The sequence below is a fragment of the Oncorhynchus nerka genome, linkage group LG13, assembly GCF_034236695.1.
Source record: "Oncorhynchus nerka isolate Pitt River linkage group LG13, Oner_Uvic_2.0, whole genome shotgun sequence".
NCBI classification, from domain to species: domain Eukaryota; kingdom Metazoa; phylum Chordata; class Actinopteri; order Salmoniformes; family Salmonidae; genus Oncorhynchus; species Oncorhynchus nerka.
In genome coordinates this window covers 70,940,229-71,084,407 of record NC_088408.1, presented here as the reverse complement: position 1 = coordinate 71,084,407, position 144,179 = coordinate 70,940,229, and the positions used below count along the sequence as shown (strand labels likewise).

The 144,179-nt window shown below is 43.4% G+C and overlaps 2 protein-coding genes across 11 annotated transcripts; both read left to right on the top strand.

Annotated features, from left to right (window-relative positions):
• The first annotated feature begins 75,010 nt into the window (after nt 1-75,010).
• LOC115140032 (AP2-associated protein kinase 1-like) lies at nt 75,011-127,881 on the top strand. 10 transcript variants are annotated; one of them, XM_029678040.2, is made up of 20 exons: nt 75,011-75,748; nt 94,171-94,289; nt 95,872-95,980; nt 96,108-96,250; nt 96,461-96,582; nt 96,749-96,830; nt 96,983-97,115; nt 98,769-98,872; nt 99,451-99,530; nt 99,627-99,781; nt 100,177-100,349; nt 101,897-102,090; nt 102,383-102,570; nt 102,687-102,782; nt 103,215-103,310; nt 115,155-115,259; nt 115,460-115,525; nt 117,848-118,024; nt 118,534-118,644; nt 125,028-127,881. In XM_029678040.2, the coding sequence occupies exons 1-20, from the start codon at nt 75,586-75,588 to the stop codon at nt 125,855-125,857; spliced, it is 3,246 nt and encodes a 1,081-aa protein (XP_029533900.1). In that variant the 5' UTR covers nt 75,011-75,585; the 3' UTR covers nt 125,858-127,881. The 10 variants fall into 10 exon arrangements, with proteins under 10 accessions (XP_029533900.1, XP_029533899.1, XP_029533909.1 ...); XM_029678039.2 differs by having other exon boundaries at nt 115,457-115,525; XM_029678049.2 differs by lacking the exon at nt 125,028-127,881 and adding an exon at nt 119,403-123,182 and having other exon boundaries at nt 115,457-115,525.
• Nucleotides 127,882-129,783: 1,902 nt separating this feature from the next.
• nfu1 (NFU1 iron-sulfur cluster scaffold homolog (S. cerevisiae)) lies at nt 129,784-138,074 on the top strand. Its single transcript, XM_029678050.2, has 8 exons — nt 129,784-129,889; nt 130,480-130,580; nt 130,692-130,827; nt 130,970-131,036; nt 131,135-131,252; nt 136,917-136,980; nt 137,102-137,276; nt 137,380-138,074. Exons 1-8 carry the CDS (start codon nt 129,831-129,833, stop codon nt 137,413-137,415), a joined length of 756 nt encoding a protein of 251 aa, XP_029533910.1. The 5' UTR covers nt 129,784-129,830; the 3' UTR covers nt 137,416-138,074.
• Nucleotides 138,075-144,179: the final 6,105 nt, after the last annotated feature.

Sequence of the window (144,179 nt, the reverse complement as noted above, 5' to 3'; positions counted from 1 at the left end):
CTGCTCTCGAGACGTTACTGAGTCTAACACTTTGACATTCTCCTCTATAACAGGCAATGAAAGAGAGATTTAGACAATACATTTTCCAGTCCAATGTCATTCCTTAATATCGTGGAAGCCTACCTTAAAGTCTGACATCACAATCATTCACTGCTGCCTACTGAGACTGGCCCCACCTTTACAACCATCACCACCCCTTTCTCTGACTGTTTCAATGACCCCCCTTTACTTTCAGCTCAGTTAATATGTGGGAAGCCCATAGATATAAACATTTTGTACAACAGCAACATAAAAAGTATCTTTATTCTGGTTTACAGAGCTCATTTTGACTGGCCTGGGTCCTGATTGATCATCCTCGCCACAGCTGTAAACGAATGTTTCCACTGACTTGGCTGGATCTTGTGTTTGTCTGCTGCACAGTGTACAGGCTACAGCAGGTTAAGGTCAGTGTGTGTGTGTGTGTGTGTGTGTGTGTGTGTGTGTGTGTGTGTGTGTGTGTGTGTGTGTGTGTGTGTGTGTGTGAGAGAGTGTGTGAGAGAGAGTGTCACAGGGGCTAACCCAACCAGGTCTCAGAGCATTTCGTATTATTCTTTACTTAAATCCGAGGACACTCCGTTAACTTTGATATGTTACATTTTGTATGGTATGTATTCATATCTGGATGTCCATCATCCATTTCGAGTAATATGCTACATACTACAATTCATATATGTATTTAATTAGCAAAATTTACAATATGTTACGAATTTGCCCAAATGTAAAATATGTTACAAATTCCAATTTGTTGTATCTAACGCTAGCTAGGTGGCTTGGGTTAAGGTTAGGAGTTAGGTTAAAGGTTTAAGGTTGGGGAAGGGTTAGCTAAAAAGGTTAAGGTTAGGGTTAAGGGAAGGGTTAGCTAGCATGCTAAGTAAACTCAGCAAAAAAAGAAACGTCCTCTCACTGTCAACCGCATTTATTTTCAGCAAACTTAACATGTGTAAATATTTGTATGAACATAACAAGATTAAAAAATTGAGACATAAACTGAACAAGTTTCACAGACATGGGACTAACAGAAATGGAATAATGTGTCCCTGAACAAAGGGAGGGTCAAAATCAAAAGTAACAGTCAGTATCTCGTGTGGCCACCAGCTGCATTAAGTACTGCAGTGCATCTCCTCCTCATGGACTGCACCATATTTGCCAGTTCTTGCTGTGAGATGTTACCCTACTCTTCCACCAAGGCACCTGCAAGTTCCCGGACATTTCTGAGGGGAATGGCCCTAGCCCTCACCCTCAGATCCAACAGGTTCCAGACGTGCTCAATGGGATTGAGATCTGGGCTCTTCTCTGGCAATGGCAGAACACTGACATTCCTGTCTTGCAGGAAATCACAGAACGTGCAGTACGGCTGGGTCATTGCCAGAGAAGAGCCCAGATCATGCTGCAGGGTCATGTCAGGATGAGCCTGCAGGAAGGGTACCATATGAGGGAGGAGAAAGTCTTCCCTGTAATGCACAGCTTTGAGATTGCCTGCAATGACAACAAGCTCAGTCCGATGATGCTGTGACACACCACCCCAGACCATAACGGACCCTCCACCTCCAAATGTATCCATCTCCAGAGTACAGGCATCTGTGTAACGCTCATTCCTTCAACGATAAACACGAATCCGACCATCACCCCTGGTGAGACAAAACGACGACTCGTCAGTGAAGAGCACTTTTTGCCAGTCATGTCTGGTCCAGTGACGGTGGGTTTGTGCCCATAGGCAACGTTGTTGCCGGTGATGTCTGGTGAGGACATGCCTTACAACAGGCCTACAAGCCCCCAGTCTGAGCCTAGTTTCTGAGCCTATTGCGGACAGTCTGAGCACTGATGGAGGGATTGTGCGTTCCTGGTGTAACTCAGGCAGTTGTTTTTGCCATCCAGTACCTGTCCCGCAGGTGTGATGTTTGAATGTACCGATCCTGTGCAGGTGTTGTTACATGTGGTCTGCCACTGCGAGGACGATGAGCTGTCCGTCCTGTCTCCCTGTAGGGCTGTCTCAGTACGGACATTGCAATTTATTGCCGTGGCCACATCTTCAATCCTCATGCCTCCTTGCAGCATGCCTAAGGCACGTTCACGCAGATGAGCAGGGACCCTGGGCATCTTTCTTTTGGTGTTTTTCAGAGTCAGTAGAAAGGCCTCTTTAGTGTCCTAAGTTTTCACAACTGTGACCTTAATTGCCTATCGTCTGTAAGATGTTCGTGTCTTAACGACCGTTCCACAGGTGCATGTTCATTAATTGTTTATGGTTCATTGAACAAGCATGGGAAACAGTGTTTAAACCCTGTAAAATGAAGATCTGTGAAGTTTCTTGGATTTTTACGAATTATCTTTGAAAGACAGGGTCCTGAAAAAGGGACGTTTCTTTTTTTGCTGAGTTTAGTTGCAAAGTAGCTAAAAAGTAGTGAGTAGTTGAAAAGTTGCTATAATGCTAAAGTAATCTGTGATTAGATTCGAACACGCAAACTTTGGGATGCCAGACATTCGTGTCATATGCCCTCCTATCCACCTCGACCAACCACCTTTCTTTTGTTTTGGCTTTAAGTAACCTTCTGCCTTAATAAAGTAACCATACCAAACTTAGAATATCATACCAATTTGAGTGTCCTGGATTTACATTTACTCTGTTACGTCTAGTCTATGAGACCAGTCTGGCTAACCCGAGTGGGGCATTGTAGTTGCCTTTCCCAGCAAAGTACCCCAACTCCCCCAGTAAGTGGCCCAGCAATTACTGGCCAGTTTATTTATAATGATTGTATTTAAAGAGGCCAATGCAGAGTAACTCTACAATAACCACCTCAGGTGGGATGCCTGGTATAACCTTAAACCTTATAATGCAATGTCAAATGAAGGGGCAGATCGTGTGTGGTTGACGCAGTGACTCTCATGGTTCTGTGTATAGATATAGATATAGTGGGGGAGATAAGCATCTAGTATATTTTATCACCACTGTATACCTAATCTGGGCACCATTCTTAACCTCCTGTAACCCAGTCTTGCCATCAGTCTGTCCAGCCAGTGGCACATGTTTCTCCTCAATCATCTTCCTCCACTCACCCGTTCCTATCTACCTCTCCATCTTCACACCAAAGCCTTCCTGGATGCCCTGTCTCTGTCTGACCCCTTGGGCTCATACCACTCCAGCGATGGGCAATTCACAGGGCGCCTTCTCACAAAAACTACCTCAGATAGTCAATAGTGTATGTTTACAACATAGTTTCTGTGTTTCTTTGAGAGTGTAGGTAATGTGTGGGTACCAGTCAAAAGTTTACCTACTCATTTAAGGGTTTTTCTTTATTTTTACTATTTTCTACATTGTAGAATAATGGTGAAGACATCAAAACTACGTAATAACACATGGAATCATGTAGTAACCTAAAAAAGTGTTAAACAAATAGATTCTTCAAAGTAGCCACTCTGCCTTGATGGCAGCTTTGCACACTCTTGGCATTCTCTCAACAAACTTCATGAGGAATGCTTTTCAAACAGTCTTGAAGTAGTTCCCACATATGCTGAGCACTTTTTGGCCGCTTTCCCTTTACTCTGTGGTCCAACTCATTCCAAACCATCTCAATTGATTGTGGAGGCCAGGTCATCTGATGCAAGACTCCATCACTCTCTTTGTTCAAATAGACCTTACACAGCCTGGAGGTGTGTTTTGGGTCATTGTCCTGTTGAAAAACAAATGATAGTCCCATTAAGCGCAAACCAGATGGGATGCTGGGGTTGCCATGCTGGTTAAGTGTGCCTTGAATTCTAAATAAATCACTGACAGTGTCATCAGCAAAGCACCCCCACACCATCACACCTCCCCCTCCATGCTTCATGGTGGGATCCTCACATGCGGAGATCATCCGTTCATCTACTCGGCGTCTCACAAAGACACGGCGGTTGGAACCAACAATCTCAAATTTGGAATCATCAGACCAAAGGACAGATTTCCACCGGTCTAATGTCCATTGGTCGTGTTTCTTGGACAAAGCAAGTCTCTTCTTATTATTTGTGTCCTTTAGTAGTGGTTTCTTTTCAGCAATTTGACCATGAAGGCCTGATTCACTGAACAGTTGATGTTGAGATGTGTCTGTTACTTGAACTCTGTGAAGCATTTATTTGGGCTGCAATCTGAGGTGCAGTTAACTCTAATGAACATACCCTCTGCAGCAGAGGAAACTCTGGGTCTTCCTTTCCTGTGACGGTTCTCACGAGAGCCAGTTTCATCATAGCGCTTGATGGTTTTTGCTACTGCAGTTGAAGAAACTTTCAAGGTTCTTGAAATGTTCCGTGTTGACTGACCTTCATGTCTTAAAGTAATGATAGACTGTTGTTTCTCTTTGCTTGTTTGAGCTGTTCTTGACTAAATATGGTCTTGGTCTTTTACCAAATAGGGATATCGTCTGTATACCACCCCTACCTTGTCACAACACAACTGATTGGCTCAAATGTATTAAGAAGGAAAGAAATTCCACAAAGGCACACCTGTTAATTGAAATGCATTCCGGGTGACTACCTCATGAAGCTGGTTGAAAGAATGCCAAGAGTGTGCAAAGCTGTCATCAAGGCAAAGAGTGGCTACTTTGAAGAAAATCAAATCTAAAATATATTTAGATTTGTTTTAACACTTTTTTGGTTAGTTTGAATGACTTCACTATTATTATACAATGTAAAGAATAGTACAAATAAAGAAAACCCCTTGAATGAGTAGGTGTGTCCAAACTTTTGACTGGTACTGTATGTTTAAGGTGGGTATATAGTTTGTGAACTGCTTAGTAGTTATGTGTATCAGAAATGGAGATATACTGGATATATTGCCTTTCTCGGTCCTCTAGTGAAATACTTTTCACAGGCTCTCTTTGTTAGGAGTCTACATGCTGTATGTTTACATAATACTACTACAGGTAGCAGTTGGTTTGTTGTTGTTCAAAATGTCCTTTACTGATGCTGTGTGTTCCTGCAGTACTAGAACTTGATGCCCTGTTGCTTGGCAGGGGCTCGGAGGGAGACTTATCTCTCCACACTGTGTACAAGCTGATTACCAGGCAGTCTGAGACACTGTCAGACCTCTTCTCTCACAGCAACAACACCTTTGGTGACTTAGTCACCATAATCATCAACTTTAGGACTGCATGTGAATCCATATGGTGGGAAGAAGGGCATTGTATTTCTCACATTAAAGTGAAATGCTTACTTACAAGCTCTTTCTCAACTATGCAGAGTTAAATAAGAAAAATTAAAAACAAGGAATAAAACACGGAAGTGCCATCATAAAGTATTCACACACCTTGACTTATTCCACATTTTGTTGTGTTAGAGAGTTAATTTAAAATGGATTCAATTGAGATTTTGTGTCACTGGCCTACACACAATACCCCATAATGTCAAAGTGGATTTTTTTTTTTACAAAATTATTTAAAATGAAAAGCTGAGTCCAAAGCAGAAAAACCCCTTTGTTATGGCATTCAACCCCTTTGTTATGGAAAACCTAAATAAGTTCCGGAGTAAAAATGTTCTTAAGAAGTCACATAAAAAAGATACAAAGACTCTGTGTTGAATATCTAATCTCTAAGGTCCCTCAGTCGAGCAATGAATTTCAAACACAGATTCAACAACAAAGACCAGGGAGGTTTTCCAATGCCTCGCAAAGAAGTGCACCTATTGATAGTTGGATAAAAATAAAATAAAAAGCAGGCATTGAATATCCCTTTATGCATGGTGAAGTTATTAATTACACTTTGGATGATGTATCAATACACTCGGTTATTACAAAGATTCAGTCATCCTTCCTAACTCTGTTGCCGGAAAGGAAGGAAACCGCTCAATGATTTTACCATGAGGCCAATGGTGACTTGAAAACAGTTACAGTTTAGTGGCTGTAATAGGAGAAAACTTAGAATGGCTCAACAACATTAATTACTCTACAATACTAACCTAAATGACAGAGTGAAAAGAAGGAACCCTGTACAGAATACAAATATTTCAAAACATGCATCCTGTTTGCAATACAGCACTAAAGTAAAACTGCAAAACATGTGGCAAAGAAATAAACTTTTTGTCCTGAATAGAAATGTTATGTTTGGGGCAAATCCAACACAACACATCACTGAGTACCACACATCATGTTATGGGTATGCTTGTCATCGACAAGGACTAGGGAGTTGCAAATGCAAATATACACTGGAGTTACTTACCAAGACGACGTTGAATGTTCCTGAGCAGCCTAGTTACAGTTTTGACATAAATCGGCTTTCTAGCAATGATCAACAACCAACGTGACAGAGCTTGAATTTTTTTTAAAGAATAATGGGCAAATATGGTACAATCCACATTTGCAAAGCTCTTAGAGACTCAGAAAGACTACCAACTGTAATTTGAATTTGTATCTAATCAAAATAATTAAAAAAGTCTTCCACTTTGGCATTACAGAGTATTTTGTGTATATCGTTTACAAAAAAAAGACAATTAAACCACTTTGTAACAGAACAAAATGTGGAGAAAGTCAAGGGGTGTGAATACTTTCTGAAGGCACTGTAGGTATAGTTTCCATATTTACTGCATACAACACCACCAACATGATGAAGTGAAAAACCTGTTTTCTAGCAATCCTTTTCATTCACCCTCTCTCTGCTTTATTTGTTGTTACTCGTGAAAATGCCCTTTTATAGCCTACAGCTCTAATTGCCCCTACCCATTCCCTATCATGCCCCATCAAAAACATTAGCCCTACTCTGATTCTATTGCAAGCCCCCATTGTCACCAGCACTGCCTAATTCACTGAGGTTGAGGTCTATTACCGGTGCTCTCACTACATTTTCAAATGTCAGGCTATTTACCAAATACACTGAGGGCACATCCAGAAAAAACAGGATTTCTAGTCCAGTGCAACTACTGCTTAAACTTCTTAGTTCCTTTACTAGCTCTCTCACAATTTTTAAACACATGATTAATGTGTGATGCTATTGCATTTTCACCGAGATAGACATTTGAAAAGAAATGAGGGCAATTTCAGATTGTGTCATGTTGCTCTCTCTATTTATGTCAACTAAGCTCCTCAAAAGTTGATGTTGAGACTAGCATGTATTCCAATGGCAACATTGTGGGCTTTAAAGAGCGACTTCCTTTAAAAAGCAACAAATTCCTTTTAGAAAATGGCCTTTATGACATTGATAAGAGTCAGAAACATTTATTCTATTGTCAAAATTGACTACAGGATCATTTTGGATAATTTTGGTTATAAAGTCTGTCTCGTCTTAAACAGAGTTTGGAACATCTGTGCGTCACAACGGGTGAATGGAGGTTGGGTTTCGATTTGAAAATGTCCATTTGCCCACTGACATGGGGTGAACAGTTACGGTGTTTGCTGTCTATCCAAAGCATAGAAAGTGGGCAGCTCTGGCATTTTTCTACTTGAGAAATACTGCACTAAACACCTTAGTTACAGTTGAAGTTGGAAGTTTACATACACCTTAGCCAAATACATTTAAACTCAGTTTTTCACAATTCCTGAGATTTAATCCTAGTACAAATTCTCTGTTTTAGGTCAGTTAGGATCACCACTTTAATTTAAGAATGTGAAATGTCAGAATACTAGTAGAGAGAATGATTTAATTCAGCTTTTATTTCTTTCATCATATTCCTAGTGGGTCAGAAGTTTACATACACTCAATTAGTATTTGGTAGCATTGCCTTTAAATTGTTTAACTTGGGTCAAACGTTTCGGGTATCCTTCCACAAGCTTCCCACAATAAGTTGGGTGAATTTAGGCCCATTCCTCCTGACAGAGCTGGTGTAACTGAGTCAGGTTTGTAGGCCTCCTTGCTCGCACACGCTTTTTCAGTTCTGCCAACAAATTTTCTCTGAGATTGAGGTCAGGGCTTTGTGATGGCCACTCCAATACCTTGACTTTGTTGTCCTTAAGCCATTTTGAGACAACTGGAAGTATGCTTGGGGTCATTGTCCATTTGGAAGACCCATTTGCGACCAAGCTTTAACTTCCTGACCGATGTCTTGAGATGTTGCTTCAATATATCCACATCATTTTCCACCCTCATGATGCCATCTATTTTGTGAAGTACACCAGTCCCTTCTGCAGCAAAGCACCCCCACAACATGATGCTGCCACCCAGTGCTTCACGGTTGGGATGGTGTTCTTCAGCTTGCAAGCCTCCCCCTTTTTCCTCCAAACATAATGATGGTCATTATGGCCAAACAGTTCTATTTTTGTTTCATCAGACCTGAGGACATTTCGCCAAAAAGTACGATCTTTGTCAAAATGTGCAGTTGCAAACCGCAGTCTGCCTTTTTTATGGTGGTTTTTGAGCAGTGGCTTCTTCCTTGCTGAGCGGCCTTTCAGGTTATGTCGATATAGGACTCGTTTTACTGTGGATATAGATACTTTTGTACCTGTTTCCTCCAGCATCTTCACAAGGTCCTTTGCTGTTGTTCTGGGATTGATTTGTACTTTTTGCACCAAAGTACGTTCATGTCTAGGAGACAGAACGCGTCTCCTTCCTGAGCAGTATTACGGCTGCATGGTCCCATGGTGTTTATACTTGTGTACTATTGTTTGTACAGCTGAACGTGGTACCTTCAGGTGTTTGGAAATTGCTCCCAAGGATGAACCAGACTTGTGTAGGTCTACAAATGTTTTTCTGAGCTCTTGGCTGATTTTCCCATGATGTCAAGCAAAGAGGCACTGAGTTTGAAGGTAGGCCTTGAAATACATCCACTGGTACACCTCCAAAGGACTCAAATGAGGTCAATTAGCCTGTCAGAAGCTTCTAAAGCCATGACATAATTTTCTGGAATTTTCCAAGCCCGTTTAAAGGCACAGTCAACTTAGTGTATGTAAACTTCTGACCCACTGGAATTGTGATACAGTGAATTATTAACTATAGTTTGTTAACAAGAAATGTGTGGAGTGGTTGAAAAACGAGTTTTAATGACTCCAACCTAAGTGTATGTAAACTTCCGACTTCAACTGTAGATGTAAAATTGGGGAACTAAAACACCCTCAACAAAAAACTTAAAAAATAATTACATATTTCTTGGGTTATTTTAGATTCATTCTGGGGACTTGGATGTGAAATCGGCTTCCGCTTCTACAGTGTGTCATGGGGACAAACGTCATTAACCAACTGCAGAATCAGTCAGGAAACACACCTCCAAGACTGAAATCAAGTTTTTCTAATTAGCAACAGAAAAACAAGCGCCAATCGGCAGGGTCAGTGGCTCTTTAATCAAAGATCAATGCCCCCAACTTCTTTGGGCATTAATCACAGAGGTATGTCTACCGAGCATCTACTCTTTCTATGTCTTTAGGGATTCCACAATGATGGTTTCAGCATTTGTGGCTCTGAGCAGCATGTGATGGTTCTGCCCCTGGCGCCAGGCTACACATATTGTAATAAGGCTTAGCTGTGCTGATTGCAGATAAAGCTACACGAGGAAAATAGGAAAGGGGATTGAATTATATTAAAAGAACCAGTGAAAAATCTCTCACTTTAAATCAACACCCTGTAATCTGTAATGAGCCTTTACAACCTTACATTATACATGCATTTTATGATAGTATATGTTTTCCTTCTCTCCTGTGGCTCTGGGAAAGCATTGTTTTGGTCTTTCTCAGTACTCTTGATGATCCCAGGGGGCTTAGAGATAACGCGAGAGGAGAGAGGCTGGAAGACTTTGAGGCATCTGCCTTCTTTTGTTGTTGAATTCTTTCGCTGCACGCAAGTCCCTAAACATACTCACCTCCTTAACATGGGTCAGACTACTAAGGAGCAAAAGACATACCTCAACACTCCTTTGTGATACAACTTGTTGTTTTTCACCTGCATGCACTGAAGAATCTGGCCTGGCCAGTTAATGCTTGAGTTGATCTGAGGAGACAGAGAGAGCAAAATGGAGACTGAGAGGAGAGAGGAGGGTGTCGTAAGATTGGGTTGTCTGGGGGTGGGGAGTCGACAGGCATGGCAGAGGAGGGAGAGACAGCCAAGTTTATAACCTACTGTAGGTTGAGACAGGAGGGGGTGAGAGAGAGGGGAGAGAAAACATGAGATCCTGGCCTGTGATAGCATTTCTGAAGCCCGCTTCCCTTTCCTTTGGAACATTACTCACATTGCTAATGGTATATGAAGGCTGGCGGCGAGCACAGACCTGTTCCTCTGAATTCTGAAATAGAACAGCTAGGGCTCTATTCAACCCTTAACGCGGAAGTTCAGCGTTAAAGCCCAACTGAAATCTAACGGCAATGTTCCCGCGGTGGCAGAGTATTTCTTTCAAAATACATATATAGAGAAACAGTGGCCTGACATGAGCCTGTACACTCTGCAGATCAAGTCCAAATACCAGTGGGATTTCATCCCAAGGTTGAATTGCCAGTAATCACATTTCAGGATGAGTTATTTGATTGAATCCCTGACATCACTGTTCTTTGTCATTCTGCAAACTATATGTAATTTGTCCAGCTAAACAATTTTCCTTCCCATCCCGTCGGGGTGACGCAAGTGATGCCATTGGGGCCAGGCACAAAGTAGTGCATTGGGATTTGGATCTGGCTTCATGGAACAATCTAGGATTACCCAATGTTCATTAAGGGTAAGAACACCAACGGTTGCAAAGTAGTAATTCAATTATATGTCACTGAGACTTTCATTACTGTGTCTAATCAAGCTCTTATCAGCTGCAGACTAATTACAATGTAGACAGGTGTGCATAACACAGGTCATCTGGTAGCCTAGGGTATTGAATGAACCAGAGATGGAAATGTGAGCGCTCATAATTTGCACCAAGGTGATCTATTGTTTCATGTAAATGACTACCCATAGCAATTTGATACAGGTTCCATCCTTTGATGCGTCTAGATGACATTGAGGTGAAAATAACTCTGTTACGGGTCTTACCATATGTCCTCTCAGTACCAAGTGAGAAGAAACATTCATACAGAGCTCATAATTGTAATGTTGTCTGTCTACATTACCCTTCATCTTAGTTATACTATCTGTGGCATAAAGTCAGAGAGAGAGAGTAGAACACTTTAGCAGACTGTTTGTTCTCATGGCTCAATCCTCTGTGGGCTTGATGCCCAGTCAGTCTCTCTCTCTGTCCACTGCAGCCAGACACACATCCCCGGATGTTTCCCATTGCTGCACCAGTTGTGTGATGACAGATTACACAGGGGGTGACCAGAAAACTTGTCCCTCTAAATGCATATGGTAATGATGCCAAATAGCACACAGCCAAATTCAATGAGTTCATTGGAGCCAAGGGGAAGTTGTTCATTGAGATACGAGAGCAATTGCTTTTACTGTTGCTTGTCTGATGACTCCCGCTGTGTTCCTTGTACTTATCAGTTTGAAGTACAAGTTTTACTGTAAAAATGTCTCCCGCTTTGACTCTACAAAAATAGAAGTGTTGTAATAATTGGGTCGTCTAAGTGATATGTTTATGCCATTGGAAATGTCCCATTCCAGTGATGTGGCCCTTTTGCCTGATTTAAAGTTGTTTTCGTTGCATTCCATGAGCAAATCGTTTTGGTTCCACGGTTGGTCTTGAAAGAGACCGAACAGGCTGTTCAGTACATGCACTCAATTAGATTTATTCAGGCAATGTGAAAAGAGCTGGAATGACTCACTAGAATGCAGCTAAGTTGCTACCTGAAACTTTAGATTGAGTTTGGTGCTTTCCAATGTCCATCTCACTCACCTTGTTCTGGTCTCTCTGAGCTCTACCAGGGAAGAGTGGTAGGAAGTTCAACATGTGGAATATAAATCTGGGTTCTGGCCAGTTGAGATCGGACATTCAGACAGTTTCCTCCCACACTTGTCATATACAGTAGGCTTGAACAGCTCATTTATGTTCATCTATCATTCTGCATTCTGGTCAAGGCTTAAGCTCATCAGCAGACCTTTCTGGCCGGACGTAAGAGTGCACCCATGCATGTGGGTCTGTACTTGTGTGTACGTGTGTATGTACAGTATGTGTGTGTGTGTATGTGTATGTGTAGGTGTGTGCGCAAAAAGCCACTTTTCCGGGAATGGTTTTGTAATGAGGGCTTATGCAGTGTTTTCATATGTGTGGGGGTGGAAAAAGTGAATGATACAAGCAGACAAAGTGAAAACAAATATTTGTCCACTGGCCGGTTTTCCATCATCAGTTGAGACAGCCGCCAGTTGCCTAGCCAGGAATTGGAGAACTTGAGACGTGCATGGAGATGAGGAGGGAATGAGGGAGTGATGGAAGGATCTATCTGAGGGACTGATCTCCAGGTTTAGTCTGCCATTGTGCGAGTGTCCAAGCCAATACCCCCTACCCAGGAACAGAGGCACTGAATTCAAATAATAAATCATTTGATTATGCTGCACTTATGTTGTAGACCACTTAGCCTCAATGGGGTGATGAGGCCAGTGCACCAACCATTACAGTTTACAGATGGAGTGCCATAATTTGTCTTAGGAGTGGTGTAAAGGTACGATTAAACTGGAATCATGGTGGCTCAGGAGACAAACCGTTATTGTTGTTCAAGGCAAATAAGTCAAAACCAGATCTAAAATACCTACCAGGCGAACAGAAAAATAACTAGGTGAAAATCCGCTCATTGATAGAATATCAATATCACAGCATCTGGTGGTTTAAAGTCAATCTTTGCATGTTTACGGTATTGGTTCCTAATTCGCTGTACCAGACAGTTACATAATGTCATCCTCTATTCATTATATGTAGTAAAACGCCAAATCTCTTCAAAACACTTCATCTCGCTGCAGCTGCATGTAATTATCGCTACATTGTTTCCAAAATGATGATCCTCTTTTAACCTAGAGTAGTGAGGAACACTTCACCCTATGAATTCCTCAACATGAAAAGAACATTCTCCTTATGTTAGGAAAGAGGACTTGCCAACAACATTCATACTGAAGTCTCAGTTCAGTGTTGTGAGATCTGTTGGAGTGCCAACGCTAGCCATACATTATGCACTCTCTCACGCAGGGCACCCTCATATGTAATTATGTAAGTAATTTTCTCTGAAATTGATCACTTTTCCCTGCAGGGCCTTGTCTTCAGTCTAGTCTGGGAGAAAGTGGTGGTAATGTATGACCATAGAGTCAGATCTGTGGTCTTTTAACACAGCTTAGTGTTTATTGTGGGTTTCTTTTGGCAGGCGGTCATGTTTTCTTTTTGTCTCTTGTCAAATGATCGTGTTGCTCTTTGCTATTTTGGTGCTATGCTGGGCTGGTTGTGTTATCAGTCTCTGTCGGTTTCCCTCGCACTGTCCATTCATTTGATTCCTCTTTTATCTGAAGACAGAATCACACTTCCTGCTCCTGCTACCGGGGGCTCCTGGGAACCTCAGTGTTTGGCCTGCTCCAGCATTCCCCTATCCTGCATGGCCCAATCACAGCCCCCTCTCCTCTGTCAGGTACAATGGGTCCAGACTTGGGCTGTAGCCATGAGTTGGTGGAAATAGGGTTCAATGTTATTCCGCATTCAGTCATAGAGGACTAGAGTGGTTTCCCACTATCTGAGCGCTAACAATAGTGGGTGTATGATCCAATGTCTGTCAGAAAGAGCTCTACACTCGTTGAAGAACCCTTGTTGGTTCTGGGTAGAACCCGTTTGGTTCCAAGTAGAACCCATTTGGGTTCCATGTAAAACCCTTTCCACAGAGGGCTCTACATGGGACCCAAAAGGGTTCTACGTGGAACCAAAAAGGGTTCTACCTGGAACCGAAAAGGTTTCTCCTATGGGGACATTCGAAGAACCTTTTTGGAACCCTTTTTTTCTAAAAGTGTAGAGATACTGTTGAATGGGCTGGCCATGGGTGCTAAGAGATGAGCATATTGCTCATCAGCAGGTCTAGAGCTCCAGGTCTATCTATCAGTCATGTGAGGAATCTGAGCCATCAGGACACAGCTCAAACACCACGTATCCCTGCACATTGATATTGTAATGGTAATGGCTTTGTGTACAGTGCATTTGGAAAGTATTCAGGCCCCTTCACTTTGCACACCTGGGTTGTACAATATTTGCCCATTATGTTTTTTTTATGATTCAAGCTTTGTCAAATTGGTTGTTGATCATCGGTAGATAGCCATTTTAAAGTCTTGCCATAGACTTTACAGGGTGATTTTTAAAAATGTATTTATCCTTTATTTAACTAGGCAAGTCAGTTAAGAACAAATTCTTATTTACAATGACAGCCTACCGGGGAACAGTGGGTTAACTACCTTGTTCAGGGGCAAAATGATATAGTTTTACCTTGTCAGCTCGGGGATTTGATCCAGCAGCCTTTCGGTTACTGGCCCAACACTCTAACCACTAGGCTTCCTGCCACACTGAATTTGTCTCCCAGTATCTGTTGGAAAGCAAGTTTTCCTCTAGGATTTTGCCTGTGCTTAGCTCCATTCCTTTTCTTTTTATTCCTAAAAAACTCTCTAGCCCTTGCCAATGACATGCAAACCCATTACATGATGAAGCCACCACAACGTTCAAAATATGAAGAGTGGTACTCAGTGATGTGTTCTGTTAGATTTTCCCCAAACATAACACATTGTATTAAGCTTAACAAAAATGTTGAATACTTATTGACTTAAGATATTTTAGCTTTTAATTTTTAATGAATTTGTGAAGATTTCTAAAAACATAATTCCACTTTGACATTATGGGATATTTTGTTTAGCTCAATGATACAAAATCTCAATTGAATCCATTTTCAATTCAGACTGCAACACAACAAAATGTGGAAAAAGGCAAGGCATGTGAATGCTTTCTGAAGGCTCTGTAGCTTCATTATTGTGTTTCATTTCTTATGTTTTTTCTTTTTCTTATTTCACTCTACACATTTGGGAAAGAGTTTGTAAGTAAGCATTTCACTGTAAGGTGAATGTGAGAATTACAATTTGATTTGAGGCTGCTGCTGACTCCACCTTGACCTTCAGTCTGTCTGTCAGTCTGCTGACTCCACCTTGACCTTCAGTCTGTCTGTCAGTCTGCTGACTCCACCTTGACCTTCAGTCTGTCTGTCAGTCTGCTGACTCCACCTTGACCTTCAGTCTGTCTGTCAGTCTGCTGACTCCAGCATGTTTCACATTCTTCTACAGGTGCGTTTGTGACACAGTCGATCCCATCATAGATTGTTTGTCGTCTCCTTTCCACATACTTCTCACATTGCTAAATAGTTTCAGGGTTGGTCATTTTGTGCACTGTACCTGGCGGCTTTTTAGAGAGCAAGCATTTTCTAGGTGAGTAACTAAACTGATCACTGCTAAAATCTGAGGCAATTGAACAGGACACATTAACAGCCACTTATTGTAGTTGCGCAAAGATAAACAGTCTAATTTGGCTTTGAAACAGTTTGAAATGATCACATATACTATATTTCTATATTGAGGAAATGGACCAGTACTGTAGTTGAATCTGTTTTCTACCTCTACATACTCAGTGAATCAACAGTGGTGTACACATCTCAGCACTTTATTGATCTTATCACCCCAACAGTCCCTCACTAATACTACAGTATATCAATACCACTTAACAAGTTGTGTTAATTCATAAATTATATATCTTAAGCTTGTAATTGAGAGATTCCAGCCCGCAGTGAATCAGGTTTCCACACAGGGATTTTTAACCCCGCAATGCTATCATAGTACAAAGGAAATGTCCAGTCGTCCACAGCGGCCTGTTTAATGAATGGTGTGGCATATGTTTGTTCTGTGTAAACTTTGCTTGTTCTGTGGGCCCCAGACCACAGGTAGAGTCCAGATGGCAGCTGCACAACTGACCAGGCTTTGACCTCCCTCATGTCTGTCTGGGTGTGTGTGGTCCAGTGATTAAGCTAGGTGTGTCTTTTCTTTGTTTGAGCTTGCTAGGAGAGCGAGGCTGGGAAGAGAGTAGGTAGTATACAGTAAATGGTTGTGGGGCATGGAGACTGGCACAGTGGGAATGGGCTAAACTAAACTGCCCAGGAACAGGCCTACTTTTTCCACAGTCCTTGAACAAACAACCAGAGGTTGTCTTCTCCACAACAGGAACACCACACCCTATCTTCAACAATGGACAACCCTCAAACCCACCCGCACAATACAGTAATTAATATTATGAAATAATTTAGTGCGCGTAACTTACCGGGGGACAGGAAAGGGGGGGGACATGAACCCAACCCCAATAGTAGAAACAGGTCAATTTGACCCTCTCACCATATTATACCATGATGAATTTGATGTATTGGAAATCATTTTTCCCACTGTAGCTTCTGGCTTTCTGTGGCTTTACACTACTACTCAATTCTTTATTTTATGATTGAATCCCCCCGCCACCAATTATGCTTGGTTTGGCCCGGTCTTCAGAGGCCTTGATTTGTGAAGGGCGTACTATGAGAACGAGCAATATAAGCTACATAGCCAAAAGTATGTGGACACCCTTCAAATTACAGTCACACCTGTTGCTGACAGGTTTATAAAATCGAGCACACAGCCATGCGATCTCCATAGACAAACGTTGGCTTTAGAGTGGCCCGTACTGAAGAGCTCAGTGACTTTCAACGTGGCACCATCATAGGATGTCATCTTTCCAACAAATCAGTTCATCAAATTTCTGCCCTGCTAGAGTTGTCCCAGTCAACTGTAAGTGTTGTTATTGTGAAGTGGAAACGTCTAGGAGCAACAGTTCAGCAACGGAGTGGTAGGCTACACAAGCTCACAGAACGGGGCCACTGAGTCCTGAAGCACGTAAAAATAGTCTGTCGTTGGTTGCAACATTCACTACCGAGTTCCAAACTGCCCCTGGAAGCAACGTTAGCACAATAACTATTTGTCGGGAGCTTCATGAAATGGGTTTCCATGGCCGAACTGACACACACAAGCCTTAGATCACCATACACAATGCCAAGCGTCGGCTGGAGTAGTGTAAAGCTTGCTGCCATTGGACTCGAGCAGTGAATCACGCTTTACCATCTGGCAGTCCGACAGACAAACCTGGGTTTGGCAGACGCCAGGAGAACGTTACCTGCCCGAATGCATAGTGCCAACTGTAAATTTCGGTGGAGGAGGAATAATGGTCTGGGGCTGTTTTTCATGGTTCGGGCTAGGCCCCTTCATTTTAATGAAGGGAAATCTTAACACTACAGCATACAATGACATTCTAGATGATACTGTGCTTCCAACTTTGTGGCAACAGTTTGGGGAAGGCCCTTTCCTGTTTCAGTATGACAATGTTCGCGTGCACAAAGCAAGGTCCATACAGAAATGGTTTGACGAGATCAGTGTGGAAGAACTTCATTGGCCTTCACAGAACCCTGACCTCAAGGTCATCAAATACCTTTGTGATGAAATGGAACGCCGACTGCAAGCCAGGTCTAATCGCCCAAAATCAGCGTCCGACTTCACTAATCCTCTTGTGGCTGAATAAAAGCATTTCCCACAGCCATGTTCCAATATCTAGTGGAAAGCCTTCCCAGAAGACTGGAGGCTGTTATAGCAGCAAAGGGGGGGACTCACTCTATACTCATGATTTTGGAGTCAGATGTTCGACAGGCAGGGGTCCACATACTTTTGGCCATGTAGTGTAGTTCCTTTTTTTCCTCGCTCTCTCCTTAATTCTTTGAGCTAACTTGTAACAAATAAAGTACAGTCACATTTAACATGGTAAATTCATGAGCGTGAATAAGAATTATAAAGAAAAGGATAGCTTATTTTTCAAATGGAGAAGGTTTCTATTGCAAAGAGACAGATACGCATCTCGTGAGTGAGTGATAATTGATTACTGTCATATTTGCCAAAATGTTGTGAGTTCAAACACAACTTTGGTAGTACGGTATTATAAACTTTGGAACAACTGGTTTCTAGTAGGCTGCAGAATTAGAGAAGGGCTGTTTTTCTGAACCTCAGGCAGGCAGTAGGCTCAAGCAATCTTGTTTCTCTCCCCAGTCAGAGGCCTGTCTCACAGACTCTCACCAGCAGCAGCCACCTATCCATTTTAGTAACTTAGACGCCCTTATCCAGGGCGAGTTACAGTTAGTGCATTCATCTTAAGATAGCTAGGTGGGACAACCACATTTCAGTCATTTTTGCCAGCCCTGAGAGGGTGGAGAGGAGGATCTGATGGTTAACAGTGTCAAATGCAGCAGATAGATCTATGAGGATGAGAACAGAGGAGAGAGTCAGCTTTGGCAGTGCAGAGAGACGCAGTGACACCCATCTTAAAGCCTGATTGGTTAGGGTCAAGAAGAGAAAACTGAGCGAGTTGATCAGAGAGATCTAGGAGGATGAGAACAGAGGAGAGAGTCAGCTTAGGCAGTGCCTCTAGTAAAGATGAGGTCAAGCGCATTGCCTGCCTTGTGAGTGGGAGGAGAGTGGCAAAGGGTGAGGTCAAGAGGCAAGGAGGGGAAAGAGAGTTGGAAAGAAATTAATCAAATGCATACATCAGTAGGTTGAAGTCGCCAACTGAGAAGAACGGTGAGCCATCAGGAACTGAGCTTATGAAGGTGTCAAGCTCATTGAAGAACTCTAAGGGCAATGGTTGGTGATTAGATGACAACAATGTTAAGCTTGAGTGGAAAAGTGACAGCATGGAATTCAAAGGAGGAGATGGACAGGTGAGAGATGGAGAAAATGTAGTCAGATGAAGAGAGCAGCAGTAATCTCTGGAGTGATCCATGTCTCCGTCAGGGCCAAAAAGTCAAGGGACTGAAGAGCAACTTAAGCTGAGCTAGACTCAACGTTCTTGACTGCAGATCGGCAGTTCCAAACGCTGCCAGAGACCAGGAATTCCATATGGGTTGGGCAGGGTACACGAAATTAGAAGGGTTGCAGCCAAGGGGTGGGGAACGTCTGTAAAGCCTATAGGGAGAGGAGTGAACAGGTATAGAAAACACACACATGTGTCAACGGTACAAAAGAGCTATATGAGATCATCTGAAAATAACTAGGTAAGATACTCAAGTGAGAGAGTGGTGTGGAGCCTTCCTCTCTTTCCTTCCTGGGGCAACTCGGCAGAACCTTCCTAGTTTCCTGACACTGCTTAAGACTGAAGTACTAATACTAATTACTAATTGCCTTGCAAAGGTCAAGAACACACCTTTCGGCACTAATTTCTGGTTGCCTAGGAGAGAAGAAACCACTCCCCCTCCAAAACAGCCACTGATTATCAAAACAACAACAGTCAGATTGCCCTGCCCCTTGATCCAGGTTGATGTGTCAACAATCATCTGCAAGTTAATAGCAGTCAGCAATTCACACACAAAGTAGGCTCCTGGGAAGACAGGCAGTACTTAAAGTAGATGTCCCTAGGTAGCAAATAACTGTACTAGGCAATCACAGATAAAGACAATAATGATACATGTCACTCCTGTAGATATCAGGAGTCCTTTAGCTATAGAATGAATGTTTAGAAAACAAATATGAAGGCCAAACTTGTGGGGTGAAAGCACTCCTAATGTTCATGCAACCTAATCAACACCCTAATACCTCCAAAACCACCATTATATTTAATTTCATTTGAGAAAATCTACAAAAGGAATTGGCCCTCCCTAATCTTTATTGATAGAGATGCATGTGACATTGTACAGCGATAAACTGGTTTATTTCTCCTTTATATATTTTTTTCTTCTTGATTTCAATGTGGAAGGGAAACCAGGTATTGGTGTTTGTACGTACTGTTTCTGTTTCTTGAGTAAAATGTATTGTTATACCATATTTTTGTGTAACATAGTAGCAGTTCAATCAATTGGGGGAGGTGGGGGGGAGCATAGGATGTTCCCCCATGATGAAAGGGGCATGAGTTAAACGTTTTGGGAAACACTGATATACTGTAGCTAATCAAATCAAACCAAATGATAAAACTTTATTGGATAGTTCATCTGTAGATGCTCTACAGACTATTGACAGATCAGTAACATTTCAACTAACCAGCGTTGGGGAGTAGTGAACTACATTTTAATAATTAATAATTTTACTACATTTTGCAGGAGCTTGGTGGTAGCTGTACTGTATTCAAATGAAGTAGTGTTTTCAGTACTTCATTTGTTTTTTTGCCATGTAGCGATGTAGCTAACTACTGGAGGTACACACACATTTTTGGCAAATAGAAAATAATATATGGGTGAAGTAGGCAAGAATTTCCTTTCTTTTCAGCATCACCCCTTTGTAATTAATTTTTGTATTTAATATGCTAAATTACACATACTGTTAAAATCTTTCTCCAGAGCAATCTGTTCACACAATTTCCAGTCTCTGACAAGGTGTCTAAAGCGTGCCACAGGGATGCTGGCCCATGTTGACCCCCAGGCTTCCCACAGTTGTCCTTTGTGTGGTGGAACATTCTTGATACACAGGGGGAACTCTTTAGTCGTGAAGAGGGCATGACAACACCTTTTCCCCCTCAGGAGACTGAAAAGATTTGGCATGGGTCCCTAGGTCCTCAAAAAGTTCTACAGCTGCACCATCAGAGAATGGTTGCATCACTGCCTTGTATCGCAACTGCTCGGCATCTAAACTGTAAGGAGCTACAGCGGGTGTGCTATATAATAGAGGAAAGTCCCAAAAATTGTCAGAAACTCCAGTCACCCAAGTCATAGACTGTTATCTCTGCTACCGCACGGCAAGTGGTACCAGAGCGCCAAGTCTAGGACCAAAAGACTCCTTAACAGCTTCTACCCCCAAGCCATAAGACTGCTGAACAAGACTACCCCCCTCCATTTGTTTTGTACACTGCTGCTACTCACTTTATTATCTATGCATGGTCACTTCACCCCTACCTACATGTACAAATGACCTCGACTAACCTGTACCCCCGCACATTGACTCGGTACCGGAACCCCCTGTATGTAGCCTCATTATTGTTATTTTATTGTGTTACTTTTTATTTTTTACTTTAGTTTATTTGGTAAATATTTTTGACTCTTCTTGAACTGCACTGTTGGTTAAGGGCTTGTAAGCAAGCATTTCATGGTAAGGTCTACACTTGTGGTATTCGGCACATGTGTCAAATAAAGTTTGATTTGATTTTAAACTCTTGAGCGTGAAAAACTCAACAATGTTGCAGTTCTTGACACAAACCTGGCACTTACTACCATATCCCATTCCAAGGCACTTAAATATTTTGTCTTGCCCATTCACCTCCTAAACACATACACACATACACAATCCATATTGAAAATCCAAGATGGCGTAGCAGTCAGGCGTCTTTGTCTTCGTCTTGTCGTGTCCCGTGTATATATCTTTTTATATCTTTTAAAACTTGTTAAGGATGTTGCGAATTTTCTTAGCTTTTTGTTAAAAATCGCGCAACATTTCAGCGCCCTGCTATTCATGCCAGGAATATAGTACATTCATATGGTTAGTGTGTGTGGATAGGAAACACTCAGACGTTTACAAAACTGTTTAAATCACGCCTGTGGCATTTACAGAACGGGCGTTTCATCGAAAAGTGCATGAAAATCTGTTCTCTGAAAATGGAAAAATATATCCTTCCGCCACTTCAGGCAATTGTTCAAAGTGAATCGAATTAAATAGAGCCGAGTTTACACTGCCTCCAGCTGCCACAGGTTGTCTAGAGTCATGTGATTTGATTCGCAATTGATTCTTGGTATAGCCCAAACAAGGGAACATCTTCCCTGATGACTCCGCCCGGATTTTTGGTCGACCTCTGGTCAGACATGTTTTTCTACAACGACAAGATAAAGATTTTAACATCGTTTCCTGATCCATTTATCGCTTATTAACGTGTACTAATACCTAAAGTTGCATTAGAAAAGTATTTCGAAGTGTTTTGTGAAAGTTTATCGTCGACTTTTTGATTTTTAAAAAACGACGTTACGTTATGAAATGCTAATTTTTCTCTCTTTACTCGCAGTATTCCGACTTCGATATCTAGGCTATATATGGACCGATTTAATCGAAAAAAGACCCTAAATGATGTTTATGGGACAGCTAGGAGTGCCAAGAAAGAAGCTCGTCAAAGGTAATGAATGCTTTATATTTTATTTCAGCCTTTTCGTTTGCGACACTAACGCAAAATCTGTCGTTGGGTGACGTTGCAGTATTTTTGTAGGGTGCATGGTATCAGATAATAGCTTCTCATGAATTCCCCGAAAAGCATTTTACAAATCTGACTTGGTGAATAGATTCACAACGAGTGTAGCTTTAATTCAGTATATTGTATGTCAATTTTAATTAAAGTTTGAGTTTTATCAAAAACCATACGTGGTGCACTTGAAATTACCACTGATTTGATCCCCAAAGCGGGACCACTTCTCTTAACTTCGGCAATATAAAAATAAAAAAAATCTTAACCTCAACTTCAACATACTCTCCTGCAAACCGCCTCACCCAATGTGGTATGGATCTGCTATTTTCTTTACTTTAGAACCAGAACCCCGGTTAGCCAGCTAACTAACTACTAGTAGTCAGCTAGCCACTGCTAGCGGTCATCAGCTAACCTTTAAGCAAGCAAGCATAGAATAGAACTCAACAACCCGGTCGCATTCCGCCTCGCTCCACAGGTAGTATCACATTTTCAGTTCATTTCATTACAGTACAACGGTTTGATTTGTTTGATCGTAGCTAGCTACATAGCTAGCTACATAGCCGTCTCTGTATCAAAGATAATTGTGTAGTCTAGAGCGATTTTCTAGGTTACCTAGCCAGCTATTGTCGTTCTTTTAACGCAACGTAACGTAATCAACACTGCTAGCTAGCCAGCTAGCCCCCGAATCAACAACGCAGCCACTGCCAGCTAGCCTACAAAGTCAACAACGCAGCCACTGCCAGCTAGCCTACTTCAGCAGTACTGTATCATTTTTAATCATTTTAGTCAATAAGATTCTTGCTACGTAAGCTCAACTTTCTGAACATTCGAGACGTGTAGTCCACTTGTCATTCCAATCTCCTTTGCATTAGCGTAACCTCTTCTGTAGCCTGTCAACTATGTGTCTGTCTATCCCTGTTCTCTCCTCTCTGCACAGACCATACAAACGCTCACACCGCGTGGCGCGGCCACCTAATCTGGTGGTCCCAGCGCGCACGACCCACGTGGAGTTCCAGGTCTCCGGTAGCCTCTGGAACTGCCGATCTGCGGCCAACAAGGCAGAGTTCATCTCAGCCTATGCCTCCCTCCAGTCCCTCGACTTCTTGGCACTGACGGAAACATGGATCACCACAGATAACACTGCTACTCCTACTGCTCTCTCTTCGTCCGCCCACGTGTTCTCGCACACCCCGAGAGCTTCTGGTCAGCGGGGTGGTGGCACCGGGATCCTCATCTCTCCCAAGTGGTCATTCTCTCTTTCTCCCCTTACCCATCTGTCTATCGCCTCCTTTGAATTCCATGCTGTCACAGTTACCAGCCCTTTCAAGCTTAACATCCTTATCATTTATCGCCCTCCAGGTTCCCTCGGAGAGTTCATCAATGAGCTTGATGCCTTGATAAGCTCCTTTCCTGAGGACGGCTCACCTCTCACAGTTCTGGGCGTCTTTAACCTCCCCACGCCTACCTTTGACTCATTCCTCTCTGCCTCCTTCTTTCCACTCCTCTCCTCTTTTGACCTCTCCCTCTCACCTTCCCCCCCTACTCACAAGGCAGGCAATACGCTCGACCTCATCTTTACTAGATGCTGTTCTTCCACTAACCTCATTGCAACTCCCCTCCAAGTCTCCGACCACTACCTTGTATCCTTTTCCCTCTCGCTCTCATCCAACACTTCCCACACTGCCCCTACTTGGATGGTATCGCGCCGTCCCAACCTTCGCTCTCTCTCCCCCGCTACTCTCTCCTCTTCCATCCTATCATCTCTTCCCTCTGCTCAAACCTTCTCCAACCTATCTCCTGATTCTGCCTCCTCAACCCTCCTCTCCTCCCTTTCTGCATTCTTTGACTCTCTATGTCCCCTATCCTCCAGGCCGGCTCGGTCCTCCCCTCCCGCTCCGTGGCTCGACGACTCATCGCGAGCTCACAGAACAGGGCTCCGGGCAGCCGAGCGGAAATGGAGGAAAACTCGCCTCCCTGCGGACCTGGCATCCTTTCACTCCCTCCTCTCTACATTTTCCTCTTCTGTCGCTGCTGCTAAAGCCACTTTCTACCACTCTAAATTCCAAGCATCTGCCTCTAACCCTAGGAAGCTCTTTGCCACCTTCTCCTCCCTCCTGAATCCTCCTCCCCCTCCCCCCTCCTCCCTCTCTGCAGATGACTTCGTCAACCATTTTGAAAAAGAAGGTCGACGACATCCGATCCTCGTTTGCTAAGTCAAACGACACCGCTGGTTCTGCTCACACTGCCCTACCCTGTGCTCTGACCTCTTTCTCCCCTCTCTCTCCAGATGAAATCTCGCGTCTTGTGACGGCCGGCCGCCCAACAACCTGCCCGCTTGACCCTATCCCCTCCTCTCTTCTCCAGACCATTTCCGGAGACCTTCTCCCTTACCTCACCTCGCTCATCAACTCATCCCTGACCGCTGGCTACATCCCTTCCGTCTTCAAGAGAGCGAGAGTTGCACCCCTTCTGAAAAAACCTACACTCGATCCCTCCGATGTCAACAACTACAGACCAGTATCCCTTCTTTCTTTTCTCTCCAAAACCCTTGAACGTGCCGTCCTTGGCCAGCTCTCCCGCTATCTCTCTCAGAATGACCTTCTTGATCCAAATCAGTCAGGTTTCAAGACTAGACATTCAACTGAGACTGCTCTTCTCTGTATCACGGAGGCGCTCCGCACTGCTAAAGCTAACTCTCTCTCCTCTGCTCTCATCCTTCTAGACCTATCGGCTGCCTTCGATACTGTGAACCATCAGATCCTCCTCTCCACCCTCTCCGAGTTGGGCATCTCCGGCGCGGCCCACGCTTGGATTGCGTCCTACCTGACAGGTCGCTCCTACCAGGTGGCGTGGCGAGAATCCGTCTCCTCACCACGTGCTCTCACCACTGGTGTCCCCCAGGGCTCTGTTCTAGGCCCTCTCCTATTCTCGCTATACACCAAGTCACTTGGCTCTGTCATAACCTCACATGGTCTCTCCTATCATTGCTATGCAGACGACACACAATTAATCTTCTCCTTTCCCCCTTCTGATGACCAGGTGGCGAATCGCATCTCTGCATGTCTGGCAGACATATCAGTGTGGATGACGGATCACCACCTCAAGCTGAACCTCGGCAAGACGGAGCTGCTCTTCCTCCCGGGAAGGACTGCCCGTTCCATGATCTCGCCATCACGGTTGACAACTCCACTGTGTCCTCCTCCCAGAGCGCTAAGAACCTTGGCGTGATCCTGGACAACACCCTGTCGTTCTCAACTAACATCAAGGCGGTGGCCCGTTCCTGTAGGTTCATGCTATACAACATCCGCAGAGTACGACCCTGCCTCACACAGGAAGCGGCACAGGTCCTAATCCAGGCACTTGTCATCTCCCGTCTGGATTACTGCAACTCGCTGTTGGCTGGGCTCCCTGCCTGTGCCATTAAACCCCTACAACTCATCCAGAACGCCGCAGCCCGTCTGGTGTTCAACCTTCCCAAGTTCTCTCACGTCACCCCGCTCCTCCGCTCTCTCCACTGGCTTCCAGTTGAAGCTCGCATCCGCTACAAGACCATGGTGCTTGCCTACGGAGCTGTGAGGGGAACGGCACCTCAGTACCTCCAGGCTCTGATCAGGCCCTACACCCAAACAAGGGCACTGCGTTCATCCACCTCTGGCCTGCTCGCCTCCCTACCACTGAGGAAGTACAGTTCCCGCTCAGCCCAGTCAAAACTGTTCGCTGCTCTGGCCCCCAATGGGGGAACAAACTCCCTCACGACGCCAGGACCGCGGAGTCAATCACCACCTTCCGGAGACACCTGAAACCCCACCTCTTTAAGGAATACCTAGGATAGGATAAAGTAATCCTTCTCACCCCCCTTAAAAGATTTAGATGCACTATTGTAAAGTGGCTGCTCCACTGGATGTCATAAGGTGAATGCACCAATTTGTAAGTCGCTCTGGATAAGAGCGTCTGCTAAATGACTTAAATGTAAAATGTAAATGTCTTTAGCCTGGACCACTCCTGCCAGTCTGCACAGGACGATTCAACCCAGAGCATATCGGACTTCTTCATCTCCGTATCTCCGGATTCTTACCACAAGCTCTGAACCTTTTCATCTGGATCATCGCAGCTAGCTAGCTGCTATCCGAGTGGCTACTCCTGGCTAATGTCTCTGTCCCAAAGCAAGCACCAATTAGCCTGGAGCTAGCCTATGCTAGGCCCATCTCCCAGCTAGCTGAAGAGGTCCGTCAGCCACTCCTTGGGATACAATACCTATATTGGCCTGGACCCTTTTTACTGTCGATATGGAGCCCCGCCGATTCATCACGACTGGACTACCGACGTAATCCGCCCGAGGGTGTTTTTCAACAGGCTCATCCGTCTAGACGTCCCCTGAATGCCCATCTGTTAACCTGCTTCCCGCGGCCCGTTAGCTGTCTAGAGCATATCAGACTGTTAGCTGAAGAGGTCTATCAGCCAATTTCTTGAGCTAATATACCTATTTTGCCAATTGGCCTGGAACCTTTTACTACACGGACCACTGCTGATCCATCATGACTGGTCTGCCGACATAACCGCACAAGGGGGCTACAACAGACTTATTCCGTCGTAACGTCCCTCTAAAGCCCTTCTGCTAGCCTGCTAGCCCCATGTCTCCAGTCCGCCTAGCTACTCACCCGACCTCTATGATCACTCGGCTACGCATACCTCTCCCTAATGTCAATATGCCTTGTCCATTGCTGTTTTGATTAGTGATTATTGTCTTATTTCACTGTAGAGCCTCCAGCCCTCCTCAATATGCCTTAGCTATCACTTTGTGACCTCACCTGGTTTAAATGGTGTCTCTAGAGACAATACCTCTCTCATCGTCACTCAATGCCTAGGTTTACCTCCACTGTATTCACATCCTGCCATACCTTTGTCTGTAAATTATGCCTTGAATCTATTCTACCACACCCAGAAACCTGCTCCTTTTACTCTCTGTTCCGAACGTACTAGACGACCAGTTCTTAGAGCCTTTAGCCGTACCCTTATCCTACTCCTCCCATGTTCCTCTGGTGATGTAGAGGTTAATCCAAGCCCTGCAGTGCCTAGCTCCCCTCCCATTCCCCAGGCACTCTCATTGTTGACTTCTGTAACCATAAAAGCCTTGGTTTCATGCATGTTAACATTAGTTTGTTTTATTCATTGCTTTAGCATACTCTGCCAACCCGTATGCCCAAGCCGTGTCTGAATCCTGGCTTAAGAAGGCCACCAAAAACCCTGTAATTTCCATCCCTAAGTATAACATTTTCTGACAAGATAAAACTACCAAAGGGGGCGGAGTTGCAATCTACTGCAGAGATAGCGTGCAGAGTTCTGTCTTACTATCCAGGTCTGTGCCCAAACAATTTGAGCTTCTACTTTTAAAAATCCACCTTTCCAGTAACAAGTCTCTCACAGTTGCCGCTTGCTATAGACCACCTTCTGCCCCCAGCTGTGCCCTGGACACTATATGTGAATTGATTGCCCCCCATTTATCTTCAGAGCTCGTGCTGTTAGGTGACCAAAACTGGGAAATGCTTAACACCCCGGCCATCCTACAATGCCCTCAATCTCACACAAATGATCAATGAAGCACAGTATATGGAAGAAGGTACACTGGTCAGATGAGACTAAAATTGAGCTTTTTGGCCATCAAGGAAAACACTATGTCTGGCACAAACCCTACTCCTCTCATCACCCAAGAATACCATCCCCACGGTGAAGCATGGTGGAGGCAGCATCATGCTGTGCGGATGTTTTTCATCGGCAGGGACTGGGAAACTGGTCAGAATTTAAGGAATGATGGATGGCTCTAAATACAGGTAAATTATTGAGTGGAACCTGTTTCAGTTTTCCAGAGATTTGAGACTGGGACGGAGGTTCACCTTCCAGCAGGACAATGACCCTAAGCATACTGCTAAAGCAACACTCGAGTGGTTTAACCTCTCTGGGATAGGGGGACGCAAATGTCCCACTTGGCCAAATTGCCAGGGAAAATGCAGAGCGCCAGATTCAAATCAAATACTATAAAATTCTAACTTTCATTAAATCACACATGCAAGATAGCAAATTAAAGCTACACTCGTTGTGAATCCAGACAACGTGTCAAATTTCAAAAGGGCTTTTCGGCGAAAGCATAAGAAGCTATTATCTGATGATAGCACAGCAGTAAACAAAGAGAGTAGAATATTTCAACCCTGCAGGCGCTACACAAAACATAGAATTAAAATATAAAACATGCCTTACCTTTGACGAGCTTCTTTTGTTGGCACACCAATATGTCCCATAAACATCACAAATGGTCCTTTTATTCGATTAATTCCGTCCATATATATCCAAAATGTCAATTTATTTGGCGCGTTTGATCCAGAAAAAAACAGCTTCCAATTTGCGCAAAGTCACTACAAAATATTTCAAAAGTTACCTGTAAACTTTGCCAAAACATTTCAAAATACTTTTGTAAAACAACTTTGGGTATTTTTAAACGTTAATAATCAATCAAATTGAAGACGGGTCTATCAGTTTTCAATAGAGGACGAGAGGAAACTAACGCTACTTTTCAAGTCTTGGCCAACTCTCAACAAAAGACCTAAAAACAAAAGAATTCTGAACGGTTAGTCCTCAGGGTTTTGCCTGCTACATAAGTTCTGTTATACTCACAGACATGATTCAAACAGTTTTAGAAACTTCAGAGTGTTTTCTATCCAAATCTACTAATAATATGCATATCTTATATTCTTGGCATGAGTGGCAGGAAGTTGACATTGGGCACGCTATTTATCCAAAAGTGAAAATGCTGCCCCCTATACCTTACGATGGAAACATCTTGGAATTGTCTATTAAAGTCCACACCTCAATCCAATTGAGAATCTGTGGTATGGCTTAAAGATTGCTGTACACCAGCGGAACCCATCCAACGTGAAGGAGAATAGGCAAAATTCCCAGTGGCTACATGTGCCAAGCTTATAGAGACATACCCCTAGAGACTTGCAGCTGTAATTGCTGCAAAAGGTGGCTCTACAAATGATTGACTTTGGGGATAGTTATGCACACTCAAGTTTTTTGTTTTTTTGTCTTATTTCTTGTTTGTTTCAGAAAAAAAATATTTAGCATCTTCAAAGTGGTAAGCATGTTGTGTAAATCAAATGATACAAACCCCCCCAAAAAATCTATTTTAATTCCAGGTTGTAAGGCAACAAAATAGGAAAAACAGCAAGGGGGGTGAATACTATATTGTTAGGCAAATTTTTGTAGGGGAAAATTATATTTCAATGGTGTCACCATAATTATATTTTTATTCATTTTGGAGTCGAAAAGTCACCAGGGCTGCGTTCACAGTACAAAATAACGTAATGCAACGTTCAATTAAATGGAAACGGTGCTGTTCTGAACGACCAGTTGAAAAAAGAGGAACGGGTTTGGTTATGTGTTCAAAGTCTGTTTAAGAAAGTTGAAGAACGTTTTGGGGAAAGGTGTCGTTCAGTACAAGCCGTTACGCAATGTAGCAAATGTTCAATCAAACTGAACACACCCCAGAACTGACTTTCTCACAGTTATTCTACAAATAAGATGCCAAGCGTGGTTACTTTCTGAATTGTTAGAGTTAGACCAACAGTTTAAACTATTAAAGTAATACAGAAAAGATTGGTATTGTATTTCATTTGTTGTTGGGATATATTGACCAAATTATCAGTAACGTTTTGGATGTATTTTCTCTTCAATATGCCACAGAAATAACAATTTCACAACATGCCCCTGGATGCCCCTGGACACCCAGGGTGTTGAGCCCGGAACCCATTGACCCAGACCCCCCCTCCTCCTCCCCCCAATATGCAATACAAAGTTACACCCTTGCTGTTAACAGGGACTTCACGATATGAGTGGCATGTATCCATGGATGCCAAGTGAGGCCAGGCTTCCCGAAATACTGTATTTGACCATTACAAAATTAGAATGATAAAATAGTGTCTCTTTCATCTCTCCGTGTTTTCGTAATTTTCTGTCTATTCGCAAGTGGCTGAATCTCACAGGAGAAATCATCCTAAATCATTTAAAATCATCCATGATTTGCTGGTGTTTTTATAGTCTTATGTCCAACAATTTATGTTCAGCAGTGCATAGCCTACTCCATTTGGCTTGTATCCATCCCCATTTCCAAAGAGTGCCTCTTGTCCGGTGCCTCTTGACAAAGACGCACCGAGTAATACTGTTGCTATTACTCGTTACTGTGCTATTTATTCAACTGTATTAATCCACAATGAACTAGGAAGAGAATATTCCATGCCCCCAGCTGAATTGGAGTTGATGCCAATGCAAAGACTGCCAATAACCTACGGCATGCAGTATTAAGCCATGAAGTGTGTTGATTGGCCATTGAGTAGCGAAGCCTTCATCACAACTATAATTACTTTTTTCATCAAAACCCAACCCTTTTCGCACCCCTGCCAGCTATTGTGCTCATAATTCACGCAGTGAAAATAGCTCAAATATATCTGACATGCAATATATAGACCTACCGCCAGTGCTAAGATTTACCACTGCATTAGGTTTGTTAAAATAGACCCCAGAATGCTAAAATTAGGTTTAATTCACCACGTTATACTACTCAAAGGGCACTTAAATGGTGGAACAACTCGACCAGAGGTGTTCATAAGTGTTCTCTTGAGGTGAGAGATGATGCTTGTCACCTGTAGTGTACAGCTGTCTGGATTGGGCAGCTCAAGCCATTGCTGTGGTGTCCCCCCTAAGCTCTGGGGAGTGACCATGTCACGCCCTGACCTTAGTTATCTTTGTTTTCTTTATTATTTTGGTTAGGTCAGGGTGTGACAAGGGTGGTTGGTTTAGTTTTTGTATCGTCTAGGTGTTTTTGTCTTGTCTAGGGTTTTTGTATATCTATGGGGTTTTAGAATGCCTAGGTATATGTAGGTCTATGGTGGCCTGAATTGGTTCCCAATCAGATACAGCTGTTTATCGTTGTCTCTGATTGGGGATCCTATTTAGGTTGCCATTTTTCCATTTTGGTTTTGTGGGTTATTGTCTATATATAGTGGCACGGTCATTTTGGTGTTTTGTATAGTTTATTCAGTGTTGTCTTTCATTAAAGAGGAATGTATTCATATCACGCTGCGCCTTCATCTCCTCGTTATGACAAACGTGACAGACCGTTGTTTGTCTACTAGGATTAGGTGATGGTATGCTGTCAGCATCAGATGCCTCCTCTGAATCCAGTCGGACTCCATTAGATCATCTGATCCCCTGCTGGGCTTTCATTCCAAACCAGATTAACCTGTGCCTCATCCCCATGACCCTTACCCACCAACCCATCCACCAACTCCCTGTCTGACTGCAGGCATGGTTAATGGACACAATGCACATGCCTTACATATTTAACATAAAGACATTCATAGGTAAAGGATTAGAGCCAGTGATACTGTTGAAAAACTGATACAAAACCTACGGTCTGTTGAAAAACTTATACATGACTACACATGCATGGTTGGCTCACCATGTGTTAGCATTAGGCAGCAGTAGTATGTTTAAATTCCCAAATCATGTGCTGTATGAGGACTGTGATTGATACAATAAGGGTATGGGATGGCTTGGCTTGACTATGCAAAATGTTCTGTTTCCAGACTGGAGTAACGAGGCTCAGTGAGATAATGTCTGAGCAGGGGCTTTTCTGGTGAAATGAGTCCATAATGGCTGGAAAAACAACTGTGCACTTATTCCTCCAGCATTATCAGCAATTCAAGAGATATCACTGGCTGTTTCTACTGGAAGAGACAATGGGAAGTGTGTGTGGGGGGGGGGGGGGGGCATTGTGACTTTGGAGAAGTCTGTGTGTCGTTATGCCAACATGATTAATAACAGGCAGTCACCCATGTGCGGCCGTGGTCAATGGCAGCCTGTGGGAACCTGGCCCTAGCCAATAGGAGACGTCTGTATTAATGTACGCTTCAAGTTAAAAGGCCCCATTCCCTTGAGAAAAAAAAAAGAAGAGATATTTGCCTTAAATCTATACATTTATTTACAATGCCTGTGCTGATATATTTTGGGCTCAGCTGTACTGTATACATCACTTGTAAAATGGTATTGGGTGGGACATTCCAGTCTTTTTCTCAGGCCCTGGATCGAGTCCCCCCCCACTGTGTCCCCATGGGTATGTTCCTGCCACAGAACAAGCCACAGTTGAATCCAGTTCAAATACACTGTGAGTTGAACCAACTTAAAGGAATTGGAACCAGTTGTTGGAGATATTGAGAGATCCCTTGTCACACAAATGAGGAAAAGATGCAAGCAGAGGCACGGTGTAGATCAGAGATGATAGATAGAACTATCTCCCCAGGTCAGAGGGCATGCTGTGAGAATGAGCAGGTGGTAACTCTTGTTACAGGTATAATTGGACATGCAGGTGTTACTCTCTGTGTGATGTTACACATCAAGTTAACATTGTGGAAAACTAACTGTTTAGTTTGAAGTTGTGTTTTATGGTGTAAAATTATGTAATTTATATGTTCAATCAAAGGAGCTACTTTTGGAAAATATGTAATCCTGACCTGCGGTGCATAATAAATGTCCCCTTTTCAGGACCCTTTTTCAGGACCCTGTCTTTTGAAGATAATTCGTAAAAATCCAAATAACTTCACAGATCTTCATTGTAAAAGGGTTTAAACACTGTTTCACATGCTTGTTCAATGAGCCATAAACAATTGATGAACATACACCTGTGGAACGGTCGTCAAGACACTAACAGCTTACAGACGGTAGGCAATTAAGGTCACAGTTATGAAAACTTAGGACACTAAAGAGGCCTTTCTACTGCCTTTCTAAAACACCAAAAGAAAGATGCTCAGGGTCCCTGCTCATCTGCTTGAACGTGCCTTAGGCATGCTGCAAGGAGGCATGAAGACTGTAAATGTGGCCAGGGCAATAAATTGCAATGTCCGTACTGTGAGACGCCTAAGACAGCGCTACAGGGAGACAGGACAGACAGCTGACCATCCTCGCTGGCGGCAGACCACATGTAACAACACCTGCACAGGATTGGTACATCCAAACATCACACCTGCGGGACAGGTACAGGATGGCAACAACAACACCTTGAGTTATACCAGGAACGCACAATCCCTCCATCAGTGCGCAGACTGTCCACAATAGGCTGAGAGAGGCTGGACTGAGGGCTTGTATGCCTGTTGTAAGGCAGGTCCTCACCAGACATCACCGGCAACCATGTCGCCTAAGGGCACAAACCCACCCTCGCTGGACCAGACAGGACTGGCAAAACGTGCTCTTTACTGACGAGCTGTGGTTTTGTCTCACCAGGGGTGATGGTTGGATTCTCGTTTATCGTTGAAAAAATGAGCGTTACACAGAAGCCAGTACTCTGGAGTGGGATCGATTTGGAGGTGGAGGGTCTGTTATGGTCTGGGGCGGTGTGTCACAGCATCATCGGACTGAGTTTTCTGTCATTTCAGGCAATCTCAACGCTGTGCGTTACAGGGAAGACATCCTCCTCCCTCATGTGGTACCCTTCCTGCAGGCTCATCCTGACATGACCCTCCAGAATGACAATGCCACTAGCCATACTGCTTGTTCTGTCTGTGATTTCCTGCAAGACAGGAATGTCAGTGTTCTGCCATTGCCAGAGAAGAGCCCAGATCTCAATCCCATTGAGCACGTCTGAGACCTGTTGGATCGGAGGGTGAGGGCTAGGGCCATTCCCCTCAGAAATGTCCAGGAACTTGCAGGTGCCTTGGTGGAAGAGTGGGGTAACATCTCACAGCAAGAACTGACAAATCTGGTGCAGCCTGTACTGCAGTACTTAATGCAGCTGGTGGCCACACCACATACTGACTGTTACTTTTGTTCAGGGACACCTTACTCCATTTCTGTTAGTCACATGTCTGTAGAACATGTTCAGTTTATGTCTGTTGTTGAATCTTGTTATGTTCATACACATATTTACACGTTAAATTTGCTGAAAATAAACGCAGTTGACAGTGAGAGGAGGTTTCTTTTTTGCTGAGTTTGTTTTATCTTTATACAGAGCATTCGAAAAGGTTTGGATCCACCTTGGACCAATTGGCTGCTTGGCCTTTTTGGCTTCTGATTCATGGAGTGTTTAGTGCAGCAAAAATACCAGCATACCTAAAAGCCTCAAAATAGAGCTTTCCAGTTTTTTACAGGTCAGAAAGAGAGAGAGAGCTCTGGAGCTGTGGGATTTATTGTGTTGTCTTAAATAATCTTCTCTCCTCTTTAACAAATTAGTATTGATTGTTAAAGCAAAACAACAGATTAGACTTCTGTGTTTGTGTTCAGGCACACTGCTTTGAAGTCTCTGCCTGGCTTACTATGGACATAGTGCCAAGCTCACTCTCTCTCTTTCTCTCAATCTGTCTCTCTCTCTCACTCAACTCCATTGGACTGATTATCTCTCTCTTCCCAGTTCTTTTTTTTCTGTCGCTTGGTTACAGTACACAAACATATGATTCCATGTGATTGCTAAGTCTATATGGGTTGTTTTATCGATTTATATAAAAAATATATATTTAATGTACTGTAATGACGGTTTCTTTACCACAGACTACAAATACTCCATGCAGGTCAAATGAAAGGTAACACAGCACATGACCAGCTGCTGTCAACTTAATCTTGCAATAACAGGCAACTGTCAAACACTCCGCACCAAAACCACCAAAGTGGTTCTCTCTGATCAGATAAGTGCAGATATTTGAGAAAAATCTTGTCTTTGACAAATTATACTGAACAGTGCAAGTATAATTTTACAACATACTGTAGCAATACTCATTACAATATTTTCTTGTGCAATCTTATGGGCCACGCAGAACACTCGCTGGGATTACATAATGCTCTGTACCATTATCACCAAGAACAATATAAACACCTGCTTTTTCCTTGACATACACTGACCAGGTGAATCCAGGTGAAAGCTATGATCCCTTATTGATGTACCTTCTTAAATCCACTTCCATTAGTGTAGATGAAGGGGAGGAGACAGGTTAAAGAAGGATTTTTAAGCCTTGAGACAATTGAGACATGGATTGTGTATGCGTGCCGTTCAGAGGGTGTATGGGCAAAAAATATTTAAGTACCTTTGAATGGGATTTGGTAGTAAGTGCCAGGCACACCGGTTTGTGTCCAGAACTGCAATGCTGCTGTGTTTTTCACGCCCAACAGTTTCCCGTTTGTGTCAATAATGTTCTACCACCCAAAGGACATCCAGCCACGACACCTTGTAGAGGGAGAGGTTCGACTGGGGTGACAGATAACCTAGCGGTTAAGAGCGTTGGGCTGAAAGGTCGCTGGTTTTAATCCCCAAGACAACTAGGTGAAAAGAAATCTGTCAATGGGTAATTACCTAAATTACTATGGGGGAAGTGCTAGCCCATGGGAGCAGAGAGCAGAGAGGTACTATGCCCAAGATACACTTAGTGTACAAAACATTAAGAACACCTTCCCAATATTACATTTGAGTCATTTAGCAGAGGAGTAATTAGGGTTAATCAAGGGCAGGTACTTGATTAACCCTAATTACTCCTCTGCTAAATGACTCAAATGTAATATTAGGGAGGTGTTCTTAATGTTTTGTACACTAAGTATATCTTGGGCATAGTACCTCTCTGCTCTCTGCTCCCATGGGCTAGCACTTCCCCCATAGTAATTTAGGTAATTACTAGACATTTAGACGTTCTGTACTTGGTTGGGAAATGGCAGTCGCTTATTTGAGGCATTTTAAAAATGCTCTGTGATATCACTCTCATGCCGTGCCATTAGGGTTCCTAAATGTAGTGAACAATACGTCAACTTTTTGTATTGGTTAAAGGTCTAGTTCCGCTGTTTTTATCTCAATATCAAATCATTTCTGGATAACAATTAAGTACCTTATTGTTTTCAATTAAAATAATCAAAAATAGCTTCTAAGCAAAGAGCAATTTCTCAAGCTAGAATTTAGTTAGGTCTGTCTGGTAGTGGTCTAAGTGTGGAGGGGAAAACTGATTGGCAGAGAGGTTTGGAACTTTCTTTCGTATTCGTCTATTAACTCATTTGATGGCAGGCAGGCCAAAACTCCATCCCAACAAAACAGGCTGAAATTGAAGTTTTTTTTTTCAAACAAGGCCTTCAAACAATTAGAAGGGCATTGATGATAATTTCACCAAAAAAAAATTTTTTTATTTTTATTTTACCCCGTTTTCCCAATTTCGTGGCATCCAATTGTTTAGTAGCTACTATCTTGTCTCATCGCTACAGCTCCCGTACGGGCTCGGGAGAGACAAAGGTTGAAAGTCATGCGTCCTCCGATACACAACCCAACCAAGCCGCACTGCTTCTTAACACACCGCGCATCCAACCCGGAAGCCAGCCGCACCAATGTGTCGGAGGAAACACCGTGCACCTGGCAACCTTGGTTAGCACGCACTGCGCCCAGCCCACCACAGGAGTCGCGCAATGAGACAAGGATATCCCTACCGGCCAACCCCTCCCTAACCCGGACGACGCTAGGCCAATTGCCCGTCGCCCCACAGACCTCCCGGTCGCGGTTACGACAGAGCCTGGGCGCGAACCCAGAGTCTCTGGTGGAACAGCTGGCGCTGCAGTACAGCGCCCTTAACCACTGCGCCACCCAGGAGGCCCATAATTTTCACAATTTGACAATATTATTCCAATCTTTTGTGTGGAAAATCATGTTTTTGACTGCACTGGGCCTTTAAAGCATCATGAAGGCTTTATGATTCTATAGTGACATTTAATAGTGACTGTTGCTGATCCTGTTGCTGACCTTTTGTCAGCAAGACAAGGGAGCTGATGGTGGACTTTAGGAAACGGAGGGCCGAGCACGCCATTAACATCGACGGGGCTGTAGTGGAGTGGTTCGAGAGCTTAAAGTTCCTCGGTGTCCACATCACTAAGGATGTATCATGGTCCAAACACACCAACACAATAATGAAAAGGCCACAACAACGCCTCTTCCCCCTCAGGAGGCTGAAATGATTTGTTATGGGCCCTCAGATCCTTTAAACGTTCTACAGCTGCAGAGAGAGCATCTTGACTGGCTGCATCACTGATTGGTATGGCAACTGCTTGGCATCCGACCGCAAGGCATACGACCCAGTACATCATTGGGGCCGAGCTCCCTGCCATCCAGGACCTTTATACCAGGTGGTGTCAGGGGAAGGCCCTAAAAATTGTCAAAGACTCCAGCCATCCAAGTCATAGACTGTTCTTTCTGCTACCACATGGCAAGACATACTGGAGTGCCAAGTCTGGGACCAAAATACTCCTGAATAGCTTTTACTCCCAAGTCATAAGACTGCTGAACAGTTCATCAAATGGCCACCCAGACTATTTGCATTCACCCCCTATTATTTATTATTATTGTTTTGTATTATTGTTTGTTGCAGTGACTCTCTTGCACTGCCTATAAACTCACTGGACTCTACCCACACACTCAAACAAACTACACTGACACTCCAACACACACACACAATGTTATTTACACACACACACACACACACACACAAAACACACACATGCATATTGACACCACACACACACACACACTCACACATAGGTATAAGATGGTGTCGGAGACAAAGGCAGACGTTTTACGTGCCCTCAACCGATTGTGTTTTTTTTCTTTTCATTTATTTGCGTTGTTTGTAACTTATTTTTTTACTTGTTTTGTACATAATGTTGCCGCTACCATCTCTTATGACCGAAAATACCTTCTGGATATCAGGACTGCGATTACTTACCACGGACTGGCAAAATTCTTTGTTTCCTTTAACGAGTCTGATGAGGCCGACGCAAAAAATATATACCGCTTTCTCGGGAACAGGCCCAGATCCCCGTGATTTGCGTGAAGAGGAATTCGTAGGCTATCAAATAAACCCCCACTTCCTTCCAATCTGCTAGCAAAGGTGCAATCTTTGGACAATAAAATAGATGACTAACGCGGAAGATTAAACTACCATCGGGACATTCAAAACTGTAATATCTTATGATTCACGGAGACGTGGCTGAATGACAACACTATCAACATACAGCTGGCTGGTTATACGCTTCACCTGCAGGATAGAACAGAGGACTCTGGTAAGACAAGGGGCGGCGTACTATGTATTTTTGTAAATAACAGCTGGTGCACGATATCTAAGGAAGGCTCGAGCTATTGCTCGCCTGAAGTAGAGTATCTCATGATAAACTGTAGACCACACTACCTACTGAGAGTTTTCATTTGTATTTTTCATAGATGTTTACATACCACCACCGTCAAGAGGCTGGCACAAAGACAACATTGAATGAGCTGTATTCCGACATGTTTAGCCAGAGGCGGCGCTCCATGGAGCTGGGGACTTTAATGCAGGGAAACTTAACCTCTTCAGTCGACCCTCTACTTTTTTGAACATTCTGTTAAAAATCGCGCAACATTTCAGCGCCCTGCTACTCATGCCAGGAATATAGTATATGCATTTGCTTAGTCTGTGTGGATAGAAAACACTCAGACGTTTAAAAAACTGGTTAAATCACTGCTGTGGCTTTACCAGAACGGCATTTACATCGAAAAGCACAGGAAAAACTGATCACTGAAAATGGGGAAAATATATCCATGCGCTACTTGAACCCATTGATAAACGTGAACCACAATTAATTGACTGAGGTTGCAGTACCTACAGCTTCCACAGGGTGTCTAGAGTCTTGTCATTTCCCTTCGAGTTTTTTCTTGGTCAAACACATACAGGACACCGTATCTAATCCGGTCTAGGACCGGATATTTTCGTTGAGTTTCTAGCCGGACATTTTTCCAGACGGACAGCTAATGATCTTTACATCGCCTCCTGATGAATTTTATCGCTTATTAACGTTTACTAATACCTAAAGTTGCATTACAAACGTATTTCGAAGTGTTTTGTGAAAGTTTATCGTCGACTTTTTGAATTTTAAAAAATGACGTTACGTTTTGAAACGATGTTTTTTTCGTTTATCACACAGTCTACATATAACGATATCTAGGCTTTATATGGACCGATTTAATCGAAATAAAGACCCAAATAGTGTTTATGGGACATCTAGGAGTGCCAACAAAGAAGATGGTGAACGGTAATGAATGTTTTCTATTTTATTGTGCGGTTTGTGTAACGCCGAAATGCTAATTATTTTGTTTACGTCCCCTTTGGGTCTTTTGGGGTGTTGCATGCTATCAGATAATAGCTTCTCATGCTTTCGCCGAAAAGCATTTTAAAAATCTGACTTGTTGCCTGGATTCACAACGAGTGTAGCTTTAATTCGATACCCTGCATGTGTATTTTAATGAACTTTTGAGTTTTAACTAATACTATTAGCATTTAGCGTAGCGCATTTGCATTTCCAGAGCTCTAGTTGGGACGCAAGCGTCCCGAGTAGAAGCAACAGGTTAAATCCGTTTTACCAAATTTCTATCAGCATGTTAAATGTGCAACCAGAGGCTTTACTCCACACACAGATACGCTTACTTCACCCTCTATTTGGCAAATCTGACCATAATTCTATCCTGATTCCTGCTTACAAGAAAAATTAAAGCAGGAAGCACCAATGATTAGATCAATAAAAAAGTGGTCAGATGAAGCAGATGCTAAGCTACAGGACTGTTTTGCTAGCAAAGACTGGAATATGTCCCGCGATTCTTCCGATGGCATTGACGAGTACACCACATCAGTCATTGGCTTCATCAATAAGTGCATTGATGATGTCGTCCACACAGTGACAGTACGTACATACCCCAACAAGAAGCCATGGATTACAGGCAACATCCGCACTGAGCTAAAGGCTAGAGCTGCCGCTTTCAAGGAGCGGGACTCTAACCCGGAAGCTTATAAGAAATCCCGATATGCCCTCCGACGAACCATCAAACAGGCAATCGTCAAAACAGGACTAAGATCAAATCGTACTACACTAGCTCTGACGCTCAGCGGATGTGGCGTGGCTTGCAAACCATTACAGACTACAAAGGGAAGCACAGCCGAGAGCTGCCCAGTGACGCAAGCCTACCAGATGAGTTAAACTACTTCTATGCTCGCTTCGAGGCAAATAACACTGAAACATGCATTAGAGCACTGGCTGTTCTGGAAGACTGTGTAATCACGTTCTCCACGGCCGATGTGAGTAAGACCTTTAAAGAGGTCAACATTCACAAGGCTGCAGGGCCAGACGGATTACCAGGACGTGTACTGTGAGCATGTGCTGACTAACTGATCAAGTGTCTTCTCTGAAATTTTCAACCTCTCCCTGTCCGAATCTGTAATATCAACATGTTATAAGCAGACCACCATAGTCCCAGTGCCCAAGAACACTAAGGTAACCTGCCTAAACGACTACCGACCCGTAGCACTCACGTCTGTAGCCATGAAGTGCTTCGAAAGGCTGGTCATGGCTCACATCAACACCATCATTCCAGAATCCCTAGACCCACTCCAATTTGCATACCGCCCCAACAGATCCACAGATGATGCAATCTCTATTGCACTAAACACTACCCTTTCCCACCTGGACAAAAGGAACACCTATGTGAGAATGCTATTCATTGAATACAGCTCAGCGTTCAACACCATCGTGCCCTCGAAGCTCATCAATAAGCTAAGGACCCTGGGACTAAACACCTCCCTCTGCAACTGGATCCTGGACTTCAGGTAACAACATATCCGCCACACTGATCTTCAACACAGGGGCCCCTCAGGGGTGCGTGCTCAGTCCCCTCCTGTGCTCCCTGTTCACTCATGACTGCACAGCCTGGCACGGCCTGGCACGACTCCAAAACCATCATTAAGTTTGCAGATGACACAACAGTGGTAGGCCTAATCACTGACAACAACGAGACAGCCTATAGGGAGGAGGTCAGAGACCTGGCCGTGTGGTGCCAGGACAACAACCTCTCCCTCAACGTGATCAAGACAAAGGATATTATTGTGGACGACAGGAAAAAGAGGACCAAGCATTCCCCCATTCTCATCAGCAGGGCTGCAGTGGAGCAGGTTGAGAGCTTCAATTAATTTTGTGTCCACATAACCAACAAACGTACATTGTCCAAGCACACCAAGAAGAGGGCAGGTGAAGAGGGCACGACAAAACCTGCTCCCCCTCAGGAGACTGAAAATATTTTTTCCATGGGTTCTCAGATCCTCAAAAGGTTCTACAGCTACACCATCGAGAGCAGGACTGGTTGCATCACTGCCTGGTTGCAACTGCTTGGCCTCCGACTGAAAGGCACTACAGAGTGTAGTGCTAATGGCCCAGTACGTCACTGGGGCCAAGCTTCCTGCCATCCAGGACCTCTATACAAGGTGGTGTCAGATGAAGGCCCTAAAAATGTTCAAAGACTCCAGCCACCGTAGTCATAGACTGTTCTCTCTGCTACCGAATGGCAAGCGGTACCGGAGCGCCAAGTCTAGGTCCAAGAGGCTTCTAAACAGCTTCTAGCCCCAACCCATAAGACTCCTGAACATCTAATCAAATGGCTACCCAGACTATTTGCCTTGCCCAGCCCCCGTTTTACACCGCTTCTACTCTCTGTTGTTATCATCTATGCATAGTCACTTTAATAACTCTACCTACATGTACTTATTTCCTCAATTACACTACCGTTCAAATGTTTGGGGTCACTTAGAAATGTCCTTATTTTTTAAAGAAAATTACATTTTTTTGTCCATTAAAATAACATAAAATCGATCAGAAATACAGAGTAAACATTGTTAATGTTGTAAATGACTATTGTAGCTGGAAACGGCAGATTTTTTTGAGAAATATCTACATAAGCTACTGAGGCCCATTATCAGCAACCATAACTTCTGTGTTCCAATGGAATGTTGTGTTACCTAATCCAAGTTTATCACTTTAAAAGGCTAATTGATCATTAGAAAACCCTTTTGCAAGTATGTTAGCACAGCTGAAAACTGTTGTTCTGATTAAATAAGAAATAAAACTGTCCTTCTTTAGAAGCATCTGGAGCATCAGCATTTGTGGGTTTGATTACAGGCTCAACATGGCCAGAAACAAATAACTTTCTTCTGAAACTTGTCAGTCTATTCTTGTTCTGAGAAATGAAGACTATTCCATGTGAGAAATTGGCAAGAAACTGAAGATCTCGTACAACGACGCTGTGTACTACTCCCTTCACAAAACAGTGTAAACTGGCTCTAACCAGAATAGAAAGAGGAGTGGGAGGCCCCTGTGCACAACTGAGCAAGAGGACCAGTACATTAGAGTGTCTAGTTTGAGAAACAGACCCCTCACAAGTCCTCAACTGGCAGCTTCATTAAATAGTCACAGGTGAAGAGTCGACTCCGGGATGCTCTGTTCCTCTGTCCAGTGTCTGTGCTCTTTGCCCATCTTAGTCTTTTCTTTTTATTGGCCAGTCTGAGATATGGCTTTTTCTTTGCAAGCATTGTACGAGATCTTTAAAAATCTTAAATTTCCAGCTACAATAATAATTTACAACATTAACAATGTCTACACTGTATTTCTGATCAATTTGATGTTATTTTAATGGACAAAAAATGTTGCTTTTCTTTCAAAAACAAGGACATTTCTAAGTGACCCCAAACTTTTGAACGGTAGTGTTCCTCAACTTCCTCGTACTCCTGCACATTGACTCTGTACCGGTACTTGGTACTGAGTCAAAGTCGCTCACACAGGACTAATAAAGGCCCAGTGTGTAACGGCTGTTGGTGGAAGAAGGTGAGGACCAAGGTGCAGCGTGGTACATGTTCATCATTATTTAATAGAACAGAACACTGAATGACAAAACAACAAAGAGAACAACCGAAACAGTTCTCTCTGGTGCAGACACAAAAACAGAAAGCAACTACCCACAAATCATAGTGGGAACACAGGCTACCTAAGTATGGTTCTCAATCAGAGACAACGATTGACAGCTGCCTCTGATTGGGAACCATACCAGGCCAAAAGCAGAAATACAAAACATAGAACAAAAACATTGAATGCCCACCCCAACTCACGCCCTGACCAAACTAAAACAGAGACATAAAAAAGGAACTAAGGTAAGGACGTGACACAGTGCACTACTTTTGTGAAAGAAAATTCTGATTTATCAGGGAGTGCTGCAGCACCCTCAACACCCCTTTTCCCGCGGCTATGAGTACGGGGTCAGACTCGGACCTCCCTTTGCCTCCAGAACAGCCATAATTTTCCGGCCATGGATTCTGCAAGTCGGAAACTATCCACAGGGATGTTGGTCCATGCTGACAAGATGGCATCGCGCAGTTGCTGCAGATTGGATGCCGGTACGCTACCGCCACTAGTCTGTACCGTTGACAACAGTCGAGACTCATGTTTCTTCCGCCAAATCCTGACTCTGCCATCAGCATGACACAACAGGAACTATGATTCGTCGGACCAGGTCATTTTTTTCCACTCCTCAGATGTCCAGTGTTTGGTTTTTAGCTGATAGGAGTGGAATCCAGTGTGGTCGTCTGCTGCAGTAGCCCATCAATGACAAGGACCGATGAGTTGTGTGTTTCGAGATGCCGTTCTGCACACCACTGTTGTACTGCGTCGTTATTTGTATGTTTGTGGCCCTCCTGTTAGCATGAACGATTCTTGCCATCCTCTTTCGACCTCTCGCGTCAACGAGCTGTTTTCACCCACAGAACTACCGCTGACCGACACCTAGACACTGTCATGCGTGAAAAGCCCAGGAAGGGCCTGTTTCTGAGATGGTGGATCTGGCGTGCCAGGGACCAATGATCATCCCACGCTCAAAGTCGCTTAGGTAACTCATTTGAACCATTCTAACATTCAATCGAACAGTAAGTGAATGCCTCGATGCCTGTCTGCCTGCTTTATATATAAAACCACAGCCATGTGACCATTTTCGTAAAAGTGGTGGTGTACCTAATAAGTGTATAGCCTTGTAATTGTTATTTTTTATCTAAGCATTTCACTGTATATTCTACGCATGTTGTATTTGGCGCATGTGACAAATACAATTTGGTTTTATTTGATCAGATAATCTTTTAATGAACTATGCCAAGTTTAAGGCACAGAGGCTTATGTTTGACTACATTATGACTCTCTGTCTCCCAATGAGATTAGAGACTGGACCATGGAGTGAGGCAGAGAGAGATGTTCCACTGGAGTCTCCTTGGTGTCTTGACCACTGCAGGGCTGTTAAAGGGAGCCGGAGGCTATAGTCTTGGGCCCACTGCCCAATCTCAAACCTCATTAATCCTTTCCCAGCCTGACGCTGCCTGGACCCATGATGTATTGGGAGGGTCATTTGAAATAGTCACCACTTCACCCACTCATCTGAGCGGGATTGTGATTAATACGACCCAAGAACCATGGAAAAACACAGGGAAATTGATTCTGTGCGGTTAAGTTTGGAGAACCTTATTGACATATTAAGGCGCAACTCACAACCTCATCCACCCACAATGTGTTCATAGTTAGATTCAGTGTTACAATTACTTTCCCACCTGTAGGAATTTCAGAAAGCACATGTATCAGATTATCAGACGCAATGCTTGTATTCCATATCTCTTCTGAATAATCCCCATCTCCCCTGAAAAGGGAGAAGGGATCATTGGCAAACATCTTCACCTAAACTTGGAGCCTCAGGTTAGCTATAGCTGACAAAACCATATATCACCCCTATGAATAAGTGTCACATAGGAGCCAGTAGCGTGGAAATAGATAATAGCTTCTCCAGCGCTAACCACAATGACATAAGTAATTGTGATTATGAGGACACAATCATTTGTTTCTTTTCTCTTTAGTAACCAATCCGTCAGTAGTCCCATGAACCCTGCAGAAAAGTAACTTCCTTTCTGAAACGTCTGTGAAACATCTGATTAATGTAACTATCTACGCCGACTCTGCCGAGTCAGACTTTGTCACCATGACAAGGCACTATGATCTCCCCAGGTGTGAGTCTACAGAAGCAGCTATGGACTATTCTCCTAAAAAGCACATGGCCTGAGATTAAATTGAATTTATACTAGTCAGGGCACAGAGCTCTATCACAGACTTTTCAAGACATGCCTCCCACTTCCTTACAATTTGATCAGCTTTTTATGTGGAAGGAAACAAACAAGACAGTCTGAGTGAAATAATCCATCTCCAATGCAGCATGAAGATTACCCTTTCCTGACTGGGGCGCGTGCACACCAGGTTTAGCCTATGAATGAGGTCATCCAGTAGGCTTTCAGAGGCTGGCTCTGCAGAGCGGGACTCGCTGCCAGTGAGTGAATCTAAGGCTCATTACTCATCTCTGGGCAGCTCAGAGGAATCCTCTGGTCTAGAGGTCAGATCCAGGGTCAGTAGACCAGACTCCTATCTGAAGGACACAACTGGTAGGTGACTGACTGTCCCTAAAATACTATGATTGCAAGACAATAATTATAATGTAATATATCAGAAATCAGCTCCCCTGGTCCAGGTATGCCTAACAGGATTGGTACTGGGATTGATGGTCAACGTCTTGCCTTGCTCTTGAAGTACACTGCAAATACTGACACAGAGTGCACACATGCTGAAGAGGAAAGTATTCAGAATGTCATAAACACTCACAGCCTGACGTTGGTATTGCACTCGTCCTCAGTTTAAGGAAAACAAAGAAAAATTATGAAAAAGACAGAAGAAATGCATCAAAAATAAGCAACAGAAGACATATTTCCTTGTCAAATTGTATTTCAGTCAGAACAAGCAATATGTATGAGAGAGAGAGAAGAAATGGCAATCACACCACATCACTGTTAATGCAGGACAAATAAAAATAGAATATTCAAATCTGAATTAGTTTTATGCACAATATTAAGTGTAAAGAATGGTGGTAAAAAGGTTTTTAATTAATAGGCTATTAATGCACATAACGTGAACGTGAAGAAGCATTTCTATTATACCCTTCAATGAGTTTCATTGTTTATAAGGTGCGTGGGACTGACATTATGAGACAGCTGGGAAGAACAGGAAAACATGTTGTCAATTCAATTTATTTTTAGCTTTACAGGAAAACAGGTAAGTAAATACAGGAAGATTTTAGCACTTCTTCCTTTTTGGGGTCACACTGGTTGAGATTGATAGATACTTTCTTGAAAATAGATACTGTCATTTGTTTTCTTGACTGTACATTTGTTTATTCCATGTGTAACTCTGTGTTGTTGTTTGCGTCGCAGTGCTTTGCTTTATCTTGGCCAGGTCGCAGTTGTAAATGAGAACTTGACTGGCCTACCTGGTTAAATAAAGGTGAAAGGAAAAAGAAAAGCCTCAAACTTGAAATGTGTGGTGCACAATGTGAAGTGGAAAGTTATAGCAATTCTATGTAATGACTAATGATCTAGGGAAAGAAGGGAAAGTCTCTGAAGTGGAATCGGAGTGAGAAAGCACATCCTCCAACAGCTTGTTATTTCAAGTTGGAGCTCTGTTTTGTCTGCCAGTATCTTTTGTGTTATTTTTGTGAGCACAATGATTAATATTCTAACGTGCCAGGATTGTAGTAGCATCTGCGTCATGAGTTCACAATCCACGGCTCATTTTACAGTAGTTGGACATTTGTCTCGTGTTTGTCAACATATGGTCCTCAGATAGGCACACAGTGCGTTCCTGCATGCAGCAAGCCTCCCCTGTGATCCCCTTCCCTGTCTGCATGTGCACCTCCAAAGTGCCTTGTGCAGTTGAACGTCTCCCATGACGCTCTTAGCCTCGTCTCTTGTAATGAGAGAAGTTTTGTCTGTGACCTCTAGAGGTGGGGTCTCTCATGAAAGACCTGCTGCCCACACTGTTAACAGCCTGTTAGAGCATTAAGTTACTTTCTGTGCATCTACATTGTATTATAGCTGGGGATTACAGGTGTGTTTAATTATTTCATTCAAGAGGCTCGTTAACAGAATATGTTGCCCCTCCGAGCATTGCTTAGACACCCATAGGATTAGGATACAATCACATTATAACTGTTGATAAAACTACACAGATGAGTATCAACAATGCTGGTTTCCACTGTGTTTTATTATGGTTGATTGCTTGGGACAAGCTGCTATCCAGCCCTGAGGGAGCCACTACTCAGATCCATCCGGGGTCTTCCCCTCCCCACTCAATACTGTGGTATTAGGGTCTACTGAGGTCGGTGTATATTTGGTAAATGCAGTGTGACATGCCAAAGGATGGGATGAAAGTAGCAGGGATATCTGTATCAGTCACACATGGGAACAGGCAGCTTTATTCTGGTCTATGAGATTTCTAAGTAGAGTGGGAACTTTCCGCTTAAAATGAATTCCATTTGATCACTAAGATCCCATGGTTCTACTAGGCCTACCTCCTGACTACTTCTGTGCCTTGTGACCTTGACATGACCTTATGGTGTCATTTTCATTGTATTCAGATTTCCTGTTCTCAGACAAGTTTACACAAGTTTCAAGGAGTACACTAAAAAGGACACTGAATTATGAGTAGGGCTGTTGTGGTGACTGTATGACCTCTAATCACTCTTACATCAATGCAAATGTGTTCAAAATTGAAGCAAACACTTGAGCTCATGTTGTGCAACATTTCAATAGCCTATGTAATTGCACAAGAAAACAGAGTGATGGCCTCTACTAACAACAGGATCAGCATTCTATAGACTAGGCCTACTATATTTATTTCTCAACTTTCCTAATATTAAGCACATTGCTTATATTTACAACAGGAGTATAGCATACCTGGTTGGAATTAACATAAACCATGATGAAAAATGTCCTCCATTCGCTATTTAAGTGCATAGATTACATATTTTTTCCGCCGACCCTGTTTCAGTACAGGTGCATGATAATGGTCCATTCTAAAGCAAATCAAATTTCACAAATATATTATTTAGTATATGTAAAGACAAGATTAAATCAAGAATAGTCTGATGGGTGACAATATTAGCCTATCACTTGTGAATGATATACAGTTGAAGTTGGAAGTTTACATACACCTTAGCCAAATACATTTAAACTCAGTTTTTCACAATTCCTTACATTTAATCCTAGTAAAAATTTCCTGTCTTAGGTCAGTTAGGATCACCACTTTATTTTAAGAATGTGAAATGTCAGAATAATAGTAGAGAGATTTATTTCAGCTTTTATTTCTTTCATCACGTTCCCAGTGGGTCAGAAGTTTACATACACTCAATTAGTATTTGGTAGCATTGCCTTTAAATTGTTTAACTTGGGTCAAACGTTTCGGGAAGGTTTCCACAAGCTTCTCACAATAAGTTGGGTGAATTTTGGCCCACTCCTCCTGACCGAGCTGGTGTAACTGAGTCAGGTTTGTAGGATCCTTGCTCGCACACACTTTTTCAGTTCTGCCCACAAATGTTCTATATGATTGAGGTCAGGGCTTTGTGATGGCCACTCCAATACCTTGACTTTGTTGTCCTTAAGCCATTTTGCCACAACTTTGAAAGTATGCTTGCGGTCATTGTCCATTTGGAAGACCTATTTGCAACCAAGCTTTAACTTCCTGTATGATGTCTTGAGATTTTGCTTCAATATATCCACATAATTTTCCACCCTCATGACGCCATCTATTTTGTGAAGTTCACCAGCCCTCCTGCAGCAAAGCACCCCCACAACATGATGCTGCCACCCCCGTGCTTCACGGTTGGGATGGTATTCTTCGGCTTGTGAGCACCCCCCTTTTTCCTTCCAATATCTTCGATCTACACTTCGGAATTGCACGCACAGTTGCGTCCCGGATGTCTGTCTTCATGTAGCCTGTGAGAAAGGCACGATCACGTGATGGAGCACGCAGCACTCAGGGGGAAGCGCACAACCGCCACTGGCTGCAAAAGGCATGGATTATTTTAGGGTGCGTTATGGCCACACTAAGGGGATGCCGCTGTGAAATTCAAGGCATCATCAATTGCTGGTGTAGTGTGTACAGCCTGCCCAAGAAACAAAGCAGAGCTCATACCTTTCAAGCAACATCGCATCATGCAGCCTTACAATTATTAAAAATCAAAACATATAGCCCAACGTTTGTAAAACAACTAAAGTGACATTAATTACTCTAAATTAATCATTTAGGAAGATAAATGTATTTGTTAACATGTGTGGAATCCAGGAGATGCTACATGTGTTTATGTGAATTAATCAATTGTCATGAGGCCGACAGTTATTTGCTTGACATACACAGGCTGACGAAATGTCGTGACCGCCACAACCCTAATTTATAATTATTAATTTGGGGGATCATAAAATGGAAAACAAAGTGTCATTATGAATATATATGAAGGCACTGTCAGAGGAAACAATTGACTCCCATGAGCAAAGCTAATCCACCATTAATGACCACTGAGTAGTGACATGGAGGACTCTTGTTAGTTGTCTTGCATCACAGCATACCATCTGTTTTCACTTGATTTAACACAAATAGATGTTATTCTGTCCTTTAGAACATAAACATATGACAAAATGTCCAATGAGGAGCACATTCTAGATGTCACCCCCACACTTTTCCTGAAGCAGGGGGCACAACCTTAAGTTAATCACATTACAGTTTAATTATTGTGGAAGGACCACCAGAGGGCAGGCTGGGCTCACGAATAGTAGCCTAACAAGGCATGGGAGACAAGGTAACCGGAGGCAATTAAGCACAGCTGACGGTACTAATGACATATTCTCCTTCCCCTATAAGAGAGAGAATGGAACCAGCAGAGAAGGGGGAAAAACTATCTCTGGAAGATGGCCACTGAGACAGAGGAGCTATCGATGAAGAACCACTAAGATGGTGACAATCCCGTGACTTTTGTTGTAGTTTAAAGATAATCGTATGGTGTTCCTGTTTCATCTGGAGATTTTCATTGATTATGTTGGAGTGTTTGTGTTGACCAAATGCCCTCAATAGAGAACTGTGTTCAATCAAGAAAACCTACTCCTGACTCGTTTATTCCACCTTTCCGCTTTAGAGAGACGCCCAATTACTTGGTCCGCTCACATTGGTGGAGGATGCGGGCATTAGGTGGACGAGTGACACAAGAATAAGTGAGTAAATCAAGATTATTCCAGTGGACCCGGAGGAACCATGAAGAACAGAATATCCAGAACGATGGATAACGCCCTGCTACAACAATTGATCACGGCACAGCAGACAACCATAGAACTCCTACAACAACAGCTGAGCCGGTGAGAAGAATCTAGAGTTAAGCCAAGAGCGGCTGCTCACCCCATCTTACCTCGTCTCTCCAAGGAGGATGATATTGAGGCCTTCCTCATGACTTTTGAAAGGACGGCCACCTTGGAAGAGAGGCCGCCCACAGAATGGGCGAGTGCATTAGCCCCTCTTTTGACCGGGGTGGCTCAGGAAGCCTATTTTGACCTGGCTTCCCGTGAAGCTGCAGACTATGGGCGACTAAAAACCGAGATCCTGTCCCGGTACCAGCTGACTGCCATAGATAGGGCCGTAAAGTTCCATCAATGGACCTATACAGCTGATGAGTATCAACAATGCTGCTGACCAACCCGTCCGTGCACAGATCTTCGCATTAATACGACTGATGAAACAGTGGCTAGAACCTGGAAAGGGACTAGGACATGTGATAGAGACCCTCATAGTGGACAAGATATTGAGGGAATTACCCAGTGACTTAAAAAGGGTCGTGGGGCAAGCCAACCCGTTGTCAGCCGACGACATAGCCCAGGCGGTGGAAACATATTTTATTGTTAAAAAGTGACAAGGAGGAACTGAAGGATTCTTCCAATCCCGTACCACGACTCACCCCGGCGTGTCCGCCCCGAAACGTCCAAACCCCTTCCGGAGGTGGGAGAAGTCAGCCACCACACAGCAGGGTCGGTGTTATAAATGTCAGTCTCCCGACCATTATGCCCCACAATGTCCTAGCAAGGACGAGCCCATGGTCACGGAGTCATCACTGCCCACCCCCACACATCCCGGTTTGAGGGGGCAGGATCAGCACTGTTGGTTAGCAGAAATAGCCCCAGCCCCAGAGATTCTGGTTCGAGTCGAAGGACAAGATATGGTAGCCATTCTCGACTCGGGAAGTATGGTTATTCCAGGAAACCACAGATGAAAACACCTGCGAAGGGTTATACACAATGCAGGAAGGAAGGAGCAACCAGGCGCTAAGGGATATATTTGAAGCTCCATCCGAGGAGGGAACCTGGAAGGGATTCTCCTCGGTCACCCCTGATGGGGATGGGGAACAACCTCCACATCCCTCTACCGAGGTCGACCTGCCCCAGGAATTAAAGGGACAGTTCGGCACCTCGCAGCATAGAGACCCAGACCTAAGGGAGGCCATGGTGAAGGTGATCGACGGGAGGAACGTCGACAGATCAGGTGAGCCCCCTCTTCCTTACTATGCAATCAGGCGGGGTCTCTTATACTGGGTCGTAAGACGAAGGGGGGTAAACCAGGAATTACTAATGGTGCCTAGACCATACAGGGATAGAGTTCTACAGTTAGCCCATTCCCACGTCCTAGGAGGACACCTGGCACGAGACAAGACTATTGACAGAATCATGCAGAGATTCTATTGGCCCCGGGTCACCCGGGATGTGGCCAGGTATTGTAGGACGTGTGATCAATGTCAACGTACAGCTCCACAGCCACACCTACGTAACCCTTTGATTCCTTTCCCCATCATAGAGACTCCCTTTGAACGCATAGCTATGGACCTCGTAGGACCCCTCCCAAAATCGGCCAGAGGACACGAGTACATCCTAGTGGTCATAGATTATGTTACCAAGTTCCCAGAGGCCATACCCCTGCGGAACATGTCGTCAAAGGGAATTGCCAAGGAGTTATTTTCATGATGTTCTCTCGGGTGGGCCTCCCCAATACAATCTTAACCGATCAGGGAACCCCGTTCATGTCCTGGTTGATGAAGGACTTGTGTCGGTTATATCAGGTTCAACAGATACGTACAAGCATATTCCACCCTGAAACAGACGGGTTGTGTGAACGCTTGAACAAAACGATTAAAAGCATGTTGAGAAGAGTGGTGTCCCGAGATGGGAAAAACTGGGACATGCTTCTCCCACACTTCTCTGAGAGAAGTACCCCAGGCATCCACTGGATTCTCTCCATTTGAATTGCTCTATGGCAGACCCTGTCGAGGGATCCTTGACTTAGCCAAGGAGACCTGGGAGACCCAACCATGCCCCTTTCGATCTACAATAGAACATATTACCCTGATGAGAGACCGCCTGTCAGCAGTGTGGCCCATAGTCAAGGAGCATATGGAGAAGGCACAAAGGACCCAAGGCCGGGCCTATGATAAGTCCGTGATCCCCGTGAGTTCACCGTGGGAGAGAAAGTGATGGTGCTCGTGCCCACGGCCGAACACCGCTTGCTGGCGCAGTGGAGGGGTCCCTACGAGGTAATGAAAAGGGTCTCACCGGTCAATTACCTCATCAAGCAACCTGACAGGAGGAAGAAGGTCCAACTCTATCACATAAACCTGTTGAAGAAGTACCATGGAAGAGAGGAGGAGGTGGTTTTGATGGCCCTGGAGGGCAAAGGAAAAGAGGAGGCTCTACCACAGGTGCGCCATGGCCAAACTCTCCTGCCGGAGCAGTCAAGACAGCTAGACAAGCTGATTATGAACTTCGGTCGAATATTCTCTCCATTCCCAGGACAAACAGATGTCCTGTTCCACCATATCCACACTGAATCCTGTAAGGTTCCGTCTCTACAGGATTCCTGAGGCTCGCCGAGTCATCGCTAAGAACGAGGTAAGGGAGATGTTGAGGATGGGTGTGATCGAGCCATCGACGAGTGAGTGGTCCAGTCCCATAGTCCTGGTACCCAAATCCTATGGTAGTATGAGACTCTGCCACGACTTTAGAGGTGTGAATGCAATCTCTACATTCGATGCGTATCCCATGCCCCGCGTGGATGAACTCTTGGAGCGCTTAGGAAAGGCCAAGTTCATCACCACCTTGGATTTGACGAAGGGATATTGGCAAGTGCCGGTGGCTCCGGAGGATCACCCAAAGACTGCATTCGCCACACCAGAGGGGCTTTTCCAGTATGTGAGAATGCCCTTCGGACTGCATGGTGCCGCTGCAACTTTCCAACGCCTCATGGATGCCATTATACGGCCCCATCAAGAGTATGCAGCGGCATACATAGACGATGTGGTCATCCACAGCGAGGACTGGGATAGTCAATTCCTGTGATTATGGGCGGTGCTCGTGAGTTTGGAAGCCACAGGGTTGACAGCCAATCCAAATAAATGCTGCCTGGGCCTGTCCGAAGTGGAATACCTGGGGTACATCGTGGGGAATGGGAAAATACGCCCACAGGCAGAGAAGACCAGAGAAATTCGGGACTGGCCTCGACCCCGGACCAAGCGGGACGTTCGGGCCTTCTTAGGGATAACGGGATATTTTCGCCGTTTTATCCCGGGATATGCAACCATTGCCAACCCCCTCACAAACCTCATCAAGAAAAACTTGCCAAACCAGGTAGAGTGGAAAGACGAGATGGAAGAGGCCTTTCAATTGCTAAAAGATGTCCTGTGTTCTGATCCCGTTCTACAGGCTCCGGACTTCTCACAAGAGTTCATTGTGCAGGTCGACGGCTCGGATACAGGGCTCAAGGCCGTACTAGCTCAGGGTAAAGGCGAAGCAGAGAAGCCGATTCTCTTCATAAGTAGGAAGCTCAGCGATCGGGAACAGAGATATGCTACCGTAGAGAAAGAGGCCTTAGCCATTAAGTGGACCCTCGATTATCTCCGGTACTACCTACTGGGGCGGAGGTTTGCATTAGTTACTGACCATGCGCCCCTCACGTGGATGGCTGGTAAGAGAAACAATAACAACAGAATAGCCAGATGGTTTTTGTCTTTACAACCGTTCTCTTTCCATGTCATCCACAGGGCCGGATCGAGGAACGGGAATGCAGACACGCTGTCCTGACGCGACCAAGACTGTGTGTCTGGCGCCCGACCCTCCAGTTCGGTCCTGAGGGGGTAGGTATGTGGAAGGACCACCAGAGGGCAGGCTGGGCTCACGGATAGTAGCCCAACAAGGCATGGGAGACAAGGTAACCAGAGGCAATTAAGCACAGCTGACGGTACTAATGACATATTCTCCTTCCCCTATAAGAGAGAGTATGGAACCAGCAGAGAAGGGGGAAAAACTATCTCTGGAAGATGGCCACCGAGACAGAGGAGCTAACCATGAAGAACCACTAAGATGGTGACAATCCTGTGACTTTTGTTGTAGTTTAAAGACAATCATATGGTGTTCCTGTTTGATCTGGAGAAGAAGATGTATGTTTTTTTCCTTGGGAGATTTTCATTGATTATGTTGGAGTATTTGTGTTGACCAAATGCCCTCAATAGAGAACTGTGTTCAATCAAGAAAACCTACTCCTGACTCGTTTATTCCACCTTTCCACTTTAGAGAGATGCCCAATGACTTGGTCCGCTCACATTATACTCCTCAAAACATCAATGATATAGTTTAGTCCTGAGAATTTTATATCTTTAATACGTTTTATCCGTTTTTACATTATTTCACTACTTTGTCAATTAAAGCTTGTGTGGTTAGCTATAATGGAGGAATTCAAGATTGTGATAAACATTCCCACAGACAGAGTCCATTGATCTCTCTGTATTGTTTTCACTACAAGAACCGTAGCAACTCAGAAACCTACATGGCTCTACCTGTCTACCCCCTTTTCTGTGCTATCAAGCCCTTTAAAGGAACTTGCAGTCAGGTGCTTGCGAAGTTAAATCTTAAACCACCTCTCAAATCCTTGCCTTCAATTATGTAGGGTTTTCACCAAACATAGACATTTTCTAAAGAGACTGCTCTCGAAGATCTGACCCTCACGATGCTGGCTCAGAATAAAAAGCCTCCATTATCTGTGATTGCAACCTAACAAGGACTAAAAGGGCTTTGTTTTGTGAGCCAGGGCTGATATTGATCTGCAGCTAGGTAGGCAGCTGTGATTGTGGAGTGGAGCTGGACTGACCTGAACAAATCAGGAATCAAGGTAAGACCCAAATGCAGACTGTGTGAAGTAACAATGTTTATTGTAACAGGGGCAGGCAAACGACAGGTCAAGGCATGCAGGGATCGATAATCCAGAGTAGAGGCCAAGGTACAGGATGGCAGGCAGGCTCAGGGTCAGGTCAGGCAGAGGTGGAGCAAAGGTACATTACGGCAGGCAGGCTCAGGGACAGGCAGAGTGGTCAGGTACAGGGTCAGGACAGGCAAAGGTCAAAAACCAGGAGGATGAGAAAAAGAGACAAGAAAAGAAACAGGAGCAGAGACAAATGCTGGTTGACTTGAACAAACAAGACAAACTGGCACTGACAGACAGACAGAAAACACAGGTATAAATACCGAAAGGATAAGTGGGGAAGATGGGCGACACCTGGATGGGGTGGAGACAAGGACAAGTGAAACAGATCAGAGCTTGACAGAGCAAAGCAAAGAGTGCTCAGTATATGGCCAGGGGTAGCCTTAGTTATAATCACTAACAGGACCTGTGGCTGCAGATGGAGAACTAGGGCACCTGCTCTTTCTGTGCATGGCCAATGATAATCGAAAACAGATGGTCTTGGCATTAGCTGATTTAAGAGCTCCTCACTCACTGTCTTGAAGAAGGATGTATGTTGGTGTCTATTTCCAACCTGATTGAAGGCTGTATGCTGGTGTCTATATCCAAAGTGGCTGAAGTCTGTATGCTGGTGTCTATATCCAAAGTGTCTGAAGGCTGTATGCTGGTGTCTATTTCCAAACTGTCTGAAGGCTGTATGCTGGTGTCTATATCCAAAGTGTCTGAATGCTCAGGTGGAGACATGGGGATATAGTATGAGCTAAATAGTCCTGCAGAGAAGAGGGCCTTATTTGACACACACTTGCCTCTCCTTCGCTGGGCAGTCTGTTAGGAGTGCCCCACCCTGTGCTATAGGAAAGAGGCACATTCCACAGGAAGTTTACTCTTCCCCTCTTCCCTCTCTCTTCCTGTCCACTCTCTGATTTGTGATGATTGTTGTGAACTGGGTGGGCTGATAAGAGAATGAGTTGGGGAGACCCCTGGCCTGCATACATACAGTAATGGTGTGGACCAACTTTATATTGTTCTGAAGAAAGCCACAATGACTCAATGCACCAAGATAATCAGTGTCTGTATTATAAAGCAAATGAGAGGTTATTGCATCAGCGGTGATAATGAAATTGAATACAGTTTTATCAGCGATATCCAATCAATTCTATCAGAAAGGAGCAACTAAATCAAAATTGATGTGATAGCAGCACCTGCCAGGCTGCTATAAGTGCTTACAATAGATATAATCGCTGTTCCTGTTACCTGTGCTGGCTTTGTCACGGAGTCCATCAACACCTTCACCTTCCTAGTTAATGCAGCTGCCACTGCTATCAGCAGAAGCAGTCCACCAGCTGAGGCTGCATTGTGTGGGGCTAACAGCTTGCCTCCAGCTTTTATTGGACCTCTGTGACAGAGAGCACGTCCCTGAGCTAGATCAATAAACATGCACTGACATATTTCATTCACATACAAAATTCTTAGTGTACAAAACAGTATTAGTGTACAAAACATGTACAAAACATGCTCTTTCCATGACATATACTGACCAGGTGAATACGGGTGAAAGCTATGATCCTTTATTCACTTGTTAAATCCACTTCAATCAGTGTAGATGAAGGGGAGGAGACAGGCTTGTTTTCGAGTTGCTGTGCGTTTTGTTGCCAACCTATTTTGCTACCTGACAACTTTACGGTTTTCACTTTTTAATTACCGTTCATACATTTATTTATTTTTTCCTCAACTTTTTTACTCCGGACGCTTTATCTGGACACGATTCGTCAAGACCTCCAACAGCCGAAGCTAAGTAGTAACATTAACATGATGCCTTCTAATTTCAGCCGCTGTACTCGCCTTACGGCGAGGATAGCTGTGCTGCAAGCCCAGCTTCAGACGCAATCGTTAGGCAAGGGTAATTTCAGTGTAGGAAAGGATGAAACAGCGTCTGTGCCACCAGTAAGTACAGATAGTAGTATAAATCCCCTGCTCAACCGGTGTCGCTCATTCAGCCGACAGAAACTTTCAACCGGTTTTCCCCATTAGGCTGCGGGTCGGAGTCAGAGGCCGAGTCTTCTCTGGTCTCTACTCCTCCCGTTACGGGGTCTGAGACGCCGAAGCTTCCCACCATTAGCTCTGACAAATTGAAAACTCTAGTCATTGGCGACTCCATTACCCGCAGTATTAGACTTAAAACGAATCATCCAGCGATCATACACTGTTTACCCGGGGGCAGGGCTACCGACGTTAAGGCTAATCTGAAGATGGTGCTGGCTAAAGCTAAAACTGACGAGTGTAGAGAGTATAGAGATATTGTTATCCACGTCGGCACCAACGATGTTAGGATGAAACAGTCAGTTTGTTATATCTGGAGTACTTCTCCTGTCCTATTCGGTGTCCTGTGTGAATCTAAGTGTGCGTTCTCTAATTCTCTCCTTCTCTCTTTCTTTCTCTCTCTCGGAGGACCTGAGCCCTAGGACCATGCCCCAGGACTACCTGACATGATGACTCCTTGCTGTCCCCAGTCCACCTGGCCATGCTGCTGTTCCAGTTTCAACTGACCTGAGCCCTAGGACCATGCCCCAGGACTACCTGACATGATGACTCCTTGCTGTCCCCAGTCCACCTGACTGTGCTGCTGCTCCAGTTTCAACTTCCACCTGACTGTGCTGCTGCTCCAGTTTCAACTGTTCTGCCTTATTATTATTCGACCATGCTGGTCATTTATGAACATTTGAACATCTTGGCCATGTTCTGTTATAATCTCCACCCGGCACAGCCAGAAGAGGACTGGCCACCCCACATAGCCTGGTTCCTCTCTAGGTTTCTTCCTAGGTTTTGGCCTTTCTAGGGAGTTTTTCCTAGCCACCGTGCTTCTACACCTGCATTGCTTGCTGTTTGGGGTTTTAGGCTGGGTTTCTGTACAGCACTTTGAGATATCAGCTGATGTACGAAGGGCTATATAAATACATTTGATTTGATTTGAGGTTAAGAAATATATTTTTAAGCCTTGAGACAATTGAGACACCACCCAAAGGAGTCAACATGAGCACGCATCCCTGTGGAACGCTTTCGACACTGTCCATGCCCCGATGAATTAAGGCTGTACACAACTCAAAGCTTATAAATGTTTGTGCAAGCGCAGAGCTGTACGTTTATTTTTGGATGCCAAGTATTCCCTTATGCAGCTTGCTGTGTTTTTGTATTAGGCCAGAAAACTGAAGACATAGGCCTACTCTGCTGCAAAGGAAAACAGCTGGAATAATGTGTCAATTCCCTAATGTGCTCACTTGTCATTTCTGTGGGATTAGCACTCAGATGGTTAGACAGAGGAATGACCTTGTGTTGGCTAGTGAGGATTCTTTATAGTAGGCAGAACAGAACACTTAAACATCATGGTCTTTCTTGGATAGTAGCCTATGCAGCAGAGAAATCTGCATTAGATTTTCTGCTCTGTTGCTTTCTCTGTTTGCTTTTTTTGAGGTGTGTGTTCACAGTTTTGGAAGAGAAGAGACTGAAATTTGTTGAAGACAGCTGTAATAGCATGAGGTTTTTCGAAGGGCACTTGTAAGAGGAATATTGTATGATCTTATCAACTGGGGGAATGTAATCACACCATTAAAGCTTGTCAAATGTTCTTCTTTAACCTCAAACACAATGTAACCATTCACCATACCATTTAAAAGGCACCTTTATTGCAAAGTATCTGTCACAATGTCAGGAACCAGCTGTGATTAGCCATGCCGTTTACCCTCTTCCCTAGATTTCAGAATTTCTAGATTCTAGAGGAATGTCAGATTTTTGGCTGTGTCTGTGGAAGTCATTAGCTTCTGACAAATGGCTTCAGTAATTATAGCTTGAACCTCTTGTAGGAGAAGCCCAACAAGTCAAGTGGGGCTGCTCAAGTACATGCTGATTGACCCTGTCTTAGAGTGGGATGAGATCCAGATGTGGCAGAGTGACTGCTATTGGAGGGAAGGACACTACATACTCTTGATTTGGTACACCATGTCTACTCCTTCTCCCAAAAGTCGAACCATCATGTAAAATAGAGCGGCACCAACTAGTGATGGACTCTGAAAGTAAAGTGTCAGTTAAGGTACGATCGCTGCGGTTAGAGGCACAAAGATGAATCGCACGAGACTCGAGTTTAACAATTTATGGTGGATAAATTAATAGGATTTCATCTTCAACGCATTCATACACACCAGTGATGGTTCAGAGTTTATAATCCAGTTATTGGAAAGAAGGTCCAGTTCTTTGTTGGTAATCCCTTCTCTGGAAAGTGAGAATGACTTCTGACGTCAGCCTGGGTGAGATCACCTCTTATGTACTGGGCCTGGCCCAACCTTGTAATTGGCCAAGGTTTGGCAGAGTTAGGGGTGATTATTGGCTTGTCAAAGGTCCCATGAGAGGTCAGAGTTGTGACCTGTAACTGGATACTTGGCACACTCTGAGGAGGAGGATGAGGTTCTCCCCCACTACAGCAGATTTGCCTTAAACAAGATCTAGCTGAGAGGGGATAGGGTTTTCCTCGAACCAGCTGCACTAAAATAATGCCTGGGGAAGCTAAAGCAAACCTCAAGATGAGAGCTGGAAGTCTGGGGCTGCTTAACAATAGTGTGAGATTTGCTTTTCAAAAATGAAACCCCTTTTTATCAGGGATAGGAAGGGCTGCTGCAGGCTGTTTGATTTCTATTAAAAGCTCACTTACATTGTCTGTGCACCACAATTGTCTATAATTGACAAGCTACATGTAGTATCCCATCTTGGAACTTGTTGCCGTGTTTAAGTCTTTGATTGTTCAAGTATTGAGTACAAAAAACATGTTCTACAGGGGCAAATTGATAGCAGTGCTCTGTGAATGACAACAAACAGAAAAACCTTAGGAACACCTACTCTGTCCATGACATACACTGACCAGGTGAATCCAGGTGAAAGCTAAAAATCCCTTATTGATGTCACTTGTTAAATCCACTTCAATCAGTGTAGATGAAGCAGAGGAGACAGGTTAAAGAAGGATTTTTAAGCCTTGAGACAATTGAGACATGAATTGTGTATGTGTGCCATTCTGAGGGTGAATGGGCAAGACAAAATATTTAAATGTCTTTGAACAGTGTATGGTAGTGGGTGCCAGGTGCACCGGTTTGAGTGTGACAATAACTGCAACGCTGCTTGGTTTTTCATGCTCAACAGTTTCCTGTGTGTATCAAAATGGTCCACCACCCAAAGGACATCCAGCCAACTTGACACAACTGTGGGAAGCACAGGAGTCAACATGGGCCAGCATCCCTGTGGAATGCTTTCGACACCTTGTAGAGTCTATTCCCTGACGAATTGAGGCTGTTCTGAGGGCAAAGGGGGGTGCAACTCAATGTTAGGGAGGTGTTCCTAATGTTTTGTACACTGTATGTGTCAGCAGCATCTTCATTCTTTGTGGCACGGACAGGGCTGTGGAGCCCTGTGAATCTCTGAGGAATTCTACTTTAAATTACCTTGCATCCTGCCTTTCTCAACGTGTAAACACTATTGCACTGAAGCATTTATTTTGTTGTATACTTATATAACTACAGCTGTAGTAGAAAGCATTATGATTTCCTGACAGGGAATAGGTCCCTAAATTATACTGAACAAAAATATAAACGTAACATTTAAAGTGTTGATCCCATGTTCATGAGCTGAAATAAAAGATCCCAGAACTGTTCCATGTGCACAAAAAGCTTATTTCTCTCTAATTTTGGGCACAAATGTGTTTACATCACTGTTAGTAAGCATTTGTCCTTTGGCTAGATAATCCATCAACCTGACAGATGTGGCATATCAAGAAGCTGATTAAACAGCATGACCATTACACATGTGTACCTTGTGCTGGGGACAATAAAAGGCCTCTCTAAAATGTTCCATCTTGGTCACATAACACAATGTCACAGATGTGTCAGGTTTTGAGGAAACTTGCAATTGGCATGCTGACTGCAGGTATGTCCGCCAGAGCTGTTGCCAGATAATTTAATGTTAATTTCTCTACCATAAGCTGCCTCTAACGTTGTTGTCGAGAAATTTGCAGTACATCCAACCGGCCTCACAATAGCAGACCACGTGTAACCACGCCAGCCTAGGACCTCCACATCCGCCTTCTTTACCTGCGGGCAAATGCTCACCTTCGATGGCTACTGGCACACTGGAGAAGTGTGCTCTTTATGGATGAATTCCGGTTTCAACTGTACCGGGCAGATGGCAGACGGGCAGTAATGGGCGAGCATTTGCCCGCAACAGTGCTGATGTCAACGTTGTGAACAGAGTTCCCCATGGTGGTGGTGGGGTTATGGTATGGGCAGGCATAAGCTACGGACAACGAACACAATTCTATTTTATCAATGGCATTTTGAATGCACAGAGATACCGTGGCGAGATCCTGAGGCCTATTGTCGTGCCATTCATCTGCCGCCGTCACCTCATGTTTCAGCATGATAATGCATGGCCCCAATGTTGCAAGGATCTATACACAATTCCTGTCCCAGTTCTTCCATGGTCTGCATACTCACCAGATATATTACCAGTTGAGCATGTTTGGGATGCTCTGGATCAACGTGTACGACATCGTGTTCCAGTTCCCGTCAATATCCAGAAACTTTGAACAGCCATTGAAGAGGAGTGGAACAACATTCTACAGGCTACAATCAACAGCCTGATAAACTCTATGTGAAGGCGATGTGTTGCGCATAAGGCAAATGGTGGTCACACCAGATACTGGTTTTCTGATCCACGCCCCTACCTTTTTTTTCAGGTATCTGTGACCAACAGATGCATATATGTATTCCCAGTCATGTGAAATCCATTGATTAGGGCCTAATAAATGTATTTTTATTGACTGATTTCCTTATAAGAACTGTAACTCAGTAAAATCTTTGAAATTGTTGCATGTTGCGTTTATATTTTTGTTCAGTGTTTAATAACCTTTCTCCATGTTATAGCCTACCTGATTAATAAGAATCCCTTTATCAAACATTGATAATAATGCACACAGTAGTTCCATCCAGAGTGAAAAAGATATTCTTGATAAACTGTAACTTCCAGAGCAGGAACCAGCTTTAACAGCATCAAGCTACTAAATCCTTGGTGATTTATGGATATTGTTTTATAAGGAAGCCTTTGGCTCTCAGGAACTTGGACATTGTCGGATATCTTTTAATTAATTGAATCATGAGGCTTTTTCGGGGAATTAGGATATTGAAGTGAACTTGAGGTGAATCACTTATTAATAAAGCTTCAAATAATGAATTTGGTTTCAGTTTAGTTCTTTGGGAGTTACAAGATAAGAATATCTAGAAGAAAATACATATTTTCATTGTCATTAACATGTTAATTGACAGTGTTTACACTGAAATGGCAATACCAGTTCATTATATTTTCTGGCACACAATATAAGCCTTTCCCTACCTTCCTGTTTCCCAGGCTAGTAGTGGAATGCCATGGGTTTTACTGTACCACAAATCCATTGGGCCTCAGTCCCTGACTGCTGTTTGACGAGGAGGAAATGAAATGTCAGTGCAGTGTCAAGACCTGCCACAGTCTCACAGAGGGACTATAGCTCTCCCGTGTGCTCATGTTGGGATTAACAGCTAGTAGAATTCATGCTGTGAGAGCAGTGAGCAGAGGGTAAGTAAAGAAAATGACTTTGTTTTCCTTCCTATGACTTTGTTTGTCTTCACATTGAATGATAATTTTGTTACCATTACATGATAGGCTATATGAATAAAGTATGTGGACCATTTACTTTCAATATCATCATATATCAAAGGGCTTAATGTTAATTCAACACACAATCACATACAGTACACTATAACTTTTTCATATTTCACCAAAACACCACCAACCCTCATCATCTGCTTAAATCAACTGCTTAATGCAGCATTAATTACATATTGTTTATCCACACATTCTTAAGCATTAGTTATGGCAGAGTAAATGCACTATATATACACAGATAATCTCACCGACTAGATATACATCTCAGTAAGGAGAAAATAATGAGATTATTTTTAATTATTTTTACCAAAGAATGTCTGTTACCTGTCTGAGGTAATTTCTATGGTATAAGTAATTATTTAAACCATTTCCTCTGAATCAAGATATGTGTTCTGGTCATGTTTGCATTCCTAGAAGTGACCACATGTACAGTTGAAGTTGGAAGTTCACATACACCTTACTCAAATACATTTAAACTCAGTTTTTCACCATTCCTGACATTTAATCCTTTTAAAAATTCCCTGTCTTAGGTCAGTTAGGATCACCACTTTATTTTAAGAATGTGAAATGTCAGAATAATAGTAGAGAGAATGTCACGACTTCCGCCGAAGTCGGTTCCTCTCCTTGTTCGGGCAGCGTTCGGCGGTCGGCATCACTGGTCTTCTAGCCATCGCTGATCCACCTTTCATTTTGTCTTGTTTTCCCACACACCTGGTTTACATTCCCTCATTACTTGTCGTGTATTTAACCCTCTGTTCACCCCATGTCTGTGTGTGAAATTGTTTGTTGTAAAGTGTTTGTGCATCTGACTGGTTCTCTGACTGGTTCGCGACGGGTTATTTTGTACCCATATTTTGTTGTTCTGGGTGCCGTTGGTTTTGCATATTAAACTGCTCCGGTTATTACCCAGTTCTGCTCTCCTGCGCCTGACTTCTCTGCAGCCAGTCACGCACCTCTTACAGAGGAAGATTTATTTCAGCTTTTATTTCGTTTCATCACATTCCCAGTGGGTCAGAAGTTTACGTACACTCAAATAGTATTTGGTAGCGTTGCTTTTAAATTGTTTAGCTTGGGTCAAACATTTTGGGTAGCCTTCAACAAGCTTCCCACAATAAATTGGGTGAATTGTGACCCATTCCACCTGACAGAGCTGGTGTAACTGAGTCAGGTTTGTAGTCCTCTGCTCGCACACGATTTTTCAGTTCTGCCCACAAATGTCTATAGGATTGAGGTCAGGGCTTTCTGATGGCCACTCCAGTACCTTGACTTTGTTGTCCTTAAGCCATTTTGCCACAACTTTGGAAGTATGGTTGGGGTCATTGTCCATTTGGAAGACCCATTTGCAACCAAGCTTTAACTTCCTGACTGATGTCTAGAGATGTTGCTTCAATACATCCACATCATTTTCCAGCCTCATGATGCCATCTATTTTGTGAAGTGCACCAGTCCCTCCTGCAGCAAAGCACCCCCACAACATGATGCTGCCACCCCCGTGCTTCACGGTTGGGATGGTGTTATTCGGCTTGCAAGCCTCCCCCTTTTTCCTCCAAACATAACGATGGTCATTATGGCCAAACAGTTTTATTTTTGTTTCATCAGACCAGAGGACATTTCTCCAAAAAGTACGGTCTTTGTCCCCATGTGCAGTTGCAAACCGTAGTTTGGCTTTTTTATGGCGGTTTTGGAGCAGTGGCTTCTTCCTTGCTGATTGACCTTTCAGGTTATGTCGATATAGGACTCGTTTTACTGTGGATATAGATACTTTTGTACCCGTTTCCTCCAGCATCTTCACAAGGTCCTATGCTGTTGTTCTGGGATTTTTTTGCACTTTTCGCACCAAAGTATGTTCATCTCTAGGAGACAGAACGCGTCTCCTTCCTGAGAAGTATGACAGCTGCGTGGTCCCATGGTGTTTATACTTGCGTACTATTGTTTGTACAGATGAACGTGGTACTTTCAGGCATTTGGAAATTGCTCCCAATGATGAACCAGACTTTTGGAGGTCTACAATTTTTTTTCCGAGGTCTTGGCTGATTTCTTTTGATTTTCCCATGATGTCAAGCAAAGATTGGTTTACTACTTTGAAAGTAGGCCTTGAAATACATCCACAGTTATACCTCCAATTGACTCAAATCATGTCAATTAGCCTATCAGAAGCTTCTAAAGCCATGAAATACTTTTCTGGAATTTTCCAAACTGTTTAAAGGCATAGTCCACTTAGTGTATGTAAACTTCTGACCCACTGGAATTGTGATACAGTGAATTATAAGTGAAATAATCTGTCTGTAAACAATTATTGAAAAAAATGACTTGTGTCATGCACAAAGTAGATGTCCTAAACGACTTGCCAAAACTATAGTTTGTTAACAAGTCATTTGTGGAGTGGTTGACAAATGAGTTTTAATGACTCCAACCTGTGTATGTAAACTTCCGACTTCAACTGTATGTTTCTAAATCCCCCCCCCCCCCCCCTGCATCATGTACTCCTGCCATCTATAACGCACATCTGCCTTCCCTCGTCACGTGCATCAGCGATATTGGACTCACCTGGACTCATTCATCACCTGTTTATTTCCTCCCCTATATTTGTCAGTTCCCTTGCTCTGTTCCCTGCTGCTGCATTAATCGTTTTTTTTCTGTGTTACTTGTTTGCTGACACTATTCCTGTTTCGTTCTATGTCTGTTCTATATTACATGTTTTACTCCCTGTGCCTGCTTCATCTCTCCAGCATCAACTCATGTGACAATGTCCACATGACAACAGCAGAGGAGAGAAAAAAAAGTGTTTTATTGGCTCAATAGTGATTCGCCTACCAATAGTTGTTGGGTGGAATCATGAGGGAATGAGGGTTCCAAGCAGGTAGGTGTCAGTCTTGGGGAAGGTACTCTAAAAATATATTTTACCAATCTACCAATTACTTTACACTGGAAGAAATTAAGCTACACTAAAGCTAGGCTTAAAAAATAGGACCTCCCGGGTGGCGCAGTGGTTAAGGGCGCTGTACTGCAGCGCCAGCTGTGCCACCAGAGACTCTGGGTTCGCGCCCAGGCTCTGTCGTAACCGGCCGTGACCGGGAGGTGCATGGGGCGATGCACAATTGGCCTAGCATCGTCCGGGTTAGGGAGGGTTTGGCCGGTAGGGATATCCTTGTCTCATCGCGCACCAGCGACTCCTGTGGCGGCCTGGGCGCAGTGCACGCTAACCAAGGTTGCCAGGTGCATGATGCTTCCTCCGACACATTGGTGCGGCTGGCTTCCAGGTTGGATGCGTGCTGTGTTAAGAAGCAGTGCGGCTTGGTTGGGTTGTGTATCGGAAGATGCATGACTTTCAACCTTTGTGTCTCCCGAGCCTGTATGGGAGTTGTAGCGATGAGACAAGGTAGTAGCTACTAAAACAATTGGATACCACAAAATTGGGGAGAAAAAGGGGTAAAAATTTAAATAAAATAAAAAAATATATATATAGTTGACTAAAGTTACTTTGAAACTACTTTGTGATAAATTCTAAATCTGAGCTGTCATAGACTATAAATTACAATAACAAATCACTCTTGAGTCAGATGTTAACAGAATGTGTAATTTAGCCTATTAAACACAAAAACTATTGTTCAGGTCTAATGCCGAAAAAGGACATTCTTGCGTACCCGCCCATATTTTATTTTAGCTCAAAAAGTAGTAAGTAGTTCCAGTAGTTTAACTATTGAAAACACTAACAAGATTTGAATTTAGTTTAACTACCACCAGCTACTGCAAAATCTACATAAATTACCAGTTGAACTACATGTAGTTCACCACTCCCCAACACTAGAAGCAGTTCAGATGAAGTATCAGGAGTCCGCCATGACAAAAGCAGAGCATGCCATGCACCCCTGGGATTGCATCTAAACCAGAACTTCCTAAAAAAAAAAGATTTATAGTTATTGAACAAATCATACAAATAGTAGTGTACTGTGTTTATGATATGGGACTCCTTAAAAACACGGCACTTCGATACAGCTATGACCAGAAGTTCCATTTCGAAGCAGGTAAGGAGAGCAATTTTACTAACCCTAACCCTTTTCTTAACCATAACCGAATTTTCCTAACCTGCTATGTTAATTCTCCTAACCTGCTACGTTAATTATCCTAACCTGCTACGTTAATTATCCTAACCTGCTGCAATAATTATCCTAACCTGCTATGTTAATTCTCCTAACCTGCTACGTTAATTATCCTAACCTGCTGCGTTAATTATCCTAACCTGCTACGTTAATTATCCTAACCTGCTGCGTTAATTATCCTAACTTGCTGCGTAAGTTGTCCTAAAGTGCTATGATCCTAAAGTGCTATGAAAAAGTAACTTCCGGTTGTAGCTGTATCCAAGTGGAGTGTTTTTAGGGAATCCCTTCATGATATGTTAGCTAGAGAAAAATGGCATTCATCGTTTGTTTTCTAATGTAACAGTGACCCCATGTGGACGATTGTAATCATTATAGGACTGATAGGACATTTTGGGGGTGTTTATTATCCCTATCTCATATTCATTTCGTAGGTTTTAAATTATTTGAGCACATTGAATTAATCATAGGCAATGAGCTATAGCGATCTTTTTCAGTGCCTCCCACGTTTAGCTTGCGTAATAGAACTCCCTTAATGCATCCAAGGTTCACTGCTGTTGTTTAGGGTCGGGTTATACCTTGTCAGAACTACATTTCCCAGGTCTCATTTAGGTCAATTTGACTCACTCATATCAACCTGGACTCAGGGATAGACGTAACATAGTAATTGTAAATCTGAGAAGCGCAATTAGTATGTTATGTCATGCTTTGTATGGTATGTATTAATTTGTGGATGTCCATCATCCATTTCGTATGATATGTTACGAATTACAATACAAATAAAATGTAATGTTATAGGTCGTATACACATATTTAGCAGATGTTATTGCAGGTGTAGCGAAATGCTTGTGTTCCTAGCTCCAACTGTTTTATTCATTTATTTTATTTTTATTTCACCTTTATTTAACCAGGTAGGCAAGTTGAGAACAAGTTCTCATTTACAATTGCGACCTGGCCAAGATAAAGCAAAGCAGTTCGACACATACAACAACACAGAGTTACACATGGAGTAAAACAAACATACAGTCAATAATACAGTAGAAACAAGTCTATATACGATGTGAGCAAATGAGGTGAGATAAGGGAGGTAAAGGCAAAAAAAAGGCCATGGTCGCAAAGTAAATACAATATAGCAAGTAAAACACTGGAATGGTAGATTTGCAGTGGAAGAATGTGCAAAGTAGAAATAAAAATAATGGGGTGCAAAGGAGCAAAATAAATCAAATAAATAAATACAGTAGGGAAAGAGGTAGTTGTTTGGGCTAAATTATAGATGGGCTATGTACAGGTGCAGTAATATGTGAGCTGCTCTGACAGCTGGTGCTTAAAGCTAGTGAGGGAGATAAGTGTTTCCAGTTTCAGAGATTTTTGTAGTTCGTTCCAGTCATTGGCAGTAGAGAACTGGAAGGAGAGGCAGCCAAAGAAATAATTGATTTTGGGGGTGACCAGAGAGATATACCTGCTGGAGCGCGTGCTACAGGTGCGTGATGCTATGGTGACCAGCGAGCTGAGATAAGGGGGGACTTTACCTAGCAGGGTCTTGTAGATGACATGGAGCCAGTGGGTTTGGCGACGAGTATGAAGCAAGGGCCAGCCAACGAGAGCGTACAGGTCGCAATGGTGGGTAGTATATGGGGCTTTGGTGACAAAACGGATGGCACTGTGATAGACTGCATCCAATTGGTTGAGTAGGGTATTGGAGGCTATTTTGTAAATGACATCGCCGAAGTCGAGGATTGGTAGGATGGTCAGTTTGACAAGGGTATGTTTGGCAGCATGAGTGAAGGATGCTTTGTTCCGAAATAGGAAGCCAATTCTAGATTTAACTTTGGATTGGAGATGGTTGATGTGGGTCTGTAAGGAGAGTTTACAGTCTAAACTGACACCTAGGTATTTGTAGTTGTCCACGTATTCTAAGTCCGAGCCGTCCAGAGTAGTGATTTTGGACAGGCGGGCAGGTGCAGGCAGCTATCGGTTGAAGAGCATGCATTTAGTTTTACTTGTATTTAAGAGCAATTGGAGGCCACGGAAGGAGAGTTGTATGGCATTGAAGCTTGCCTGGAAGGTTGTTAACACAGTGTCCAAAGAAGGGCCAGAAGTATACAGAATGTGGCGTCTGTGTAGAGGTGGATCAGAGACTCTTCAGCAGCAAGAGCGACATCATTGATGTATACAGAGAAGAGAGTCGATCCAAGAATTTAACCCTGTGGCACCCCCATAGAGACTGCCAGAGGTCCGGACAACAGACCCTCCGATTTGACACACTGAACTCTATCAGAGAAGTAGTTGGTGAACCAGGCGAGGCAGTCATTTGAGAAACCAAGGCTGTCGAGTCTGCCGATGAGGATGTGGTGATTGACAGAGTCGAAAGCCTTGGCCCGATCAATGAATATGGCTGCACAGTAATGTTTCTTATCGATGGCGGTTAAGATATCATTTAGGACCTTGAGCGTGGCTGAGTTGCACCCATGACCAGCTCTGAAACCAGATTGCATAGCAGAGGAAGATGACCGCAGCTGCTTTCCAATCTTTGGGAATCTCAGACGACACGAACGAGAGATTGAATAGGCTAGTAATAGGGGTGGCAACAATTTCGGCAGATAATTTTAGAAAGAAAGGGTCCATATTTTCTAGATTGTCCAACTGTGCAGTAATATCTAACAATTCACAACAATAGACACATCTAAAAGTAAAATAATGGAATTAAGAAATATATAAATATTAGGATGAGCAATGTCGGAGTGGCATGGCTAAAATACAGTAGAATAGAATACAGTAAATACATATGAAATGAGTAAAGCAGTATGTAAACATTATTAAAGTGACTCGTGTTCCATTATTAAAGTGACCAGTGATTCTATGTATATAGGGCAGCAGCCTGCTCTAAGATGCAGGATTGAGTAACCGGGTGGTAGCTGGCTAATTGGTATGATGTGTTAAGAATTCCATTTCCTTGCAGCTAAACGTTACTGGTATCGCCACCCAATACCCTGGTATTGCCTTAGACCTTTGGTCTTATGTAACCATACCAAACATAACATATCATACCAATGTTAGTGTCCCGGATGTACTTTAATATGTTACGTCTAGTGTATGAGACCAGTCTGCCCAGATTACTGTAGCTACGCTATTTATTATTATTTTCCAAATGTAGCACACATAGTACATGGTACTACTGCAGTGGAGAACCACGCTAGAGAGGTTTTCTCAGATTGCTGCCAATATTCGTTCCGGTTGCCTTTTTCCATGGATGTTGCACGACTCACGATCTACCTGTTATGGGGAAGCAGCAACATTACCGTCCCTGCAGTAACAAGACTTCCGGTTTTCCGATGTTGCCTTCAAAATAAAAGTCTGCAGTAAAACGCCATGTGTATGATGCAAAATCAATATTTATACTATACTTTGTATAGTCATGGTGCATAATGTTAAAATTATGTTACAAAATTATAACTACATGAGGGAAAATCCCAACTCAAGGGAATTACTACTTACTATAAGATTAATAATATTATAAGGTGGAGCACATTGAGAAATGGCTATGTTTTTCATATGTATGTTATGTTATGTATGTTATGTATATGACTGGTGCTATCCTTAAAAGTGTTTCTTGAATCTTACAGATCCTATCACGGTTTTAATTAATTTTCAGTTTGCTTGAGATGTATTCCTGGATGATTATATGGCCTAGTGGCTTATGTGTGTTATCCTAGTAGCATCCTCTAGTGGGTTAAAACATAATATGTATTATCCTAGTAGCACCCTCGTGGCTTAAAACATATGTCTTATCCTAGTAGCACCCTCTAGTGGCTTAAAACATAAAGTGTACACAGCATCGCAGTGCACCAGAGGGTTCGTGCCCAGGCTCTGTCGCACCCGCCCGCGACTGGGAGGTCCGTGGGGCGACGCACAATTGGCCTAGCGTCGTCCGGGTTAGGGAGGGTTTGGCCGGTAGGGATATCCTTGTCTCATCGCGCACTAGTGACTCCTGTGGCGGGCCAGGCGCAGTGCACACTAACCAGGTCGTCAGGCGGACGGGGTTTGCGGCTGGCTTCCGGGTTGGATTCGCTCTGTGTTAAGAAGCAGTGCGGCTTAGATGGTTTGTTTCGGAGGACGCATGGCTTTCGGCCTTCATCTCTCCCGAGCCCGTACGGGAGTTGTAGCGATGAGACAAGATAGTAACTACTAACAATTGGATACCACGAAATTGGGGAGAAAAGGGGGTAAAAATGTAAAACAAAATATATTAAAAAATGTATTTATTTATGAAATAAAAAAATAAAACAACGTGTATTTTCCTAGTAGCACCCTTTAGTAACTTAAAACATAGTGTGTGTTATCCTAGTAGCACATACTAGTGGCTTAAAACATCATGCGTCTTATCCTAGTAGCACCCTCTAGTTGCTGAAAACATAATGTCTTATCCTAGAATTACCCTCCAGTGGCTTAAAACATAACAAGGGGTCTGAATACTTTCCGAATGCACTGTATATACAGGGTCCGTGCCAGTACCAAATGTACAATGTGCAGGGATCCTTGAGTGGTTAATGTAGATATGTACATGTGGGCAGGGATAAGGAGAAACTGTCTGGTAGCAGGATAAATATTATTATTATTATTATTAATCAATATAGCTAGCAGCAGCATAAGTGGTGAGTCTGTGTGTGTATGTGTGTTGGTGTCAGTGCGTGTGTGAGTTTGTATGTGTGTGCGTGCATGCGTGTGTGAGTGTATGGGAAGAGACCCATGAGTGGCATATAGTCAGTGCAGATAGACTGTGGGTGATGGTGGGCTGCCATTGCCTAGCTGTTCAAAAGTCGCAGTGCCTGGAGTCTTTGGCTGTTCAAAAGTCTCAGTGCTTGGGGATAGAAGCTGCCTCGGAGCCTGTTGGTCCGGGACGCAAAGCTCCAGTACTGCCTGCCGGACGGTAGCGGACGGTAGCAGAGAGAGCAGTCCATGGCTGGGGTGACTGGAGTCTTTGGACAGTTTAGGGACTTATTCACATCATTGCAGATTTTTCTTCTTTTGACAATGTACTTGGAAGCATGCTTTCATGGCGATCACCATTATAGGAATCTTTCAAGGTATTCACCATTATACTCAATCAATCTGATATACACGTGCTTGCAATAATCTTTTTTTCTGGTAATTCATACAAAATACAACATCTCATGTTGTTGTGAATGAATGAATTGATGTTATCTCCAAATAGGACTGCTTTAGTAAACAAACACACATAGGGACCACAACGATGAGAAAATTAATATTTCAGAACTATGTCCGCAACCTTTCCATGTAATGCCAAATACTGTAGTGCCAGATAGTTATGTAGTGAGTGCAGAATGCCCTCCAGTTCCTTCTCATACTGCTTTAAGGAGTCCATTATTTTAACACTCAATGTTATCCTATTGCGAGCACATACAGTGCCTTGCAAAAGTATTTGTTTTACCTATTTTGTTGCATTATAACCTGTAATTTAAATGGATTTTTATTTGGATTTCATGTAATGGACATACACAAAATAGTCCAAATCGGTGAAGTCAAAAAAATGACTTGTTTCAAAAAAAAAAATAAAAAACTGAAAAGTGGTGCGTGCATATATTTTCACCCCCTTTGCTATGAAGCCCCTAAATAAGATCTGGTGCAACCAATTACCTTCAGAAGTCACATAATTAGTTAAATAAAGTCCACCTGTGTGCAATCTAAGTGTCACATGATCTCAGTATACATACACCTGTTCTGAAAGGCCCCAGAGTCTGCAACACCACTAAGCGGCACCACCAAGCAAGCGGCACGATGAAGACCAAGGAGCTCTCCAAACAGGTCAGGGACAAAGTTGTGGAGAAGTACAGATCAGTGTTGGGTTATAAAAACAATCTGAAACTTTGAACATCCCACGGAGCACCATTAAATCCATTATTAAAAAATGGAAAGAATATGGCACCACAACAAACTTGCCAAGAGAGGGCTGCCCACCAAAACTCACGGACCAGGCAAGGAGGTCATTAATCAGAGAGGCAACAAAGAGACCAAATATAACCCTGAAGGAGCTGCAAAGCTGCACAGCGGAGATTGGAGTATCTGTCCATATGACCACTTTAAGCCGTACACTCCACAGAGCTGGGCTTTACGGAAGAGAGGCCAGAAAAAAAGCCATTGCTTAAAGAAAAAAATAAGCAAACACGTTTGGTGTTTGCCAAAAGGCATGTGAGAAACTCCCCAAACATTTGGAAGAAGGTCCTCTGATCAGATGAGACTAAAATTGAGCTTTTTGGCCATCAAGGAAATGCTATGTCTGGCACAAACCCAACACCTCTCATCACCTCGAGAACACCATCCCCACAATGAAGCATGGTGGGGGAACGATCATGCTGTGGGGATGTTTTTCATCGACAGGGACTGGGAAATTGGTCAGAATTGAAGGAATGATGGTTGGAGCTAAATACAGGGAAATTCTTGAGGGAAACCTGTTTCAGTCTTCCAGAGATTTGAGACTGGGACGGAGGTTCACCTTCCAGAAGGACAATGACCCTAAGCATACTGCTAAAGCAACACTAGAGTGGTTTAAGGGGAAACATTTATATGTCTTGGAATGGCCAAGTCAAAGCCCAGACCTCAATCCGATTGAGAATCTGTGGTATGACTTAAAGATTGCTGTACACCAGCGGAACTCATCCAACTTGGTCCTGCCGTACATACCTACACGTACGCTACGGTCACAAGACGCAGGCCTCCTAACTGCCCCTAGGATTTCTAAGGCTGTTTGCCCATGTGAGAGATGCAGACTCGGTCTCATCCTTTACGTTTTTATTGAAGACTCATCTCTTCAGTAGGTCATATGATTGAGTGTAGTCTGGCCCAGGAGTGTGAAGGTTAGCAAAAGAAGTGGGGCACATCAACACAAATTGATTGTCCAAATGAGACTTTACAAGATCAATGTACACATCAATTATCTTATCACTGAACCAATTTCCATTGCTTATTGCATCAAAATCCTCAGCCTGTTAAGACATTTTCCTCTGAGTTGGCTTAGGAATGAATGTCTTTATGTTGAGAGGAATCACATTCCTTGCATTTGACAGTGCATAAGTGAATGACTTCTTTCAGACCAAAGAGGCAAAACGTTTGATTGATTGCTATTGTGTTGGTGACCAAGGTAGATTTAAGAAGATCTTTGGAAGGGTATGCATAATTAGGGTGATATAAACCTATGGCAACATGATTTTAGGATACTGCCTAAAAAAGTGTATTTGTGTGGCCAAGCGATTGACCTAATGCATTTTATGGCACTTGGCTGGCAATTGCCTGATTTTAAATGTGTAAGGGAGCGCAGATGGCTCATCACCACTATGATTATCTAGGTTGTTTCCAGCAGGTTTTCCCAAAGGTCCAGCAAAAAAACATGTGAAACACAACCAAAACAAATAGCAAGTGCATCCAACAAGTTTGTAGAGTTGCAAGCTTGACGTAGTCATTGCGTTCTAGGAATATGGGACCACATAATAAACGTTTGACTACTTTAATACACATATAAGTTCATTTGTCCCAATATTTTTGGTCCCCTAGAATGCTGTAATTTCTAAACGGTTCACACAATATGAGGAAAATACCCTCACATTAAAGCTGCAGTCTGTACTTTAACTTGAATTATGGTCATTGTATCACTTCAAATCCAAAGTGCTGTGGTACAGAGCCAAAACAACAAAAATGTGTCACTGTCCCAATACTTTTGGAGCTCACTGTACATTCTACAGACCCTACTGGCTATTCTCTACAATACTTTTATTTGGCACCTATCTATTTCATATACAGGGATTTGCATTAGGGGCATTTATTTGACCTTGGGACAAGTTTAAAACCCAAATGTAATGAAAATATCATTATGTCACTTAAATACGAACAAATATGAATCATTGTTCATGTTTAGACAATTATTGTTCATATAACATGAATACATACAGGCTAATGACACTTTTCTACTATTACGTGGGGGACTTTTATTTAGAAAACTTACCGAAATTCCGTGACCCGGAAGTACTTTTTTAGTGTCGCTGACAAGACGCTGATTGCACCAAGTTGTTGTACTACGGGAGCAAATCGGGCAATGAATTACTAGCTAGTAGCTAGAACACCAAAGTAGCTAGATAGGCAGCTAATTATCGAATATAAACCAGGGAGGAGATTCAGGAGTCAACACCAAGAAAGAGCTCTCGATAAACTAGTGAAATAAATGCCTTTACGCTGAAAAATGGGTGGAGATGTGTGTAAATAGAAGCTAGTAACTTAGCAGGCTGTCAACGCAATTTTCAAAGCCAGATAGGTTTTTTTGTGTGTTGTTGATATCATTAGCTAATTGGTTGGCAAACATTAACTAGAAATTTATAAATCGATTAACCGTGTCATCTCGTGTGTTGATAGCTAGTTAACTATTTAACTAGCTTGCTATTATGACAGTCGAAACATTGGTAACTAGTTGCGCTTGGAAATCGAACGAGCAGGCTCTTCAAGAGGATAGCTTTAGTTAGCCTAAGGTGGCTACGGTCATTCAATTATCCAAAGCTGGTAGTAAACAACATCTACGCGTTATTGTGAATAGGTATTGATTGCAAACCACTCGACACTTTTCAAACATCACCGGGAAATGAAGAAGTTCTTCGATTCACGCCGGGAACTTGTGAGTTCCGGGCCTGGTTCTGGAGCGGGTGGAGGAGGCACTGGGTCCGGCAGCAGCGGTGGCAGTTTCATTGGACGGGTATTCACCATTGGACGGTATCAAGTGACCGTTGATGAAACTGTTGCTGAAGGTGAGGTAACGTTAGAGTAATTGATCTGTTTTTTCATTAATTACATCCCAGGCAAGCTAATTTATCAATAAATTGCCCTAACTATCGCTAGTGACAATAATGCTCTTGCTTTGGGTTGGAAACAAGCTTACCCTGACATGACCTCCATCCTATGGTCAGGCATACTGTTAAATTCTGATAACTGAATTCTTGATAACCCCAATAATGTATCTACGTCAATTTATTTCACAATTTGCAAACAAAAACAGCTAGGCTAGCAAGATACCATAGGATTGAGGCCATTTCAGGGTAAGCGTGTTTCCAACCCAATGCATTGGGGCCTGGTCTACAACTGTATCAGCTGTGAGCTCCTCAGACAGCTGTACTGTCACTGCTGGTGTCAGGATTCATTTGGAATGTATCTACCAGACTGATAAGAATGATGGAAATCTAAAAACTGGTCAGCCTGCATCCTGAAAGAGATGGGATCTAGGGTGTGGGTGCGGGTGTGAGGAACATGGATTTGGAATCTCACCTCATCATGAATTACGAACATTATAGGCTAACTTTTCTAACCCCCATTGCTCAAGGCTAGGAGGAACAACGTTTTCATTTTAAGGCTGATCAGACATATTACATTCAAAGTCTCAGCTCTCGATGACAAATGGAGAGGGAACCAAACATATATAAGTTTCTGATGAGGGTATAAATATAATTTGCTACATGGGGGAAGTCAACAGGGAGTGGTGAGGCCTATCACTTAATGTTAGCACCTGCTCCACACCATACATTATCTTTAAGATTAGATTGGGAGTGTTCTGGTGGTTAGCCTCTTGTTTCTGGTCACTGACTGATATGGGTGTGTGCATTTGTCAGTGTTGGTTGGGACATTGAGGGGATTTGATTAGTGCCCCGGGTGAACCAGGTCAGCGTTGATTGCATTCGTTTTGGAATCGGGCTGCCTCCCGGGAGTGAGCCAGGTGCCCCGTTTTGGCTGACAGAGAAGTCCTCTCGAAAAACAAAAATGGCACAGGTTAAGCGTGTGGAGTAATGACTAGGATTCTGTGTTTTCACATGCAAATGTGATTTGCTTTTGATAAAAATGCCTTGTTTGCTTTCCCAATCAAACATATACAGTGTACTCTCCTATATTTGAAGGTGTCATAAGTATTTGGACAAATTCACTTATGGTGTATCACATTTATTTCAAAGTTAAGTATTTGGTCCCATATTCCTAGCACGCGATGACTACATCAAGCTTGTGACTACAAACTTGTTGGATGCATTTGCAGTTTGTTCAGGTTATTCTGGATGATGTTGTCCCTAATAGAAATGAATGATAAATAATGGATTGTCATTTTGGAGTCACTTTAATTTATTTCTATTGGGCACAACATAATCACACAGTAAAGAACGTTGCGCTGCTTGCTTAGCGAGTACCACTTCCTCCTGATTCTGCCATACCTGGCTGGAACTCGGGACCTCTGCCATGCTAGCACATGTGACCGCCCTCCTGAAGCGTCTTACCAGTCCACACCACGCGAAAAGCTAGCCATTCGTGTGCGCAAATGGGGACACTTCAGGCTGAGGAGTAAGTTTCAGGGTGAGGACTACCTTCAACCCCTAAAACATAGTCAACAGCAACCCCAGCATTGAGCTGAGCACAACTGTAGATCTGAGTCACTAGGCACCACTGTAAAGGACATCACGCTGCTTGCTTAGAGAGTACTACTTCCTCTTTGCTTCAAATCCCCAAGACGCGTCTCCGAACGATGGGTGACCAAGCCTTCTGCTCCCTTGCCCCCTCGCCTATGGAGAGCCGTTCATCACTCATAACTTTTAAAACGGTCCTTAAAACCCACTTCTACATGCTCTATTTCATAGTCCTAGTCTAAAATGTATTTAGCACCTAGCCCACTATTGCTATTATACCTGACGGTGCAGCAGGTAGCCTAGTGGTTAGAGTGTTGGGCCAGTAACAGGAAGGTTGCTGGATCGAATCCCTGAGCTGACAAGATGAAAATCTGTTCTGCCCCTGAGCAAGGCAGGTACCCAACCCACTGTTCCCCGGGCACCGTCTACATGGATGTCGACTAAAGCCGCCCCCCGCACCTCTGATTCAGAGGGGTTAAATGCGGAAGACACATTTCAGTTGAATACTTTCAGTTGGACAGCTGACTAGGTTTCCCCCTTTCCCCTAAATGAATGTTGTTTTTATTGTATCTAATTTGTTTTTCCTCGGTAGAGCTTTGTAAGGAAAACCACCATACAAATTACATTTATGAATTATTATTATTTATATTGGGCACAAGATAATCCAAAACACAACCAAACAAATCTGTAAATGCATCCAACAAGTTTGTAGTCACAAGATTGATGTAGTCATTGCGTGCAAGGAATATGGGACCAATACACCAAATACTAAACTTTTGACGAACATTAAGGGAATAAGTCCAAATACTTATTACACCTTCAAATTGGGGGACTAGATGCATAAAGTGCATTAATTTCTAAACGGTCAAAGAGACGTGGGAAAATACCCTAAAATAAAAGGTAACATTCTGTACTGTCACCTCCATATAAAAAATGTATCTTAAATATAAAATGCTGGAGTATAGAGACAAATTCAAAGTTTTAGCTTCACTGTCCAAATAAATATGTAGGGGACTGTATTTTATGAAAAAAGGTGTCTGTTTCTGAACGATGCATCATGCTGCTTTATTGACACATGACCCAGAGACGCAGATTACTGTTCAATTTGCAAAGGCCACTCCTCCCTCACTGCCTTTGCTCATTCAAGTCACGGGCCATATCCCAGTGCACCGCGGTTCACCTTACCTTTTTGAGCTTTGTATGTTCTCTTTAATCACAGGATGTTGATGAGCATCTTGCATTGTATTTGTCATTCCTACAGTTCAACACAAAACACACAGATCCTGCCTCCTCAAAAGCCAGCTACTATTGACTGTATAAGTATCTCTGACATCCCTGGACTCATTGTTTTTACTGGGTCTTTTTTAATACATTTGGTACCTTTGTGAAATTGATGAGTGTACTTACTGTAATATTCCAAATATAGGACTAGCCTAGATCAGAATATTAATGGGCTCTGTTTCACTGTCAAGATGCATGCTAGCTTTAGCTCTTTTGTAAAACTACTCAGTCTTGCCTAATTTGATGGATTGTCCCTATTGTTTGTCAAGATTACAGCCTCGAGCCTTCTTGGGTATGATGCTACAAGCTTGGCACACCTGTATTTGGGGAGTTTCTCCCATTCTTCTCTGCAAATCCTCTCAAGCTCTGTCAGGTTGGACTGGGAGCGTTGCTGCACAGCTATTTTCAGGTCTCTCCAGAGATGTTCGATCGGGCTCAAGTCCTCAAGGACATTCAGAGACTTGTCCAGAATCCACGCCTGCATTGTCTTGGCTGTGTGCTTAGAGTCGCTGTCTTGTTGGAAGGTGAACCTTCGCCCCAGTCTGAGGTCCTGAGTGCTCAGAAGCAGGTTTTCATCAAGGATCTCTCTGTACTTTGCTCCATTCATCTTTCCCTCGATCCTGACTAGTCTCCCAGTCCCTGCTGCTGAAAAACATCCCCGCAGCATGATGATGATGATGCTGCCACCATCATGCTTCCCCAACGGGATGGTATTGGCCAGGTGATGAGTTGTGCCTGGTTTCCTCCAGATGTGGCGCTTTGCATTCAGGCCAAATAGTGCTTTCATCAGACCAGAGAATCTTGTTTATTTGTCACGAGAAGCCTCAGTCCTACCACTGTTGTGTCGTCTGCAAATTTAATGATGGTGTTGGAGTCGTGCCTGGCCATGCAGTTGTGGGTGAACAGGGAGTACAGGAGGGGACTGAGCACGCACCCCTGTGGGGCTCCAGTGTTGAGGATCAGTGTGGCAGATGTGTTGCTACCTACCCTCATCCCCTGGGGGAGGCCCGCCAGGAAGTCCAGGATCCAGTTGCAGAGGGAGGTGTTTAGTCCCAGGATCCTTAGCTTAGTGATGAAGCTGGCTGTCATGTGCCTTTTACTGAGGAGTGGCTTCCGCCTGGCCACCATTAAGGACTGATTGTTGGAGTGCTGCCGAGATGGTTGTCCTTCTGGAAGATTCTCCCATTTCCACAGAGGAACTCTAGAGCTCTGTCAGTGACCATCGGGTTCTTGATCACCTCCCTGACCAAGGTCCTTCTCCCCTGATTGCTCAGTTTGGCCAGGCGGCCAGCACTAGGAAGAGTCTTGGTGGTTCCAAACTTCTTCCATTTAGGAATAGAGTCCACTGTGTTCTTGGGGACCTTCAATGCTGCAGACATTTTTTTGGTGCCCTTCCCCAGATGTGTGCCTCTACATAATCCTGTCTCGGAGCTCTGCGGACAGTTCCCACGACCTCATGGCTTGGTTTTTGCTTTGACATGCACTGTTAACTGTGGGACTTTATATAGACAGGTGTGTGCCTTTCCAAATCATGTCCAATCAATTGAATTTACCACAGGTGGACTCCAATCGCGTTGTAGAAATATTTCAAGGACGATCAATGGAAATTGAATTTTGAGTCTCATAGCAAAGGCTCTCAATACTTATGTAAATAAGGTATTTCTGTTTGTTATTTTTAATATATTTGCTAACGTTTCAAAAAACCTATTTTCGATTTGACCTTATGGGGTATTGTGTGTAGATTGGTGAGGGGGAAAAATTTTTTAAAAATAAATTTTACAATAAGGTGGTATTGTGAAAAAGTGAAAGGGTCTGAGTACTTTCTGAATGCGCTGTATACATGACATTACATTCACCACAAGCCTGTATCTTATTGATTGATGCTATTGGCTCAGTATGCTGCTGTCTACGTTGCAGGGTTGAGTAATTAACTGAAATGTTGGTATTTTCTAGTTGTTTTTCTAAACAACTAATTGACCGAGGTCGGTTCAGTTATTTGAATTCTAATTTTTCTTTCTTTCTGTGAGCTCAAATCAAACACACACAATAGCACAATTGGTTAGGAGACTGTAAAACAGCAGCCTTTCTCTCCGGCGCCATTCTTAACAAAGCTCAATGCGCACACTACAATGCTTTTACTCCTGCTATGTAAAAGAGACAGGGATACGGCATCGAGAGGGATAGAGAGCAGTTGCTTCATGGGGGGTAGCTCTACCTGAAAATAATGATCTACATGATTGAAAGTTGATATTCAGCAGTCATAAAAGTATGCTTTCTTTACTTTGAAGAACTAATAGTGATTCTGTCCGACAGCATTGGCAGCTCTATAGAGATGAGTTGACTTGGAATTAAATAATAAAGTAATCAAATGAAACTAATGTACATAACTGAAATATTGTATTAAAGTAATGTGAATAAATGATGGTTAACAGGTGATAAGCAGTAATGGGCCGTCACTAGGCCTACCATCATGAGACTGTTATGAATTGTTTTAATCTGTTACAGCATAATAATCTAACCGAACCGACCTCAAAAAACACTAAGAGCTCAGCACTACTACATTGTTTACTCTTCTAGACTTACATCACTTTGCTCTCCACACCATAGCCCCAGAGCTATGCTCTAGACAAGAGTTTTCCAACTCTTAGACCTGGAGCCTGCTGGTTTTCTGTTCTACCTGATAATTAATTGCACTCGCCATGTCTCAGGTCTAAATCGGTCCCTGATTTTAGAGGGGAACAATTTAAATGCACTGGAACTGGCTTCGAGGTCCAGAGTTGAGTTTTAGGGCTCTAGACAGTATTGTCCCATCAATGGGCCATCTACACCCTCACTGTGTTGTCTAGTCTGCTGAGCCAGATGTTTGTCCCGCACGCTGGTGCTCTGCTTTAGGGACAATGCTATGCTGATCCATAAACCATGGTCAAAGTGAATGTGCCATTTTGTCAGCTGAGATGGCCTGCTGCTGAATAATGGATGGACAGAGTATGATTTATTCATCACTGGTATAGATGGGCACCATCTGTCGGTCCGCACCACGCCTGGTTACATGCCTGGATCATAGAATTAGGAATTAGAGTACTTAAAGTATGATAAATAAAAACATACTATTAAATAATCTCTCTGGCATGGATATCCTCACATTCAGTCCTCTGCAGGCTTAGGACTACTCTATGAAAGTGAGTGTGCTGTTCAGAGGGGACAGTGACACATGGGGGTTGTTGGATGGTACAGTCAATTCACAGTGAAACAGCTCAGTATAACATTAAATTGATAACTTTCTGTATATTCTCAAACCATGCATGAACAAGCTGCTTTCTGTATGCTGATGTGGTTTACCGGTCTGGGTCCAGTGGTGGAACCAGCTGAGCTGACTTCCTCAAACCGCTCCTGCTCTCCATTAGAGATTGTGCATTTTGAGAAATTACCGTTGGAATGTTTTTCGAGGGATCATATTTTCTGGCTGTAGATTTGCTCTCCAGTCAGGTTGTTTGTTCAGATGGTTTTGAGGTCTTGCTTGGTCACATTTGCAGGAATTTTAAAAGCAGCTTTACGCCTGTTCACTCAGCAAACCAGAAAGCATTTAGCTGCAACTAGGCATGTTAACTATTAATTAGACTGGTCATGCTTATCGGTCTATAGGGTCATTTGTGGAATTTAAATTGGGATGTGTGTTTCTGTTAGTTTTCATGCATTCTATTCATCACACATGCACAGCATACAGAGTGTAGTTTGAGGAGCAGAATAACCTACCACCTGTCAGACAGCTCAAGCGTAGCTCCTCAAAAGCCTGTAGGCTACTGGAGTGAAATCTGCTTTTGTAAGCCCAGTCATTGTGGAACAAACACCAATTCTAAATGCAATCGCTTGTTAAACTTTGTTGGCCACGATTAAAAGAAGCTATTTTTATACCTCAATCTCAACTCTTAATTAAAGTGTGCCTCCCATTCGGGTGTATAGGCTATAGCCTGCCTACCGTTGACTCTATCTGCGAGTCACCCACCACTTTGCAATGTGAGCTTCAAGCAGTATAATGGTTTGAAACCTGAATGCTTTACTTTACTTCAAATAATGAAGCATACCTTGCTTCAAAGTAGCCTTGTGAAAATCTGTCCGTAGAGACAATTATTTTACAAGGACTTCTTTATGCTATTAATCAGCATTTAGCTCCTGTTCTATTGGTTTTCATTTCAACTTTCTTTCGTTGTCCAAAAGCCAAAGGCACAATCTTAGTCATATTAGCAACCCATCATAGTTGTTGCTATTAAATTCCCCCTCTTTCTAAATTTCTAACAGAGATTTTAATATTTGTCACAACTGCTCACATTAGGTGCGCTGTTTAGAATTGGTGTTTTCCATTAATTGCATTTTGGCAAATGTTTAAAATGTTTTATTAGCAGCTTCTTTACAGGATTTGCATGTTCAATAATAAGCTATAGCCTTTTGAACTTTAAGACGATAGGCTTGCGATTGGTGCACATTACCATTAAGTTCTCAATAAAAAATGTCCGGTCCTTGTATGGGTGCGTAGTATCAGAAAGGAAGAGGCAAAGCGAGATGTTTCACTCTCTTCAAAATCTGTCCAAAAAAGCCCACTGTGTTTCTTTGGGTTTAAGCTTCCTTTTTCCCGCACTATATTCAAATGTCAGTATGTGTTCTACAAACGGTGGAATAGGAAAAGTATAACACAACTGATGGCAGTAGCTAACTAGCCAGAAAACCTCTGTAGCTAGCAAGCAACGCTAAAGGGATTGCAAACGGCTTAGCATAACTTTAGCACACAAAAAAACACAAAAAAATGGTAAGAATTTGTGGGAGTGCTGATGACGTCGCACACTGTATGCACTTTCGGTAGCCTGATTAGTGTCCAGGCTGAGGATAAATCCGCACACATTGCATCCCTGACCACCTCCTGAAGTGGTATGCCAGATCTGACCACAAACTTGTGTTTGTCTAGACATGTCTTTTCAATGCAATCTTCGTATTCTGATCGCAGAAGTCGCATGTACACTACCGGTCAAATGTTTTCGAACACCTACTCATTCAAGGGTTTTTCTGTATTTTTACTATTTTCTACATTGTAGAATAATAGTGAAGACATCAAAACTGTGAAATAACACATGGACTCATGTAGTAACCAAGAAAGTGTTAAACAAATAAACATTTATTTTTTCGTCATTGATGGTGCAGCAGCAGGCAGGCTTCCTCCATGAGGAGAGAGTGATGGAGTGCTGCATCAGATGACCTGGCCTCCACAATCACCTGACCTCAACCCTATTGAGTTGGTTTGGGATGAGTTGAACTGCAGAGTGAAGGAAAACCAGCCAACAAGTGCTCAGCATATGTGGGAACTCCTTTCAAGACTTTTGGAATAGCATTCCAGGTGAAGCTGGTTGAGTGAATGCCAAGAGTGCACAAAGCTTTCATCAAGGTAAAGGGTGGCTATTTGAAGAATATCAACTGTATTTTAACATTTATTTTGGTTACTACATGATTCCATATGGATTGTTTCATAGTTTTGATGTCTTCACTATTATTCTACAATGTAGAAAATAGTACAAATTAAGAAAAACCCTTGAATAACTAGGTTTTCTAAAGCTTTTGACCAGTAATGTAAGTGTCAAGTGTAGACACAACCATATATGACTGGCATTGTCATGGAGGAAGCCTGCCTGCTGCTGCACCATCACACACACAAAGCAGCCACTGGGGCATGCTAGGAAAATGCAAGGATCGAATTTTAATCTGACTGCCTTTCATTTTTCTATTTACCGATGAGTATCAGCTGGTGCAAGCTGGTTTAATATTAATGCCTACTGGAGACAAGACTTTGCCAGTAGAATTGTCTGCTCAATGCAGGATGCAGGGTAACGCATACTCCTCAGTGAGCGTGTTTGTAAACAATGTAGTTTTTGTATTTTATAGTAGGCTACATGCTGTTACACAAGCTCCATTGCAGTGATGACGACCCTTTGTTTACTGAACTGTATTTAAAAAAAAATATTTTGTATATGTTTGGTTGAGTGGACAACAACGTATTATACTGACTCATCAGTGTTGGGGGGTATTTTGTAGCTCTTGTTGTTGACCTGTCCAGTCCAGTAAATCAGTGTGCTGGTGCATGTCATTTAAGAAGGTTGCTAATCCTTCTAAATTCACGCAGGCGCCCGAGATTAGACGGCGCGAACTAGCAGGTGCTTGGCACGGCAAACCCAACATCAGCTGTGGCAGGAACACACACTCTCTCTCTCTGTAGTGTGTACATGTTTGTGTGCTTGCCCTCGATGTTCAATTTGATTCAGGCACAAAACAAGCTTCGCTGGATACACTATTTTGCATACATTTGCATAAATGTGTTTGAACTTGTTCATATGAGACAGCCTATTTAAAAAAAACTTCTCAATGCAGTCAATCATAAATAAGCAGCATGGGGTTTCTTTCAGCCCATTTTCCTCATTCTTTAATACTTAATTAATCACCATAGGACTAAGTATTATGGTGCGGGTATGATGAATAGAAAATACGTAAGGGAGTTGATTTTAGCCTGACCCATGGGTCATACATTTACCAATATCATGTGTACGTATGTAGAATACTATTCTACTGAGTGTACGTAATATTCACTCGAAGCCTCATTGGACAGCAGCAGCACCTACTGAACTGAAGGCTGTGGTGGAAAGCCTCAGATGATCAAACAGACTGATCACGTGGAGGGAGCTGTCCTTGGCTTAGTGATGCGATGCGAGCTGGATGACTCAGCCCAGGGCATGGCTCAGCGCAAGCAACAACACATGGCATTCTGGCCTGGGAGAGCATGGGGCTGGCTACCCACGGGCCTCTCTGAGCAGCTGCAGCAGCCTCCTCTAGTAGGACTGACTGTGTGTCTGTCCGAGTGAGTAATAAAGATGGAGGCCTGTGTCTGAATGCCCATAATTGCGTCCTAAATAGTACGCTGTTTGAGTATGTGAAAATAGGAAGTGTTGTCGTATGTGTTTTAAAAAAAAATCTGAACAAGGACCGTTTGAGTATGTGAAAATAGGAAGTGTTGTCGTATGTGTTTTAAAAAAATCTACAAGGACCGGACATTTTTTATGCCAGGATGTTCTCATTTCAGCTTTTCATCTAGTAGAATTCGCTGCACACTTTTCAGGAATTTAAAATGTATTTGAAGAGGGGTATGCATGTTTTGATAGCTAGATCTCTTTGAGTAAACAACTCGCAAGATAGTAAATAGTGAAGCTTCAAATGGAAGTCACTTTTGTTCTCATTAAAATGATCACAACTATTTTCATTGTAACGTTACTACTTTGGAAACAGATCTGCTGCCTGCCATGCCTTTAGTAAAGCTAGCTACATGCTTTAGCAGGACTCAAAGTTGCGTTAATGAGCATCAGCCATAGAGGCAGCATTTTCACTTTTGGATGAATAGCTTGCCCAAGTTCAACTGCCTGCTACCCATCCCCAGAATATAAGATCTGCATGTTATTCGTAGGTTTGGATAGAAAACACTCTGAAGTTTCTAAAACTGTTTGAATCATGTCTGTGAGTATAACAGAACGTATGTAGCAGGCAAAACCCTGAGTACAAACCATTCAGATTTTTTTTGTTTTGAGGTCACTGTCTTTTCAACGAATATTCATTGGGAAACCATTTCTAAGGGACTTGCTTGCAGTTCCTACTGCTTCCACTGGATGTCACCAGTCTTTAGAAATTGGTTAAGGTTTTTCCTTTGTGTAATGAAGAAGTACGGCCATCTTGAATGAGAGTCACTTGAAGTGGATTGAATGAGAGGGGCGCGTGACTAGAAAAGTAGTGTCAGTTTTTGTTTTCTTTTTCTATTGAACACAGATCATCCCGTCTTCAATTTTATTGATTATTTACGTTTAAAAATACCTAAAGTTGTATGACAAAAGTAGTTTGAAATGTTTTGGCAAAGTTTACAGGTAACATTTGAGATATTTTGTAGTGACGTTGGTCAAGTTGGAACCAGTGTTTTTCTGGATCAAACGTGCCAAATAAATTGACATTTTGGATATATATCGACGGAATTAATCGAACAAAAGGACCATTTGTGATGTTTATGGAACATATTGGAGTGCCAACAAAATAAGCTTGTCAAAGGTAAGGCATGAATTATAGTTTATTTCTGCGTTTTGTCGCTCCTGCATGGTTGAAATAGGCTACTCTCATTGTTTACTGTTGTGCTATCCTCAGATAATAGCATCGTTTGCTTTCGCCGAAAAGCCTTTTTGAAATCTGACATGTCGGCTGGATTCACAACGAGTGTATCTTTAATTTGGTATCTTACATGTGTGATTTAAATGAAAGTTCAATTTTTATAGTAATTTATTTGAATTTGGCGCTCTGCATTTTCCCTGGCTTTTGGCCAGGTGGGACGCAAGCATCCCGCCTATCCCAGAGAGGTTAAAATGATCACAACTATTTTAATTGTAATGTTACTTCTTTGAAAACAGATCTTCTGCCTGCCATGCCTGTAGTAAAGCTAGCTACATGCTTTAGGACTCAAAGTTGCGTTAACGAGCATCAGCCATAGACTCCCAGTCATTGTGTGATATGCTAGTAGATACCCATATAATTATTCATTGTGCTAATGTTAGTTGAACATCCTTCATACTATACACAGAGACACAAAAATGGTATCCACAAGTTCATCTGACTCTGGGGAAAAGGGCCTCATTGCCAACATCCAGAAGTATCCTTCACATGAATTCATTTTCTACTGTTTTCGGTGAAGTCCTTTTGTAAAACCCAAAGTGGATTTCAGTTTTCTCATCAAAAAGTGTTTATTTGTAATAAATAAATAAAAATTGATACCAGTACATCTACTGTTGGTGTGTTTTACTTTCAACATTTCAACATAAAAAAAATTGCTCGCACGTCTGAGGTATATTGTTGCAGGTGCATGGTTAAGCAATAAAGCCAGAGAGGGGTGTGGTATATGACCAATATACCACGGCTAAGGGACAACGCAATGCGGAGTGCCATATACCACAAACCCCCGAAGTGCCTTATTGCTATTATAAACTGGTTATCAACTTAATTGGAGCAGTAAAAATACATGTTTTGTCATACCCGTGGTATACGGTCTGATATACCACGGCTGTCAGCCAATCAGCATTCAGAGATCGAACCACAGTTTATAAGTGGAAACAAAAAAGAAACCTGCACACTGCTCTTGCTAGTATCACTTTTGTATTGAAGCTTACGTGTTGGCCTCTTGGCCTTCGTCAGAGCTTTTTGCTCTACTAAACTAAATAAGCCATCTTTTGATATAATAATTGATTACATGTCAATAGCACTTTTCATAATTTCAAAAGCAAACAAGCAATACATCATGAGTAGCAGAGCTATAGTTGACTAGTTCAACCGATAGAGGCCAAGTCTGAGTGTATGCATCCTCCAACGATGGAGAGGGACAGTTCCTGGCTTGATCAGAGGAAGGTTATTAGGGAGATGGTTGATGAAGATTGAGTCTGGTAATGATCTTGTAGAGGGCTACTGGACTTCTCCTTCACAATGTATGGCACCCACTTGGGTGGTGCCTCATTAGCTCTGGGCGCCAGTAAGCTCACCACACACAGTTCAGAGTAGTAGCCAGTCATCCTCATTTATGAGCCCCCTGCTTCAGCACTGCATTCCTCCACTGCATCTCCCATTCCTCTCAAGCTTCAGGTGACTCTTCAGTTCATACATGCGTGGCCTATGGTACACTCAAGATTACTCAAAATACTTCATTCCAAATGCTAGGTACTTGGCTGTTAGCCCAAAACAACAACATGAAATGTCACTGGGTGGGGCTACAAACGATCCTTTCCACTTCATATGAAGCCATAACTGCTAAATAGTATGTGTACTACACACCGCTGTTTAATTTAGTAGCAGGCAAGCCAGATTGTGTACATGGCCAGAGACTTTCTGCAGGGTTGAAATGCTTTTGCTGTGCTAGCAGTAGAAATAAGCAAGGAAGCAGTTGTCCAATAAAATGCTCTCAAAGGCTTGATTTGGACCTTGCTTGTTTTACACACTGCAGGTGCTCTGCATTCACATACACAGCCATCTCCCAGTTTGTATTCGGCCCAGAGCATGAAGGCCCCTTTTTTAAAGAATAATCTACAAAATTCATGAGTACAGACAAGCCTGTTGTATGGTGCAGGGTGAAGTGTTTATGGTGCTTGTGTGTGGATGCAGAAGATGGGACTCAAAGGAGGAGATGTCTGACGTTTTGCGGGCTCCTAACCAATTGTGCTATTTTGTGTGGGTTCTTTTCTGCATTATTTGTAACTTATTTTGTACATGTTTCTGTCACTGTCTCTTATGACTGAAATTAGCTTCTGTATATCAGAACAGCGATTACTCACCTCGACCTGCACAAAGATGTTTTTCTTTTAACGAGTCAGACGCAAATGAATTACTCCCGACACCCGACCAGGCCCAAATCCCCGTCATTCGGCTGAAGAGAAGACTCAGATGCAGGACCGGGTGCCTTGTGAGAATTTGTCGGCAAGTGGGTAACCCGCCTCTACCATCCGTCCTATTGGCCAATGTGCAATCATTGGAGAATAAACTGGGTTAGCTCCGTTCAAGACTATCCTACCAATGGGACATGTCTTATGTATCACGAATCGTAGCTGAACGACGACATGGATAATATACAGTTGGCTGGTTTTTCCGTGCATTGGCAAGACTGAACAGCTGCCTCCGGTAAGACAAGGGGTTGCAGTCTGTCTATTTGCCAATAACAGCTGGTGTGCAAAATCAAATATTATAAGAAAGTCTCAAGGTTTTGCTCACCTGAAGTAAAGTATTTAATGATAAGCTGTGGACCACATTATCTACCAAGAGAGCTCTCATCTATATTATTCGTAGCTGTCTATTTACCACCACAAACCAATGCTGGCACTAAGACTGCGCTCAACAAGCTGTATAAAGCCATAAGCAAACAAGAAAATGCTCATCCAGAGGTGGTGGTCCTAGTGGCTGGGGACTTTAATGCAGGGACACTTGAATCCGTTTTACCTCATTTCTAACAACAAGATGGAAAAAAACTCTACACTACCTTTACTCCACACACAGAGATGCATACAAAGCTCTCCCACGCCCTCCATTTGGCAAATCTGACCATAATTCTTTCCTTTTGATTCCTGCTTACAAGCAAACACTAAAGCAGGAAGTACCAGTGACTCGCTCAATACGGAAGTGATCAGATGGTGCAGATGTTAAGCTACAGGACTTTTTTGCTACCACAGACTGGAATATGTTCCAGTACTCATCCGATGGCAATAACTGCATTAATGACGTTGTCCACACAGTGACCGTACACACAGTTGAAGTCGGAAGTTTACATACACCTTAGCCAAATACATTTACACTCCAATTTGCATACTGCCACAGATCCACAGATGACACAATCTCAATCTCACTCCACCCTACCCTTTCCTACCTGGACAAAAGGAACACCAATGTGAGAATGCTGTTCATTGACTTTAGCTCAGCGTTCAACACCATCGTGTCCACAAAGCTCATCACTAAGCTAAGGACCCTGGGACTAAACACCTCCCTCTGCAATTGGATCCTGGACTTCCCGACAGGCTACCCCCAGGTGGTAAGGGTAGGACAAAACACATCTGCCACGCTCATCCATAACACGGGTGCCCCTTGTGTGTGTCTGCTTAGTCCCCTCCTGTACTCCCTGTTCCATGACTGCTTGGCCAAGCACAACTCCAATACCATTAAGCGTGCCGACACTACAACTGTGGTATGCCTGATCACCAACAACGATGAGACAGCCTATAGGGAGGAGGTCAAAGTGTGGAAGTGTGGTGCCAGGACAACAACTTCTCCCTCAACGTGATCAAGACAAAGGAGGTGATTGTGGACTACAGGAAAAGGAGGGCCGAGCACGCCCACATTCTCATCAACAGGGTTGTAGTGGAGCTTCAAGTTCCTTGGTGTCCACATCACCAACAATGGTCCATACACACCAAGACAGTCGTGAATAGGGAACGCCAATGACTATTCCCCCTCAGGAGACTGAGAAGCTTTGGCATGGGTCCTCCAGACCCTGAAAGTTATACAGCTGCACCATCGAGAGCATGGTAACTGCTACAGAGGGTAGTGTGTACGGCCCAGTACATCACTGGGGCCAAGCTTCCTGCCACCCAGGACCTCTATACCTGGCTGTGTCAGAGGAAGGCCCAAATAATTGCCAAAGCCTCCAGCCACCCTAGTGTTAGGCTGTTTTCTCTGCTACCGCACGGCGCGCGGTACCAGAGTGCCAAGTCTTGGTCCAAAAGGCTCCTAAACAACAGCTACTCCCAAGCCATAAAGCCGCTGAACAGCTAATCAAATGGCTACCCAGACTATTCGCATTGACCCCCCCGACTGCTGCTACTCGCTGTTTATTATTCACTTTACCTGGACCTACATGCAGATCACTGACCATTTTGAATCCCACTGTACCTTCTCCACTATGCAATCTGGTTTCTGAGCTTGTCATGGCTCAGTCACACTCAAGGTCCTATACGATATCTTAACCGCCATTGATAAAAGATAGTATTGTGCAACAGTCCTCATCGACTTGGCCAATGCTTTCAACTTGGCTTCTCAAATGACTGTTCACCAGCTACTTCTCAGACAGAGTTCAGTGTGTCAAATCGGAGGGCCTGTTGTCCGGACCTCTGGCAGTCTCTATGTGGGTGCCACAGGGTTCAATTCTCGGGACGACTCTTTTTCTCTGTATATATCAATGATGTCGCTCTTGCTGCTGGTGATTCTCTGATCCACCTCTACGCAGACAACACCATAATATATACATCTGGCCCTTCTTTGGACACTGTGCAAACCTCCAAACAAGCTTCAATGTCATACGACATTCCTTCTGTGGCCTCCAGCTGCTTCAAAATGCTAGTAAAACTAAGTGCATGCTCTTCAACTGATTGCTGCCCACATCCTCCCGCCCGACTAGCATCACTACTCTGGACGGTTATGTGGACATCTACAAATACCTAGGTGTCTGGTTAGACAAAAACTCTCTTTCCAGACTCACATTAACCATCTCCAATCCAAAATTAAATCTAGAATCGGCTTCCTATTTCGGCAACAAAGCTTCCTTCACTCATGCTGCTAAACATGCCCTCGTAAAACTGACTATCCTACCGATCCTTGACCCGGCGACGTCATTTACAAAATAGCCTCCAACACTCTACTCAGCAAATTGGATGTAGTCTACCAGAGTGCCATCCATTTGTCACCAAAGCCCCATATACTATCCACCACTGCGACCTGTATGCTCTCGTTGGCTGGCCCTCACTACATATTCATTGCCAAACCCACTGGCTCCAGGTCATCTATAAGTCTTTGCTAGGTAAAGCCCCGCCTTATCTCTGGTCACCATAGTAGCACCCACCCATAGCATGCGTTCCAGCAAGTATATTTCACTGGTCATCCCCAAAGCCAACACTTCCTTTGGCCACCTTTCCTTCCAGTTCTCTGCTGCCAATGACTGGAACGAACTGCAAAATTCTCTGAAGCTGGAGACATTTACCTCACTAGCTTTAAGCACCAGCTGTCAGAGCAGCTCACAGATCACTGCACCTGTACATAGCTCATCTGTAAATAGCCCATCCAATCTACCTCATCCCCATACTATTTATTTATCTTGCTCCTTTGCACCCCAATATCTGTATTTGCACATTCATCTTCTGCACATCCTACCATTCCAGTGTTTAATTGCTTTGTTGTAATTACTTTGCCACCATGGCCTATTTATTGCCTTACCTCTCTTATCCTACCTCATTTGCACATGCTGTATATATATTTTTCTATTGTATTATTGTATGTTTTGTTTATTCCATGTGTAACTCTGTGTTGTTGTATGTGTCGAACTGCTTTGCTTTATCTTGGCCAGGTCGCAGTTGAAAATGAGAACTTGTTCTTAACTGGCCTACCTGGTTAAATAAAGGTGAAATGTATTAAAAATTAATGTACATATTACCTCAACTAACCTGTACCCCGCACATTGACCCGGTACCCCTTGTATATAGCCTCGTTATTTTATTGTTACTCTTTTATTTTGTACATATTGTTTCTTAACCAGCAATGCAGTTTTAAGAAAAATAGGAGTTAAGGTCTTGTAAGTAAGCGTTTCACGGTATATTCGGCATTAATCAAATTTGATTTGAGAACTACTAATAGGATGTGAATTTCTTATTCAGATTAGTGAAACTTGATCCTGGCCCATATCTGCTTCTGCTTTGATCAGAACCTTCCAGCTCAGCCAGTGGAGGCGGTGTGCCAGCCAGATGCAGGCCAGCCCGGGAGGTGCTGAGCCTAGTGCAGCAGCCCAGCAGAGCATTCAACCAAACCCTCAGAGCATTAGCTCACCTTCTACTAGCCTGTAATCAGACACAAATACTACCCACATCTTACAGCGCTGTGCTGCAATAACACTGTAGAGCCACCAGTCCTTCAAAACACTATCTGCATCACCAACATAATACACAACTGTTTTTTCTCTTTGAACAATGTGAGATAATTCTAGCTAAAATACATGCTCAGTGTGTTTGGTTCCAGACAGTGCTTCTGCTGAACCCTGCCCTTTGGTGTTATTCTTTATGTAGGCAGAGCCAGCCCCCTCACTGTGTGAATGGTGTGTACATGAAAGAGACCAGTGTTGTATCACTCATGGATCACAGCAAGCCAGCACTGCCTCCTGGGTCACCAGAAACAAATAGTGTGCACAGCCAGCCACACAATCACTCATGGTTTTGTGTGTCTCCATATGTTTGAATTAGCAGGCAAGAGGGAGAGAAATGGAGAGGCCCAGACAAAAGGGCTGTTTTGGAGCCGTGCCGGCAGCACAATGTGCCTCTAATAGTCGGATGATGGACTCACACTCTCCACCTTCTCCAGTCACAGTGCGGCTGCTACGCTACCTGCAGTTTTCCTCTGATTCTCATCTCTACTGCTGACTCACCAATGCTATGTTGAGCCTTCTTTTACCACAGCTTCATCCACCCCTCTGACTTAACACAGATTTCACAGCATTTCTTCCCAGCTAGCTCTGCCACTGTTGATCTGGGGCCATACAGTGTGTGTTTATATGACAGAGAGGACAAACGTTGCCAGGGTGGTGTGCTGCTATCAGGATGAGGTAATGGCCAGACTGAAGGAGGCCTGCTCTGTTCTGCACACAGTCAGCCACTACAGTATCAGCAGCTTTGACTCATCCAGGCTGACTGACCATGACTCAGGGCTAATTCAGTCACTGTTACTGATATTTGTTGAAGCAAAGCACGTCATTTAGCCGTTTGGCTTGAGGGGAAACCAGTGTCACGAAACACATTTTTGTTGCTCCATATTAAGCTGGTCTCTTGTTTATTGTGTTTATTGTATTCTCTTGCTGTCAGGTTAGCTGACAAGGCCGCTGGCCTCAGTGGGGACCTGTGCCACTCCGTCACAGGTCAATGCTGAAATCTTTCTCTCTCTAGGAGGCTTTGCCATTGTGTTCCTGGTGCGGACCCACCAGGGTGTCCGCTGTGCCCTGAAGAGAATGTACGTCAACAACGAGCACGACCTGCATATCTGCAAGCTAGAGATCCAGATCATGGTGAGAACTGGTTCTGGGCTGGAGTTCTGCTCAGTCTGTCACCCAGTCTACCTTATAATGCACAGGCTCTCTCAGACAAATGGACTTCACAAAGGGGGCAAATCACTGCCACTGCTGTAGTGAAGCTGATGTAGAACCACATAGATAAAATGACACAAATGAAATAATAGGATTGTGTTTCTATTCTGAAAAAGGTGATATGGGAATGAGTTGCTGACTATATGGAAGGGAAGGGTCGACAAGACTAACTTAAACAAACATATATATATATATATATCTATCGGGGGGGGGTAGTAACAGAGTCATACATTCTTCACTCCATTAGAGCCTGCTGCTGAATATGTTGATTTGGACGTCATGCAGATAAACTCCCCCTCAGTTCCCTAACTGGAGGCCATGCTGTAAGATAACCATCCCCTGCAGCTACACCCTGGGGGGCATAATTGGTACAGGATGGCTATCATTATTGGGTCGTTCCACGAAATGGGTGCCTTTTGCCTCCCTTTGATCTTTTAAGTAGACATTATGCACCAATATTGAATTTTAAAATGCCTGTCATAATAAATGAAGTGCACTATAATATAGACCACATGAAGAATTCAATACATCAGATTTTTTTTTGTATGAATAATGGCTTGCTAAAGTGCCAAAATTCAGCATTTTGACATGTCCCTCCATCAACACTGTCACTTCTAGGAAGATTTCAACTCACTTAATCCCAAAATGTCTCCATGTTTCACAATTGTAAAGGCCTATTTATTTTTGCTGCTTTGACAGTCATTTCTGAAGGTTATTATTGCTATTAATGTGATTGGTGATGCATTTACGTATGTCCCTCATTTTAAGGCCAACCCTGTTATGCAAACAATTTATTCCTTTAAAATAATGGACCATTATTTGACTCACAGCAGGTGACATTGTTTTGGGCCTTTTCCACCATGAACAGCATGGTGGAAAAGGAAGTAAGTCTTGTGTATAATTCCTAATTTTATTAACACCATGTGGTCCCATTCTCTTCACCACATGAGGAGTAATGGCCGATCTTAAACCTAAACTGTGTTATTGTCAACCCTGTTAGAGGCCCAACGGTAACTTTATCCATTTGATATTATATGGGAGTTTATTTGTACAAGGGATACTTGATCAATGAGAACATTTGGGATTCATCTCAAACATGCTTTTAAATAATAGTTAAGCGGTTACATAAGTGTCCGTAACCGTTTTGACAGTGTGGTACAACTGCAGATAAAATGCTCTTAGTTTATAGGATTTTAATACCCGAGACTGGACAATCTGTTTTTCCGTAAACTCAACATATCCTCCATGCAATTGAAATGTTGAAAGAAGATATATTTTGAAGTTAAATTTCTTAAACGTTTGCATGTCCAGAAGGCACCCATTTTGTGGAACAACCCTATTACTTCCAGCCTTTTGGCAGATCCTCATAGTCAGCAAGCAGAAGCAGAATACACTTGGGCAATCCAAAAATCAAACAAAAATCACCATTGTTATGGCAGCCTGTTTGGAACTTGAAAGCAAACCAGAGACCTATGAGGTTCTTGTTGTGTGTGTGCATGTGCAGAGGGACCTTGTGGGCCACAGGAACATTGTGGGTTTCCTGGACTCCAGTATAACTGCAGTGGGATCAGGAGATGTCTGGGAGGTCCTCATCCTCATGGACTTCTGTCGTGGTAATTCTGCCCCTCTTTCCTTATCAATCACTTTCGTAGTTTCATTCGTGTACAAACATCATACCATTACAGGAGCGTATCTACTTAGTTTCCAAACCCATTGTAAGCCCTCCCTGGTTTGTTACAGGCGGTCAGGTGGTGAACCTGATGAACCAGCGTCTGCAAACAGGCTTCACTGAGGCAGAAGTGCTGCAGATCTTTTGTGACACCTGCGAGGCTGTGGCCCGCCTCCACCAGTGCAAGACTCCAATCATCCATCGAGATCTCAAGGCACGAGCACTTGTCTAAACACACACACACACACACACACCCTCAGTCGACACCCTACTCACACTTGTCCTCTATCTGTTTGTCTTTAATACATGTCCTAGCTGCATATGTGTGTTGCAGCATGAGAAGTGAACCATGAAGTGTATAAATATGTTACACACCATTCAAAGAGCAACTCAGGAGTCATCTGTGTGTTGATCTCCTCTGCAGGTGGAGAATATCCTGCTCCATGACCGGGGACACTACGTGCTGTGTGACTTTGGTAGCGCCACCAACCGCTTCCAGGACCCTCAGGCAGAGGGCGTTCCACTGGTGGAGGAGGAAATCAAGAAGTGAGTGATTCTGAAGAGCTTCACCTCAGCTGCAACACTGAACTCATGGGTGTGGTTTGATAGTTTTAGTCTAGTGAACCAACAAGTACAACAGGTTGGGATGTTGTGGATTTACTGTGCCCTTTGAAGTCCTTCCTAAATGAGTGTGCTCTCTTCCCATCTTAAGGTACACTACTCTGTCATACAGAGCCCCAGAGATGATCAACCTTTACAATGGCATGGTCATCACTACAAAGGCAGACATCTGGGTGAGTTGGCATACTACTGAATCGACATGGGAGATTATGACTGGTTTCTCTCCACTAGAGTTATGTTGGCGTGATGCCAAGTACAGTGTAACTGACTTGCCAGTTTTGAGGTAATACAAGGTGTGCTGATGTCCACTGTGCTGTCTCTACAGGCTATGGGATGCCTACTGTATAAACTGTGCTACTTCACCCTGCCATTTGGGGAGAGCCAGGTGGCCATCTGTGACGGCAGCTTCACTATACCAGACAACTCCCGCTATTCCCCGGACATGCACTGCCTCATCAGTGAGTAGCCATCCTCCCTGTCAACTCCTACTGACTGGTCCATGCATTTGTATGTAAGAGAGTTGTCTTTCTGTCTCTGTCTTTCTCTCTGTGCCCCTTCTCGATTACACAGTGCAAGTCCTTTAGTCCACAGAGAGAAATATGCAGTGCATTCAGAAAGTATTCAGACCCCCTGACTTTTTTCATGTTTTGTCGTTATAGTTTTTCTCCCCTCGTCAATCTACACACACATTTTTAGACATTTTTGCTAATTTATTCAAAATAAAATAACCTGAAATGTCACATTTACATAAGTATTCAGACCTTTACTCAGTACTTTGTTGAATCACCTTTGGCTGCGATTACAGCCTCAAGACTTCTTGGGTATGACGCTACAAGCCCGGCACACCTGTATTTGGAAGTTTCTCTCATTCTCAGCAGATCCTCTCAAGCTTTGTCAGGTTGGATGGGGAGTGTCGCTGCACAGTTATTTTCAGGTCTCTCCAGAGATGTTCGATTGGGTTCAAGTCCGGTCTCTGGTTGGGCCACTCAAGGACATTCAGAGACTTGTCCCAAAGCCACTCCTGCGTTGTCTTGACTGTGTGCTTAGGGTCGTTGTCCTGTTGGAGGTGAATCTTCGCCCCAGTCTGAGGTCCTCTGTACTTTGCTCCTTTCATCTTTCCCTCGATTCTGACTAGTCTCCCAGTCAGTATGTTGCCACCACCATACTTCACTGTAGGGATGGTGCCAGGTTTCTTCCAGATGTGACTCTTCGCATTCAGGCCAAAGTGTTCATTCTTTGTTTCATCAGACCAGAGAATCTTGTTTCTCATGGTCTGAGAGTCCTTTAAGTGCCTTTTGGCAAACTTTAAGCGGGCTGTAATTTGCCTTGTACTGAGTGGCGGCTTCTGTCTGGTCACTCTACCATAAAGGCTTGATTGGTGGAGTGCTGCAGAGATGGTTGTCCTTCTGGAAGGTTCTCCCATCTCCACGGAGGAACTCTGGAGCTCTGTCAGAGTGACCATTGGGTTCTTGGTCACCTTCCTGACCAAGGCCCTTCTCCTCCGATTGCTGAGATTGGCCGGGCGGTCAGCTCTAGGAAGAGTCTTGGTGGTTCCAAACATCTTCAATTTAAGGATGATGGAGGCCACTGTGTTCTTGGGGAGCTTCAATGCTGCAGAAATGTTTTGGTACCCTTCCCCAGATCTGTGCCTCGACACAATCCTGTCTCGGAACTCATGGCTTGGTTTTTGCTTTGACATGCACTGACAACTGTGGGACCTTTATTTTGACAGGTGTGTGCCTTTCCAAATCATGTCCAATCAATTGAAGTTACTACATGTGGACTCCAATCACGTTGTAGAAACATCTTAAGGATGATCAATGGAAACAAGATGCACCTAAGCTCAATTTCGCGTCACTTAGCAAAGGGTCTGAACTAATGTAAATAAACTATTTCTGTTTTTATATTTAATAAATGTGCACATTTCTCTAAAAATCTGTTTTTGCTTTGTCATTATTGGTTATTGTGAGTAGATTTGGGGAGGGTTATTTAATCAATTAATCAAGGCTGTAACGTAATCAAATGTGGAAAATGTCAACGGGTCTGAATATTTTTCGAATGCACTGTGTCAAGTATCATAATTACCAACCATGTTTTCTTCCATTCATCAGGATACATGCTGGAGCCTGACCCAGAGCTGAGACCAGATATCTACCAAGTGTCCCACTTCTCCTTCAGGCTGGCCGGGATAGAATGCCCCATCCGGAACGTACATGTAAGTCACCTCACCCTCAGTAACGACAACAGGACTAGAAAATCTCCCCGGAGACGAAGGTTACAACCAAATAATTCAAAGAGCGAAAATGTTTAACTTTATTTGAATTGTTACCTTGCCCTCCAAAATGCCAGATGTAATGTTATTTAATTTCAAATGTAATAATCTTCCACATTTTACTAAAGTTTTATTCATGTCTAATCTTTTTGGAAAGCAAGTCTAGTGAAAAATGCCAGAGGATGGGGGAACAAGGAGCTTTGTGGTTGTTGCCAGTTGGCTGCCCTCCATCCCTCAGGCCCCTTTGCTTTGCATTGAAGGAGCAATGTCAGCACTCAATCATCTGACACAGCACATTTCAGACGTCATTCCCAGTGGACATTCAAGGCCGATTCATGGAATCTTTAACTGATCATGACATTGCTGCAGTCATGTCATGCAGAAGTTATAATGATAAAGGGTTCTTGTTGCCTCGCTGTGACAAAAGGAAAACCATTACACTAGAAATCGGAGTGAAGCTGATTGATTAAAATTGAGTAACATATATAAGCATACTACTGAAACTCTTCTCACCTTCACAGAACTCTCCTATTCCTACAAAACTCCCTGAACCTATCAGAGCCAGCGACGCTGTGGCCAAAAAGAGTCAATCCAAAGCCAGGTAAATGAGGGGCATGAAAAACGGGGCTTTTTTATAGTTACAGATGTAAAGCTCCAGCAAAGGATAATCTGGCCTGCCCTTCCTCTCCCCTCCAAGGCTCTCAGACCCTGTCCCCACAATGGAGACGTCCATCACGCCCCGTTCACGCCCCAAAGCTGGAGGGGCCCAGTCCATAGGCATCCTGCCCATCCAGCCGGCCCTCACCCCACGCAAGAGACCCAACATGGCTGCAGGAGGGCCCCAGCCCATAGGTACGCATTAACTACCCTCTGTACCTGCTTTGTTTCTCAGTCAAAGCTTGAACCACAAGGACCTGATGATGTGGTGAGCAGAGAGGTGAGGCCTGCTAGCAGAGGAAGTCTCTTATCCTGTAACAAAACACTCACCAAGTTAGACATCCTGTATTGAGCTTGATGTATTGAACTGTTCCAAGTGTTTGGCTGACATAACATGGCCTTGTAATCCCAGGGGTTCAATTTGTCCGTCCGGACAAGGCTTTAATAGTCTATTAATGAGCCCTTGTAGTCTCTCTGAGCCCTTCTGTCCATCTGCTTGTATAGAGACAGATAGTAGCTGCAAGCCTGTCTGCTTTAGTCAATTGTTATGTCACCCTTACAAGACAAGCATCTTTTCCCCTGTACTACAGGTGTTTTAGGCACCGCCCAGCCTGCAGTTGCTGTCCAATTAGTCCAGCAGGCCACACCCCCACTGGCTCAGACCGCCCCTTCGCAGCCCATGGCCACGCCCCAGCATCAGCAGGGTCTCTTCATGAAGCAGCAGACTGCAGCCTTCTTCAGCCCACAGCAGCAGACCAACCAGGTGGGCATATTACCTTGTGTTTGGGCTTCTTAACATATCAGAGTATCTTTTTACCATTTGCCAATAATATTAAGTCATTTGTTTTTAATGTATCCGTTTATTGCCTTCTAACTTATGATATTTCTATGGAGTGCAATTTTAGCAGGACCTCTGAATGACTTTGTGGTTTTGAATGAAATTGAATCCAACTGAATAACTTTTGACTTTCCAGGAACTCCTATCTGATCTGTTCATTAAAATACACTGACATGTCATGTTTAACAAAAATCCAACTGCAAAAATGACAACTTTCATGAAAAACACGGAACAGAATACTATGCCTCCCATGCCGATCCTCCAGGGCTCTGTGGCTGTGCAGCCCAAAGCTAATCCTGTGGCTGCAGTTGCTCCCCTGCAAAAGCAGCCAGCTGGCCCTGCGGCAGACCTCTCCCCTCCCCCAATCAGCAGCACAGGACCTGCACTTGACTGACTCTGAGCCCACAGTAACCCCCCCCCCCCCCCCTCTGGCAGCCTGTTGCCTTGTGGGACAGGGAGGGCTAACAGGCCCCTCCCCTCTGGCAGCCTGTTGCCTTGTGGGACAGGGAGGGCTAACAGGCCCCTCCCCTCTGGCAGCCTGTTGCCTTGTAAGGACAGGGAGGGCTAACAGGCCCCTCCCCTCTGGCAGCCTGCTGCCTTGTGGGACAGGGAGGGCTAACAGGCCCCTCCCTTTGGCAGCCTGCTGCCTTGTGGGACAGGGAGGGCTAACAGGCCCCTCCCTCTGGCAGCCTGCTGGTCTGTAGGACAGGGAGGGCTAACAGGCCCCTCCCCTCTGGCTGCCTTGTGGGACAGGGAGGGCTAACAGGCCCGTCCCCTCAGGCAGCCTGCTGTCTTGTGGGACAGGGAGGGCTAACAGGCCCCTCCCCTCTGGCAGCCTGCTGCCTTGTGGGACAGGAAGGGCTAACAGGCCCCTCCCTCTGGCAGCCTGCTGGTCTGTAGGACAGGGAGGGCTAACAGGCCCCTCCCCTCTGGCAGCCTGCAGCCTTGTGGGACAGGGAGGGCTAACAGGCCCGTCCCCTCTGGCAGCCTGCTGCCTTGTGGGACAGGGAGGGCTAACAGGCCCGTCCCCTCTGGCAGCCTGCTGGTCTGTAGGACAGGGAGGGCTAACAGGCCCTGACTCTCTGTCTGGGGCCTTAGAATCTAGCTAATCACCTAACACTGAAGACAGCCATTTCATGCTTTGCTAGTGATCAAATAGGATTCAGAAGCTGTCTAGCTGCTTTTCCTTTCACTGTAGTTATAATGTTTAAAGTTGTCATGAAACGTCTCAGTGGAACCTGTCAACACTCAGTTCTGTCTCCTTTAGAATGTATTGTTCTAAATCCAATATGAATCAATAACATCCTGAAAACCATCCTTTGGTATTTTGCCACTAATTAACCATGTCTTTTCACTAACCAATAGAATAGCTAATCAACTTGAATCAGCCTGTAATTTTCTTCCTTCTCTCACTGATATTGATATTTTTCTTATCTCCATATTAAACCCTTTCTCTCGCTCTCTCCTCCCAGCATCTGGCTCCTGGACGTGGGCTCCACAAGGTTGGCACCCTGACACCCCCCTCCTCCCCAAAGATGCCCCCCCGAGGCAGTCACAGACGCATCCTGAGTGACGTCACCCACAGTGCTGTGTTTGGGGTCCCAATCAGCAAGTCAACCCAGCTACTGCAGGCGGCTGCAGCCGAGGCCAGCCTCAACAAGTCCAAGTAAGCTGAATTAACCCATCTCAATGAACTGAGGAATCAACTGTCCATTCATTAGAGAGAGAGAGAACAAACACACACACAGGCATTCATTCAGAGAACCCTTTAAACACTCCCTTTTATAGTTCAACACAGGAATAAACAGTCCTTTCAATCTACAAATAACTCGATAATATTTTTAATCACCCATATTTGTATTCATGTTTTATATATGGCACATACTTGTTTGTACTTGAGATAAATGAGATGGATGGTTTCCACTGCAACCTTTTGTGTTTTCCTGTGTGTGTTGTAGGTCAGCAAGCACCACCCCCTCTGGCTCCCCCTGCTCCTCCCAGCAGAGTGTGTACCAGCCAGGGGAGGGCGGTGCCCAGACAGCCCCCTCTGTACCCACTGGCAGCTGGAACCCTTTTGGTGATGACAACTTCTCCAAGCTCTCTGCAGAGGAGCTGCTCAACAAGGACTTTGCCAAGCTGGCCGAGAGTAAGACCACAAAGTCCAGTCTGTGTATAGACATCTACAAGCGCAATGGATAGATGGTAGATAGGTAAATTATCAGAGGTGATGTTGTTTTCTAATTGTGTTTGTCTTTATGACAGCTACAACAGGGGAGAGGGCCAGCCTCTCCACAGAGAACCTCATCTCAGGGCTGCAGCCTGTCTCTGCTGCTGGGGCCACATGCAAGGCTTTCCCAGGTAACACCCCACGTGTTCACCTTCCTCTCTCTCCCTGTGTCATACAGACGTCATTATCCCTCTCCCTCATCTCTACATATTTCACATGTGGGGTCCTTGTGATTTTATCTGTCGGCTTCTTCTCTGTAAATCTTTATTTTGAAGGCAGATGTTTCTCCAGCTCCGTAGAATTCTTTCATAGAGGTGTATCGGTCTGAGCTGTTAAGTGAACCTCTCCAACCTTACTGAGACAATTTTCTGAGCCCAACCCAAACCCAATTACTGTTGTGTAATTTGTTCTCCTCAGCGCTGTTGTCCTCTTACATCTTGTTGACTTTCTATTAGATCAGTAACTGTCATAACCTGACCATCCCGTCTTCTCCAACATCCTTCCTCTCCCTATTCTCCTGCTTTCTCTCCTCCTTTCTCTCGTTCTCCCTGTGTAATGTTAAGCTGAGCGAACCGCTGACATCCTGGGTTTGGATGCAGGCTCAGCGATGTTGAGTGTTCCGGACCCCTTTAACGCCCTCTCCCTCTCTGACACCACAGGTAACGCCCTTTCCCAGCATGCAACATTGTTGTGGAATGTGTTAGAAGGTTCCACTTCTCAGTCCTGCCAGGATCCATACTTTACCATTAATCCTCCATCCAGTGTGTTTCAATTCCTGCACATAGATGTTCCGGAGACACTCATGTTGGTGGATTGTATATTGTCCTATATCTAATGTTTAAAGCCATTGTTTATAACATGAGTCTGGGGTGACATGGCTTTGCTCATTAGTCCTATTGTCCCTGTCCTGTTAGTGTCATTGATTCCCTTTCAGTTCCTATGAATAGAGACCTTAGCTGGATCGCCTCACACTTGTGGACCCGTGCCTCTGACTACTGTTGCCTTGTTACCTGAAGGACACATTCTCCTTTGTTAATCGGATTGCTGTTCTTCTGGAGGTGCCTGCTTTAGAATGCCTCTGTCACTGAGAACATTGGGACAGTTCAGCATCACATCTGAGCTCTTACTTCAGTTGGTAGTTGATTGCTTTTCAAAATGGCTCTGGGGCAATACTCTGTCCTCAGTTTGTCTTAGCCCGGGCTAGGCTGTATTCCCTGTATGGCCCACATAATCGCTCCAATGACAGTCAGTGGATGCCAGTGTTGTCAGTTAGTGGGGACTGAGCTGAAGGGTTAAAAGGCTGCCTGCGGCTGTTACATAATCTGGGTGTGGTTAATCTTTTCTGTCCTCTCCCCACACACACAGTCTTCTACACAGGGCACAAACAGAGTGAGAGCACTGAGGATTTACTGGCACACAGCACTGGTAGAGCCCACAACAGGAACTGCACCCCTGCTGTTGGGAAAGCACTGCACAGTGTCTACAGGAGTTCATATAGCCACAGACTAGATGTAAAGCCCTTTCAGAAGGGATGGCCATACTGTCTAGTCTAGTTATTCAATTCTCATATGAAATGTGAGAAAGCGATTGGAAAGAGAACCCGTTTCCTTACAGGTCAGTGCATGCTGCTGTTATATGGTGCCGCAAGAGCAGTACACCAGAGCCATACAGCTACACCGAACAAAAATATATAAACACAACATGACACAATTTCAAAGATTTTACTGAGTTACAATTCATATAAATAATTAATTAGGCCCTAATCTATGGATTTCACATGACTGGGAATACAGATATGCATCTGTTGGTCACAGATAGGGCTGTTGCGGTGAGCGTATTACCGCCACACCGGCGGTCACGAGTCATGATGGCAGTCAAATTCCACATGACCGTTTAGTCACAGAAATTAGGCTTCTACAAGCTCTGATGTTGCTGATGGTCGGTCATTAGTAGCCTACTAAACATGCTAACTGCCTGGTACTCAGCACTCTAGTGTCCCTCTAATCACTCTGACATCAATGAAAATGTATTTGAAAATCTAATCAAACATTTCATGAGAGCCCATGAGCTAATTTTACACAACATTTCTATAGGCTATGAAATTGCGGGAGACAACAGAGTGATGGCCTCTAATAATAAGACATGGATCCCATCAGCTTTCTATAGACTAGGCCTACTGTATTTTTTTCTCAACTTTCCTAATATTTCCTAATATTAGGCACATTGCTTATATATATATTTATAACAGGAGTAATGCCTACCTGGCTGGAATTAAAATAAACCATGATGAAAAGCATCCTCCATTTGATGTTGCAGTTGGAAGTTTCCATACATCTTAGCCAAGTACATTTAAACTCAGTTTTTCACAATTCCTGACATTTAATCTAAGTAAAAATTATATGTTTTAGGTCAGTTAGGATCACCACTTTATTTTAAGAATGTGAAATGTCAGAATAATAATAGATTTATTTCAGCTTTTATTTATTTCATCACATTCCCAGTGGGTCAGACGTTTACATACACTCAATTACAATTACAAATATAATTAGTATTTCGTAGCATTGCCTTTTAAATTGTTTAACTTGGGTCAAACGTTTTGTGTAGGCTTCCACAAGCTTCCCACAATAAGTTGGGTGAATTTTGGCCCATTCCTCCTGACAGAGCTGGTGTAACTGAGTCAGGTTTGTAGGCCTCCTTGCTCGCACATGTTTTTTTCAGTTCTGCCCACACATTTTCTGTAGGTTTGAGGTCAGGGCTTTGTGATGGCCACTCCAATACCTTTTTGTTGTCCTTAAGCCATTTTGCCACAACTTTGGAAGTATGCTTGGGGTCATTGTCCATTTGGAAGACCCATTTGCAACCAAGCTTTAACTTCCTGACTGATGTCTTCAGATGTTGCTTCAATATATCCACACAATTTTCCTGGCTCATGAAGCCAACTATTTTGTGAAGTGCACCAGTCCCTCCTGCAGCAGAGTACCCCCACAACATGATGCTGCCACCCATGTGCTTCAAGGTTGGGATGGTGTTCTTCGGGCTTGCAAGCCCCCCCCCTTTTTCCTCCAAACATAACGATGGTCATTATGGCCAAACAGTTTTATTTTTGTTTCATCAGACAAGAGGACATTTCTCCAAAAAGTACGGTCTTTGTCCCGCAGTTGCAAACCGTAGTCTGGCTTTTTTATGGCGGTTTTGGAGAAGTGGCTTCTTCCTTGCTGAGCGTTCTTTCAGGTTATGTCGATATAGGACTCGTTTTACTGTGGATATAGATACTTTTGTACCTGTTTCCTCCAGCATCTTCACAAGGTCCTTTGCTGTTGTTCTGGGATTTCTTTGCACCACAGTAGTTAATCTCTAGGAGACAGAATGTGTCTCCTTCCTGAGCGGTATGACGCCTGCGTGGTCCCATGGTGTTTATATTTGCGTACTATTGTTTGTACAGATGAACGTGGTACCTTCAGGCATTTGTAAATTGCTCCCAAGGATGAACCAAACCTTTTGGAGGTCGACAATATTTTCTCAGATCTTGGCTGATTTCTTTTGATTTTCGCATGTCGTCAAGCAAAGATTGGTTTACTTTCGGCGCCGACAGAGATGGCCGCCTCGCTTATATGCATTATTTAGTTTTTTTTGTGATATTTCTTAAATTGTTGCCCCAGAAAATATTAGGTGTTATTACATACAGTCGGAAGGAACTATTGGATATAAGAGCAATGTCAACTCACCAACATTACAACCAGGAATATGACTTTCTCGAAGCGGATCCTCTGTTTGGTCCACCATCCAGGACAATGGATCGGATCCCAGCCGGCGACCCAAAACAACGGCGCCGCAGAAGGGGCAGACAGAGCGGTCTTCTGGTCAGGCTCCGTAGACAGGCATATCGCGCACCGCTCCCGAGCATACTACTCGCCAGTGTCCAGTCTCTTGACAACAAGGTAGACGAAATCCGAGCAAGGGTTGCCTTGCAAAGAGATAGCAGAGATTGTAACGTTCTTTGTTTCATGGAAACATACGTCATCAGAGTCTGTACAGCCACCCGGCTTCCTCACACATCGCGCCGACAGAAACAAACATCTCTCTGGTAAGAAGAAGGGCGGGAGTGTATGCCTTATGATTAATGAGACGTGGTGTGATTATAACAACATACAGGAACTCCAGTCCTTTTGTTCACCTGACCTAGAATTCCTTACAATCAAATGCCGACCGCATTATCTACCAAGAGAATTCTCTTCGATCATAATCACAGTCGTGTATATCTCGCCCCAATCAGACATTGACGGCCCTGAAATAACTTAATTTTACTCTATGTAAACTGGAAACCACACATCCTGAGGCTGCATTTATTGTAGCTGGGGATTTTAACAAGGCTAATCTGAAAACAAGGCTCCCTAAATGTTATGAGCATATCGAATGCACGACCTGGGCTGGCAAAACCCTGGATCATTGTTATTCTAACTTCCACGACGCATATAAAGCCCTCCCTCGCCCTTCTTTCGGAAAATCTGACCACTACTCTTTGTTGCTCCCAGCCTATTGACAGAAACTAAAACAGGAAGCGCCCATGCTCAGGTCTGTTCAACGCTGGTCCGAACACTCGGATTCCACGCTTCAAGATTGCTTCGATCAAGTGGACTGGGATATGTTCCGCATAGCGTCGGATAATAACATTGATGAATACGCTGATTTGGTGAGCGAGTTTATGAGCAAGTGCATTGGTGGTGATGTACCCACAGCGTCTATTAAAACATTCCCCAACCAGAAATCGTGGATTGTTGGCAACATTCGCGCAAAACTGAAAGCTCGAACCACTGCTTTTAATCAGGGCAAGGTGACCGGAAACATGACCAAATACAAACAGTGTAGCTATTCCTTCCGCAAGGCAATCAAACAAGCTAAGCATCAGTATAGAGACAAAGTAGAGTGGCAATTCAACGGCTCAGACACGAGAGGTATGTGGCAGGGTCTACAGTCAATCACGGACTACAAAAGGAAAACCAGCCCCATCGCGGACCACAATATCTTGCTCCCAGTTAAACTAAACGACTTCTTTGCTCACTTTGAGGACATCACAGTACCACTGACACGGCCCGTTACCAAAACCTGTGGGCTCTCCTTCACTGCAGCCAACGTGAGTAAAACCATTTAAACGTGTCAACCCTCGCAAGGCTGCCAGCCCAGACGGCATCCCCAGCCGCGTCCTCGGAGCATGCGCAGATCAGCTGGCTGGTTTGTTTATGGACATTTTCAATCAATTCTTATCCCAGTCTGTTGTTCCCACATGCTTCAAGAGGGCCACCATTGTTCCTGTTCCCAAGAAAGCTAAGGTAACTGAGCTAAACGACTACCGCCCCGTAGCACTCACTTCCGTCATCATGAAGTGCTTTGAGAGACTAGTCAAGGACCATAAAACCACCACCCTACCTGACACCCTAGACCCACTCCAATTTGCTTACCGCCCCAATAGTTTCACAGACGACGCAATCACACTGCACACTGCCCTAACCCATCTGGACAAGAGGAATACCTATGTTCATCGACTACAGCTCAGCATTTAACACCATAGTACCCTCCAAATTCGTCATTAAGCCCTGGGTCTCGACCCCGCCCTGTGCAACTGGGTCCTGGACTTCCTGACGGGTCACCCCCAGGTGGTGAGTGTAGGTAACAACATCTCCAACCCGCTGATCCTCAACACTGGGGCCCCACAAGGGTGCGTTCTCAGCCCTATCCTATACTCCCTGTTCACCCATGACTGCGTGGCCATGCACGCCTCCAACACAATCATCAAGTTTGCAGACGACACTACAGTGGTATTCTTGATTATTAACAACAACAAGACGGCCTACAGGGAGGTGGTGAGGGCCCTCGGAGTGTGGTGTCAGGAAAATAACCTCACACTCAATGTCAACAAAACAAAGGAGATGATCGTGGACTTCAGGAAAAAGCAGAGGGACCAGCCCCATATCCACATTAACGGGACAGTAGTGGAGAAGGTGGAAAGTTTTAAGTTCTTTGGCGTACTCATCACGGACAAACTGAAATGGTCCACCCACACAGACAGCGGGGTGAAAAAGGCGCATCAGCGCCTCTTCAACCTCAGGAGGCTGAAGAAATTCGGCTTGTCACCAAAAACACTCAAACTTTTACAGATGCACAATCGAGAGCATCCTGTCGGGCTGTATCACCAGATGCACAATCGAGAGCAGCTCCGCCCACAACCGTAAGGCTCTCCAGAGGGTGTGAGGTCTGCACAATGCATCATCGGGGGCAAACTACCTGCCCTCCAGGACACCTACACCACCCGATGTCACAGGAAGGCCAAAAAGATCATCAAGGACAACATCCACCCGAGCCACTGCCTGTTCACCCCGCTATCATCCAGAAGGCGGGGTCAGTACAGGTGCATCAAAGCGGGGACCGAGAGACTGAAAAACAGCTTCTATCTCAAGGCTATCAGACTGTTAAACAGCCATCACTAACGTTGAGTGGCTGCTGCCAACATATTGACTCATCTTTAGCCACTTTAATAATGACATTGATGTAATAAATGTATCACTAGCCACTTTAAACAATGCCACTTTATATACCCTACATTACTCATCTCATATGTATATACTGTACTCTATACCATCTACTGCATCTTGCCTATGCCGTTCGGCCATCGCTCATTCATATATTTTTATGTACATTTTCTTATTCATTCCTTTACACTTGTGTATAAGGTAGTTGTTGTGAAATTGTTAGGTTAGATTACTTGTTAGATATTACTGCATAGTCGAAACTATAAGCACAGGCATTTCACTACACTCGCATTAACATCTGCTAACCATGTGTATGTTACAAAAATGTGTTTTATTTGATAGGTAGGCCTTGAAATACAGTGGGGCAAAAAAGTATTTAGTCAGCCACCAATTGTGCATGTTCTCCCACTTAAAAAGATGAGAGGCCTGTAATTTTCATCATAGGTACACTTCAACTATGACAGACAAAATAAGAAAAGAAAATTCCAGAAAATCACATTGTAGGGTTTTTAATGAATCTATTTGCAAATTATGGTGGAAAATAAGTATTTGGTCACCTACAAACAAGCAAGATTTCTGGCTCTCACCTCTTCTTTAAGAGGCTCCTCTGTCCTCTACTCGTTACCTGTATTAATGGCACCTGTTTGAACTTGTTATCAGTATAAAAGACACCTGTCCACAACCTCAAACAGTCACACTCCAAACTCCACTATGGCCAAGACCAAAGAGCTGTCAAAGGACACCAGAAACAAAATTGTAGACCTGCACCAGGCTGGGAAGACTGAATCTGCAATAGGTAAGCAGCTTGGTTTGAAGAAATCAACTGTGGGAGCAATTATTAGACCACTGATAATCTCCCTCGATCTGGGGCTCCACGCAAGATCTCACCCCGTGGGGTCAAAATGATCACAAGAACGGTGAGCAAAAATCCCAGAACCACACACCTAGTGAATGACATGCAGAGAGCTGGGACCAAAGTAACAAAGCCTACCATCAGTAACACACTACGTCTCCAGGGACTCAAATCCTGCAGTGCCAGACGTGTCCCCCTGCTTAAGCCAGTACATGTCCAGGCCCGTCTGAAGTTTGCTAGAGAGCATTTGGATGATCCAGAAGAAGATTGGGAGAATGTCATATGGTCAGATGAAACCAAAATAGAACTTTGGAGTTACATTGTGTTGTTTAAGTGTTCCCTTTATTTTTTTGAGCAGTGTACTTAATTGTAATATAATAAACACACTTAAACACTTGCCTTTGGTAATTAATATGGTAAAATCCGGAAAGTATCATTTTGAAAACAAAACATGTATTATTTCAGTGAAATACGGAACTGTTCCGTATTTTATCGAACGGGTGGCAACCCTAAGTCTAAATTTTGCTGTTACATTGCACAACCTTCAATGTTATGTCGTAATTCTGGCAAATTCTGCCAAATTAATTACGGTCTTTGTTAGGAAGAAATGGTCTTCACACAGTTCACAACGAGCCAGGCGGCCCAAACTGCTGCATATACCCTGACTCTGCTTGCACTGAACGCAAGAGAAGTGACACAATTTCCCTAGTTAATATTGCCTGCTTACATGAATGACTTAACTTCATATGCAGGTTTTAAAAAAATATATACTTGTGTATTGATTTTAAGGCATTGATGTTTATGGTTAGGTACATTGGTGCAACGATGTCGCTTTTTTCGCAAATGCGCTTTTGTTAAATCATCACCCGTTTGGCGAAGTTGAAGTGGGCTGTGATTCGATGATAAATTAACAGGCACTGCATTGATTATATGCAATGCGGAACAAGCTAGTTAACCTAGTAATATCATCAACCATGTGTCGTTAACTAGTGATTATGTGAAGATTGTTTTTTATAAGATAAGTTTAATGGTAGCTAGCAACTTACCTTGGCTCCTTGCAGCCACAAGGTCCTTTTGATGCTGCACTCGCATAACAGGTGATCAGCCTGCCACACAGTCTCCTCGTGGATTTCAATGTAATCGCCATCCAAAGAGGCCGTTTACCGATTGTTATGAAAACTTGAAATCGTCCCTAATTAATCGGCTATGCCGATTTTAATAGGTCGACCTCTAGTGTGAACACTATTTGCCTCATGCAGCACAACACATCTCCTTCCCATAGAGTTGATCAGGCTGTTGATTGTGGCCTGTGGAATGTTGTCCCACTCCTCTTCAATGGCTGTGCGAAGTTCCTAGATATTGGCGGGAACTGGAACATGCTGCTGTACACGTCGATCCAGAGCATCCCAAACATGCTCAATGGTTGACATGTCTAGTGAGTATGCAGACCATGGAAGAACTGGGACTTTTTCAGCTTCCAGGAATTGTGTACAGATCCATGCGACATGGGGCCATGCGTTATCATGCTTAAACATGAGGTGATGGTGGTGGATAAATGGAATGATATCTCTGTGTATTCAAATTGCCATTGATAAAATGCAATTGTGTTCATTGTACGTAGCTTATGCCTGCCCATACCATAACCCCGCCATCATCTGCCCGGTACAGTTGAAACCGGGATTAATCTGTGAAGAGAACACTTCTCCAGTGTGACAGTGGCCATTTGAAGGTGAGCATTTGCCCACTGAAGTTGGTTATGACACAGATCTGCAGTCAGGTCAAAACCCTGGTGAGGAAGATAAGCATGCTGATTAGCTTCCCTGAGACCCGTTTCTGACAGTTTGTGCAGAAATTCTTCAGTTGTGCAAACCCACAGTTGTAGTTAACTAGTGATTATGTGAAGATTGATTGTTTTTTTTATAAGATAAGTTTAATGGTAGCTAGCAACTTACCTTGGCTCCTTGCAGCCACAAGGTCCTTTTGATGCTGCACTCGCGTAACAGATGGTCAGCCTGTGGCTGGTTTCAGTCGATCCCGCAGGGGAAGATGCTGGATGTGGAGATCCTGGGCTGGTGTAATTATACGTGGTCTGTGGTTTTGAGGACGGTTGGCGGTACTGCTAATTTCCCTAAAACAACATTGGCGGTATGGTAGAGAAATTAACATGCAACAACTCTGGTGGACATTCCTGCAGTCAGTTGTGGCATTGTGCTGTGTGACCTTTTATTGTCCCCAGCAGAAGGTGCACCTGTGTCATGATCATGATGTTTAATCAGCTTCTTGATATGCCACACCTGTCAGGTGGATGGATTATCTTGGCAATGGAAAAATACTCACTAACAGGGATGTAAACAAATGTGTGCACAACATTGGAGAGAAATTAGCTTTTTGTGCATATGAAACATTTGATCTTTAATTTCAGCTCATGAAACATGGGACCAACACTTTACATGTTGCATTTATATTTTTGTTCAGCATAAATAAAGCTCTGGAGTTCAGACTTTGTGTCATAGCAGTTTATCATTGACCTGTGATCTATGACCTCTATCCCTTTAGTAAAGGGGGCAAATGGGCAGCTGTGCTGTGTCATATTCTGAGCCCCCTGCCCCAGGTCCTCTGCCCCCCTGTCTCTCCATAGCAGCCAGTGACCTGTAAGTATGTATGGAGTTTAGGTTTTGACCCAGAAGATACTTACTCACATGCATGCACCTGGTTTGCACTGTTTGGATGCACTAACCTGCTGGAGAGGCACATCCTGAAGGCAGTCCTCCTGATTTGTCTGTGGCACGGCGCTGGGACACCCAGCAAAGTTACTTATTAACAAGGATGCTGTCAGTCAGGTGTCTAACAGTGGAGAAGAGACGTGTAAAGACGGTCAGTGATGTAGGCCTAGTATGTGGAATGGTGCTATGGTAGCTAACCTTTGTTGAGTGAGGCTGAAATTTTGCTCTTTAGTCCGTCAACTAATGAGCCAATAAAGATGAAATACTGACTAGCTGCTGTGTGTTTGTATTCGTCTCCACGTCGTTGGTTGGTGGGATGGAATGATGTGTTGGTGATTTAAGGCTAGCAGTCCTTTCGAAGGCATGCTGTTTTTCTCCAATACTTGTTTGACATGAATGGTATTACCCGCCTGAAATTAACATGTCCTCTACTCAAGCATGGTCTGTGCACTCTGTCATCACCCTAGGAGTGATTTAGTTTTTCCTAACCTTCGAATGTGCCTGCTGAAGGAGTAAACGAAAAGACCGGTGTCTTGATATCATTCCTCATGGCAAAATACCCGGCCAATAGAATGACTTTGCAAACGTTACCAACTAATTCTCACCTTGATAGTATAACGATCATGTTCTCATTTGTACTTAGATGAGCCTAGTGTACGTACAGTGCATTCGGAAAGTTTTCAGACCCCTTCACTTTTTCCACATTTTGTTATGTTACAGCCTTATTCTAAAATGGATTAAATAAAACATTTTCCTCAATCTTCACACAATACCCCATAATGACACAGTGAAAACAGGTTTTTAGAAAATTGTGCTAATTTATAAATAAAAAAGAGGTATTCAGACCCTTTGCCATGAGACTCAAAATTGAGCTCAGGTGCATCCTGTTTCCATTGATCGTCCTTGAGATGTTTCTACAACTTGATTGGAGTCCACCTGTGGTAAATTCAATTGATTGGATATGATTTGGAAAGGCACACACCTGTGTATATAAGCACAGTTGACAGGACATGTCAGAGCAAAAACCAAGCCATGAGGTTGAAGGAATTATCCATAGAGCTCTGAGCCAGGATTATGTAGTGGCACAGATCTGGGGAAGGGCACCAAAACATTTCTGCAGCATTGAAGGACCCCAAGAACACAGTGGCCTCCATCATTCTTAAATGGAAGAAATTTGGAGCCACCAAGACTCTTCCTAGATCTGTCCCTCTGGCCAAACTGAGCAATCAGAGGAGAAGGGCCTTGATCAGGGAGGTGACCAAGAACCTGATGGTTACTCTGACAGAGCTCCAGAGTTCCTCTGTGGAGATGGGAGAACCTTCCAGAAGAACAACCATTTCTGCACCAACCAGGCCTTTATGGTAAATTGGCCAGATGGAAGCCACTCCTCAGTAAAAGGACATGACAGCCTACTTAAAAAATATATATATATTTAACCTTTATCTAGGCAAGTCAGTTAAAAACAAATTCTTATTGTCAATGACTGCCTTCCCCAGCCAAACCCAGACGAACCAGGGTCTGTAGTGGCGCCTCTAGCACTGAGATGCAGTGCCTTAGACCACTGCGCCACATGGGAGCCCACTTGGAGTTTGCCTACTTTGAACCATGGTGGTGACAGCATCATACTGTGGGGATGTTTTCAGGTGGCAGGGACTGGGAGACTAGTCAGGATTGAGGGAAAGATGAATGGACCAAAGTACAGAGAGATCCTTGATGAAAACATGCTCCAGATTGCTCAGGACCTCAGACTGTGGCAAAGGTTCACCTTCCAACAGGACAAGGACTTTATCCACACAGCCAAGACAACGCAGGAGTGGCTTTGGGAAAAGTCTCAATGTCCTTGAGTGGCCCGGTCTTGAACCCGATTGAACATCTCTTTAGAGACCTGAAAATAGCTGTGCAGCGATGCTCCCCATCCAACCTGACAGAGCTTGGGAGGATCTGCAGAGAAGAATGGGAGAAGCTCCACAAATACAGGTGTGCCAAGCTTGTAGCGTCATACCCAAGAAGACTCGAGGCTGTAATCAAAGCCAAAAGTGCTTCAACAAAGTACTGAGTAAAGGGTCTGAACACTTACGTAAATGTTATATTTCCGTTTTTTAAATTTTTATAAATGTTCAAAAATGCCAAACAGTTTTTGCTTTTTCATTATGGGATATTGTGTGTAGACTGATGAGGAGAAAAAAATATTCAATCCATTTGAATAAGGCTAACGTAACAATGTGGAATAAGTCAAGGGGTCTGAATACTTTCCGAATGCACTGCATCTTCCCTTGTCCTCAGTCCTACATCATCGTCTCCCTTTTTCTCTCCCTGCTCATCTTTTTCTAATGCACATTCTCTTCTCTCTTTCAATGCCTTCCTCCCTGTCCTCTCCTCTCGTCGCCCCTGTTCCTCTCACAGAGAAGCTGATTGAGGGATTGAAGTCCCCTGAGACATCTCTGCTGCTCCCTGACCTTTTACCCCTGGCTGACCCCTTCAGCAGCTCTGCAGAGGGCAACAGCAATGGTAACAGGCTCTTCTGCCTGTCTGCATGCCTTCCTCTCCCCTTCCTCTATCCTCTCCACACATGAGAGATGTTTCAGGTTGTTTATGAACTGAAGTCCGTCTCATCTACCTTTATTCTCTGGAGCTGGGAGCGCTTTGGTTTCCTCTCTCTTCTCATTAATTTCCTTATATGACCGTGTCTCCTCCTCTTTCATCAGCAGTGAAGGCTGAGATGTGTGTGGACTCTCTCATCCCGGGCCTGGATACAGTCTCAGCCAGCCTGCCAGGTTAGTGCCCTGTACTGTACCTTACTGTTCTTACCACACATTTGTGTCAGCCTTAAATAATATAGGCAATGTTATTACATTATCACTTGGCTTGCATTAATTAATATGACGTGTGCTCTGTGTGGTGCCACAAGGTAATGAGTTATTGGATAACACTAAGATTGAATGTTTTTTTTTCTGGCACCAACATCATACAGGGATATGATTCTTAGTTCAGGAGCTCTGTTGCTGTTTCCTTTGTTAACTATTGCTTGGTGTTGAAAGGACCAGGTAATTTATCAGTAACCTGCGCAAACATACCCTGCCAAGGATAGCTGACAGGTTTCCCTGCACCAAATTAATATTCCCTGTCGCCATTTCTTCAATGCTGTCCACTAAACTGTCTGGAACGGTTGTGACAGTGAGTGTCTAGGTTTATTGCAATGATCCGTTGCCATGATGTACTCTTGAGGGCGAACAGGAAAACATTTGCAGTGCACTTTTAATTAGAATTGCTGATTCTGCTCCAGATAAACTTGAGCACAGTGTGAATATTTGTTTCATGACTGACATTCCCAAGTGAAAGTAGGCTGGATCTGGGGGCAAGGCCGCTACTGCTGCCCCTGAGTTTGGCCTCTCAACATCACGCAGTAGGCAGTTTTTCCCTCCTCTCCCACCTTTTGGTAGTAGTGTCAATCTGCTCCTCTAGAGGGCACCAATGGTCCTGTCATTGGTCCAACTCCTACATACAGCAAAGTACCACTACTAGTTTGGGGTTTGTTCAGGGGATATCTACTTTGAGGATGGACATACAGTACCAGTCAAAAGTTTGGAAGCACCTACTCATTCCAGGGTCTGTCTTGATTTAATTTTTGTACTATTTTCTACATTGTAGAATAATAGTGAAGGAATCAAATCTATGAAATAACACATATGGAATCATGTAGTAACAAAAAAAAGTGTTAAACATATCAAAATATATTTTATATTTGAGATTGTTCAAAGTAGCCACCCTTTACCGTGATAACAGCTTTGCGCATTCTCTCAACCAACTTCATGAGGTAGTCACCTGGAATGCATTTCAATTAACAGGTGTGCCTTGTAAAAAGTTCATATGTGGACTATCATTCCTTCTTAATGTGTTTGAGCCAATCAGTTGTGTTGTGACAAGGTAGGGGTAATATACAGAAGATAGCTGTATTTGGTAAAAGATCAAATCCATATTATGGCAAGAACAGCTCAAATAAGCAAAGAGGAATGACAGTCCATTATTTTAAGACATGGTCAGTCAATCTGGAAAATGTCAAGAACTTTTCAAGTTAATTCAAGTGCAGTCGCAAAAACCATCAAGCACTATGAATAAACTGGCGCTCATGAGGACCGCCACAGGAATGGAAGACACAGAGTTACCTCTACTGCAGAGGATAAGTTCATTAGTTTTAACAGAACCTCCGATAGCACCCAAATAAATGCTTCAGAGTTTAAGTAACAGACACATCTCAACATTAAAGGACACCAATAATAAGAAGAGACTTGCTTAGACCAAGAGACACTCGCAATGGACATTAGATTGGTGGAAATCTGTCCTTTGGTTTGGTGAGTGCAAATTTGAGATTTTAGGTTCCGACCGCCATGTCTTTGTGAAACGCAGAGTAGATGAATGGATGATCTCTGCATGAGCGGTTCCCACCGTGAAGCATGGAGGAGGTATGATGGTGCGGGGGTGCTTTTCTGGTGGCACTCAGTGATTTTATTTAGAATTCAAGGCACACTTAACCAGCATGGCTACCACAGAATTCTGCAGCGATACGCCATCCCAACTGGTTTGCGCTTAGTGGGACTATCATTTGTTTTTCAACAGGACAATGACCCAACACACCTCCAGGCTATGTAAGGGCTATTTGACCAAGAAGGAGATTGATGGAGTGCTGCATCAGATGACCTGGCCTACACAATCACCCAACCCCAACCCAATTGAGATGGTTTGGGATGAGTTGGACCGCAGAGTGAAGGAAATGCAGCCAACAAGTGCTCAGCATATGTGGGAACTCCTTCAAGATGGTTGGAAAAGCATTCGAGGTGAAGCTGGTTAAGAGTGTGCAAAGCTGTCAAGGCAATTTCGTAGTTTTGATGTCTTCACTATTATTCTACAATGTAGACAATAGTGTAAATAAAGAAAAACCCTTGAATGAGTAGGTGTGTTCAAACTTTTGACTGGTACTGTATTTCTGAGAGTATGAAGCTCATTTTGGTCTAAACTATTTTCTTTGCTTAGGCTAATGGGCTTTCATTTTTGTTCCTTCTTCCTCCCTCCATCTTAACCCCTGGCCTCCGCTCCCTCAGACTCTCTGGCTGGAGAGGACTCTCTGCTGGGCTGCTCTCTGCTGTCTCACACCTCCACCCCTGGGGATCAAACTATCTGTGCACCACCCTCCTCCTGCTCCTCTGCCCCTCCTGGCTCTGCTTCCTGTCTGGACAAGCTAGCTCCAGTCTCATTTGGCACTGCCCAGACATCTGCTGGTAAGACCTCTCTCCAGCTGTCATATATTGTATACCTGTGGTGAAACTCCTCACAGCAAGTCTGACCTCTGATCACAGTACCACAGACCTGCAATATCGCTCAGCTCTAACACCCAGTCAGACTACTAATATATACATGTTCAAAGCCAAGCAACCTTTGAATGGATGATGTTAAACTACCCAGTTAACTATCATATTACTCATATCAACATGAACTATATCATTTCAACTGGGGAATGAGATATTGAGACAGACATGTTGGCAGCCTGTATCAAAGGGCCCTTTTCTTTGTAGCACTATACAGCTGCTACAACATTGTGGGACCTTCTGCAGACCCTTGACTCATTTACAAAAGCCACATCAGATGCATGGCTTAGTACTAATGCTATGACTGCTCTGGCTGCGTCTGTCTCTGTACTCCCTGCACTCTCCCCTCCTCCCTCGCTCTCTTCTGGGCTGCGCTAACCTCCCCCTCCATCACCCCTTCGCCTCCTCTCCTCCACCTGCAGAATCTGCTTACCTCATGTTGGGCTTCCAGCCGCCCGAGGCTGGGGAGAAGGGCACTGAGGACGAGTTTGACCCCATCCCTGTGCTCATCTCCAAACACTCCAACAACCAAGGTATGTAAGGCAGGCCAGCAGTGTGTAGATAGGGTTGGATCTATGTGTCTCATTGATCCACACAGAGGATCAAAGTACTGTTCTGTATGAGCTGCCTTCCTCAACCCACATAACTGCCAGGGGACCACGAATGAGCACAGCCATTACTGAGAAACCCTAGCTAACACCTTAGTTCATCACTTACACCTGCTGAGAGCAACCATGGCTGGATGTGCTGTAACATTAACTAGCCCTCCCCATCCTAGCATGATGTCACATCAGTGTGTTTCTCATTTGACTTTTCACTGGTTGAACTTTGCCAATAAGAATTGGCAGTTCCTATCAATGGCAGGCACCATTATGCAGTTGTTTTATACAGTCTCAGAACAGAAGCACCAAAGGCAGAGCATTAAGCCATCTTAAGAGTAGTGTCTTCTAGAGGTTAGGACGACATACAAGATGTCCTCCTCCCAGCACTCTTTCCCTGAAATGCTGCGGCTGCATATAGATAATCTTGGCTTACTTTCTCTCTTTTCTTCTCTTTCTACCCGTCTTCCTCATTCACTCCTTTATGCTCCTGTCATCCCACCCTCTCTCCTGTCCTATTTTATTTCACCAACCCTCAATTCTTTGCTAAACTGTCCTTTCTCCTATTCTCTCTCAAATACTCTCTAAATATGACTCTCTCCCGCTGGTTCCCCTTTCTCCCACCTCTCTCTTCCTTGCTCCGTCCATGTCCTCCTCTCTCTCTGTCCCTCTTTCTTTCTGGCACGTTTCAGGTGGTCACTCGCGCAGCAACAGTGGCACTTCAGAGTCCAGCATCCCCAACTTGGCCCGCTCCCTTCTGCTGGTGGATCAGCTCATCGACCTCTAGGGGGTGGGAGAGAGAGGTCGAAGGGGCAGCTTGCAGTCGTAACATGATGGGGAGAGGGGGCAGCAGAGGCACTTATGTAGCACCTTGCAAGGTGAAATGGAGGAGTTTTAGTGTGGACTAGAGAATACTTTCTCTGGTGTGCCTCCGTGCCCCCACCTCCATCTCTTGCTTTCTTGATACGCTGGTTTCAAACCATTCATCCTGGCCGTTGGCATTCCCATGTTGGTAACAATATGGCATTAACTCCCCGTCCTGACACTGTCTGCTTCTGTCTTGGCTGCACTGTGGTCTTTATCACGCTGTCATCCATCTGTCAACATTCCTCTTTGTCCTGCCTTGCGGTTTCAACCCCACGCTATTCACATACTGCCTGGCTTGCCCATAACCCCATTGGCTTTGCTGTTTTACAATGTTTGATCAGGGTTTATGCAAACGTATGTGTCCCAGGTCTGACCATGTAACACAGCAGTATAGTACTTCTATCTCTCCTAGCTATCTGTATGCACTCTTCCTGTAGCAGCTATGACCATGTCTAGTCATTAGAGCAAAGCAGGCCTTTAGGAAAGCAGACGCTGACTGAACTATCACGAGCTGCTTGCATGGGCCATACAGATGAGACCAATGAGCTGTCAGTCCTTAGGCTCCTGCTGTGTTTTTAACTTTTCTCAAACTGCTGTGGTTCACCGGTGCCCCCTGGGAATGTTTGGCTGTCTGTTGCAAATGGTCGAAGATGTCTGTCATTGAGGTCAAAAGCTCTTCTGCAACATGCCCTGTTATGGTGGACATCTACAGGCTGTGTCTAGCTACCCCAAAACTGCCTCTGACTGGTCTTCTACAACAACATCTCCTTGACTGCACAACCATGTTTATCTTGGCTGTGCTTTATGGAAGAGATTATTATTATTATTATTTTTTAAATGTATCTGAACATTCCCTGGGATTATTGTTCCCGTGTTGTGCATTTCCTGTAGTTTAAGGTCATATTGAGCTGGTGCATTTTGCCTCTTACTATACATCTAAGTATAATAATTATCTGGAAAGGTTGACTCATTCGTGGTATTATTCTAAATGTGTGTAATTCATTTGAATGCCCTCGTCTTCTTGGTCATACTGTACATTAAGACGGGTGCTCAAGACATTTCTCTCTTGGGCAGAATGCATGCTAACCAGTTATTGATCATGTGTATTCCAATAAGAGCTTTATCGTGGCTATTCTGTTTGATTTGGGTTTCTGTCCTCGGCCCATTGGCAAGGCTAACAGATCTACTTTTCCCAGAATGTGAGAGAGAAATGAGTCCCATATTGAGCATGGATACAGCTGAACAGTGCAATGGTTGTGTATCTCATTGGTTGTTTAGTGAGGGTCAGCTGATCTTTACCAGTGAGCCAGCAGAGTGAGAAGTAGGGTCAGCTGATCTTTACCAGTGAGCCAGCAGAGTGAGAAGTAGGGTCAGCTGATCTTTACCAGTGAGCCAGCAGAGTGAGAAGTAGGGTCAGCTGATCTTTACCAGTGAGCCAGCAGAGTGAGAAGTAGTGTCAGCTGATCTTTACCAGTGAGCCAGCAGAGTGAGTAGTAGGGTCAGCTGATCTTTACCAGTGAGCCAGCAGAGTGAGTAGTAGGGTCAGCTGATCTTTACCAGTGAGCCAGCAGAGTGAGTAGGGTCAGCTGAGCTTGGGTTTTGTCTGCTTGTGTTGTGCAGGTGTTGTTCTACAACCAATCACAGTTTCTCTTTTTGTTCCATGTGTCTCTGTTGCACATTTCATCCTCATCATTAATCTCCCTTCTTTCCAATCTACTCATCCATACTACACAAAAACACATATACACCTTGATGTTGCTTGTGTATAGTGTAATGATCTGGACAAATATCCATAACCAACTCGTATGTATATAGAACCACTATTTCCTCATTCTCCCATTGTAAAGAAGTAGTTAGAGTATAATGAACAAGAATAGAAACGCAACATGCAACAATTTCAACGATTTCCAGTTCATATAAGGAAATCTGTAAATGTTAATAAATCCATTAGGCCCTACTCTATGGACTTCACATGACTGGGTAGGGGTGCACCCACTGGGGAGCCAGGCCAAGCCAATCAGAATGAGTTTTCCCCCACAAAAGGGCTTTATTCCAGACAGAAATACTCTGCAGGTATAGAGCTTCTTGATATGCCTCACCTGTCAGGTGGATGAATTGTCTTGAAAAAGGTTTACGAACAGGGATGTAAACAAATTTGTGTACAAAAGTTTAAAGTAATACGCTTTTTGTGCACATTGAAAATGTGGGGATATATTATTTCAGCCAACACTTTACATGTTGCGTTTTATATTTTTTATCAGTATACATTTTAAAGTGCTTCATATTTAAAGACCTATCATAATATGAATAAATGTGACAGTGCTATAGAATGAATGAATGTATGAAGTGAGTATCAATATGAAATATATACAATTCATAAGTACATATTATAGGTAAATGAAAAAAAGTTTATTTCTGTGTATTCTTTATGGGGCTATATTTAAGAGTGCAAAGATATTGTGTCCCTCCTATTTGTCCAAAGTATTTTTGTCTATCCTTGGTCTTGTGGGAGACTATTTCAGCATAGGGAAGCCACTAGCCCCATGGTTGTAGCGATCTTAATTTGGTGGTGTTCTGAGAACAGCTCTGTGCTTATGACTTGCCTTGTTGGGGTATTATCTTAAACCTTCATCCTTGGTTTTTCCTGGTTTTGATTTTCTTCCTCTGAGCTGTAGTTTAGGGAGTCCCCTCCCTCTGAAAACAGGGCTTATGACGGAAGAGTTTTCCTGATATCTCTGTCCTTTCCTCCTCCTCTACTGTTAACCCCTAAATGCATCAAACAAGCTAAGCTGTATCGCCTACCTACTTACACGTTACAATGCAGTCTCATTTGTTGGAAACAGAACCAAAATGTGTCTTACTCTTGACACATTATCCTCCCAGCCAGCTTAATCAGGTGATATAATTTACTACATTGTACCCACACTTGATTTACCTGAGGAATATTCAAATTAGATGATACAATGTTTCAGAAACTAAACTGAAATGCAACCCATCTAAGAACTCAAGTCCACAAAATGCATTTATTCAATTTCAAAAAGTATTGTTTCCATACTTGGAAAATAGACAAGGCAAAAATATACATTTCCATTTGAGGTGTTACTGCTAGTATCGCATTACTTTAAGTTGAAGTTAATTTTTTCGTTTTTTTTAAACTTTGAAGTAAAAATGTGTTTTTACCCCTCTCCAAACCATATATTGTTCAGTAAGTAGAAATTGGGCTGTGGCTTTTGAAGAGTGTCTGGAGAATCAGTAAAACTACTCTTATTTTGTTTTTCTCCAATCTACTTGTTGTACAGTCTTTTGCAGGTTTAGGTGTGGCTAACCTATGCAATTCTACAGTAGTGCTCATATTATCCTTAGACACCACAGTGCTGTATTCAGTAGAGGTCTAGCCTTGCCAGTAGAATTTGACTTGTGTTGCTGTGAAACTGATGTCCCTAGTGTGTTTGCTGGGGCAAATATATGAACACTGTTGTACTGCGCAAACAGCAGTTGTCCATATGTGAAAGCACAGAGCTATTATCTAGCGTATACCTTATATTTTTATGAAATGAGAAAAATATTAAAAAAGAAAGGGACATTAAATAAACATCTGAATGGAACTCTAGTCTCCTTGGTGTATTTTTCAATTCATCAGTAGGAAATTAAGTTCAATATATGGTGGTGTTATGAGATAATTGAAAGAGCAAGTATCGGTGGATAACACATCATACATTACATTTACATTTAAGTCATTTAGCAGACGCTCTTATCCAGAGCGACTTACAAATTGGTGCGTTCACCTTAAGACATCCAGTGGAACAGCCACTTTACAATAGTGCATCTAAATCTTTTAAGGGGGGTGAGAAGGATTACTTTATCCTATCCTAGGTATTCCTGAAAGAGGTGGGGTTTCAGGTGTCTCCGGAAGGTGGTGATTGACTCCGCTGTCCTGGCGTCGTGAGGGAGTTTGTTCCACCATTGGGGGGCCAGAGCAGCGAACAGTTTTGACTGGGCTGCGCGGGAACTGTACTTCCTCAGTGGTAGGGAGGCGAGCACATCAGTACATCAGTCTTTTGCGTAGTCACACCCACATAATTCACTTCCCTAAAAATGTCAAGGCTCACACTTCAGACAGAAAACACAATCTGCTGTCAGTTTGCCCAGTTTATGAATGCATTAATAGCTTTCGGAAGCCTTTTTTTCCTCCTTTCGCCCTATCATAAACACAGTATCTCAGTACAGTATGGAAATGCTCACTCATCCTATTATGCCTTGGTGCTAGACTGAGCACCTAACACACACTGCACTCTTACATGGGGTTTGAGTACTCTCACACACATAACTTCTTGCCTTTCAATCCACTGGAAGGTTGAGTGTCTTAGAGCTACAGTTCCACCTCTTCTCTTACTCACACCCTGCCCAACTCTTTGCCCTCTGGCTGACTCTGAACTGTGCCCTAAATGGCTGCCACTAACCCTCTCCCCCTGGAGCTGCCGGCTAACTCCTGCTACCTGCACTACCAAGGTAAGACTGCCCCTGTTTCTGTCGCTCTCTGTCTGTCTGCTCCTGTCAATCTCACTCTCTGCTGGGACTCCAGTGAGTCCTCTCACTCTACCTTGTTTCCACGGGTCCATTTGCTCCTTATCAGGTCCCTATATCTTTATATAACTTACCAATAAAATAACCTAAATCTTCCAGTAATTACTCTTTGTAGTGGTGCGTGGAATTGTTTTGGTGAGGGGTTGTGTCTGCTTAGAGGATGTTGGAGATCTCCTGAAAAACAAGTGGAAACAATGTATTTTTTTGTTGTAGTGATAGCGCTGAATAGTCGTCTGTCGCGTTGTGTTCATTGTGTTGTACAGAGTAGATCATGTTGTGTTTTTGGAGTCGTGCTGTGCTGGCTTGCTGCTGTTGGACCATTGTGCTGTTGTTGCTGTTTCCATGGTGTTTACTTGTTTGTAGTAGAACTGTTGTACGTGTCATCTTTGGGAGTGGCCTATTGATGCTCTGTTAGACCAAAGGACCACAGACTGTGTAGTTCAAAGCTGAGAGAGGGTTTTCAATGTAAACTAAGTTGGAGTCTTAACCACCAGTCATCTTGTCTCAGTGTACACATCTTAAAGGGCAACTCCACCACTAACATCATTGTCATTATCTCCAGCACTATACTATTGTCTACATATGTGGAGACGGTACATTTCTATATTTTGTAGAAACAAAATATCTCGTTTAAAAGTTCTACCTGATTTGTGGTGACGTGGGAAGTCAGAAAATACTCTCCTGGCGAGAAAATGACAGGTTTTTCTACTTTTAATCCTGCCCTGTGATGTCACAGATCATAGAAACGTGCCGTTTCCCCATAATGTAGACACTGGTATGGTGCTGGAGACAATGGATGAGGTTGAAAAGTGGCAGAATTGTCCTTTTTAAGTCTCATCCTTTACTTTGTCTTCTCCCCTCTGCAGAGCTGAAAGGGGAGAGTAAAAGCCACGCTGTGCTAGACAAGGGGAGGTCAGAGATTGAGCTGCCTGAAGAAGGCCACAGAGCAGACCAGGGCTGTGTCCACTCCAGCGATGAGGAATTTGAGGAGGAAGACAAGAGAAAGGAGGAGCAATGCAGGAGGGCCAGTGAGAGTGATGAGGTGGGCCATGACTGCAGTGGTTCCAGACCTTTGCTGCTGGATTCAGATGAAGAGGAGGAGCACCGGTCTGAATTACACCTCCCACCCTCCCAGCCACGCCTATCACACCCACAACTCTCCACTCCCTCCCACCAACCTACCCCAGGCCCACATGTCCCATGCCAGAATAATTCCCAACAGATGCCCCAGAAAGCCAGGGGGGGTGAGGTTGTCCCTGATGTGTTCTCCAAAGCCCCCTTCAAGGTTGGACAGGAAGAGGCAGGCGATGTGTTCGCAAATGCCCCGTTCCCACGTCCCCTTGTTGTGACTCAACAGCATCCAGATGTCTTCCTGCAGGCCCCCTTTGTGAAGCCCAAGACCCTCCACCCTCACCCAGCTGTGCTTTACCCTGTGGCCTCTGAAACAGCCCTCTTGAGCCAGGTGGCCCCGCAGCCTTTCCGCCCACAGGCCCTGGCCAAGTACTCCCGACACTTTCAAGGCCCATTGCCTCAGCAGCCTGTGACAGCTCAGAGGGTGTTGTCCAGCGTGAGCAGGCAGACTGCTGTGAGCTCAGTACCCGTGGGCCCCTTACACTCCTGGACTTCAGAGGTGAGTGCAGTAGACCCCTTTGTCTCTGCGCCCTTTCACCTCAAGGCCCCGCAAGAGAAGCCCTGAAAGCTCCCATCCTTCCCTACAAAGCAGGGAAGCCAGCATTGGAGGCCACACCTGTGCACACTACACTAAAGCATACACACTGCATGCTGTCACCAGCACCGGGGCTGGGCTGCAGGGTGGCATAGAATTCTTAAGATCTTATCCTTTACCAACTCGGAAAGGTCTTGAAATTGCGCACGGTCATCATTGCACTTTTTTGCTGCATTAGAATAGAGGTTCCAGTCAGTCTCAGTTATCCTTGTGCTGGTAGCTGTCATATCCTTTGGTATGCACAGAGGATATGGCAGTTGGTTTTTTTCTGCCTACCTCAGTTTGTCCTCAGCTTTTCCATTTGAGCGAAAACATTGCTCAATTTAGAGAGCTTCTTGTCGGGGGCCACACACACACACACACACACACACATCCCCCGTTCTAGGGTTAACCGCTTAATGAAATTTGACCCTCTGCTCCTTCACTCAGTTCATTATCCATTGCTCTGTAAGGTCCAATAAGTATTCCCATGACAGCCCTGATCTCTGTGTGATGATGTCACTACTCATCCAGGGGTTATCCTCTCACAGGGGCACGAGAAAGGCCTCCTGTATTGGTTCCTCTACATGTCTTATATACTTCTGTTTGTTTTGGAAGTTATCTGATGACCATTTTAGCCTATTTAGTGGTGTATACTTTATACGAGGTAGGTTAATGTACATCTGGTGGTGCTGTCATTTTTATCATTTATAATATTAATCCGATGCTGGATTATGTTGCACATGTCAAACTATAATGCATTATGAGTTGACATTTTAGCCTTTGTTTTGATCCAATCCTTCTTTTCACTTGTGTTTATGGTCACCTGACTCAGTGCTGCTAAAGTCAGCCTAAGGCATCTGTCACCTACTGTACATGCAGGGCATATAGTACAGAGCATACCTTACTGAGGCCAAAGGTCAGAGTTTCACCTTAAACCTGTCATCACTCGTGGGTGCCTCTGCTGTATGTAATTTGGTGTTAGTTGACTTTAATTTTGAACTGAGGTTGTTAATGTTGTAGCAGAGATGCCTTAGAAGTCCTCAAATCTCACGACCAGCACTGTCGGCAAAGTCCCAGTCAGCACCTCCACTACACTCCGTCAGCATCTATTGTTAATGCTATGTAACTCTATGCACTCACATTCCACACCTGCTCATTCAATCATTTTCTTAAATAGCAAGCCTACATTCTACCTGCACTCGATTCAATAAGATTTGGAAACCTTTACAATCAGCAACCAATTCAACCTTTACAAATCAGCACCCCATGTCAGAACATATCAGAATAACTCAAACCCTTGTGAAGCACCTCAAGCAAAACACACAACTTTCACCTGTCAGACACACACTTCCCTACACATGCTCAAAAGACACAATTCCAAGTAAAGGGTCAACATGGTTTCTTCATAAACCCAGAAGCTTTCGCACTTCTACACCAGATTTTGCATTCCTTTTTTTATAGCCATAAAAAATGCTGATATGGTATTCTGCTGACTATTGTAGAGTCTTGAAGCACTTTTCAATGTTTGCGATCCATTACATGACTTAGTGATGGTGTGGACCAATAGACTTTCTCAGCTACTTGATCCAAAGTAAGAATCCCCGTCTTAAAAGGAGAAATTATTCTGATTTGCTTTTTGTCATTCGTGATTACTCTTTGTATAACATGTTAATTCATCTGCCGTGCAAATGAAGACTGAACACCATCCGCAGCAATGATAATGTACTCTACAATTACATGTGTTGAGGTGACACAGCTTTCTGAAGTTGTTGAAGTTGTTTTTTTGTGTAGGTCCTTTCCTGGAAAACTTAAAAGCAGCATTTTTGTTTGATTTGTCTGACTGTAATATGTTGTGTCGTAAAGTGTGGTGACTGATTCAACAGCAAGCCTCACCTGCTGAACCCTAAAGGCACCCATATCAAAATACTTGAGTCATGCAAAGCTTGCCATTCAACACCATATCTTGTATGTCCTTGCGTAAAGATGAAGATAAATAAATGTATGCAAAACAAGTCAATCTCAGTTGTAATTTTTTTTGCATTTGTGTATCATGAGACGCACCCATATGCAATGTATGTTATAAGATGAACGTTCTCTACCTTGTGGTTATAGGTATGTATTACACTGAACTAAAATAAATGCAACATATAAAGTGTTGGTCCCATGTTTGATGAGCTGACATTAAAGATCCCAGAAATCTTCCATACACACACTTACTTTGCTCAAATTGTGGGAAAAAAAATTATCCTTTGCCAAGATAATCCATCCACCTGACAGGTGTGGTGTATCAAGAAGCTGATTAAACAGCATGATCATTACACAATTGCACCTTGAGCTGGGGACAATAAAAGGCCATTAAAATGTGCAGTTTTGTCACAACACAATGCCACAGATGTTTCAAGTATGCTAACTGCAGGAATGTCCACCAGAGCTGTTGCTAGATAATTTAATGTTAATGTATCTACCATAAGCCGCCCCCAACGTTGTTTTAGAAAATTTGGCAGTACATCCAACCAACCTCAAAATCGCAGACCATATGTAACGACACCAGCCCAGGACCTCCACATCTGGATTCTACACCTGCAGGATCATCTCAGATCAGCCACCCGGACAGCTGATGAAACTGTGGGTCTGCACAACAGACCATATGTAACGACACCAGCCCAGGATCTCCACATCTGGATTCTACACCTGCAGGATCATCTCAGATCAGCCACCCGGACAGCTGATGAAACTGTGGGTCTGCACAACAGACCATATGTAACGACACCAGCCCAGGATCTCCACATCTGGATTCTACACCTGCAGGATCATCTCAGATCAGCCACCCGGACAGCTGATGAAACTGTGGGTCTGCACAACAGACCATATGTAACGACACCAGCCCAGGATCTCCACATCTGGATTCTACACCTGCAGGATCATCTCAGATCAGCCACCCGGACAGCTGATGAAACTGTGGGTCTGCACAACAGAATCATTTGTGCTGAAATTGTCTCAGGGAAGCTCGTCATCCGCACCAGGGTCTTGACCTGACTGCAGTTTGGCGTCGTAACCAACTTCAGTGGGAAAATGCTCACCTTCGATGGCCACTGGCACTCTGGAGAAGTGTGCTCTTCACGGAGGAATCCCGGTTTCAACTGTACCAGGCAGATGACGTCGCGGCCGTGAGCAGTTTGCTTGACGTCAACGTTGTGAATAGAGTGTCCCGTGGTGGTGGGGTAAATGCTTTTGGCAGGCATAAGCTTCGGACAACGATCACAATTGCATTTTACTGATGGCAATTTGAATGCACAGATACCGTGACGAGATCCTGAGGCCCATTGTCGTGCCATTCATCTGCCATCACCTCATGTTTCAGCATGATAATGCACGGCCCCCTGTCTCAAGGATCTGTACACAATTCCTGGAAGCTGAAAGTGTCCCAGTTCTTCCATGCCCTGCATGCTCAGAAATGTCACCCATTGAGCATGTTTTGGATACTCTGGATCAACGTGTACGACAGCATGTTCCAGTTCCGGATAATTTCCAGCAACTTCGCACAGCCATTGAAGAGGAGTGGGACAACATTCCACATGCTATGTTCAACAGCCTGATCAACTACGTGAAGGAGCTGTCGCGCTGCATGAGGCAAATGGTGGTAACACCAGATACTGACTGGTTTTCTGGTCCAAGCCCCTAACTTTTTTTTTTAAGGTATCTGTGACCAACATATTTATGTCTGTATTCTCAGTCATGTGAAATCCATAGATTAAGGCTTAATTTATTTATTTCAATTGACTGATTCCCTTGTGAACTATCATCACAATCTTAGAAGTTGTTGCATGTTGCATTTCTATTTTTGTTCAGTGTATACAGGAACCATGTTTTGGTTCCTACACAAAATGTGGTTCCAGGGAAATAATACAAGGACGGTTTCTTCCTTGGAGTTTACAGGAAATTGCGTATAAGCATCACAAACATGGCGACTTACAGGCAGGTCGGGAGGTTGTTGGGTATTTCTGCAAGAATTTCAAGTCCGTAAGTTGTGCTCTGTTGAACACTGACTGAGGATGTCTTTAAAGCTGTAGTAATGCATGTTTTCACCTTTTCCTCTCACTACGTGTTCGTCAACTAATTAGTTAGCGGCTAACCTTTAGCTAGCTCTGTTTCATAAGATAAGGTCTGACGCAGTTTAGGAGTAGCGAGGTAACGTGATTATTGTAGCTCAATTTCCAGTAAAAAGTTATTATAGTTGCAATATGATTGAACTGGTTTAATAAAACATTTAATTTGTAACTAGCAAACTAGCTAGTTGCTCAGCTTGCCTCATTGGTGAAAAATACATAACACAGAGCTCAGCAAGCACAATAATATCCCTACTTGCATAATTAATACATACGGGTGCGTTTGATCAGAGGAATATTTGCATACTGGATTTTTTTTTAAATAAATTGCTGCCCAGGTCTCCAACTAATTAAATTGTTAATTGTCAGCATGCTGTGTTCCATCATGTGACATCATATTGTCAAATCAAGCGTGATGTGACTGACTGGTTCTGTTTTTATTTGGTCTGGTTGATCAATTTACCCTATTCTTATTCTAAATCGATCAAAATGTTTTTTCTTTAGGCTTGCTGTGCGTGCATATCAGTTTGCTGGACTGCATTGGACTCCACACAACATTGGTGTTACCAGGAGATGGTCACTGCCACCATTTTCAGTTGTATCTGGTAGGCATGAAAACCCTGTACAGTGTATAGAAATGTCTTCGGGAGCTATCTAAAATGTGTTTTAGCACCACAATTGCTCAAATTACTTTGACACTATGCCCCTCTTTCCAGCAAGGACCATGTTTATTCAGACCCAGGACACTCCCAACCCAAACAGCTTGAAATTTCTGCCTGGTCGCATGGTCCTTGAACAAGGAACGATGGATTTTACTGCACCCCGTGAAGCCTATTGCTCCCCCCTCGCAAGGTTAATGACTTAGGCTACTGAAACCATGCCTACCAATATTGAAAATAACATTTAAACAATTAAAAGAACAAGCAGTCTGAGACATCTTGTTTACAGCCCTAACTTATCTTGGGCAACATTGTAATACGTAATATTTCTTCAGGCAGCTATTTAGAATCGATGGTGTCAAGGGTGTCTTTTTGGGTCCTGACTTCATAACCATAACCAAGGTAATATTACCAGTCATTTACATGTATATTTTAAAATGTCATGTCTGAATCATGGGTAGAAATGATGAGAATTGCTCTGTTTCTGGCTTCTTATTCAGACAGATGTAGATCTGGAATGGAAGTTAATCAAACCTGATGTGTTTGCTGCCATTATGGACTTCTTCACATCTGGACTCCCTGTTGTCAATGAGGAGGACACCCCTCGTGCAGATACAGGTATGGAACAGACAAACACTTTGTAAGGCAGTACAATACCGCCACCTTACATAGGATAGGCGATAGATGCACACACACAAAAATGACTGTACTGAGTTATATTGTATGCAACAAAGAAGGGGGTGAAATTATACTTTTGTTTGTTAAAAAATGTATTCTTGACATGGTAGGGGTCAATTATTGACACCTCTGTTTTCAATACCTTGTGGTGTATAATCTGGAGTCCAGAAGCAGAACTTGCAGTTGAACCAAATACATCTGGTGTTATTCCATTTTGTTTTACAAATCTAAACTTTAGGAGAAGTGGAACAAAAATCAAGAACAACATTCTTTCTCCCTTGCAAGTCTGCTACTGCCATGCCAAATACAACTTGGCTGTGATTAGACCTGTAGTGCATTCTCCTTCTGCATTTGCTGTGTACATGTACCTAGTGGATAAATCTTGTGGAAGCTCTTCATCCCATGATAGGCCCTGTTTCCACATTTCTTGGAATGGACACTTGATCCTAATGCTGACTGTGGATACAATCTGATTGAATATTCAAGCAGCTGATTGAAGTAGTCCTCGTTTTGTGATGATCTTGTCTTTCAGGAATTCAATCAAATCTGTCCTTTCAAACAGTCATCAGTGTCTGATCTCTATGTTAATCCTAGTAAGCAACTTTTTACGGAGTTTGACTTTCCACTTCAACATGTTCTGTTACATTCTCTTTTGTCCATTCACTTGGCAGCTCATTTAAATTTGTTTTTTCCATTTACATAGGTTCATGCTTGCGCTGTCCATGATCTCTTTAGCCTTCGTGGTTAGATCAGAGGCTGTTCCTTTGTCCTCTGTGCCGCAAATAAGGTTGTCAACATACAAGTATTCCCTCAGTGCAGTTACCACTCCTGGATAGACATTTACATTTAAGTCATTTAGCAGACGCTCTTATCCAGAGCGACTTACAAATTGGTGCGTTCACCTTAAGACATCCAGTGGAACAGCCACTTTACAATAGTGCATCTAAATCTTTTAAGGGGGGGGGTGAGAAGGATTACTTTATCCTATCCTAGGTATTCCTGAAAGAGGTGGGGTTTCAGGTGTCTCCGGAAGGTGGTGATTGACTCCGCTGTCCTGGCGTCGTGAGGGAGTTTGTTCCACCATTGGGGGGCCAGAGCAGCGAACAGTTTTGACTGGGCTGCGCGGGAACTGTACTTCCTCAGTGGTAGGGAGGCGAGCAGGCCAGAGGTGGATGAACGCAGTGCCCTTGTTTGGGTGTAGGGCCTAATCAGAGCCTGGAGGTACTGAGGTGCCGTTCCCCTCACAGCTCCGTAGGCAAGCACCATGGTCTTGTAGCGGATGCGAGCTTCAACTGGAAGCCAGTGGAGAGAGCGGAGGAGCGGGGTGACGTGAGAGAACTTGGGAAGGTTGAACACCAGACGGGCTGCGGCGTTCTGGATGAGTTGTAGGGGTTTAATGGCACAGGCAGGGAGCCCAGCCAACAGCGAGTTGCAGTAATCCAGACGGGAGATGACAAGTGCCTGGATTAGGACCTGCGCTGCTTCCTGTGTGAGGCAGGGTCGTACTCTGCGGATGTTGTAGAGCATGAACCTACAAGAACGGGCCACCGCCTTGATGTTAGTTGAGAACGACAGGGTGTTGTCCAGGATCACGCCAAGGTTCTTAGCGCTCTGGGAGGAGGACACAATGGAGTTGTCAACCGTGATGGCGAGATCATGGAACGGGCAGTCCTTCCCGGGAGGAAGAGCAGCTCCGTCTTACCGAGGTTCAGCTTGAGGTGGTGATCCGTCATCCACACTGATATGTCTGCCAGACATGCAGAGATGCGATTCGCCACCTGGTCATCAGAAGGGGGAAAGGAGAAGATTAATTGTGTGTCGTCTGCATAGCAATGATAGGAGAGACCATGTGAGGTTATGACAGAGCCAAGTGACTTGGTGTATAGCAAGAATAGGAGAGGGCCTAGAACAGAACCCTGGGGACGCCAGTGGTGAGAGCGCGTGGTGAGGAGACAGATTCTCGCCACGCCACCTGGTAGGAGCGACCTGTCAGGTAGGACGCAATCCAAGCGTGGGCCGCGCCGGAGATGCCCAACTCGGAGAGGGTGGAGAGGAGGATCTGATGGTTCACAGTATCGAAGGCAGCCGATAGGTCTAGAAGGATGAGAGCAGAGGAGAGAGAGTTAGCTTTAGCAGTGCGGAGGGCCTCCGTGATACAGAGAAGAGCAGTCTCAGTTGAATGACTAGTCTTGAAACCTGACTGATTTGGATCAAGAAGGTCATTCTGAGAGAGATAGCGGGAGAGCTGGCCAAGGACGGCACGTTCAAGAGTTTTGGAGAGAAAAGAAAGAAGGGATACTGGTCTGTAGTTGTTGACATCGGAGGGATCGAGTGTAGGTTTTTTCAGAAGGGGTGCAACTCTCGCTCTCTTGAAGACAGAAGGGACGTAGCCAGCGGTCAGACCCCTGTCATACTTGTTCAGATGTTGTTTGATCGTGGCTGCTGAAAGGAATGGGCATGCGGATGCTCCAAACGGAACTCTCGTCTTTCTCAGTGTACATCATTTCTTCATTTGTCATTGGGATGCCACTTTTCCATAAGAACCTCAAAATACTTCTGTCCATTTCGTTTAGAGAGATTTGCAAAAATACTTTTGTGATGTCTGCCATAGCTCCATTCTGTGCTGCCTGAACTTAATCAGAATACTCAACAAGTAATGGTTTAGATTTGGTCCTGTTAGTAAGCAGTCATTTAACAAACTACTAATATATACATATTTTTTACCTTTATTTAACTAGGCAAGTCAGTTAAGAACAAATTCTTATTTTCAATGACTGCCTTGGAACAGTGGGTTAACTGCCTTGTTCAGGAGCAGAACGACAGATTTTTACCTTGTCAGCTCGGGGATTCAATCTTGCAACCTTTCGGTTACGAGTCCAACGCTCTAACCACTAGGCTACCTGCTGCCCCACTATATCTCTCATGCGAGGATGCATCAACCACTACTCTGAGCTTGATAGTTGTCCTCTCCTTGATCACTGTGATCCGGTAAGTAGTATACAGGTTTATCTGAATGATCACTGCTCAACAATACCTTTTTTATTTATTTTTATTTCACCTTTATTTAACCAGGTAGGCTAGTTGAGAACAAGTTCTCATTTGCAACTGCGACCTGGCCAAGATAAAGCATAGCAGTGTGAACAGACAACACAGAGTTACACATGGAGTAAGCAATTAACAAGTCAATAACACAGTAGAAAAAAAAAAACCTTGGCTAAGATTGATACAGTGCCTTCAGAAAATATTAATTCAGTCGCCCCTTGACTTTTTACATATTTTGCTGTGTTGCAGCCTGAATTCAAAATAGATTCAATAAATAAAAAAATCTCACCCATCTACACACACTATCCCACAATGACAGTGAAAACATGTTTTATAGAAATGTAATGAAATACAGAAATCTAATTTACATAACTATTCACACACCTGATTCAATACACAATTCAAATCACCTTTGGCAGCGATTTACAGCTGTGATTCTTTTGGGGTGAGTTAAGAGCTTTGCACACCTGGATTGTACAATATTTGCACATTCTTTTTTTAAATTCTTCAACTGCTGTCAGGTAGGTTGTTAGTCATTGATTGCCATAAATGTTTAAGTCTTGCCATAGAATTTCAAGACGATTTTAAGTAAACTATAATTAGGCAACTCAGGAACATTCAATATAGTCTTGGTAAGGTAACCCCATTTAGTCGATAGGCTGTTGGTCGATAGGTTTATTTAGTCGAGCAGTAGCAAAAACACCCGTCTGAGTGGACTAATCCATAGTGGAGGCCGTGGGGATGGCACAGACCATCGCTCTAAGGCGTGCTACTGAAATTGTATATGGTTATTACATAAGAATGGTGCAACACTAATAAAACAATGTTCTCCTGTGTTGGATAGTGGTCACTGTCCGTGGTTCTGAAACGCATCATTGCGCTGTTGAACTGGCACCATTTCCTAGACCATGTTGCTATGCGTTAACCAGCATATTGGTGTTGAGAAAAATGCGGTGAGGCAGCAGCGGAGTTAGGAGACGAGAAAACAGCCCTTGCTTTAATTGTCTAAGAAAAGTGAGGAGAGAGGATACCCCAACTTAATTAGGTGTATAATCAATAGCCTAACTGTTAAATGTGCCTGGTTTTATAAAACCCATTGCAGTATTCACGGCTTTGTTCAAGCTATCCATGGGAGTTTCATTTTCAGCGTTCCAGTCAATCTCATTCAATGTTTGTTCCTTTGCAATGAATTGTTCCATACATTCCTCCAAGATACTCCCATTAGGGTTTTCCTCTCCCAGTACCTGATCAATTCTGTTCAACAGCCTTGTTGCCGTCCTTGTCGTTTTTGACTGTTTCAATCGTGCAAGTTCCCTCATTGTTTCTCCTGGTCAACTCCACGTTTCCAATATAATGCTCAGTATCAATTTTTCTTGTCATTTTCTTTGAGGAATCCTTCCCTCGTGGGTTTTGGCATCAACTTGTGGCGTATAATCAGGAGTCCCGAAGTATTACTTGCAGTTTAAAATAAATAAGGTTTTATGCCCTATTGTTTTTCAAATCTTAACTTTAGGGGAAGTGGACCAATAATCAAAATGCCATTATTTTGCCCTTGCAGGTCTGCTCCTGCCAGGACAAACACAAGTTTGGCTTGGCACCTGTAGCCCAGCACAAGTGTATTGAAATTGATCATTAAAAGCTTTGCTTTGGTGGGGGGCTCGGCGCAGTTCAGAGTGGCGCTGAACTCTGAGCAGTTTCTCCCGCACTTGCTTGCAGTCACACTCTGTGGTGCTGAAAATGTATTATTAGGATTAGGCACCTTTGGCTTGGGGGTTAACATGATGTTCTTCATAAAGTTATAACACCTCACCAACGAGAATAACCGCACTGAACCTTTTCTTTTTTTAGATGTAGGAATTGGAGAACTCATAGGGAGTGATTTTAGACCATTCCTCCACACTGAATCCTTCCAGATTCTTGATATCCTGTGCATAAGAACTGCCCTCTTCGATGCAAACCACATGTTTTAAAGTCCGGAGATTGCCATTGTAAGATGTAGATTTTTTTGGTGGAGGGGCCAATTAACCATTTCTTTGTGGATTTTGATGTTTGCTTGGTCTTGCTGGAAGATCCAAGTTTCAACCTGCTGGCAAATGTGGCCGCTGGGTAAAGTTCACGATGCCGTTGACCTTAACAAGGGATCAGGACCAGCGGACGCAAAATAGCCCCATAACATAAGATCCACCACCATATTTTACAGTAGTTGTGGGGTTATTTTCTGCTCCTGCATTATTATTTTGATGCCTAACCCTCCACTGGTGTGCGTGGCCAAAGAGCTCTATTTTCATGTCATCTGACCAAAGCACTAGTTCCAATCCAAGTGCAGTTTAGCAAACTCCAGGCATTTACATTTGTTGGATGACATGAAAATAGAGCTCTTTGGTGGGTTTGACGTCGAAATGAGTGGCATATCAATCTACCATTTTCAACCCGTATACAAATTACAGGCTGTGAATGGAAAGGGCTACCTATTATATTAAAGATGGTTGCATTTATTTCCTGTGTTAAATGTTAAGTAATGTAAGCATATTTTTGCGTGAACTGTTCCTTTTGTCTTTACAGCACCATCAGATGATGATGATGAGGTGATTGCTATGATCAAAGAGCTTCTGGACACCCGAATCAGGTATCATTACTGTAGTTATACATAGCATTTAGCTGATATCTCCCTCCCTGTTATCAGAAGTGTCTCTGCTCAATGCAGTATCTGTATGTATTAAATTCTTAACTCATGTGGCTTCCCCCAGGCCAACAGTGCAGGAGGATGGTGGAGATGTCCTGTATTGTGGCTTTGAGGATGGCATTGTAAAGCTGAAGCTGCAGGGCTCCTGCACCAGTTGCCCCAGCTCCATGGTCACTCTGAAGAGTGGCATCCAGAATATGTTGCAGTTCTATGTCCCTGAAGTGGAAGGGGTGGAGCAGGTTTGTACCCTGTACAAAAGAACGAGCAGAATTTTAAGTGGTTTCCTGTAGGTCTAGTTCTCGATTTCACAAGACGAACCTAACGTGTCATGTACTTTTCCAGGTGAAGGATGAGCAAGAGGAGGTTGCCCAAGGCTGAGTCCAATGGAAACTACTCAGACCCTATAGACATTCCTCTTACCCTCTCCCCTCCTGCAGCCACTCCTGACTCCAGTATAGCTGATTAATCCGCATCGTAGAGGCTTGTCTAAAGCACAGCAGTGACGAAGGAAGAACTTCGCTGTAATTTTGAGAGATTTGTCATTGGACTTCATAAGTTCCCGGAGATTGTCAGCTGTCAACCTTTCTGGCTATGGGACTCTGTGTGTAAGAGAGGACCCCGCCTTGTCTGAAGTAGTGTCCTTGTCCTGCTGTTTTGTTTGTTTTGGAAGGATTCCAGGCTGATGGAGTCCACAAACGTTTGTCTGACAATGTATTTATTGCATATTATCACACCATATAACTCAGTAAGTATTGGTTATTAAAAAAACAACTCCCATCTATATACAACACATGTGCAGACTGTATAATGTAAATAAAGTACATTGAATTAAGTGTATGAAATTATTTTCTAGAATTCCCTGAATATTGGCTACCAAACCCTTTGTCAATCTGACGGGAAAAAGTCCACATGTTGCACAGATAGAGGATACTCCTTTTGCCATTATGGTCTGGAGGAAAGCTTGAGTTTGCATTGCTTTCTAAGTCTGTTACTATTATCGTACATTTAAATAAGTGATTAAATACATAATTTATACATTTCTGTGTCTTTTTTTTGTTTTTTAATCGTCCACAAACCCTCATCTCTGCAGTCAACTATCTGCTAAGTAACTTTTTGGGGCGATCCAACCAAATTCACATAAAAATGTGATTATAGATTGGTCATTCTCTGAGTATGTTTACATGCACATTAATAATTTCATATTAAACTGATTATGGCAGTAGACTATGGAAATAGTCATGTAAACACCTTACTCTGCTTATCTTAATCGGCATAAGGTCAGAAACAAAGCATATGTCTATTAAAACACTTGGTTTTCGGAGTACTTTAAAGAATTATCAGTGGCGTGTATCCATGGATGCCAAGGGAAGCTAAGCTTCCCCAAAGAATTGACCAAGAAAAATATATATTTTCTGTCTTTTGTCTCTGTTTCTCATGAATTTCATTCAATTCACAAAAAGCTGACTATCTCACCAGAGAAAGCATCCGAGCGAGCGAAACAGCGCCCCTCTTTCTCGGTATGTGTAGCTCATCTATCTGATGCTGTCTGGTCAAAAAGAGAATGACATTGTTGCCGCCGTAGCATTGAATGCAAGGGAAGCCAGTGAGCATTTGGCCTCAATTAAAAATATATATAAAATACGTAATTAGTGTTGAGCTAAACTGAGTGCGCTCTGCTGTGAATGGTCCTGTCTCATCAAAGAAAAATCTTGAATTGTTGCATCTTGTCATCCTGTGGGTAGCTAGCTAGCTAAAATAGTCCCTTTAATAAATTAGCCATGGATGGAGATAGGGATTTAGACTTTATCCTTAATTTTCCATACTGGCCAATGATTATAACGGCGATTCCGATCCTACTACCCTACTGTACTTTGCTCCATCTTTCCCTCGATCCTGACTAGTTTCCCAGTCCCTGCCACTGAAAAACATCCCCACAGCATGATGCTGCCACCACCGTGCTTCACTGTAGGTATGGTGCCAGGTTTCCTCCAGATGTGACGCTTGGCATTCAGGCCAAAGCTTTCAACCTTGGTTTCATCAGAACAGAGAATCACAAGTAAGCCCATACCTCCCAAGCTGAGTTCTGGATAAGATCTGTGATCATCACCAAAGCTAAGATGAGTTTTCATTAGTGTAGTTCGATCACTGGGAATGGCTTTGATCACATAAATAAACTCTCTGAAAGGTATTGGATACTTATTCAATGTTATAAATTGTTCATATATGAAAGAATATTACCCCTATTGTTGAAAACATGAACAAAGTTAAAATTCCTCTCATACCAGTTAGGCTAGAACAATGACTTATTCCTTACAGTTATGTCTGAATTATTCCACAAAAGAGCTTTATCTGCGGAAAGGTTGTGCAGGAAACATATTTTCCAGGACATTAAAGCTTGTTGGTGAAACCTAGCCAATTTAGCAGGTAATCTTTCAGGAATATAATTACATAAATTTCATAAAAAATGTAAGACCTCCAAATGTATTAAACACATTGTTTGGAATGAAATGGCAAATTGATTCTGTATTGACCAAACATATTTTCAACCAATTGATCTTGAAAGTGTTATTTGTCAACAAAATCCAACACTTCCAGACCTTCAGATCTTAGTTTTCTTAATTTTAGGAGAGAAATCCATATGTTGTCAAAGTGTTTTTTTAATGTATTCCTAAATATTTAACAGTCCTTTACAGGAATATTTTATATTTCTTTATCAGTCATATAAACATAAGATTTCACATTTAGAAATATTCAGTTTTAATCCAGACGCAATAGTGAATGCAGTGATAGCATTAAGGGCATGCGTGACCTGGTCTTTGCCTTTTTTTTAAAGAGTAGTATCGTGAGCCAGTTGGGATATTTTCATTTTTCTGTAAAACAAAATGTAGAAACCATGCAGATTTGCATTATTCAGAATATCTATAGGTAGAAGTTCCACTACCAAAATGACAAAATTGGGCATCCCTGTCAGACACTTCTGTTAATACTGACTCTTTTGGATGTATTAAGGATCACAGAACTATTTATATCTGTTAAACATGCGAATGACTTTGATAAAATGTTCACCGAAACCAAACAATTTGAGACCAAAAGAGAAATGAATGTTGAGTCGAAGGCTTTACAGAAGTCTAAAAATAAAAATAACAGCATCTGAGTCAATTGCATCTGAATAATCGAAAAGGTCCAAGGCTAAACGAATGTTGAAACTTATGTGATGGCCCTTCATAAAGCCTGTTTGAGTCTCTTTTAAAATGGTATCTATTCTTCTTTAATATTTTGGCATAAACCAGAGCAATCAATTTGTAATCAGTATTGAATAAAGTAATTGGTCTCCAATTGTCGATAAGAGAAGGGACTCTATATCAGGCTTGGGAATCAGTGAAATAAGGCCCTGTTTCATGGTGGAGACCATTTCAACATTTTCAATGCAATCTTGAAACAAAAAAATAGGGTATTCTAGTAACTCCCAAAACTGTCTATAGAATTCAACTGACAGGCCATCAGGGCCAGGTGATTTCCATTTTTTAATTGAATTCAGAGCCTCTCTCATTTCCTTGATTGACACAGGTGATTCACAAACTGATGGGAAATCTTCCCCTATCACAGGGAAATAATTCTGAACGTGGCAAATGTAGCTTTCACAACAATCTTCCTGAAATTGTGAGTTGTAAAGGTTTTCAGAAAAGGAAATGACAAATGTTGATATTGTAAAGGGATCTTTGCATAATACATCATTAAGTTTGAGTGCCATTATATATTTTCTTTTGTATATTCTCTTTTCAAGCGCAAGGAAATAACTGGTGTTTCTTTTCCACTCTTCAATTTTGCTCTTGATCTGACAAAACTGTTCTAATTCTAGTTGTAAAGATTTAAATACAGACTTCTTGAGATAGAGAAAAACATTTGATGACCAAGATAATCTAAGGTTCTTCAGGTGCTTCAGCTCTTTGGATGGTTTAATGGCTACAACTCTGACTTGATATTTGAAGAATTCTCATCTACTTCCATGACCCAAGTTTTTTCTTGCAAAGCAATATCTTTGGCTAACAATTTGATGTTTCCAATGAAAATAGGATCTTTAACAAGTGTGTTGTTTAATTTCTAAAATATTGAATACCCTTTGATTTTTTTAGCAGCAAATTCAATTAAATCAAATGATCAGAAAAGGGAGCCAACTGATGATCTACATCTATAACGAATTGTAACAAAAAGGGGGAAATTAGGAATAAATCAAATCTACATTTTTGTAACTTAGTTTTGTTGGTCCAGGTATAGCCCTTTACATCCGGATTGAAATAACGCCAGGCATCGTCAACGGAGAGTTCCTTGCATAACAATGTTATATTTCTTTTTGGGAGCTTTGACTCATTCTAGGAGAAAAACGATCAGCCTCTGAGTATTTGTTGCATAAATCCTGTAATTTTCTGGTAAACTGGGCAAAAAGGGTCTTATTTGGAGCATGTGAGTTATGTCCATACACATTATAGATGAAAATAGTGTGATGGAAAATGTTATGTTTGTGCTTTTCTATCTGCAATTTGGCAGTACGCCCAGAACCTTGTTTCGAGAACGAAAGATATCTCCGTTTCAAGGTCTCAGCTTACAGAGAAGCAGCCTTGTGAGGTATTGGTCTGTCACATGAATGAAACAAAACGTTAATGATGAATGATAAATAAGCTAAATTATGCTGTATAGCTCAGCATTGACATGATTGGTTGAAGTAGGTGGGGGCGGGAGGCCCTGTATAAACAAGCTCACTTCCTTGACAACTAAATTCACAACAGCTCTGCGAAACCAAGAAGTATGAATGCCCTGGCTTCTGCAGAGGCCAAATGCAGATGTCAGACTGATCATGCAGCTCCTTTCATTGTTACAAAATTTGGGAGGCGGTAAGGAGCTCGATTTGGCTTCTGCATCCCTTCGGAGACTCTGCTTTTGTGTCACACCCTCCATATGGAGCCTTCTATCACATTTTCGGATCAAGCATAAATTCACTTTTATGCCTATATATCACGGTGGCAAGGCATATGAACGAACAGGTTATAGATCAAACAATGCAAATATCACAACACAGGTTCTAATATTGATTATTTTTTCCTGGCTTGGCTTCCCCGGTGATTTTACCCACGCACCACTCTTGCGAAATTGGGAATTGTTAGGACATGTAAACAGTCTAATCCGCGTTCCAGCGGTGTATTTGATCTGCGCATGTGCTAGCACCGGTATTAGAGTAAGGAAAAGCATGTATGCATCTTAGAAATAGTCTTCACAAACAAACTGTATACAGTCGTATGAAAAGGTTTGGGTGCCCCTGACAATTTCCATTTATAAATAATTGGGTGTTTGGATCAGCAATTTCATTTTGATCTATCAAATAACTGATCGACACAGTAATATTTCAGTAGTGAAATTAGGTTTATTGGATTAACAGAAAATGTGCAATATGCATCAAAACAAAATTAGACAGGTGCATCAATTTGGGCACCCCAATAGAAAAATCACATCAATATTTAGTAGAGCCTCCTTTTGCTAAAATAACAGCCTCTAGACACTTCCCATAGCCTATAATGAGTGTCTGGATTCTGGATGAAGGTATTTTGGACCCTTCTTCCTCACAAAACATCTCCAGGTCAGTTAGGTTTGATGATTGCCTAGCATGGACAGCCCGCTTCAAATCATCCCACAGATTCTCAATGACATTCAGGTCTGGGGACTGGGATGGCCATTCCAGAACATTGTACTTGTTCCTCTGCATAAATGCCCGGGTAGATTTTGAGCAGTGTTTTGGGTCGTTGTCTTGTTGAAATATCCAGCCCCGGCGTAACTTCAACTTTGTGACTGATTCTTCAACATTGTTCTCAAGAATCTGCTGATATTGAGTGGAATCCATGCGACCCTCAACTTTAACAAGATTCCAAGTACCGGCACTGGCCACACAGCATGATGGAACCACCACCAAATTTTACTGTGGATAGCAAGTGTTTTTCTTGGAACGCTGCGTTCTTTTGCCGCCATCAAATCAAATGTATTTATATAGCCCTTCGTACATCAGCTGATATCGCAAAGTGCTGTACAGAAACCCAGCCTAAAATCCCAAACAGCAAGCAATGCAGGTGTAGAAGCACGGTGGCTAGGAAAAACTCCCTAGAAAGGCTAAAACCTAGGAGGAAACCTAGAGAGGAACAGGCTATGTGGGGTGGACAGTCCTCTTCTGGCTGTGCCGGGTGGAGATTATAACAGAACATGGCCAAGATGTTCAAATGGATGCACAAGAGGGGATGCATAATGTCCCTTGTTATGACCAAATAACTCAATCTTTGTTTCATTAGTCCACAGCACCTTAGTCCAAAATTAAGCTGGCTTGTCCAAATGTGCGTTTGCATACCTCAAGCGACCTTGTTTGTGGCGTGTGTGCAGAAAGGGCTTCTTCCGCATCACTCTCCCATACAGCTTCTCCTTGTACAAAGTGCGCTGAATTGTTGAACGATGCACAGTGACACCATCTGCAGCAAGATGATGTAGGTCTTTGGAGGTGGTCTGTGGGCTGTTTTTGACCGTTCTCACCATCCTTCGCCTTTGCCTCTCCGATATTTTACTTGGCCTGCCACTTCTGGCCTTAACAAGAACTGTGCCTGTGGTCTTCCATTTCCTCACTATGTTCCTCACAGTGGACACTGACAGCTTAAATCTCTGCGATAGCTTTTTGTAGCCTTCCTCTAAACCATAATGTTGAACAATCTTTGTTTTCAGGTCATTTGAGAGTTGTTTTGAGGCCCCCATGTTGCCACTCTTCAGAGGAGAGTCAAAGAGAACAACAACTTGCAATTGGCCTTAAATACCTTTTCTCGTGATTGGATGCACTTGTCTATGAAGTTCAAGGCTTAATGAGCTCACCAAACCAAATGTGTGTTCCAATAAATCAGTGCTAAGTAGTTACAGGTATTCAAATCAACAGAATGCCAAGGGTGCCCACATTTTTGCATAGCCTATTTTTCACATCTGATTTAATTTCATACAACTTAATATTGCTACACTAAAAATCTTTGTCTGGATAATACCCCAGTACTCAGCTTTTATTAGAAAATGAATGGCATGCCACTGTGATCATTTTCTGTGACGACAGAGGAAATTATTATGCAGCC

Bases quoted from the DNA above. Each gene is read 5' to 3' on its own strand.
- LOC115140032 (XM_029678039.2), top strand. From the start codon at position 75,586: ATGAAGAAGTTCTTCGATTCACGCCGGGAACTTGTGAGTTCCGGGCCT. The intron at 100,350-101,896 runs GTGGGCATATTA...CTCTCCTCCCAG, and splicing joins CACAGCAGCAGACCAACCAG to CATCTGGCTCCTGGACGTGG. The intron at 102,783-103,214 runs GTAACACCCCAC...TGTAATGTTAAG, and splicing joins CACATGCAAGGCTTTCCCAG to CTGAGCGAACCGCTGACATC.
- nfu1 (XM_029678050.2), top strand. From the start codon at position 129,831: ATGGCGACTTACAGGCAGGTCGGGAGGTTGTTGGGTATTTCTGCAAGA. The intron at 136,981-137,101 runs GTATCATTACTG...GGCTTCCCCCAG, and splicing joins CTTCTGGACACCCGAATCAG to GCCAACAGTGCAGGAGGATG. The intron at 137,277-137,379 runs GTTTGTACCCTG...GTACTTTTCCAG, and splicing joins AAGTGGAAGGGGTGGAGCAG to GTGAAGGATGAGCAAGAGGA.